The 107,585-nt window shown below is 45.0% G+C and overlaps 2 protein-coding genes across 5 annotated transcripts; one reads left to right on the top strand and one right to left on the bottom strand.

Moving 5' to 3' along the window:
- Positions 1 to 13,463: 13,463 nt before the first annotated feature.
- On the bottom strand, positions 13,464 to 63,777 carry NANS (N-acetylneuraminate synthase). Its single transcript, XM_088460096.1, has 6 exons — positions 63,473 to 63,777; positions 51,512 to 51,727; positions 42,807 to 42,906; positions 37,202 to 37,356; positions 22,892 to 23,158; positions 13,464 to 14,550 (listed from the first exon to the last, which is right to left on the bottom strand). Exons 1-6 carry the CDS (start codon positions 63,602 to 63,604, stop codon positions 14,341 to 14,343), a joined length of 1,080 nt encoding a protein of 359 aa, XP_088316222.1. The 5' UTR covers positions 63,605 to 63,777; the 3' UTR covers positions 13,464 to 14,340.
- Positions 63,778 to 80,504: 16,727 nt separating this feature from the next.
- On the top strand, positions 80,505 to 107,363 carry CLTA (clathrin light chain A). Of its 4 annotated transcripts, XM_088460118.1 has the most exons (7): positions 80,505 to 80,843; positions 93,059 to 93,087; positions 94,805 to 94,922; positions 95,575 to 95,686; positions 97,023 to 97,076; positions 104,272 to 104,307; positions 105,940 to 107,363. In XM_088460118.1, the coding sequence occupies exons 1-7, from the start codon at positions 80,669 to 80,671 to the stop codon at positions 106,109 to 106,111; spliced, it is 696 nt and encodes a 231-aa protein (XP_088316244.1). In that variant the 5' UTR covers positions 80,505 to 80,668; the 3' UTR covers positions 106,112 to 107,363. The 4 variants fall into 4 exon arrangements, with proteins under 4 accessions (XP_088316244.1, XP_088316245.1, XP_088316246.1 ...); XM_088460119.1 differs by lacking the exon at positions 104,272 to 104,307; XM_088460120.1 differs by lacking the exon at positions 97,023 to 97,076 and having other exon boundaries at positions 80,506 to 80,843.
- The last annotated feature ends 222 nt before the right edge of the window (positions 107,364 to 107,585 follow it).

Here is a 107,585-nt window from a genome sequence, read left to right as displayed (position 1 = left end):
TGCCCACTCAGTTGAAATATCAGTCAGCGTCACCGGCGGTCCCTGCAGCAAGTGTACGGGCAGCTGGCGGACCACCCGCACACACAGTCAGAAGTGCAGATGCACTGCAGATACTGCATATTGTCCGTTTGGTTGAACGGGCGATATATATCTGCCAGTGTGCACCCAGCTTTAGTCAAACTGATGAAAAGACATCACCACCATGACATTAGTTAGAGGCTATGGGGTGTGGGTTTCATCTATGTGGAGTTTGTAATATAACATAAATAAAAAACAATTCTAGTATTATACCCTTACAACATACAACTGGGATACAGCAGATTACTGTTAAAAATCAGTAACTAAACATTTTACTGCCCTAGGCGAGAGTCCACACCGGTGTCCCCACACACACAAATTTGGTAGTGGCGATAGTAGTGACCCTTGGCAGTGGTACAAGTTGCACTACTTAGTTTCAACTCTATTAGTATATAGTGCAATACTGTAGGTTACCTTTTACTTAGGGATAGATTTATTAGCAGGTGATAACATAATAAATGAAGGTTCGCCTGAATGTAACTAAAATTACATCTAGGCATAGAGGTTCCTATAGGAGCTTGTCCCTACAATGTGTTCCATTAAGGTGACAACACTTGCTACAATTGTTCTGTGGTTCTGGGATGTCTAGAATGTCTTGATTGGTAAATGGAACATGCGTAGAGGAACAGAGAGCACAAACTGTCACAGTAGGCTCATCTGTATAAGGACACAGAGATAGGAACTGCTGTCTGTAATACACTACATCCCCCAATACACATACCACTCATCGAATACATCACGCACCCACTGAAATATCTCTGACATATCTGATAGTGCAGTATATATTATATCTTATCCACTACTCACAGGCACCATCCATCACTCTATTGATACCCCTAAATCAATATACCCAAAATGTCGCTGTTTAGCACTACAAGTCGCATGAGAAATAATTGCTTTCCAGACTTATATTGTGGTTCCAAAGCACAAAACTTCTTATTGCAATGAAAAGAAAGTTACATGCTTTTATCTAACACAATTAGCGCAAAAGACAATTACATACAAAGGTACAGCCGATACATACGCTAGCGCTCTGGATCCAGATTTCCCAGCATCAAACGTGAAACCTCCGTCAATGAAAGAAAGAAAAAGATGACTGACTATAGGACCGAGAGCGCTAGTATATATATCTTTCAGAGAGTAGACAATACAATAGAAATGAGCTGGCATAATTCCATTGGTTCTTCTTCTTGGTTCTTCTGGTACGATGCAGTCATAGGTCAGTTTGTATAGTGATAGTTCAGCCCTCCAACAGCTCTGTGTGTATCTTTCTCGCCAAAGAACTGGTCTAAACTAGTATATGACACTACATATAGATTGTACATTCTAACCACTAGTTTCAAACAATTCATAACTTGCAGACGTATGATGCGATCTCCTTGCTGATAGAACTGGAGATCTGCAAATAAACAGTGATTCAGAATAGTACCAAACATGACTTGTCTACTATGTACTAAACCTTAGATATCAAATACATTCATTTCACAACATAATTGATTACGAATAAAACCTCTAATATTAAGCTTAATGCTTAGGAACCTTTTTATAAGAGATTGCACGTGTGAGAGTGAGATTATTGTGTAAAGTCGCTGGTATGCGCTGTGCGTCTATGTGTTTTATGCTTCTGTGCTTTGATGTACAGCGCAACTGTGCGTTTTGTATATTTTATATGTATTATTTAATGTGTGTATAGGTTATGGCAGGACTTTTAACAGTATGCAGGAACAAAGCAGTCGCACAACGCTAATAGTCTAATATAGCATCGTACTCAAAGGTTTTCGTGCTGACGACGCAAGATGGCGTCGTCAGGGGCAACAAAAGTTGGCGTCGACCCATATTAATTTAAGATTTGGTCTCAGGAAATCATCCGGCTTCGACAACCCTCTGAAATAGCCTTCACAAACCACTACCCCTCACACTATACCTCCCTCATTATACAAATATATTGGCCATTTTATGCGAATCTCTTACACATCAATCTGCGCAGAATATAATACCTCTTACCCACTACTACACACAAACACCATCCTGTTCACCAACTGAAATAGCCTTCAAGCACCACCACTAGGGAGGCCAATCCCGGGATCGAGATCGGCGGGATCCCGGGATTTTGGCCTAAAAATGGCCGGGATTGGTCTCCCTAGCCGCCAGTGATAAGGGAGGGAGCCCATCTCCCTCCCTAGTCACCGCTGCCCGGCAGTGGCGTAACTAGGGGGGGTCGAGCGGGGCACATGCCCTGGGCACCCTGGCAAGCCCAGCATAGGGGGCGCCGGCAGGGCATCATACCCGCACGCACACCCGCCCTTCCCCCTCCCGCCATCATTGTATCCCGACTAATAACGAGCAGGTCAGTGTGCTGTGCCTGCTAGCCTGCTGCTAATTGGGCTGCCTCTAGGGGGAGCTGCAGTGGAAGCGCGCAGCCCCTCACAGGCAGTCTTGTTGATGAGAGAGTGAGAGCTCTTCCTGTTCCCTGACCTGCCTGAAACGAGCTGTCGTTTTGGGTACCAGGAGAGGAGTGATTCTTCCTTCCCCAGCTCTCTCTGCTCACTGCAGGTGGGTAATGGGGGGGGGGGGGGTGTTGGTGTGTGTTATGTGTGTGTGGGGGGGAAGTTGGTGTGTGTTATGTGTGGGGGGGGGGGTTGAGGTTGGTGTGTGTTATGTGTGGGGAGAGGGCTGCTGGCTGCATTTGTGTGAAAGAGATATCTGTCTGTGTAGGCTGTCAGTGTGTGCATGTTTATATGTGTCAGTGTACTGTAAATGTCAGAGTGTGCATGTATATATGTGTCAGTGTACAGTATATGTCAGTGTGTGCATGTATATATGTGTCAGTGTGTGCATGTATATGTGTCAGTGTACTGTATATGTCAGTGTGTGCATGTATATGTGTCAGTGTACTGTATATGTCAGTGTACTGTATATGTCAGTGTGTGTATGTATATATGTGTCAGTGTACTGTATATGTCAGTGTGTGCATGTATATGTGTCAGTGTACTGTATATGTCAGTGTACTGTATATGTCAGTGTGTGTATGTATATATGTGTCAGTGTACTGTATATGTCAGTGTGTGCATGTATATGTGTCAGTGTACTGTATATGTCAGTGTGTGCATGTATATGTGTCAGTGTATTGTATATGTCAGTGTACTGTATATGTCAGTGTGTGCATGTTTATATGTGTCAGTGTACTGTAAATGTCAGAGTGTGCATGTATATGTGTCAGTGTACAGTATATGTCAGTGTGTGCATGTATATATGTGTCAGTGTGTGCATGTATATGTGTCAGTGTACTGTATATGTCAGTGTGTGCATGTATATGTGTCAGTGTACTGTATATGTCAGTGTACTGTATATGTCAGTGTGTGTATGTATATATGTGTCAGTGTACTGTATATGTCAGTGTGTGCATGTATATGTGTCAGTGTACTGTATATGTCAGTGTGTGCATGTATATGTGTCAGTGTATTGTATATGTCAGTGTACTGTAAATGTCAGAGTGTGCATGTATATATGTGTCAGTGTACTGTATATGTCAGTGTGTGCATGTATATATGTGTCAGTGTACAGTATATGTCAGTGTGTGCATGTATATATGTGTCAGTGTACAGTATATGTCAGTGTGTGCATGTATATATGTGTCAGTGTGTGCATGTATATGTGTCAGTGTACTGTATATGTCAGTGTGTGCATGTATATGTGTCAGTGTACTGTATATGTCAGTGTACTGTATATGTCAGTGTGTGTATGTATATATGTGTCAGTGTACTGTAAATGTCAGAGTGTGCATGTATATATGTGTCAGTGTACAGTATATGTCAGTGTGTGCATGTATATATGTGTCAGTGTACTGTATATGTCAGTGTGTGCATGTATATATGTGTCAGTGTACAGTATATGTCAGTGTGTGCATGTATATGTGTCAGTGTACTGTATATGTCAGTGTGTGCATGTATATGTGTCAGTGTACTGTATATGTCAGTGTACTGTATATGTCAGTGTGTGCATGTATATATGTGTCAGTGTACTGTATATGTCAGTGTGTGCATGTATATGTGTCAGTGTACTGTATATGTCAGTGTACTGTATATGTCAGTGTGTGCATGTATATATGTGTCAGTGTACTGTATTTGTGTCACTGTATATGTGTCAGTGTACTGTATTTGTGTCACTGTATATGTGTCAGTGTACTGTATATGTCAGTGTGTATGTGTCAGTGTACTGTATATGTGTGTATGGGCATGTATATATGTGTCAGTGTACTGTATATGTCAGTGTGTATGTGTCAGTGTGTGTATGTATACATGTGTCAGTGTACTGTACATGTCAGTGTGTGTATGAATATATGTGTCAGTGTACTGTATATGTCAGTGTGTGTATGTGTATATGTCAGAGTGTGTATGTATATGTGTCAGTGTACTGTATATGTCAGTGTGTGCATGTATATGTGTCAGTGTACTGTATATGTCAGTGTGTGCATGTATATATGTGTCAGTGTACTGTATATGTGTCAGTGTACTGTATATGTGTCAGTGTACTGTATATGTGTCAATGTGTCAGTGTACTGTATGTCAGTGTGTGTATGTATATATGTGTCAGTGTACTGTATATGTCAGTGTGTGTATGTATATGTGTCAGTGTACTGTATATGTGTCAGTGTACTGTATTTGTCAGTATGTGTATGTATATATGTGTCAGTGTACTATATATGTGTCACTGTATATGTGTCAGTGTACTGTATATGTCAGTGTGTGTATGTATATATGTGTCACTGTATATGTGTCAGTGTACTGTATATTTGTCACTGTATGTGTCAGTGTACTGTATATGTCAGTGTGTGTATGTATATATGTGTCACTGTATATGTGTCAGTGTACTGTATGTGTCAGTGTACTGTATTTGTGTCACTGTGTATGTGTCAGTGTACTGTATATGTCAGTGTGTATGTGTCAGTGTACTGTATATGTGTCAATGTGTCAGTGTACTGTATGTCATTGTGTGTATGTATATATGTGTCAGTATACTGTATATGTCAGTGTGTGTATGTATATGTGTCAGTGTACTGTATATGTCAGTGTGTGCATGTATATAGGTCAGTGTACTGTATATGTCAGTGTGTGTATGTATACATATGTCAGTGTACTGTATATGTCAGTGTGTGTATGAATATATGTGTCAGTGTACTGTATATATCAGTGTGTGTATGTGTATATGTCAGTGTGTATGTGTCAGTGTGTATATATATATATATATATATATATATATGTCAGTGCGTGTACTGTATATGTCAGTCTGTGTATGTGTATATATATATATATATATATATATATGTCAGTGTGTGTATATGTCTGTGTGTATATATATATATATATATATATATATATGTCAGTGTGTGTGTGTGTGTATCTGTGTCTGTGCTGAGAGACAATGCAGGGGAAGATGATGGTGTGACAGAGACGATGCAGGGGGGGAGCTGATAGCGTAACTGAAAGACGATGCAGGGGGGAGCTGATCGCCTGACTGAGAGACGATGCAGGGGGGAGCTGATCGCCGACTGAGAGACAATGCAGGGGGGGCGGTGATGGTGTGCTGGGAAACGACTAGATGGGGAGTTGTTGGTGTGCTAAGAATTGATGCAGGGGGGGCAGTGATGGTGTGCTGAGAGACGACGCAGGAGGAGGGGATGGTGTAGCTAAGAAGAGATGACACAGGGTGGGAGATGATGGTGTGGCTAAGAGAGAATGCAGTGAGATGATGGTGTGGCTGAGAGAAGCAGGGGAAGGAAGTTACACAGGGGGAACGAGTCTGGTTGATTACTTTTTTAACACACAAACAGGCATCTTCTGGACGATGTGACCTACATGAATAGTGAATACCGACTGAAGACGCCATCGTTCCAGGGAGGATACATTTCTTCAGAGGTTCCACATTGTGAGAAACTACCGCAAAGGTAAGGTGCATATGGAATGTGAAAAAAGGTGTGTATGGAGCGCTAGTGAAGATCAGGTGACCAAGGTGTGTAAATTGTATTTATTAAGACTCTTATAAAAAATTACAACGTGCGCACAGGATACAATAAATGATAAGTATCAAATCACAATAACAGAACAAACGTGGGTAAAGAGCATCTGAGAACACCTGGAGATGTAATACGGATAAATACAAGGTAGCAGAGACTCCGTCTTAAGAGAGGGACTTTCATAGCAGTTCTGTATTACATCTCCAGGTGTTCTCAGATGCTCTTTACCCACGTTTTTTTATTGTGATTTGATACTTATCATTTATTGTATCCTGTGTGCACGTTCTAATTTTTTATTAGAGTTTTAATAAATACAATTTACACATCGTGGTCACCTGATCTTGACTAGCGCTCCATACACACCTTTTTTCTTGTTTATCATATTAGCAGATGCAGATCCTGCTGTAGGAGCAGCCTGTCATAATCAGGATATACTATCTAGGTGATCAGCGCACTCAAATCTATCTAGCATATGGAATGTAAAGGAATGTGACAAAAAATGGGTGCCCCATTTTCAGTAGCCACGCCCCTTCTGGTAGGTAACCACGCCCATATTTTGCCGCGTGCCTTCGGCGTGCAAGATATATATAGCTGTGTAATGGGGGGGGCGCCAATCTGAAACTTGCCCTGGGCTCCGAAGACCCTAGTTACGCCACTGCTGCCCGGCTCCCAGTTCCCCACTCCCCTGGCTGTGTATCAAATGTATCAAATCAAATGTATCAAAGGCATGGAACCTCAGAACGGTATGGACAGAGGACCATGTGGCCGCCTTACAAAGCTGTTTAGCTGAGGCACCACGGTGAGCTGCCCACGAGGGACCCACAGAGCGAGTAGAATGAGCAGTAACAGTAGCCGGAACAGGAAAGCCTGCTTGCGTGTAAGCTTGTGAGATAGTCATGCGAAGCCATCTAGCCAATGTTTGTTGGCTAGCCATCCCTTTTTTGTGAAATCCATGGAGCACAAAGGAGCTAAGGCTGAAAGGAACAGGTACAGTCCACATATATGTTGAGGGCACGGACCACATCCAAGGAGGCCTCAACTGGTGAGAGGTCTGGTGATTGAAAGGCCGGGACTACAATTTCCTCATTAATGTGGAAACTAGTAACAACTTTTGGAAGGAACCCAGGGCGAGTCTGAAATACTGCCCTATCCTGGTGGAAAATTTGAAATGGGAAGCGACAGGAGAGCACCCCTAAATCTGACTGACGCTATAGCCAGAAGAAAAAGTCTTCGCTATTAACCACTTGAGTTCCACAGAATCCAGAGGTTCAAATGGCGGACCCTGAAGGGCACGAAGAACTACTGAGAAATCCCAAGGAGCCACTGGAGGGACAAAGGGAGGTTGAATGCGGAGGACACCTTGGAGGAAGGTGTGTATATCTGGTAGTGGAGCAAGCCTACGCTGAAACCTCAGGAGGGATGTCTCAAGAGCCACACTGTCAAAGACAGAAAACCCAGGTCCGGGTAAAGGCAAGGGCCTTGAGACAACAGGTCCGGTCTTTGAGGCAGCGGGAACGGAGTGTCGATGGAGACTCCAAAGATCTGAGTACCAATAATGTCTGGGCCAAGCTGGAGCCACCAGCAGGACAGTGCCTCCATCTTGTTTGAACTTCCGAAGAACTCGAGGAAAAAGGGGGACTGGAGGGAATAGGTATGCAAACTGGAAGGTCCACTTCGCTGTGCATCTACAAAGGTTGCCTCTTGTTCTGGACCCATACACTGGCAGTTTGTGATTGTGTCAGGAGGGCATGAGGTCCACCTCTGGGAGGCCCCATCTGTTCACTAGGAGTTGAAACACCTCTTGGTGAAGTGACCATTCCCCGGGATGCACATCGTGATGGCTGAGGAAGTCTGCTTCCCAATTGAGAACTCCCGTAATGAACACTGCAGAGATGGCCGGGAGGTAACCCTCGGCCCATGTCAGAATGCGTAACACTTCAGTCATTGCTGCCCGACTTCGAGTGCCTCCTTGATGGTTGATGTACAGTAAGCCACTGTTGTGGCATTGTCGGACTGAACCTGTACAGGATTTCCATGAAATGTGTTGGGCCAGTTTGAGGGCCCTGTAAACAGCTCAAAATTCCAATATGTTGATTGGCAGGGTTGATTCGACCATTGTCCAACGGCCCTGATAGGAGTGTGGACCGGTCACTGCTCCCCAGCCCCGGACTGGTGTCCGTTAGGATTACAGAGTCCGGGATCCAAAAGAGGCGACCCTTGGTTAGATGAGATGTCTGTAGCCACCAAGATAGAGACTGACGCACCTCTGGAGAGAGCACCATTGTCTAAGTTTTGATCCGATGGGTAACCCGTTCCACCTGGAGAGGATCAGCCTTTGCAAAGGCCTGGAATGGAACTGAGCCTACTCCACCATGTCAAAGGTAGACACCATGGATCCCAGAACCTGCATTGCTGAGTGGATCGACACTCGGCGACTGTGGAGACATCTTGTCTGATGTCAGAAAGATTCTCTGATCCTGAGAATCCAGCAGGGCTCCCAGATGAATCATTCTCTGAGAGATTCAGGGAGGACTTTTCCCAGTTGATTAACAATCCATGTTTATGCAGGAAAGCAATGGTTAGTTGCAGATGGTGGTGAAGCGCCTCTGGGGAACCTGCTAAGAGCAGGAGGTTGTTCAGATATGTTAGAAGTCGGACACCCTGACCACGCAGGTGGGCCACCATGATAGCCATAATTTTGGTAAACACCCGTGGAGCTGTGGATAGTCTAAAGGGCAGAGCCTGAAATTTGAAGTGTTGCTGTAGTATAGAAAACCAGAGATATCGCTGATGAGAGGGCACTATATGGTCTGATGGGCCCGACACTTAATACATAACCCATCTTGTATCAAATCCTCCTCACTTAAGCCTGCAGCACATAACTTGCATAATAGCAGAATGGGTGCAGATGTCCGTTTCGTTACCCTTGCCTTTACTAGACATAGCTGCAGAGTAATATAGAATAGCACACAATATGGCACCGGGTATAATGCAACCACTGTGTATGTAGGATACTAGTAGGAATGCAATATACTGGTCTTGTCTTATGCTTGGGTAAGCTGCAGGAGCACACAGCCCAAATATGGCACAGTGCAACGAACAACTATGTGACAAACTTCACAAATACTTAGTTCTATAGATGTGAGGCACAGGAAAAACCCTGAATACACCTGTATGTTAGGGCAAAGTCAGAAAAAAAGGGAAAGATATTATGCTGACAGTAGATGATAGATACAGACAGGCAGCGCAGGCATAAGTCATACAATGCAGAAATGACAGAACTGCAAACTGGCACTACAATCAACTACAGAGACTCAGTGTCTGGTAGTCTATAGCGCTACATACACTGACTCCAGGGAGAGGTATGTAGGGGGACCAGATCCTGCGTATCCCTTAGAGAGCTGGAGCTGTGGCTGTGCCTGGAGAAAATGGCCACTGGAGACCTCAGAGGGGCCGTGGTCGGAGGAGAGCAGGTCAGGGAAGCAAGACCTCAGAGGAATGGCGCCCTGAGCTGAGGGGCCGCTTTACTGGGGAAAGATGACCTCCCCATGCGGATTGTTTACCCACCGGGGCCACTGGATTCCCGTTCCATATGTACCCTGGTGGTTAGTGGATCACGATGGACAGGCCTGTGTCCACACTCAGTGCCTCCGGTCTGTCCAGAGACCGGAGGTATGACTGCCAATGCGTGGGTCACCGCTAGCGATGACCCACCTTACCTGTCCCCTTGCATCCGGGTTGCAGTCTCGGTCTGTCCGCAGGGCCGGCTAGCAAAGACCCCGGGAAACCCGCCAAAACTGGTGTTGCAGCACCCGGTGGGGTGACAAAGCGGCAACGCAGACATCCTGTGGACAGTCTGCTGCGTGCTTACAGGAAAATATATAATAAACAAATCATAAAAAGAAAAGCTATTTGGGCTGCCTAAGTAGCCAATTGCATAATGGTAACCCGACTCTGGCCGGACACCGACGAAACTGGGGTGCCTCTGGCTCAGGGGAGGAGTATAGGGGGATGGACTGGTGCATCCTGGGAGCTAAAGCTTTAACTGCGTGGTGCCCGGTGTCCTCATTCACCACCTACACCCCAAGGACTCGCTGTGGATCCTGAAGAAATACATATAGCGCACGTAGTGTACTGTAGCTCAAAATCTACAGCTAATAAAAACTTTCTGACGTCATTGATTTTTCTTGACCTCAAAATTAGTATAGTATGACTATTTTTTAGAAAGACTAAAATTAAAAATATTTATGTTACAGTGTAATATATTGAATACTATGACAAACCACTTTTAAATGTATATAAATAACTTGTGTTTTATAATGCAGTCTAATAATAAATGTAAATTATTTACATGTAAAGGTCAATTATTTAAAAAAGTAATATTGTTGTCATTCAAGGTTAAACTAGCCTACTAGAATTATATTTGGTGATGAACATTTACTAATGGTTCTTGTTTAAAGTGCACAAACACTTAATTCAGACCCATCTTAATGAAATGTAGCCATTACTTCACTAGAAAGTAGCATCGTCACTAATTTCCATTGGAAGATAACCAAATAGGCTGCTTAAGCAAAGAAAATTGCATGTGCAAGACTTTGTTGAATCAGCACATGATAATAGACAAGTATTTATTATGGGCGTTTATTCCCCTTCTTTCTTTAATCAAGGCTTGGAGTTTATATTTAATTGGTGTGGTCCACTATGCACATTTCCTGGAATATCTACAAAACTGAAAATGTAGGCTCAGATTGGTTCTATAACGTGAAGTGGAGGTGTACCTACTACCAGGACATGTTAGAAAAGGACGCAAGTTTAAACAAAGAAGGAAACAGTGCAGTTCATTAATGAGTCTCAATGTGTGCAGACTAGAACATGTATAGTGGCTATACTTACAGTGCATCTGGAAAGTATTCACAACGCTTCACTTTTTCCACATTTTATGTTACAGCCTTATTCCAAAATGTAAACAAATTTATTTTTGTCCTCAAAATTCTACACACAATACCCCAAAGTGTGTGAACAGCCTTTTCCCATTCCTTATGGATTTTAGGTAACATGGACTCGTTTTGAAAACTTTTTTTAATTACTTTTATGAAAAGGAGCCCTTCCTTTTTTTAGTGATTTTTGAATTATTTTTATTGGATATTGTATGTGCAATTGCTCCTAGTGATCTAACTTTACTATTGTGGATATCCCATTGTGTCCGGCATTATTTTGGAATAAAAGTCTTTTTGGATTTACTATCAACTTGGATTTATCTTTACTTAAACTCCACAATGAGGGAAGAAACTTTGGTGGTGACCTACTAGGAGCATACAAAACATACCTTGATAGACTTGAAAAGAACCATACGATCGTGAGTAGGGTACGTCCTTGATTTCTTGGATGCTATATACAAGTTTAAAGAAACCATTATATGTTGAAAGAACACCACACTTAGTGAGTGTGGTACGTCCTACCTATTGTGGGGATCACTATTATTTGCACCCATTATTTGTTGCTGATAAATCCTGGTAAAGATACCTTGATACACGGTGTATCACACTTAGACGTGTGAGTGATGGTATGCTGATTATTCCTCACAGGTGGGGAGAGGTGAGAAGGATACTTCTTAAAAAATAAACTGTATTACACATATGTATATTTGTTTCTTTTTTATGATCCCCTCACACTTGAGTTGAGAAGAGTGAAAAGAAGGACCTTTTATGAGACACGCATCATCCCTCAACCACCAGCAAAAAGGATGTATTGTTATGAAACCAGGCACCGCTCCAGGCCAATACCATGCCTACAGTGAAGCATGGTGGTGGCAGCACCATGCTGTGGGGATGTTTTTCAGCGGCAGTAACTGGGAGACTAGTCAGGATAGAGGGAAAGATGAATGCAGCAATGTACAGAGACATCCTGGATGAAAACCTGCTCCAGAGCGCTATTGACCTCAGACTGGGGCAACGGTTCATCTTTCAGCAGGACAACAACCCTAAGCACACAGCCAAGATATCAAAGGAGTGGCTTCAGGACAACTCTGTGAATGTCCTTGAGTGGCCCAGCCAGAGCCCAGACTTGAATCCAATTGAACATCTCTGGAGAGATCTGAAAATGGCTGTGCACCAACACTTCCCATCCAACCTGATGGAGCTTGAGAATTGCTGCAAAGAGGAATGGGCAAAACTGCTCAAAGATAGGTGTGCCAAGCTTGTGGCATCACATTCAAAAAAAGGACTTGAGGCTGCAATTGCTGCCAAAGGTGCGTCAATAAAGTATTGAGCAAAGGTTGTGAATACTGATGTACATGTGATTTTAGTTTTGTTTTTTTTTAATTATTAAATTTGCAAAAAAAAAAAAAAACTTTACACATTGTTATTATGGGGTATTGTGTGTAGAATTTTGAGGACAAAAATGAATTTATTCCATTTTGGAATAAGGCTGTAACATAACAAAATGTGGAGAAAAAGTGAAGCATGAATACTTTCCGGATGCACTGTATCAAAGTCAAAACTTGCACCATCTATACATTAATGTGGCATACACACTTTAGCATGGCACAATGGTCCCAAAAAAGAAGCAGCAAGGTTGCCTAAGCTTTTTATAGTTTCTACTTCTCACAAAAATATATAAACATTAATACAAATAAAGTCAGCAAGAAGAGCATATGAGAGTTAACCATTCTAAACCAATGAGATTTTGTCTAAGGGGAGGTGAAATAATGAAACCAGACCCCATGCATTGCAATTTCATTGTTCTGATGAGCCTTCCAATGTTCAAAGAAGCTAAAGCCCCACACACACACTGGACGATTTATTTAAACGATAACGACATCTTTGAATGGTTTATCGTTCAGTATTAATGCACGCTCCCTTGGGTCGTTAATGATATTCCCCAGTCATCTGTACATGCAGTCCAATTTGACGATATACTTAGCGATGCCATGTTGCATTCTCCCCCCCGCGCTCATAGTTACCGGCATCGGCAAGTGTACATGCACTTACTGATGCCGGCACCCCCACTGACAATATCGCTGGGTATGCACATCGCCCAGTGTGTATGGGGCTTTATTGTAATTCGTTTATTGTAACTCATTGCCTTACTGGTCAAACTATAAAACCAGAAGTGATTGGCTGTAACTATTAAGCACTTTGTAAATTAACACTGACTGCAGCTTGCTGTCCAAACAAAAAGGTGTCCCCTCTCCTCCCAGTTATATATTTTGATTCTTATATAGATTTTGTGGATTTCCTGCATCCCTTCATGTAGAAAAGCAGCATGAGGACTGAGAACATCGCTTTGAAAATAGGTTATTCCTTCCTCTCTTGTGCAATAAAATCTGAATTCCAAAAGATCTTTGTAAAGTATAAAAAAAAGTGTACAAGTCTTAACATAATAAAAGTACAGTTTAATATCTTGACAAATTCCTTTTCACAAAGGATGGTTTATTCAGAAAATGTATCCTCTTTACAAAGTGCAAGAAACTGGTAACAAATTGAAAATGCAAAGTTTGAACGGTTACATAGCATTCAGTTGTCTTCCTAGAGCATTCAGAAAAAATGTTGACATGTCCCTGGGATGCTAAATCGTGCATTCAAAATTTCTTGGTATTAAAAGGCAGTTTAATGTCTCAAAATGATTGTGGTTACAGATGCTGATGCATGACATGTGAACATGCTATGAAAATACCCAGCAAAAATTAAGATATCCCAGTAAACATGCTGTAAACTTATGATTGAATCAAATGTTAAATTACACCTTTAAGTTTTATTTCATGCATTAAAATGTTCAATGATTCTATGCAAGCGTTACATGAATGAGAAATCCTGTAATCTCTCACAAACAATAGGCTAAGCATAGCCTTACAACACCGGGGGTGTAAAATTATTTCTCTAGGAAGCAAAAAGATACATATTAAAGCAACCACCGAATTTTATTTTTAAATATATTTTCTTTATGCATGTATATAATCAAAACTACTAGAACAATCATCCACAAAATGTTGTGATTTTCTAATTTCCAAAGATAATCTGCTTACAAAACAGTGATTGCCATGCAGGTTCACAGCCTTACAACGGACAGCACTTTCCGCCATTTAGACTTAACAGCTCTAGTACAGCAACACGATCTGGCATGCCACCGAATAGTTTGTTACAAAAAGGATCCAACAACCTGTGCAACTGACTTCTACATATAACGTGTACTGGTAAGGTAAAAGGCAACCAGAAAACACCTTTTAGATAGTGCTCAAACTTTCAATTCTATTAACATTTAGTTCTCGTGTTGTAGTTCTCTATTGCTTCTTCTGTTACAGCCTCATCCTCGGCTATCTCTGTCTTAACGGTCTTTCCTTCAAGGTCAAAAATCTCCTCAGGGGGGAAGCCACGTGGTTCAGCCACCTTCACTGTCAACATGTTGAGTGAGATCACAGTGCCTGCAGGGATTTTAGTTTTTGCCACCACCGATTTACCAAGCTGAAAGACACAAATTACATTTATCTAAAGTGATACATTGCAATAAATAAGTAAAATATTTACAAATATCCTTCAGGAGAAAACCAGCTAAATACAAACATCCTCTCACCCAAGAACATGGTTGCCAGGGACTCCTACAGATCAAGATACTCATCCCCGCTGCTGCTCCCAAGCCTCTTCTCTAATTATAGATATAGATCTATTATTTCATAGTATACTATATGTGTGCTAGTACAGATGTGTCCTCATATACCAGGAGGAGGGCTGTTTGGCACAACTTCTGCAATAGTGTTTGAGGACACATATGTAAGTCTTCCAACTACATTTTCTATCAAAAGATCCCCAAAGGTGGTGGGGAGAGGGGCAGAGTTAAATCTTTTGGGAATTGCTGGCCCTGTAAAATATTACACACACACACACACATTACATTAAAAAAGGACAAAAAAAATTAATGGAGCCATTTATTTGTTTTCGGTGCCCAGCCCCAAGGTTGTATTTATTGCGGATTGCTGCTCGCACCCTCCTAAAATGCGTGCAGAAATCCGCCTAAAGTAGGGTTTTAGGGTTGGGTGCCAATTAAGCTGCAATTAAGGCGTGTCCGGCACTTAACACAGGAGAAGCCACTTTATGCAGCTAATCCCATGCACTTCGGTGCAAGAATGCAGCCATTACAGGACTGGTCGTGCAAAGTACTGGATAACACCCTTCACTTTAGACGGCAGCTATGGGTGCCCAAAACAATTTAATTGTCCCCTGCAATTGGTAAATATCATAAATGGATGATTTATACAGGAAAATAATCTAACTACAAAGTAAAATATCCAGAAAAAATCCTTCCATCCTCTGAATTGAACAGAATAAAAAAAAATGGATGAACTCAATAGTAAATGTAAAACTGGTCCAAGTAAAAAAATAGTCCTAAGCACAGTCCGTTCGTCTATGGTTATCAATCAGTGCTGATCGGAATTAGGTGATGACCTCTATTAGAGGCGCATTGCGTGACTGCACATCACACCGAATATGCACAGTATGGGTCCCACCTCTCACTAAGAGTGCCATACATAATAGGCATTATGTACATGCCACAGTCATTGGGTAGTACAGCAGCAGAAATGGGGGCCAATTATAATGGGACGGGAGAGAGCAGAGCAGCTGAGGTTACCCAGCAGACACTGGGCCAATATTTAATATTTTCGGCGGGATCAACCCCATTAGCAGCGAGTACCCTCACAGCGCGGTTATATGCCTGCACTTAGGCCTTGTTACAAAAATCTGTAAGCCCGGGATGAGAGCAGTCCACAAGCGGGGAGAGCTGTGGTGCAGTTGTCAATGTTTCTACTCAATTGCAGCAGCAAATCACCACCCCCCCACCCCTCCCACCTAATAGGATCAGCACCTTTGAATTTATTCTAGTACAGAAGTGTCCACATACATCGATCCTCCATGTGCTACAAGTTGCGCCACACAACACGGGAGCTCCGTATGACTCTGTAGTGCTGAGCATCTTTTTGTGCGACTTTTCAACTTAATCACATAGCGATATTTAGCACAGCAGCTTCTGCTGATTAAAATGATTTGCAGCGTGCCTATGTTCTATGTGCGAGTGCATCTGCATGCGAAATGCTGTGTTAGTGTTACAGCCGCTGAAACCGTAATGTAGCGCTTAGCATGCAGATACACCCGCAGCTGCACACAGAACATAGGCATGCTGCATATCATTTTAATCAGCAGAAGCTGCTTGTGCTAACTACTCACATCTTTATGAGAGTAAGACGCATTTGAAGTTATAAAGATGCACAAAAAGACGCTCGGCGCTACTGAGTCATGCCACGGCATGGCGCAAATGGAAGGGCTGTTTAGCACGCAAGGAGGCTAGATGTATGAGGACACATCTGTAACACAGGACTAACTTTCTTCAAGCAAAAGGCAATTTATTCTAAATAGGGTACATGCAACAAACATCTTGTTTTCCATCTCTACCTATGACAAAATGTTCTGGGAACTTAATTGTAGGAACAAGGAAATGCTTTATACGTTACATCAAGTCCCACTCATTCAATGAGTCAGGGATGTAATAGTTTCCAGTCAAGTAAACTGGCAAATCACGTAAGATCTTAAAGATGCACTACAGACTAGTAAAAAGAGTTTACGAAAATTATCTTCCTCCTAGATGGAGCCGTGGGAGCTACAACTTGCAGCTGTTTTTCCCAGGGCTCCTTAGTTCCACTTACAGCCTGACCAGAAATGAGGGTGGGGACAAGAGATTGCAGTGTGTAATTTGTCTTTGCATTCACATATCCCCATCTTAAAATGATAAAAAGTGGAGAACATGAGGCAGCACACAAAGCTTCAGCAATGGACACCTTAATAAAATTGGATTACACAGGTTAGAAAAATGGAACCATGAAAATCATTTAATTATTACATTTTAATCGTTGAAATTAGGAGATCAAATAGGCAGTTTTTTCACTAGTCCTGGATGGTCAGGCTGTGGATGTGGTGAAGTCTTTATGGAATAAGCATTTCAAATGATTCATCATGGACTAGCCATTTCCAAATAGGTGGTGTAAAAAAACAAGAGATATGGTAAGAACTTACCTTTGTTATCTCTGTTTCTACGAAGTCCATAGGGTCCACCTTGGGGTATAGGTTGGGAACTAAATCCGGGCACCACGCAGTTAAAGCTTTTAGCTCCCAGGATGCACTGGGTCCACTCTCCCTATAACCCCACCCCAAAGCCAGAGGCACCTCAGTTTGTAAGTAGCCAAAGGCCGGAGGAGGAAAGAAAAAGAGAAGACTAGAATACTCAATAACCGTACTCTCAGAGAAGGAGACGGGAAACCGGTGACCAGTAACAGCCCATATGAAGCCAGGTGCGTCAGGGCAGGCGCCCTGTGGACCCTATGGACTTCGTAGAAACCAGGATAACAAAGGTAAGTTCTTACCATATCTCTTGTTTTCTACTTCAGGGTCCACAGGGTTGACCTTGGGGATGTCCCAAAGCAGTCCTTAAAAGGGTGGGGACGCTCCGGTGCTGAGAGGAGAATTCGTCGCCCAAAGGAAGCATCCTGAGAGGCAAAAGGAAACCAATGCCTAGAACCTTAAAAAGGTTTGGACAGAAGACCACGTGGCCACCTTGCAAGGCAGAACAGCTGAGGCGCCACAGCGAGCCACCCACAGCTCGAGTAGAATAAGCATCAACAGAAACAGAAAGGCCTATCCTATGTGTAGGCCCCTGATATAGTCATACGAAGTCATCTAGCCAATGTCAGTCTATTGGCCGGTCATCCTTTCCTGTGAAATCCAAAGACCACAAATAAGGAGTCTGATTTCCCGAAGGACTAGAACGGATGACATAAATCCGGAGAGACTGGACCACAGTCAAGGAGGCCACACCAGCCAAGCGGACTGGTGACCGAAATGTCAGTGCCATAAGTTCCAGAATAATATGGAACTTAAAAACCACTTAAGGAAAAGACACAGGGCGATTGCAACTCACAACCCTGACATCGTGGACTAACCGGAAGAGGGAGCCACATGACACTCTCCTGGGTGGGTGGGGGAGAGAGGGAGGGAGAGGGGGAGAGAGAGAGGGAGAGGGAATGAATTATGGCAAGGCCTGGAATGGAACTGAGCACATTCCCCCCTTCCAAAAGGTAGACACTGGATATTTGACAGCGCATCCCAGAGAGTAATGACATATGTCGACTGCGTAGACATCCGCCCACTCCTAGTTGAAGAGTGGAGATCTTGACTTACGCCAGAAAAATTCTCAGATTCTGAGAATCCAGCAGGGCTCCCAGATGAAGAATACCCTGTGAGGGATGCAGGGAGGACTGTTTCCCCGTTGATTAATCATCTGTGCCGAGATGAAGCCACGGTTATCCTGACCTGGCGGTAAAATACCTCGGTGATCCTGCTAAAAGCAGGAGGCCGCCCAGATACTGGAGCAGTCTGATACACTGAACGGTCAGAAAATCCATAAACCTGGTAAACCCCAGTGGGGCTGAGGACAGTCCCAAAAGGCAGAGCCTGAAAATTGCAAGTGTTGCAGTGGCACAGCAAACCTGAGCCCATGCTGATGAGAGGGCTCTATATGTACCCGTAGGTACGTGTCCTGAAAATTCAGAGGTACCATAAAGTCCCCAGGTTCCAAACATCGGATGATGGAGCATGGAGGACTCCTCCTGAGTCTAGGCACCCTTGGAATCTGATTCAGGGATTTGAGACAGAGGATAGGCAAATGAGGACCAGTCGGCCACTGCCCCAGAAAGAAAGTAGAACAACCAGTCCCTCGCTGAGATAGTGAGGCTGGCCGAAATAGCTCTGCTTACAGCAAAGACTGTATAGCTTTCTGGATTTGTAAGGCCCTGATCGAGTTTGAAGAAGGGCCCGTGTAACAACACCTGTGAGGAGGCCGCCTGAGCAATGAGAGGCCGTACCCGTGAGAGATTACAACTCCTACCCAAGCATCCGTGGTGACTTGACACCAGCACTGGGTGAACTGAGAAAGTCGGTATCTCACTCTGGAATCCCCCACATGTAGACCTGTCCCGTCAGGCTGAAGGTTTATCCTTAGGCTCAGAAGCATGGTCGTCTGGAAGTCCAGGACTGCTCGATATGATGGCCCCCGTGGAGGCCGACAGCCTAGGAAAAAACAGGCCTTTAGGCTGACCCTGAGGACCAAAAGACTTAACAAATTTAGTCCGATTGTAGTGGGAGTAGCTAAAGACGGTATCCTGCCATTAGTGATACTGCCAATGATGCACCAATTTTGTCAAGGTCAGGACCAAACAAGATCTTCCCCATAGATGGTGTCTGCACCTCTGCTTTCCCAGAGCACAGCCATAGGGTATTGCAGCGGATACAGTCGCAGCCGAAACCCTGAAGGTTACAAGACTGGCATCCAATGTAGGTATTCCCACATATCACTTATGCATATTTCATGTGAGCGGCAAAAGACATTTGAACCCCAGACGTGTTGGAGGGGAAAAAACGTTACAAATGCATCAGCCCAGTATGCAATAGTATTAACCAACCATGCGATGGCCATGGTAGGATGGGCAACAGCCCCTGAAAATGAGTATATTGATTTCAGGCAAATTTACCACCTACGGATCCGTAAAATCCGTCCAGGCCGGAATGGGAGGCGTATTAATGCCTGTAATCTGACGATAAACATACAAATCCCCCCTCAGAAGGACATTTCTTTACTTGTGATGACCTCAGGGAATGGGAAACAGGAGGCCTTTGTGACTCCTCGTATCTGGCGATAGCCAGACTCCCGCCATGAGATCCACCCGCTGGGCAGAAATGGGGAATGTATGATACAGGCGCAGGATCGACATTCTATATAACCAGAATGGACCTGGCTACCAGCCCCGAAGCAGAGATAATACATGGGGGGAGCTGATTTCAAGTAAGAGGAAAAGAGCCCAATACATGATCCAGTTCACGGCAGAGCCAACTGGGATGTAACCACAGGGTGTATATCACACCATTTTGTATTTCGTAGAAAACGACATCCACCAGGGTGGATGTTGTGGTAAGCCCTGCAAGGGGAATGACAGACCGTTGTGGTATCAGAGGTAATTCACGTACTCTGAAAAAACCCCGGCAGGGAGCGATAGTCTGTGTCACAGGGGTAAAGTGCATGAAACTGCGAGATACCCCGAGATGAAAAAGGCAGTATGGTGAAGTAACCCCAGGTGAGTTACGACAACAGGGCCCACCCGGCGATCCGCAAAGGAGAGGAACCTGAGAAACAAACCGCCCAAGGGGGGTCGTGTAAGGGGCCCGCCACCAGATGGCGCCGCATACATAACCCTTTCTGAGTCAAATCCTCCGCACTAATACCTGAAGTCCATGACTTGCAGGATAGCAAAAATGGGTGCAGTATCGCGCTCTCTCCCCTGGTCAGACATATCTAACCATCTCGGTGGAAATATAAAACAGCGCCATACCGGTCCTGACTGACGCTAAGATTAGCTGCAGGGACCCATTATCAGCGTATGCAACACACAGTTCCACCTAAAATATGGCAACGTGCAGCACGCAACAGTATGTGGCAAACCTCACAAATATTAACAAGTGTATAAATGTGTGGTCTCAGAACCACCCTAGGTACACCTGTATCAGGGCAGATAGAAAGAAAAGGGATAGATATACACTGACAGGTGAGAGAATAAAGCACAGACAGTCAGCACTAGCAAAAGTCACATGTGAGAGACAGAGAGACACACACATAAGCATAACATTTAAAATACTGCAAAAATCGCTACATTCAACTTACCCAGATTCAGTGTCTGGGAAGGCTATAGCGCTGTGTACACTGACCTGATGGTGAGGGACTGGACCAAGCGCCATCACCGAAGGTCTGCTGCTGCACCATCAGAGAAAATGGCCGCCGGAGACCTCAGAAGCAGCGTGGCCCGCGGAGGAATGCAGCTCAGCAATGCCAGACTTTAGACACTAAAAGGCGCGCTGAGCTGAGGGGAGGAGCCGCTACAACAGGGAAGGCTTCCTCCCCTGGCCGGCTATTAACCCCCGGGACGCCGCCTCCCAGCGCCGATCGCCAAGTCCCTGGTGGTCTAGTGGACACACGGGGTATGGGGGGCCCGCCGCCACTGCCGGCGCCTCCGGTCTGTCACCAGAGACCGGAGGCCTTGGACTGCATTTTAAATGCACGGATCACCGCAAGCGGTGATACACGACCTTACCTGCTCCCCGTGGATCCGGCAGCAGTCCTGGGCACCCGCAGAGTCTGGCTAGTACAGACTCTGGGGTCCCGCTGAGATCCCCAGATCTGTACTGGCATCTCAGCGCCGGCGGGTGACGGAGTGGCAGCTTGGACGTCCTATGGACAGTCCAACACTGCCGCTGTGAAGAGTCCAAACGATAAAATAAACCTGTGAACTCATAAAATAAAATAAAGCTTAGGGGCTGCTAATCAGCCCCCCTGCACTAACTGTGACCCGAATCCGGCCGGACACCAAGCCTCTGGCTTGGGGGGTGGGGTTATAGGGAGAGTGGAACCCAGTGCATCCTGGGAGCTAAAAGCTTTAACTGTGTGGTGCCCGAATTTGGTTCCCAACCTATACCCCAAAGTCAACCCTGTGGACCCCCTATGGACCTTGAAGTAGAAATAAATAAATAAAAACAAAAAAAATAAATTTAGAACGAAAATGTGTGCTTCAGAAACGTGTAGGGACATTTTAGTAAACATTTGTGGTTAAATAAAAGGAGAGGGTGGTTAGGACAGATGTGTGTGTACGATCGGGTTAGAATTAAGCAAGTATTCTTTAGGCGTATGATGAGAGGATTTTAAGGAAGATGTATGGAATACTTACGGATATGTCACACCCAAATGATGGGGTATTTAATAGGTTGCCCCTAAATAAACTGTATAGTTCGATATGTTGTACCAGTTGATTAAAAAATAGTTTCTTTCCAACCACTATACACAGCATAAACTAAAGTGCACTGTTGGAGATTCTTAGGTAAGATGTTTTTATGATGTAGTTGATTTGCACATGAATTTTTATTGACACTCAATGTATTGTGGATGTGTTAAGGACAATTTAGCTTGATTCTGATAAGGGGTAGTGTGGCTTTAGCCACTTACCTGGCAACTTCGTATATGATGCGACCGGAGCCAGCTGTGCTTCAGCTGGCAAGGTTGCATCACATACGACTGCAACGCCCTGCTCTGTGCCCCGGATACGTTCTCCTCAGACTCCCCAGACCCCAGGCAGTGATGCAGCAGTCTGTGCAGAGATCAGTTTCAGTACGGGGGACACACGCTCCGCTGCACTCTTCTCTTAAGGGAGGGGGTCGGGGGGTAAAATAATAAGAATAATAAAAGATTAAAATGGTCACTGGGTGGGATAATGGATTTTTACAGGGATGGGGTGTTTTATAAAACAGGGATTTTTTTTTCTATTAAGGGAGTGTGGAGGGGTAATGTTATTAGGATTTATGCCAGCCAGGTGGCCCATTTCCAATGGTGGGGTGGGAAGTTATTTTATAATTGGGACCTATGGACATGGGGGGGGGATGGGCGTGTGCAAAACATCCCCTAGATACATATTTTTTTAAATACATTTTAATATATTAAAAATACTTTGAAAACTTGTGTTTTTCTACAAAACCACCCAGAAATTATTGAATAAAAAAAAATAAAAGTAATTCTAAACAATATCTTGTAAATCTTCACTTGCAGAACCCCAGGTTCAAGAGAGGTTTATTTCAAGGGGAACTGTTGTTTTTGGAGGCTGTATAAAATTCAGGATTCCAGTAGGATAAAGGAGTAAGAAGAGATCATAACAAATGTTGAGGTTACCTTGGTGTGACAAGCCAATTCACAAGGCAAGAGACGTTTTACTGTAGAGCCCATTGCCTTCTCTACCAGTCGGATAGACCTCACTAACTCTGCTAGTTCATTTGGTTCTAATGAAGCCTGATGGTCACTTCCTTTCCAAGTCTTATCTAGTGTTACATGCCGCTCAACCACTTTGGCACCAATTGCTACAGCTGCAACTGTAATCGCAATACCAGTTTCATGGCCGGAGTAGCCGATTGGGATGTCTGGAAAGGCAGTTTGGTATTCCTAGAATAAAGAAATGAACAAGAACACAATTTAAACCATGAAGCATGTTTCAGACATTATATTTTTGTTTTCCAATTGCTGCAAAGATACAGGATTACCAAACGAAGCATTTAAAACAAAAAAAGAAAAATTCTAGAGGTCAAAAGCACTGAAATGGTATTTATTTTTGCTAAATTTTTGGGAGACAAAACAAGAGATATGGTAAGAACTTACCTTTGTTATCTCTGTTTCTACGAAGTCCATAGGGTCCACAGGGTTGACCTTGGGGTATAGCTGGATCTGGATCCATGGGCACCACGCACTTAAAGCTTTGCTGCTCCCAGGATGCACTTGGGTCCGTCCTCCTCTATACCCCGCCCCGGCCACAGGCACCTCAGTTGGTAAGCAGCTAAGGCCGGAGGAGGAGACTAAACAGAGAGAAGGAAGACTGGAACACACAAGAAACCATACTCACAGAAATGGGAGACGGAAAACCGGTGACCAGCCACACAGCCCATTTGAAGCCAGGTGCGTCAGGGCGGGCGCCCTGTGGACCCTATGGACTTCGTAGAAACAGAGATAACAAAGGTAAGTTCTTACCATATCTCTTGTTTTCTACTTCAGGGTCCATAGGGGGTCCACAGGGTTGACCTTGGGGATGTCCCAAAGCAGTTCAACTAAGGGCGGGGACGCTCCTGTGCTGAAAGGAGTACCCGGCGCCCAAAGGATGCATCCTGAGAGACGAAGATGTCAAACGCATAGAACCTCAAAAACGTTTGAATTGAAGACCAAGTGGCCGCCTTACACAGCTGAACAGCGGAGGCGCCACGTCTAGCAGCCCAAGAGGGACCCACAGAACGAGTGGAATGAGCCTTAACAGAGGCTGGCACAGGTAAACCCTCCTGTGCATAAGCCTCACAAATAACGGAACGAAGCCAACGGGCTAACGTTTGCTTGTTGGCAGGCCAACCCCTCTTGTGAAAACCGAAGAGGACAAACAAAGAATCCGACTTCCTAACCGAAGCAGTCCGACCCACATAGATTCTAAGTGCCCGGACTACATCTAAGGAAGCCTCACCAGCTGAAAGATCAGGCGACTGAAAAGCTGGCACAACAAGTTCCTGATTAATGTGGAACTTCGAGACCACTTTGAGCAAAAACTCAGGACGAGTGCGGAGCACCGCTCTGTCCTGATGAAAAATCAGAAAAGGAGGGCGACAGGAAAGCGGCCCCAACTCTGACACCCTCCTGGCAGAAGCAATTGCTAGGAGAAAAACGGTCTTGAACGTCAGCCACTTGAGGTCCACCACCTCAAGAGGCTCAAAAGGATGACCCTGCAAGACCCGTAGCACCACCGCCAAGTCCCAAGGAGCCACAGGAGGCACGAAGGGAGGCTGTATCCTGAGAACACCCTGGAAAAAGGTGTGAACATCCGGTAGTGTAGCAATCCGTCGCTGAAACCACACGGACAAAGCAGACACATGAACCTTCAGAGAGGCCAGGTGTAAGCAGAGGTCCAAACCTGATTGAAGGAACTCCAAGATTCTGGAAACCCGGAACACCTGAGGATCATAGTTTCTGGATTCACACCACTGAAAGTAAGTGCGCCACACCCTGTGGTAAATCCGTGCGGAGGCAGGCTTGCGTGCCCTAAGCATGGTACCAATGACCGAACTGGAGAAACCCCTAGACCTCAAGACGGCTGTCTCAAGAGCCACGCCGTCAAAGACAGCCGACCCAGATCCGGGTAAAGGCAGGGCCCTTGAGACAACAGGTCCCGACGCTGAGGAAGAAGGTACGGAGCGTCGATGGAGAGACACCTCAGATCGGAGTACCAAGGACGTCTGGACCACGCTGGAGCAACCAGCACGAGCGTGCCGCCGTCCTGCTTGAATTTCCGCAGAACCCGAGGAAGTAAGGATATCGGAGGAAACAGATACGCCAGGTGAAACGTCCATTTCACCGACAGCGCGTCTACCAGACTGGCGCCTGCGTCTCTTGTCCTTGACCCGTAAACGGGCAACTTGTGATTGTGACGGGAGGCCATCAAGTCCAGCTCCGGCAGCCCCCACCTGTCCACGAGTAACTGAAACACCTCTGGGTGAAGCGACCATTCCCCGGGATGCACGTCGTGACGGCTGAGGAAGTCCGCCTCCCAATTGAGGACTCCGGGAATGAAGACTGCCGAGATCGCTGGAATGTGACACTCCGCCCAAGCAAGGATGCGAGACACCTCCGACATTGCTGCCCGACTTCGCGTTCCTCCTTGGTGGTTGATATACGCCACCGTGGTGGCGTTGTCGGACTGCACCTGAACCGCCCGTCCGTAAAGGAGCGGGACCGGACGACTGCAGGGCCCGATAAACCGCCCGCAGTTCCAGAATGTTGATGGGAAGAAGAGCTTCTTCCGCAGACCAACGACCCTGAAGTGACAACGAGCCGGTCACTGCCCCCCAACCCCGAAGACTGGCATCCGTCGTGAGCAGGACCCAGTCCGGGATCCAAAAGGGACGCCCCTCGACCAGATGAGCTGTCTGAAGCCACCAAGCCAAAGACTGCCGAACCTCCGGGGACAACACCAGCAACTGAGAGCGGATCCGGTGAGGTAACCCGTTCCATTCCGATAGAATCAGCCCCTGCAGAGGCCGGGAATGGAACTGGGCAAATTCCACCATGTCGAATGTTGACACCATGGAGCCCAAAACCCTCATAGCCGAATGGACCGACAGGCAGCAACTGCTCAGGCAACTGTGTATCCTCAGCTGCAGGGAGACCTTCTCCGGGGTCAGGAAGATCCTTTGCTGCCGAGAATCCAGCAGGGCTCCCAAATGAACCATCCGCTGAGATGGAATCAGGGAGGACTTTTTCCAATTTATCAGCCACCCGTGCGCTTGCAGGCAAGCGACCGTCAAGTGGAGATGATGAAGCAGTACCTCCGGGGAACTCGCCAGCAACAGGAGGTCGTCCAGATACGGTAGTAGCCGTACATTCTGGTTCCGAAGATGTGCAGCCATGACCGCCATAATCTTCGTGAACACCCTCGGTGCCGTGGAGAGACCAAAGGGTAGCGCCCGGAACTGGTAATGGTGTTGAAGGATAGCGAACCTCAGATACCGCTGGTGCGAAGGTGCTATCGGAACATGGAGGTAGGCGTCCTGGATATCCAGGGACACCATGTAATCCCCCGGTTCCATCGCCAGAATGATGGAACGTAACGTTTCCATCCTGAACTTGGGAACTCTGAGGAATTTGTTCAGAGACTTCAAGTTGAGGATAGGGCGATGAGAACCATTGGGTTTCCGCACCAGAAACAGAGAAGAATAGAACCCAGTCCCTCGTTGTAATTGAGGAACGGGAACAATGACCCCTGCTGTCAGCAAGGACTCTATAGCTTCCTGAATCTGTAAAGACTTGGTCGTATCCCGAGAAGGACTCGTGCAGAAAAACTGGTGGGGCGGTCTGTGCCGAAAAGACAGGGCGTACCCCTGGGAGACCACTTCTCGAACCCAGGCATCCGTGGTGGTATTGTGCCAGCACTGGGCAAATAGAAGAAGTCGGCCTCCCACTCTGGGGTCCCCCAGAGGGAGGCCCGTCCCATCAGGCAGAAGGTTTATCTTCCTGCTTGGAAGAAGGGCGCCTGGCACTCCAGGGCTGCTTCTTGGGCTTAGAAGCGGCCTTGGTCGTCGACTGCCTAGGGAAGGACTGACCTTTTGCCTTGCCCTGAACCCGAAAGGACCGAAAAGCAGAGCTCCGTACCTTGGTAGGAGCAGAAGCCGAAAGGAGGAAGGCTGATTTGGACTTAGCCAGAGTGTCCACAATTTTGTCCAAGTCTGGACCAAAAAGCAACTCCCCATTAAAAGGTAAGGCCTCCAGTCCCTTTTTAGAGTCAGCGTCAGCTCTCCAAGACCTCAGCCACAAGGACCGACGCGCCGACACAGCTGCAGCCGACACCGGAGAGGTTAGCAGGCTTGCGTCTAACGATGCTTCCCCAATGTAGGAAGCCGCATCCCTCATTTGACCTATCAACGCTCTCTGGATCTCCGGAGCATCTTCCGGAAAGGTATCCTCCAAAGCATTGGCCCAGCTCTCGATGGCCTTAGCCACCCAAGAGATGGCCATGGACGGACGGGCCACCGCCCCCGAGAGAGAGTAGATAGACTTCAAACAAGTCTCCACCTTCCTGTCCGTGGGATCCTTCAGGGAGGAGATCGACGGCAAAGGCAGCGTAGCGCTTTTAATTAAGCGGGTAACGTGGGAATCCACCGCTGGAGGAGTTTCCCACTTCCTGCAATGAGCCTCCGGAAACGGATAGTTCGAAGCCAACCGCTTCTGCGGTTGGAACCTCTTGCTGGGCAACTGCCAGGCCCCTGCCATATGATCCGTCAATTGATCGGACAGGGGAAAAACCGTCGAAGCTACCTTGGCCTTTTTAAAATTTGGGTATTTTGACCTGGGGGCGGGCACATCCTCCTCAATATGAAGGATGGCCCGCACCGCCCTAACCAATGCCGGCACATTAATGGAAGACTTAGCCTCCATCTCCTGGGCCCCGGCATCCGAGTCAGAGTCTTCATGGATCTCCCCGTCATCCGAAGACACGTCCGTGTCCGTGAACTGAGCCGCCAGTGAAGCCGGAACGGAACGCTTGGACGCCCGTGGGGGCAAATCACTGTGCAACATATGTTGAGAAGCCGATGACGAAGCCGCCAGACTCTGAACAGAGCTGGAGAGGACGTCCACCCAAGGCGGGGGTACTGCCTGAGGATACCCCTGAAAAGGTACCATCGACTGCTGCGTCACTGTGGGGGTTTGCACGTATACCGGCAAACCCGCATAAGTACCCACAGTCTGAGACCCGGGAGGAGACTGCACCAGACGAGTCACACCCGGGGAACGGGGCATGGTAGGCTGGGGCAACGCCCTAGAAGGGGCCGCAGTCGGGACCGCAAGTCGGTCCGCGATTGATGCCAGCACTTGCGTAAACATTGCCCACGGAGGATCCTGCGCCACCGAGGGTTTAGAGGGTCCAGGTACCAACTGGCACCGCCCGCACAGACCGTCCTGAGACAAATCTGCCCCGTCAACCCCTGCTGAACAGCGTCGGCAGGAAAACAACACAGGAGCCTCGGAGCGCTCATTCCCCTCATCAGACATGACACAAACTTTTTTGCAAAAAAAGTGTCTCACCGAAACGAGGTAAGGCGTATAACACCCACGCACTCCCAAGTATGCAACCCAAACAGCCCACAATATGGTACTGAGGAGCACACCGCAGTATGTGACGGACCTCACAAATACGTAGATTTATATAAGTGAGGTACACAGAAAGAACACCCCTCCCCCGCACCTGCGGGCCGTAGGAGAAGGAAAGGGATAGGTAAAAAGCTGACAGTAAGTAGAAAATAAGCACAGACAGCAGCACTAGCAAAAAGTCACATACCATGCAGAGAAGTTATACTCACTGCACCTTCCGCTACAATCAACCTCCCAGATTCAGTGTCTGGGAGGGCTATAGCGCTGCGAACACTGTCCTTTGCAGGGGGAGAGGTACGCAGGGGGACTGGTCCACTGGAAGCCTGCCTGGGCGCTCTGCGATGCTGCCTGAGGAAGATGGCCGCCGGAGAGCTCTGAGGAGGAGTGGCCGAGTGAGAACAGCCCAGCGACGCCAGCACACATGAGAGAAGGCGCGCTGGGCTGAGGGGAGGAGCGCTGAAGCAGGGAAGGCTGCCTCCCCTGCTAGTACTAAACCCCCGGGGAAGCCGGTTCCCCGCCGGTACTTACACCCCGGGGGCCAGCGGTCACGCGGGGTATTCCTGAAGAGGGGGAGCCCGCCGCCACTACTAGCGCCGCCGGTCTGTCCCCAGAGACCGGCGGCATGAAGACTGCATTTTCCCCGCGTGCAGCGCTGACAGCGCTGCACGCGGCTTACCTGGCCCCTTCAGTCCGGCAGCAGTCCTTGGGAGGTCCCGGAGCCACGCTAGTACTGACTCCGGGATCCCGCTGCGATCCCCGGATCAGTACCGGCGTCGCAGCGCCAGCGGGGCTGTTGGAGCGGCAGCGTAGACGTCCAGATGGACAGTCTGATGCTGCCGCTCTGAAGACAGTAAAAATAAAATAATAAAATCTTTAAAAAAAAAAAAAAAATAAATAAATAAAGAATAAAGCTTAGGGGCTGCTTATGCAGCCCCACTGCGCAGGGTGACCCGACTCCGGCCGGGCACCAACTAAAACGAGGTGCCTGTGGCCGGGGTATAGAGGAGGACGGACCCAAGTGCATCCTGGGAGCAGCAAAGCTTTAACTGCGTGGTGCCCATGGATCCAGATCCAGCTATACCCCAAGGTCAACCCTGTGGACCCCCTATGGACCCTGAAGTAGAAAGTATTTTTTTCTTTATTGGTTTAGCCATTATACTAATCAAATGAAAATGCGGATTGTCTGCACACTCTAAAACCAAAACTTCAAATCTAAGTGTAAGAAAACCCACATTGTTCATAGCCTATAACAGGAAAAACAACATTTAAACTTTAATTTTGAAAACACTGATCTAACAGCAGCAGGTTGTTGAGATTTAGTATGTGGGTGTGATATCGGTTACCCAAGTCATTTAAAAAAATCTGGTGGAGTTTTATTTTTTTTATAGCATATAAAAGACATGCTACACACAAACTAACTACAGTAGTGTATGTAGGATTACAGCAATGGCTAGAGAGGAGACCTATAGCAGGATTCTATTGCTTTTACTCCCCCCCAACCTGATTTCCTATCTTTATATGCACATCTGCTCTTACCGTATACATCAACATCTTTCATTTTACATTGCTATGATGTGCATAGCCCAGTTTAAACAATTGCTTATACTATCTTTCTAAATAATGTACTATCAAATTACTATTTTGAACAAAAAGGACTAACTTGTGCATCAATGATAAAGTTCTCCTTTATAATGTCTGTGGGTCATCCATGAGTTATAAAAGATACTCTCCCTGATAACTCCCAGGATTTAGCTGTGAGAATTAAATATATTTTAAGCATTTTACTTGAACGAAAAGCTTCCTCATCTGCCAGTACAACAAGTGCATAAAAGTAAACTCCTCATCAGGAATTTCCGATGTGCGATTCACTAAATAAATTTCTACTAGAGTGCTATGGAAAAATGGTAGAATTAATTTTGGCTGTGTCACGTCACCCTGAAACATTGTTACGGGCCAAGTGATAAAATCGTTCTTCTACAAAAACAACTTTTTATTGCAAAAGACTGACATGCCCGGCCTGCTGTATTGTGTCCACACAAAATATTAAAATACATAAAAGGTGGTGGTGAGGGGGTGTTGTCTAGGCGCAATAATATAGTGTCCACCTCCGTCGACCCAACCATACCGACATTTGACTGAGGTTATTGCTCAAAAACATTAAGACTTGCAGTAATTGAGCCACTGGGAGTTATGAGCTAGTTATTATCAGTGTCTAGCCATTTCTATTGTGGGAAAAACAAGAGATATGGTAAGAACTTACCTTTGTTATCTCTGTTTCTACAAAGTCCATAGGGTCCACAGGGTTGACCTTGGGGTATAGGTTGGGAACCAAATCCGGGCACCACGCAGTTAAAGCTTTCAGCTCCCAGGATGCACTGGGTCCACTCTCCCTATAACCCCACCCCCAAGCCAGAGGCACCTTAGTTTGTAAGTAGCTAAAGGCCGTAGGAGGAAAGAGAGAAGACTGGAACACTCCATACTCACAGAGCAGGAGACGGGAAACCAGTGACCAGTAACAGCCCATATGAAGATAGGTGCGTCAGGGCGGGCGCCCTGTGGACCCCATGGACTTCGTAGAAACAGAGATAACAAAAAGTTCTTACCATATCTCTTGTTTTCTACTGCAGGGTCCATAGGGGTCCACAGGGTTGACCTTGGGGATGTCCCAAAGCAGTCCTTATAAGGATGGGGACGCTCCTGTGCTGAGAGGAGAATCCGTCGCCCAAAAGAAGCATCCTGAGAGGCAAAGGAAACCAATGCATAGAACCTTAAAGTGTGGACAGAAGACCACGTGGCCACCTAACAAGGCTGAACAGCCGAGGCGCCACAGCGAGCCGCCCACGGCCAGAGATAAACAAACAAGCATCAACAGAAAGACATACGAAGCCATCCAGCCAACATCTGGGTTATAGACCGGCCATCTATTCCTATGAACACCAGAAATCCCAGACCACAAAAAAAGGAGTCTGATTTCCCTAAGGAACTTGAACGGATCACAAATCCGGAGAGGCCGGACCAGTGTCAATGAGGCCACACCAGTCAAGAAGACTGGAGACTGAATGGCAGTACCATAAGTTCCAGAATAATATGGAACCTAAAAACCACTTTAGGAAGAGACACAGGTCGAGTGCAACTCACACCCTGACATGATGAACCATCCAGAAGAGAGAGCCACATGAGAACGCTCCCAATTTCCGACACCCTCCTGGCGGATGCAAACGCCATAAGAGAAAGAGAGAGAGGGAGAGCCTAAGCAATAGACCATGTAACGGCTATCACAGCCAGTGGTTCAAATGAATGTCCCCGGAGGGAACGAAGAACCACTACTAAATCCCAAGGAGCCCCTAGGGGGGACAAAGGGAGGCATAATCCAGAAAACACCCTGAAGGATGAAACGGATACCAGAGTGTGGAGCAATTCCACATCCGAACCATACTGACAGCGTAGAGATCCGCACTGTCAGGAAGGCCAGACGGAGGGTGAGACCCAAGCCAGCTGGAAGGAATGCCAGAAATTCTGGAAATCCTGAACACCGGAGGATCGTAGCGACAGGTACGATACCATAAGAATTATGTATGCCAGTCTGTGGTAGATGCCAGCAAAAGCTGATCTATGTGCTCTAATCATCTCAATGAAGACAGAGCCAGGGAAGCCTTGGGACCACAGTAGAGACGTAGTCAAAGACAAGCGATCCAGGTCCAGGGCAAAACAAGGACCCTGAGACAACAGGTCCGGATAGTGAAGCAGCAGGAACGGAGTATCGATGGGGAGACTCCGAAAATCTAAGTACCAGTGACGTCTGGGGCAATCTGGAGCCACCAGCAGGAAAGCACCTCCGTCTTGATTGAAACTTCCGAACACCTCGAGGAAGAAGGGAGACCGGAGGAAACAGGTACCCCAAAGTGGAAGGTCCACTTCACTGACAATGCGTCACCGAAGGTTGCTTCAGTACCTTTAATGCTGGACTCTAACACCGGCAGTGTGTGGTAGAGTCAGAAGGCCATGAGAACCACCTCTGGGAGGTCCCCTCTGCCCACTAGGAGTTAAAACCTCTCCTGGAGAAGAGACCAGTCCCCGGGATGCACGTCGTGACGGCTGAGGAAGTCAGCTTCCCAATGGAGAACTCCCGGAATGAACACTGCCGAGATGGCTGGGAGGAGACCCTCGGATTATGTAAGAATGTATGACATTCCTGTCATTGCTACCCAACAACCAGTGTCTCCTAGATGTAAGCCACTGTTGTGACACTGTCGGACTGAATCTTTTCAGGTTTACATTGAAGTATGTTTTAGGCCAGAGTGAGGGCCCAAGACAGCCTAAAGTTCCAACACGTTAATTGGCAGGGCAGAATCGACAGACGTCCAACTGCCCCAAAAGGGGTGTGGACCGGTCACAGCCCATCAGAGACTGGCGTCCGTAGTAAGGATTACCCTAGATGAGATGGCCATAGCCACCCAGATAGAGACACACACCTCCGGAGAGAGTATCTCCAAACAGTGATCCCATGGAGAAAACCGTTCCATCTAGAGAGGATCAGTCTTTGCAAAGGCCTGGAAAGGAACTGAGCATATACCACCCTTCCGAAGGTAGACACCCTGGATTCCAGAACCTGCATTACAGAGTGTAACGACACTAGTCGACTGTGGAGACATCTGTCCACTCATAGTTAAAGAGTGGAGATCTTGTCTGACGTCAGAAGGATTTTCCGATTCTGAGAATCCAGCCGGTCTCCCAGATGAATAAAATCCTGTGAGGAATTCAAGGAGAACTTTTTCCCAGTTGATTAACCCTACGTGCTAGTGAAGGGAAGCAATGGATAACTGGAAATGGCCTCAAAGTACCCTGGTGATCCTGTAAAGAGCAGGAGGTCGTCCGGATACAGGAGCAGTCAGATACCCAGAACAGGTGAACGGTCATAAAAACCATAAATCTGGTAAACCCCGGTGGGGCTGCGGACAGTCCAAAGGGCAGACCCTGAAAATTGGAAGAGCTGCTGTGGCACAGAAAACCTGAGCTATCGCTGATGAGAGGGCTCTATAGGTACACGTCCTGAATAACCAGCGATACCATAAAGTCCCCAGGTTCCATAGTTTGAAAGATGGAGCGTAAGGGTACCCTCCTGAACCTAGGCACCTTTAGGAATTGGTTCAGTGATTTCAGATAGAAGAAAGGCCAATGAGGACCATTTGGCCTCTGCACCAGAAAGAAAGTAGAATAGCCAGTCCCTCGCTGAGATAGCGGGGCTGGCATAATTACCCTTGCTTACCGCAAGGACTGTTTAGCTTTCTGGACTTGTAAGGCCTTGTTCGGGTCTGAAGAAGGGATTGTGTAGCATAATATGTGGGGAGGCCGTCTGAGCAATGAGAAGGCGTACCCGTGAGAAACTTCAACTCATACCCAAGCATCGGTGGTGACTCGACACCAGCGCTGGGCGAACTGGGGGAAAAAAAAATAAATAAATCGGTATCTCACTCTGGGATCCTCCAGATTAAGGCCTGTCCTGTCAGGCTGAAGGTTCATCCTTCAGGATTCAGAAGCAGGGAGTCTGGATGTCCAGCTCTGCTCGGTACCGGGTATGGCGGCTCTCGTGGAGACCGACAGCCTAGGAAAAAACTGGCCTTTAGGCTGTCCAGAGGACAAAGATTTAGTCCGAGGTCTCGTAGTGGGAGTAGCTGAAGGCGGAAATTTGCAGAGTGAAACTGCCAACGTAGCTACAATCTTGTCAAGGTCAGGACCAAACAAGATCTCCCTAAAATAGTGTATTCATTTTAAAGCCTATCATGGAGTATACCTCTGCCTTCCATGACCGCAGCCACAGGGTATGGCGGCGGATACAGTCGCAGCCGAAACCCTAAAAAAAAAAAAAAAAAAGAGTAGGAAACTGGCATCCAATGTTGTTGCTCCAACATAGGAATCTGCATTTTAAAAGTGAGCGACAAAAGGCATCTGATCCCCAGAAGTTTTTGAGAAAAAAGCTTTACCAATGCAGCGGCCCAGCACTCAATAGCAATAGCCACCCCTGCGATAGCCATGGGTGGACGGGCAACAGCCCCTGAAAACTTGTATATTGATTTCAGGCCAAGTTACCACCTACGGTACCGTAGAATCCGTCCGGGCAAAGATGGGAGGTGTAGTAGCGCTCCTAATCAGACAAGTAACATGAGAATCCACCCCAAGAGGCGATTCCTATTACTTACAATGACACTCAGGGAATGGGAAACAAGAGGCCAAACGCTCTTGTGATACCTCTTATCTGGCAATTGCCCGAGCTCCGCCATGTGATCCACCCGCTAGTCAGAGTGGGGAAAACAGCCGAAGACACTTTAATTGTTTAAACTGAGAGTGATTTAATCTTAGGTGCAGGTTCAACATCCTCTATAACTAGGATGGACATGACCACCAGTACCAAAGCAGGGATAAAAAATACTTGATTTAGGCACCCCCACGTGTGAAGGAGCCCGACACCTCATCCAGTGCCCCCTTGGCTGACGATCTGTGTTAGACAGCAGTGCAAACTGGGCAGTAACCACAGGGCGTTTATTACGCCATGTTGTGTTCCGTAGAAACAACATCCACCCCAGCTGGTTGTTGTGGTAATCCCTGCAAGGGAAATTACACTGTTACCTGAGGGAATTTGAAAATCCCTGGTAGGGAGCGGTAGTCTGTGTCACCGTGGTAATCAAAAGAACTGCGAGATACCCTGAGAGGGAAGGGTAGCATGTTGAGGTAACCCCAAGTAGGTTACAACTTTGGGGGCTGCCAGCCGATCCACAAGGGAGGTCAGTGTCTTGAGAAAACAAACCGCCCAAGGGGGATTCTGTAAGGGGCCCAGCACCTCATACATAACCCTTTCCAAGTCAAATCCTCTGCATTCACACCTGCAGCACATGGCAGGCAGGATAGCAAAAATGGGTGCAGTATCGTGCTCTATTCCCTGGTCAGACATATCTGGCTAAGACATCATCGTGGAAAATCAAGCAGCGCTATACTGGTCCTGACTAATGCTAAGATTAGCTGCAGGGACCCATCATCAGCGGATGCAACACACAGTTCCATCTAAAATATGGCGACGTGCAGCACGCAACAGTATGTGACCAACCTCACTAATATTGACAAATATATATGTGAGGTCTCAGAACCACCCTAGGTATACCTGTATTAGGGCAGATCGTAAAGAAAAGGGACAGATATACAATGACAGGTGAGAGAAAAAGCAGACAGTCAGCACTAGCATAAGTCACATACAATGCAGAAAAATATATACACACATTAGCATGACATAATATACTGCATAATGTCACTACATTCAACTGCCCATATTCAGTGTCTGGGAAGGCTTTAGCGCTGTGTACACTCACCGAATGGCGAGGTACGCAGGGGGACTGGGCTCACTTCATCCTAGGAGTTCAGCAGCACCACAGAGAAAATGGCCACCTGGAGACCTCAGAGGAAGCGTGGCCCGCGGGCGGAAGCAGCTCAGCGACGCCAGACTGTAGTATTGAAAGGCGCGCTGAGCTGAGGGGAGGAGCCGCTAGACAGGGAAAGCTTCCTCCCCTGGCTAGCAATTAACCCCCCGGGATGCCGGCTTCCGCTGCCGCTATAATCCCTTGTGGGCTAGTGGACACGCGTGGTATGCCTCACTGGAGTGGGAGCCTTCCGCAACCGCTAGCGCCTCCGGTCTGTCCCCAGAGAGCGGAGGCATAAGGCTGCATGCACACGCGGGTCACCGCAAGCGGTGACCACGCGACTTACCTGTCCCCGTCGATCCAGCAGCAGCCCAGGGATTCCTCCAGAGTCCAGCTAGTACAGACTCTGGGGTCCCGCTGCGATCCCCAGATCTGTACTGACCTTGCAGCGCCGGCGGGGTGCAGGAGCGGCAGCTTAGACGTCCATTGGACAGTCTGATGCTGCCGCTCTGAAGAGTAGTAAAAAAAAGAATAAAAACAAAATAAAAAACTCTTAAAATAAATTTTAAGTTTAGATGCTAAGCAGCCCCCCTGCACCAAGGGTGACTCGACTCCGGCCGGGCACAAACTAAAAACTGAGGTGCCTCTGGCTTGGGGGCGGGGCTATAGGAAGAGTGGACCCAGTGCATCCTGGGAGCTGAAAGCTTTAATTGCGTGGTGCCCAGATTTGGTTCCCAACCTATTCCCAAAGGTCAACCCTGTGGAACCCCTATGGACCCTGAAGTAGAAACCATGTTATGTGAAACCTGCATAGGTCTTCTGATTGCAACTAATTGTCCCATCACTGTCATATCATTCTTCCCCATCACCATCCTTTAAATCTGGGCTAGTGCTACCATTAGTCAAACCTAAGTGGTTGCCTAGTGTGCCAGTGGTTAGGCTGTGTCTGAAATGTCTGTTATGAGATGGGAAAGTGGCACTGGGCTATGATTCCAGACTCAAGGAAGTAGGAGTCATCACCATCTACCACACTTTGGTGTCTATTTAAGAAGCCTTGGATAGAGATAAAGTGAATGGAGATAAGTACCAGCCAATCAGCTCCTAATTGCCATGTCACAGGCTGTGTTTGAAAAATGACAGTTAGGAGCCGATTGGTTGGGACTCTCTCCACCCAAGGTTCAGTAAATAGACCACTAAGAAGCAGTAGGGGTTGAGAGCACCATCTCGGAAGTGGGTGGAAAGTACAGAGAATGCTTCTGCCGGTCCTGCCCTCAATAAATTCAGTTCTCCAATTACGCTATACATTTTATTTTACAGTAGTTGTCCTTTAATTATCCCCAAAACATTACTAGTTATAACGGCTGCACAGTCAATTTTCTGAAAACAGATCAGTGTGCACACACACCTGTATTACACGCAGATTGACATCTTCTGGAGGAAGGGGATATGCACTAGTACATTGGAGAATACAGAAGTTTGGATTAATTGGTTTAACAAGCTCATAAACACGACGCATTGTATCCATGGTCTGCATACCACTTGAAATTACCATTGGGCGACCTAGGCAAAAACAAAAACAGTATTTATATTTAGAAGTGCGGTTAATATTCACGTTATTCTGCATTAGTTATTGTGAGGAAATGTATAATCTTAGGTTAATCATTGAGGGGAAGCACTGCTGGATTTGGTACCGATGAGAAGATTTAAATTACAGGTTATGGAAAAAAAAAACATCAATGAAAAGTTTTTCTTGTAAAAGAGCTACCAAACCTGTGGAATGTCACAGACACAATGTTTCATCAGCTCAGGTAAGCCCTGAAGCTCATAGACTGAAACCAGAGAGCAAATATAACATTTGTTTAGAGTATTGTACACATTTTTATGATAAACATTTCTAGGGTTAGAAGGCAACACGTTAGCAAATAAGAGCAAAAAAATAAAATAACATTTTTTACCAGAACATTCAATAAGCAAATAGAAGCAATTTTGCAAAACATGTAAAAAAGCTAAATCAGGTTATCAAAGTCTAACACAAGAACATTTCTCCCCAAAGTATCTGAGCAACAGGAACGAAAAAAATTGATTAGAAAAAGCCCTGATTATATTTAGTCACTAATTGATTAAAAGGGGAAATAGTTTAAAGGACAAAGAAAAAAAGTTGATCTTTAATACATTAAATTTTTTTTTTTTTAACTTACATTCATCAAGTATGAAAATACACCAGAAAATGAGGCAAATAGCCCCACCATACTAATGAATGTAACTTGCCAGCAGGTACCGTTACACCTAATTATGGCATAAAGACCCAAGTTCTCCAACTAACAGACCACTATTTCACCACTTATACATCCTAACTTAGAAATGCCCCTTACAGCTAGAAACAGCAACTAGAGCCAGGGATGGGCTTGATGACGCACCGCTACTTCCCAAACCTGGCACAAAGCCTCAATAGCAGTGGCGTGCAGTCAGGGTAGGCATAAAAATTATTAGAATAGTACAAAGAAGATATTTACACAAACAGCTCAGGTATTAGAGATTTCCCTGGTTGAGCACAGGTGACTTAATTAGTACCTCAGTCAATTTGATTTAACCACCTGTGCTTAACCATGGATATCTCTAAAACCTGAGCTGTTGCGGAGCCTTGAGGACCACGTTTGGGAACCTCTGGAGTAGGTGGTGAGACAGGCTCCCAGCACTCGGACCCATCTCCAGGTGTGCCTCCCTAGCCACTGACTCACCGCACGTCACTGCTCAAGAGTACCCTTGTCCGAAATAGACCCCTCTTTCAGATGATGTGGCCCTTAAGAAATTGTTATTCTCTGATCAACATGTATGAACAGAAAATAACCCAAGTTCAGAACCAATTTAAGAAGTCAAGGTATGTTTTCGTTTCTTCAAGCAAACTGCTTTTCAAAATGGTATGTTAATACATCTTTAAAGGTGCAGGTCCTAACAATTTATGGGGTATATTTACTAAAGTGCAGGTTTTCAGAAGTGGAGTTGTTGCCCATAGCATCCAATCAGATTCTAGCTATTATCTTCTAGAGGTGTTAGATAAATGGGTTGGTATGAAGTACCGGCAGTTGGGATGCCAGCTGTCAAAAGACAGACAGCGGCATCCCAATTCTCAGTATCCCGGACAGGGGCAACGCAAGTATGCCAACTCTCCCCCCAACCCTCTGTTCCTGCATCCTAACCCCACCCCCCCAGCACCCTAACCCTCCCCCCTTTCTGCCTAAGCCTAACCCCCACCTCCCCGCAGCCTATCCCTAACCACTCCCTGTGGTGCCTAAACCTAACCCTCCCCCAATCGCGGCTAACACCTAACCTAGCCCAGTTATACTTACGTTCAAGATGCCGGCTGTCAGGATTGCGGCGTCGGCATCTGAACTGGCATCGGGATTCCAGCACTGGTGTTTTGTCCCAGGTCGGGATTCTGGCGCCGGGATTTCAACAGCCGCCATCCCGGCTGTAGGTGTAATAACTACATCCCATGTTAATGACAAATAGAATCTGACAGGTTGCTATGAGCAACTACTCCAGTTCTAAAAATCATAATCCATATTTTAGTAAATATACCCTCAAGAGTCTTTTCTGTGTCTGACTTAAACTTATTAGAAATTTTTCATACAATAAAACACAGCATTCGTTGAGGAATTGGAATCGAGGGGATTATAAGAAAAGCTGGGACATGAATCGTGTTGACAGGCCAGATTGGCATAAAAATATTCTTAGGAAGCAGGCAGTGTGCCCATGAAACACGTTACTACAGTTTATGCATACCCTATTCTAAAGAGCCGAATGCGATATGACCATCCTATTCGGATGAGCTGTACGTGACACGAGGACCACTCTGTGTTAAATTCAAGTCAAAGACACAAATAAGACTTCAATTGTTATTACCTGCGCCTTAAAGATTTATTGCCAACAAACTGTTTGAGAGGTTTTTGGAATCCTCTTCCTTTTGGGCAGCAAACACTAAAGATTGAGTGGGTGCGAATCAATCCCTTCCAAGTCTTTCAAAATTATATGCCTTATTAGACTACCAAATAAATCCTTTATATTTTATACACTTCACTTAAAGTATATATATAAAAAAAAAAAAAAAGGAAGTATTCTTATTTCAAAGAGACTTTTATTATGAATACCTATATGTAGAATCCAGCTTTTTACTGAAATAATGCCACAGCAAGAATCCTAAAAGTATTTCTTGGTGGTGGTTAAGAAAAAAAACAAACACGTGAAACCCAGACAAATAAAAACATAGAATTTGATGGCAGATCAGAACCACTTGCCCCATCTAGTCTACCATTTCTTACCTATTGATAACCTCAACCCTATGTGCGCCTCAGTTTTTAATAAGGATATTATGCCTATCCCAAGCATGTTTACATTGCTCTTCTGTCTTAGAGCACATATCCACTACATGATAAATTGGACGATCTAAACGATAACATTTTTATTCATCGTCCGCAATATCGTGCAGTGGATATGCCGTCAACAACCAGCGATGCGCGTTCCCGCTGGTTGTCGACGACATCTATCGCCCGTACTTGCAAAGCAACCTGAAGATATCGTCAGGTTCTGCAAAAGAGGGGATGAGGGAGGGTGACATCACTAAATGATATATCGCTCAGTGCGGGTGCTCAATGTCGTTAATGACATTGAGCAAATTTCTGTCGGGGAAACACTATACGATATTGCTTGTGGAGCATATTATCTAGTGGATACACGCTTTTAGCCTCTACCACCTCTGATGGGAGGCTATTCCACTACACTCTAAGTTCAAATTCTTTCTATTTCATTAAATATAAATAACTTTGTTGCCCGTTTTGGGTAGACTGCCTTTGCTAATTAATGCTAATTTCTTCTAAAAATAAAACATAAAAGTGCAGCTGATGTGGCTACTGCACAGAGAAGTGTAGTGTGTACGGACTGCATGATATGTTGTCCGTCGCATCTGCCGTTGGCTGGGTACACAGGTCGTCTAATGGGTACCCAGCTAAACTCATCAATATGACAGTTTAAGTGTGTGCATGGCCCAATGGCAGCTTCTGCTGAAGCTAAAATGGAGGATCTGGGTGGATATGGATACTTTTTGCCAAGTTTGGATTGCTAGAGTAAATGCCTGGGCATACAGACCATAGATGGAGACAGGTCATAGGTGCTTGGTGTTGGAGCGAAAACTCAGTTTTTGCGATGTTTTCGCACCAATGACGTCATTTTCGGAAGTTTTGGTTTTACACCGTATTCAATTTTAAAGACTTTTCGCAGGTTCGAAAAGGCTTTGAAAAAAAACGGGGATAACTTTTCACCACTGAATAGGTGGCGAAAAAAAAGGCAGAATTGGGGTTTAGAGGTGCAGGCTTAAAAAAAAATAAAAAATTGCCTGCACCCCTGGGAATGACATTTTAAAAATAACTGTCAAAAAGTTACAAAAAAAAAAAATAGGGACACCCCAAAAAATTTAAAAATTGGGGTGAAAAACACAAAAATGGGGAAAAAAAAAGTGTTTAAAAATAGGTTCCGGGCTATTCTGCAAGTATGCGGCAGGTGTATTCTAGAATAGGATATTAGCGGCAGGTGCATAGTTGCAGAATTTTTTAAAACTTACTTTAGGGACATAAAAATATGCTAGTACCCATTTTCATGTACCCCAAATTTGATGGGACCACTTAAAAAAACGCAAAAAATAACCTAAGTGCTCTTCTGAAACACTTCTTCAATGTCGGGAAAAAACACCTGCTGCATCTATTTAAATCCCCGACTTTCATTTGCAGGCTAAAACGGGGGTACCCATAGTGATCCCCCATGTTTTTACAACTTTAGGGGGGTCCTACAATTTATTCCAGGAAAAATTTATTTTTTTTACGCAGATCCCACTTCGCAACTTCCCGTTTTCGTAGGTTGCATATTAAATACGGGGATAAAGCGGGCGCGCACCCGATACTTTATCCCAGAAAATTCTCCGATGTGGAGCGAAAAGTCCAGCACGGACTTTTCGCTCCCATATTGAATACCCCTCTTAGTAGGGGTCAAAAGGTTCTCAGAAAACCTAAAGCTGCATCCAACGACAATGCTACCCACATAATTCATAACCTTTATTTTACATAGTGGCAACATAACACTGCAACTGTGTAATCATTCACATTAACCACTTGCCAAGCTGGGCTTTCACTGACTCGATCGCATTCCAAAGCACCCCCAAAATTTATAAATTTTCGATTATTATTAAATCACATAAACAATACTCATTTAAACCAGATTCAGTATAATAGTAACAGATCTGCATATCATCCAATTAGGTAAATAGCTATTTAAACCTAATTCAATATAATTTTATTAACAAATCTGCATATTTATGAATAAAATTATACTGAATTAGGTTTAAATAGCTTTTACCTAATTTGATAAAAAAAAATAAAAAAAAAAAAAAGAATATATCTATCTATCTATATACACACTTTATTTTTTTAAATATTAGCCAGTTAATAGATTCATCAAAGGCCCAGAGGAGCTTGCAGTCTAGATTTTGTATTCCATAAACATTAGCCGCCAACAGCTTGAACACAAGTGAAAAAAAGAATTAAATATTAGTAGAAAGCATCCCCGATGGTGCCTCAGGAGATACCCGAAGAAGAAGAAATGGCAGAATTAAACATTGAGCCAAAATGTGTACTGCATTTATTATGATTTAATTTTTATTATAATTCTTTATTTTGGTTGTTTACAAACAAACAGTAAATAAAAACAATCACACAATGAAAATATAAGTATCAAAATGTCAACTATTTTACAGAAAGGTCATATTTAATGAGTTCAACTACAAAGAACATGAAAATCGAACATGTAAGACATGAATCTCTACATTTGCCAGAGGCTATGTGGATGTGTGGGGCAGAACTAGCAAAAAATGGAATGGATTTTGAGATTTAATTTTAAAGATCGGTCTTGCAGATGTAAGCATCACAGTGGGGCGTATGCATATATGTTAAAATAAATTTACCAACCTTTCTGGGCAGTCTTTTTTATATAAGGCAGATTATTAGTGTCTCCTGACCCAACTTTGAAGAAAGGAACGGCAATTCCATGCAGAAACTCTACTGCCATCTGAAAATGGAAATTACGGGAAAAAAAAAAGTGAAAAGTGAATACAACTTAAACTGGATTAGAAATATAAATATATCTCTCTCCCCTAAAAATGTGTATATATCAATGGAGTACCCAAATCATTTTTGTAGGTTGAATGGCAAAGTCCTTAGTGGATACAAATAATTTCTCACTGGCCGATCACAGTATATTCAGCAATACACTCTACAGTACTGGTATTCCTGTCATGCTGCGCTTCCACTGCACTCTATCCTTTCTAACATTCTAATTGTAGTATACAGGCTACCAATAGGTGAAATATATTCAGAAGTCATGGTCTGAAATACTACTGCTATGTAGATACTATACACCTAGCCTCAATACGCTATGCAGCGCAAGCGAGTCGCGAGATCCCATGCAACTCGTGCCTAGTAATCTTTTCGGCAACAAATAAGCAGATTAAATTGATATGCGACATTTGCATATCTGTGTGCAACGGAGTCTGTATACTAAGCACAACAGACCTTGGTGTGAAAACAGCCATGGCTGCTGCATCGTAGCCCTTTGTATAAACTCAGTTGCACATAGCTATACAAGTGTTGCATATCAAATTAATCGGTGCATTCTCGTAAAGCAGCTTGTCGCATCAGTTTGAGAAATGTATTTTATGGAAAAAAAACATGCATGGCGCAAGTAGAGTCAGACTAGACCTAACGCGCCAAGATGGGCTGCTTGGCGCAACTGCAGCAATAGTGTATTAGGTCACATCTGTATGAAGCACCCAATACCAATCCTTAATTAATATTTAGAGTAGCACCATTTACCTGTGGTTTAATCCTGCTAAATAACAAGACTGCAGCAGGGTTCCAAATTGCCACAATGTGCAGGATTTGGGGTGTTTTACTTGATAGTGGCTTGACAAATATCAGTTCGCTATATTATTTCATATTGGTGCCTTTTGATTTTCGCCTCCTACTCTTTAAAGTTTACCAATCTACTGTAATCTGTTTACTCATTATGTTGATCTAGTATTATGCGCATCATCAGTGCTGATGCGCAAAGATTGAGGTCTCGAGAAAGGTCTACTTGACGACTGAAAGGTCAACTAAGCGCCTGATTAAAAAATGGATGCATTTAGCACTGCACCTTTGTACGTAGCAGCTGTGCTAAAATATGCAAAAGCTGCAGGAGGAGTCTTGGAGTTAAGAGACGCCCACTGCCGGTTCTGCGATCCGCAGCTGTGGGATGTCTGGTTAAATCACGCACCTGGGCCTGTGAAGTGCAACCACTGGAACGCCCAGAAAAAGTAGCCAACATGTCCCCAGTAATGCTTCCAGTCGCCACCCCCCAAAAAACAGCTGTATGTCAATCAAGCTGCAGCATTTGGGGCACTGCGAGCAACATGACAGCCCCAGATCTACACATGCACAGATCAAAAACACTGCAGAAGTACATAAACCAGACGTTTACGCACATCTCTGAAGTAGGACCTTCGATTATCATGATTATGGTGCATAAAATATGAGATATGGTAAGAACTTACCCTTGTTATCTCTATTTCTACGAAGTCCATAGGGTTCCACAGGATACCTTGGGTATAGGTGTGACGTCAGTCATCGGGCACCAAAGAGTTAAGCTTTCAGCCTCCCAGGATGCACTAGGTCCCCCTCCTATACCCCGCCCCCGAGCCAAGGCATCTCAGTTAGTTACCAAGCCATAGGCCGGAGGAGGAGAAGGAAGAGAGAGAACAAAGATCTGGACACATACAAGAATCACATTCTCACCAGAGGGAGACAGAAAACCGGTGACCAGAGCAAAGCCCATCTGCAGCACAGGTGCGACAGGGCGGGAGTCCTGTGGAACCCTATGGACTTCGTAGAAATAGAGATAACAAGGGTAAGTTCTTACCATATCTCATATTTTCTACTTCAGGGTCCATAGGGTATCCACAGGATACCTTGGGGATGTCCCAAAGCAGTATCCTTTAAGGGTGGGGACGCTCCTGTGCAGAAAGCAGAATCCGCCGCCCGAAGGAAGCATCCTGAGAGGCGAAGGTGTCAAGCCTGTAATACCTCACGAAGGTATGGACAGTGGACCACGTAGCAGCCTTGCAGATCTGGACTGCAGAGGCACCACGTCAAGCTGCCCACGAAGGACCCACAGACCTAGTGGAATGAGCCTTCACAGAAGGAGGAACCGGCAGGCCTTCATGAAGATAAGCTTCAGAAATAGCTATACGGATCCAGGCTGCCAAAGTTTGCTTTGAAGCAGGCCAACCCTTTTTACGGAAGCCATAGAGGACAAACAAAGCGTCCGACTTCCTAAACGAAGAAGTGCGGTCAACATAAGTCCTTAAGGCCCGCACAACATCCAAAGAGGCCTCACCCACGGAAAGACCCGGTGAGTTAAAGGCCGGAACAACAATTTCCTCGTTAACATGAAACTGGGAAACAACTTTGGGAAGAAACTCGGGCCGAGTGCGGAGCACTGCCCTGTTCCCATGAAAAACCAAGAAAGGGGGTCTACAAGAAAGAGCCCCTAACTCAGAAACACGTCTGGCTGAAGCAATAGCCAGAAGGAAAACAGTCTTAGCTGTTAGCCATTTAAGATCCATTGAGCTCAGTGGTTTAAACGGCGGTCCTTGGAGAGCCCTCAGGACCACAGCCAAATCCCAAAGCGCCACAGGTGGAACAAAGGGCGGCTGAATGCGGAGAACACCTTGCATAAAGGTGCGCACATCCGGGATTGTAGCAATCCTACGGTGAAACCAGACAGACAGGGCCGAAACCTGTACCTTCAAAGAAGCAAGGCGAAGCCCATGATCTAGTCCCGCTTGTAGGAAGGCAAGAATCCGAGACAGACGAAACTCCCGCGGTGCATAACCTCTCGGTCGACACCACTGGAAGAACGTATGCCACACGCGATGGTATATCCTCGCGGAAGACGGTTTCCGAGCTCGCAACATGGTACGCACCACAGAGCTGGAAAACCCCCGGGACCTCAGCATGGCCCTCAACAGCCACGCCGTCAAAGACAGCCGAGTCAGGTCCGGGTGAAGACAAGGACCCTGAGACAGAAGGTCCGGTCGTAGCGGCAACCGCAGAGGACTGACCACGGACAGACCCTGAAGGTCTGGAGAACCAGTGCCGTCTGGGCCATGCGGGAGCTATCAACAGGAGCGTCCCTCCTTCCTGTTTGAATTTCCGGATTACCCGTGGAAGAAGGGAGACCGGAGGGAACAAGTATGCGAACCGGAACGTCCACCGGACGGACAGAGCATCCACCAGAGACGCCCCTTCGTCTCTTGTGCGAGACCCGTACACCGGCAACTTGTTGTTGTGCCGGGACGCCATGAGGTCGATCTCTGGAAGACCCCACCTGTCCACCAGCAGTTGAAAAACGTCCGGGTGCAGGGACCATTCCCCCGGATGAACGTCCTGGCGACTTAGAAAGTCCGCCTCCCAATTTAGCACTCCCGGGATGAAGACCGCTGATATGGCCGGAAGATTGCGCTCCGCCCAAACCAGGATCCGAGAGACCTCTACGAGAGCCGCCCGACTGCGGGTTCCTCCTTGCCTGTTTATGTAGGCCACGGTGGTAGCGTTGTCCGACTGGACCTGTACCGGGTGACCCTGGAGAAACCGATGTGCCTGCTGGAGAGCATTGAAGACCGCACGGATTTCCAAGATATTTATGGGAAGCTCCGCTTCTGTCGGCGTCCACCTGCCCTGGAACAAGTGTGGACCCAAAACCGCTCCCCAGCCCCGAAGACTAGCGTCCGTTGTCAACAGGACCCAATTTGGAACCCAGAACGGACGTCCCTTGTTGAGGTGGGTCGTCTGTAACCACCAAGCAAGGGACAGGCGAACCTCCGGGGTGAGCACAATCGTCTGGCACTTCAGAGACTGAGGCAGCCCGTTCCACTTGGACTGGATCAGGTGCTGCAGAGGTCTGGAGTGAAACTGGGCGTATTCCACCATGTCGAACACCGACACCATGGAGCCTAGTAACCTCATCGCCGAGTGTAGGGACACCCGGCGGCTGTGCAGACAACTGCGCACCCTTGACTGTAAAGCAGAGATCTTGTCCTCCATCACGAAGATCCTTTGCTGTCCCGAGTCCAATAAGGCTCCAAGATGCAGAATCCTCCGAGACAGGATTAGAGTGGACTTCTGCCAGTTGATTAGCCAGCCGTGCCGTTGCAGCAGTGCAATGGTCAGGTCCAAGTGGCGTAACAGGAGCTCTGGAGATCCTGCCACCAATAACAGGTCGTCCAAATACGGCAACATGCGGACTTCCTGCAGCCGCAGAGAAGACGCCATGACCGCCATCACCTTGGTGAAAACCCGTGGTGCTGTCGCCAGGCCAAAAGGTAACGCCCGAAACTTGAAGTGGTCGCTGCGGATTGCAAACCTGAGGAACTGTTGATGGCGCAAAAGAATAGGGACATGCAGGTAAGCGTCCTGTATGTCCAATGACACCATGTAGTCCCCAGGTTCCAGCGCTAGAATGATGGACCGTAGGGTCTCCATCCGAAACTTTGGTACCCGCAAAGACCTGTTGAGTGCTTTGAGGTTGAGAATCGGACGATACGACCCATTGGGTTTCTGTACCAAAAAAAGATTTGAATAGAAACCCTGGCCCCTCTGGGAGAATGGAACAGGCACTATAACTCCAGCCTGGAGCATAGTGTGCAATACCTTCCGCAGCTCCGCAGCCTTGTTCCGGTCTGATGGTAGACCCGTGGTGAAGAATCGAGCCGGGGGTCTGTGCCGGAAGGAGAGGGCGTACCCGTGGGAGACCACCTCCAGAACCCAAGTGTCTATCGTAGTGGTCGACCAACACTGGGCGAACTGCAGCAGGCGGCCTCCCACCCTGGGATCCCCCAAAGGGAGGCGCGGACCGTCAGGCCGCAGGCTTGTCATCTGGCTTGGGGGCCGGACGTCTGGTACTCCATGTCTGCTTCCGGGGCTTGACCGATTTCTTAGGGCCAGCCTGTCGAGGAAACGACTGTGGTTTGGGCCTGCCCTGGGCCCTAGATGACCGAAAGGACGATGGTCCAGAACCAGAAGGAGCAGCGGCCGATAAGCCGATTTGGCTGCCGCCAGCGTGGCCACAATCTTATCCAGATCCGGACTGAAGAGAACTTCTCCGGTAAACGGCAACGCCTCCAGACCCTTTTTGGAATCTGCGTCCGCCTTCCAGGATCGCAGCCACAAGGTGCGACGAGCAGCTACCGCTGCTGAAGAAATCCTAGACACCAGAGTACTAATGTCTAGGGCCGCCTCGTTGATGTAAGTGGCCGAATCACGGAGATTGCCAATCAACTCCGCCTATTCGGCCGGACAGTCGGAATCAAAAGAAGCCTCTAATGAATCCGCCCAGCGCTCCATCGCTCTGGCAACCCAGCAAATGGCCATAGCCGGCCGTGCTGCCCCCCCCGCAAGGGAATAAGCGGACTTCAGGCAGATCTCCACCTTGCGGTCCGTAGCATCCTTAAAGGAGGACATGGATGGCATCGGCAATGTGGCACTACGGACAAGACGGGTCACATGAGAATCCACCTGTGGAGGGGATTCCCACTTTGCAAAATAATTATCCGCGAACGGATAAGCCACCGCCAAGCGTCTCTGCGGCTGGTATCTTTTGCCAGGCTGTTTCCACGCCTCCTCTAAATGGTCCACCAACTGACCCGAAAGAGGAAAGACTGTGGCATCGCCCTTCACATCTTTGAAAAAGGCATACTTAGATTTAGCCGCTGGGGGAACTTCGTCCTCAATCACCAAGGCTGTGCAGACCGCCCGAATAAGTCCCGGAATATATACTTTGGACTTAGCATCAGCGTCCTTAGCATGGAGAGGTTCCTGATCGTAAGGATCCAGAATCTCCCCATCATCAGACGTCCCCTTGTCATCCTCATAAGGAGCCGACAGACGCCACCGGCCGTTTATGTGGCCGCATCACAGACTCCCCTTGCAACACATCCGACAAGTGCTGTACACAACTCGTCAGGGAGTTAACCCACGCTGGCTCCTGAGAAACCGGGAGCGGGGAAATAGGGAGACTGTGGGGTACCACCAATTGTCGTGGGAAACCCTGCATGGGTGACGACACCACTGACTGCTGGGACAAACCCATCGGTGTAAACGCGGGCTGCGGAGCTAACTGGCCCACTAAGGCTGTAAGCGCTTGAGCGAAACAAGCCCAGGGCGGCTCCTGTACCGGTGCAGTAACTGTAAGAGGCCGCGCCATAGACAAACACTGCCGGCAGAGGCCCTCCGCGCTACCCTCCCCCTCCGCTAACGGTACTTTACATGTAGTACACTGTAGCCGGTGGGGAAAATCACTTTCAGACATGATGGCACCACGTATGTGACCCCTCTCACCAATTATATATTTAAGAGGTGAGAGACCACCCTGCAGCACCGCACCGCAAGGGCTTAGCAGAAAAAAAAGGTACAGTATAAAGCTGACAGTTTAGAAAAAAAGTTACAGGCAGCAGCGCTAGCACAGTCACATACAATGCAGAGAAATAACAATTCCTGCACTAACAGCGCTGATCACTCAACTACAGACACAGGGCCTGGTAGGACACAGCGCTGCATACACAGACCTGACCACAGCGGAGGAGAGGTATGCGGGGGGACCCAGACCACGATGCTTCCAATGCAGGCTTCCAGCAGCGTTCACCATGCTTCAGAAAAGATGGCCACCGAGGAGCAGAGAGAAGGCTGGCCTGGGGGAGGAGTGCTGACACAGGGCCAGTCAGCACAGTGCAGAGAGGGCTGTGTGCAGCGGGGGAGGCGCCGGCTGTGAGACAGGGAAGGCGCACTCCCCTGGCATGCATTTAACCCCTGGGACGCCGCAGCGCTACCGCTCTGCTGCGGTCCGCTGTCCCAGGGGGTAGTGGAAGCGCAGGTTGGTCGCCTGGCTCCACGCTGCAGCCAGTCCCCAGGGAGCCCCCTGCCTGGGGACTTAGGACCATGTGATCAGCGGGGACCCCCCGCGGGACCCCGCTGCTTACCTCTGTCCCCCTTGAATCCGGCCATGGTCCGGAACATCTGGGGTCACCGCTAGCTGTGACCCCAGATGTCCACCAGCATCCCCGGATCAGTACCGGCGTTCTGGTACCGGCGGGGTGTAGGGAAGACAGCATGGACGTCAGGACTGTCTGTCCATGCTGTTCATCCAGATGTGCAGCCACAGCTGCATGAAGAAAAAGCTTCAGGGGCTCTTCTAAGCCTCCCTCTAGCAGGTGCCTCCGACTACGGCCGGGCACCAAATGAAACTGAGATGCCTTGGCTCGGGGGCGGGGTATAGGAGGGGGACCAAAGCTTAACTCTTTGGTGCCCGATGACTGACGTCACACCTATACCCAAGGTATCCTGTGGATACCCTATGGACCCTGAAGTAGAAAAATTTGTTTCTACTTTTAAATCAAGAGGGCCTTCGGTTTCTCTTTACATGGAGTAGTGCAATGATTACTCTAAAGAGCCATTTTGATTTAGCACCCCAGCAAGTCACTAATTGTGTGCATGCACTGCATTTGGAAGATTTATTATGTTTTATAATGGTCATACAACATTACTAAAGATTATTTATTTAGTCCCAAGTGCCAAAGCCTTTGAATTCATACAAGCACAGTAGGAGTGCAAAAAGAAGAAATAAGATTAAAAAAAAAAAGCTTCCAAATTGCTTCTTAATTAACAAAATGTGAAGCATTATAGTAACAATTAAAAAAAAAAAATCTTTTTATCTCTTTCTAAACATATTATCAATCTATAGGGTATATACACATCACAGGGGTGAATAAAGTCAACCCCACGTATAAAGCAATTGGGGCAAATGTAATAGGGTGAGAGTTTAGAAAATGTGAGAGGTTAGCAGTAATCTCTCACACTTTTTAAACTTGGCCAATGTAATAGAGTCAGAGAACACATGCAAACTCACATGTTTTTATTAGACTCACATAACTCTCACGATTTAAACTCTCATCCAGATGTTTCCCATTTTGAAGATAAAGCTCGACTAATGTGAGAGCTTACTGCTAAACTCTCACATTTTAGAAACTCTCACCCTATTACATGTGGTCCATTGTGTTCTTCAGCTAAACCCTGAAGTAAGATAACCTGAAATATATTCCCCTTTACGTAGCACATGAACATCTATGTGTAGTTGGTGATGTTTTATACATTAGCACAACAGTTACCACATAAGCACATGTGTTTTTTATTGCCATGTTCCTTTTATATAAATAAGTGCCTCTGGAAAATAAGTGGGTAGCAGCAACATAATCCTGATAATAGAGTTTGCACCATGGTACTTTTGAAAAGCTGAAGCAGCCACTACAAAACATAAGGAATCTCTGTACAAAATAAAAAAGTCTCCAAACCACCCTAATTTCAGTGGGACAGTCCTGAATTGCAGACCTCAAAAGGAGGCTGCCTTACAGAGAAATGGTTGGCGTTTCACATAGAAGTCGGCATACTAAGAGGATAAGAGTACGGTTTTGGGCATATCAGGGGCTATTATTTTTTCCCCGATTCTGCATGTCTCAATTATTAGCAATGTATTATTACCTGTACTGCCACTTCCAGTTCACATGAGTTATTTAGTGTAATCTTACCTCATCCATTCCAGAGGCTGTAAAGAAAATTCCTATTTCCTTTGCATACTTCTGCAACTCCCGATACTGATCATGACTGAACTCCAGGTGGCGCTTGTGCTCTCCGTATGTCTTACCCCAAGAATGAGGAGAGGTGTATGGTCTTTCTAAGGCTTTTTTGTTGAATTTGTGCTCTAGCTCACTTTTCTGGAACTTTGCACAATCTGCCCCACACTCCTGCAAGTATAAAACACATAGGGGTGAGCAATACATCAATGAAATTACTAATAAAATTATAATTTGTTTGCTTTGTAACAGATACATTGCGAAGTGTTAAGCCAGCCATAGATTGCACCATTAGTATTCATGATTTGGCGGATGGATGAGAGGAAGATCGAGTGCCCAATAATAAAGCTCCTCCATACACTGCAAGATGTATGGAAGTGATGTACAGTCAAAGCATGGAGTTGGCTAAATGTCACAGCAGTCTCAACATGTTATAAATACTGTTTAGCCGTCACAGATGTTTTAGAAAGTAAAGGCGAAGCTTCACTAGCAGATATTAATGAGCGATTGCACGATTACGACATCGTAATCGTGCAATCGCTCATTAATCGCGCACTATGTCGGAAACGACCAGCGATGCGCGCCCCCGGTGGCAGTTTCCAACATCAATCATCGGCTGAACATGCCGGTCAATCTGCCGATAACGACAGATTGACCATGTTCAGGGATGATGGAGAGTGCATACACTGAACTACATATCGTTCAGTGTAGGCACTACAGGGGAAGAGGAACGACTGTACGATTAAGATGTTGTAATCATTCCGTCTTTCCCTAGTTGCCTAGTGGATGTGCGGCTTTGCACTTCCAAAAAAAACAAACAAATAAATAATATTGCTGAAAGTTAAATAAATGGATAACCACGTTCTCTTGTCACATCGGCAACTACACTGTCATTTAGTTACAGCATTTATGGTAAAGCTGGTCAGTTGTTCAGGCCATGCACAAAGTGACGTGATAAGGGTTGGGTTACGCGCACTCCTTGGTGGTGTGTGGGGGGATATATGGGGGTGATGAAGGGAGGGAAGTGGGGGTCGTCAGTATGTGTGGTAACAGCTGTGTGCTGGTGAGGTGTAAAGAACACACGTTAGGCTGGATGAGTGAGTGAATTGGTAGATATTTATTTAGACCATCACCAGCATACCGACAAAACAGATGTAAGACCCCCCACCCTACTCCATCCCCACTGGCACACACCTTCACCAAACAGTTCACTGCACCGACACTAGCTAGACGACCCACACACATTCACCACACACTACACACCCCTGTAGCCACACACACCTTCCACCCCTGGTAACACCACAAAGCACAACCCACCATTACCAGAGACAATCAATTTATCCCAGACATTTAAGACTCACAATCCCTAAACCACCTCCCCACCAATCCACACAGACCAGCAACCCCGACCAACCCACCACAACAAAAGGAAAAACATCAACCCCACATCATCTATCACCCTAACAACACACATGCACCACTGCGCCTCACCAGTAATGAGTGGACCAAAAACAACAACCTATACACACACGCCCACCACGCAAATTCAACAGCACCCATGAACATAATCAGGACAGACATAGGGACCCACACACTGCACACAGCCTATGCTCCACACATAGGTACCACACAACCATATAGCAACAACAGATTCACCCATTCAAAACACAAACACACATCTACTCCACACCCACCTAGCCCACACAACTCATACCCATAATCACCCCCATGACCACCCAATCAACAACCACGTGATCCGCAAGATGCACCATAATCTCCCCACTTCTAGACGCCAGTCATTTTACTGACGCCGGGAGACAGGCATCCCGATCGAAGTGATGCCGGGCGCCGCTGCGGACAGCCGCAGGGGGGTTGGGGGGGGGGTTAGGGCTCCCGGGGGGACTTATGGTTAGGCACCCCCCGGGGGGACTTAGGTTTAGGCGGCGGGGGAAGGGGGGGGGTTAGGTGATGCTTACCTAGGGACGATCAGGATTCTCAGCAGTGTCGGGATTTGAACTCGTATGTATTCCCCATAACCGCCCCCGACCACTCCTCCCTAACACCACCCACTACCAGGACACCATTTAAATCACGTACCAACCATATAAAAACGACACCCATAGCCCTGTAAACAACCCCCCCCCCAGATCAACACAGCTTCATGACACATAAAGACGCCACAACAGCACGCTAACACAACACCATACACAGATACACGAGCTGGTTACCATGACTCCCCAGCAGCTACACACACCCCCTCACCTCCCTATTGGACACCCGCCATCCCCACCCACACCAGTCACTGCACCCGCTCCACACCACTCCCACACAAATCCTGATTGGCCCAGCAATTACACCTGACCAATCAACAACCAACCATTCCTGCTGATAAATACCCAGCCTCCACTCCAGCTCAGTAACTCCTTAAGAAAGGCCAACGGGCCGCAACACGTCAGAGACCTCCACACAGCTACCTTACCCACTTGAACTTGCACTCTGGGAAACTAACCGGAACAGACCTTAAGTCTTCTAACACTGCAGCACCTACCCGCCCGCAAGCACCAGGTGTTTCTGTTACAGGATAGTTCATTGGACAATTTCAAATGGACACAAACAGCCTCCAACCGCCCTGTATGTCCTCTTTCCCGCTGCATGCTAATCTAAGCTGCTAACATTACAGAGTACATTTTAATGTTTTAACTCTCTATAGTCCATAGTTTGCAGACGCATGTTCCGATCTTCTCACCGATGATACCGGAAATCTGTGGAGACACAGTGGATCAGTACAACACCAAACACGGTCTGCTTACCATGTACTAAACCTTAGATATCAAATAACCTTTATTACACAACATTAATAATTACTGATTAAACCTTGAATATTACATAAAAGGTTCCCAAGTATTAAAGTGTAAGTGTGCAGCGTGTAAGTATTGGGGAATTGGGAAAAGACGCTAGTTAGCGTTGTGAGACTATATGTTTTGTAGAGTACATTATGGTGCGTGTTTTGCAGGGATAATTATTTTATAAGTTTTAGTGACTGTCTGTATTTACATGGTGAGGACTTTTAACTTCTTTCCATTGCGTGGGAATCGCACGACGCTAAATAATAGCATCGCCGTATGTACTTGTAATGGCGAGTTTCACTAAAATGGCGCTGGGCGACCAGTCGCAAAATGGCGTCTCATTGCCATTCGCAAAATGGCGTAGCGTAGATCTAATTTTAAACAGATCCTGTCTCAGCCAATTATCCGGCTTCGACAACATCTATGAGCATACACTTCTGCGCTCCCTCATGTAAACGCATTCAGTGTTCTCCCCAGAAAATTTTGGCTGCAGGGTGGCTGCCTTCGTGCAAAAAGGGGGGTAGCTTTACATGAAGGGGGCATGGCCACACAATAACACCAATTCACATTAAACCCACACAATATGGCCCCTTTATTGCCCAATATGTACACGGTATGCCCCCTTATTGTACGTTATGCCCACACAGTATGGCCCCTTATTGCACACTATGCCTGGCCTGGGTGTTGGGAGGGGGCAAGGGTAGATAGCTAGTGCAGTATTGGGGGCAAGGAGGAGACTAGGGACAGGCAGTGCTAGGGGTAAGGAGGGGGGTGCACACAGCAGTCAGGGTAAATGGAAATTAATATCAGGCGAAGGGGCCACACAGCCGGGGAGTGACAAGGGCCACAAAGCCAGCCAGTAACACCAAGGACAGGGGTCCTCACCTTTCAGGGAGCTCCTCTACCAGCAGTTTACACCTGAGCAGCTGCAGCACCAGCTTCTGGAAGTGTTTCTGCAGCATCAACGGGTCTGCACACCTCCCCAGCCCGGGTCAGACATCCCCACTGAGGCACAGTGAATGGAGTGGCTGTGGCGGGAGCAGCATGTGATGGAGAGGGACCGGAGTGTGGCTGAGGGAACATGGGGCACAGGAAGAGTAACTGTCTGAGCTCCGAGTGGGTGTCAGCTGCAGAAGGTGGACACAGAGGGAGGAGGAGCTGCAAGCACCAGGGTGATTCTGGAAGCTGTAGTGAAGAGCATCTGCCGGCAGCGATTGGTTGAGAAGACACCGCCGGCTGTGATTGGTTTCTGCGGCGCTGCACACAGGACAAACAGCGCGTCCTGCAGGTCCCGGGTGGCAAGATAATTTTGCCAGGTGAACCACCCTTTAAATAAGGCCTGGGGAGAACAGACATTTGTGCCATTTACGCTTTGAGAATACCATCCATGCAGACATTTTTATGTACCTACACCTGCTGAAGGGACAGTCGACATGGACAACTCAGGCAAATTTAAATGCCTTTAAAGTTGCCTACACAGTTGTGAGGTCAGCCCAGACACATAGACTAGCCAATTGGTAAGGGTGTATAGCTTATGAATCGGTCGCTCTGACTCTAAACCATTCTGCCGACAGATCAGTCGTCAAAGTGTGTACCCATCATTAGAACTCATTCTGCTGGAAACCAGTATTATGTTGATACTTTCATTTGGCCTAAAACCTGGGCCTACTTCCAGGTCTATTTATTGCTCAGATTAGCAGTTTAACCTTTTCTGTCTTACCAGGAATAAATCTTTATTTTAACTTCAACCATAGGAATTCTATTATTTAGTGTACCATTAAAATATGTTTCTCCCAGATGTTATTCCATTGAAGCAGTCTGATGCAGTTCTTTTAATATTAGGATGTTGAACAGATCTGATCACAATGTGATTTTCCATATTCTTATTCTTGGTATCTTTGGAGATATTGCAAAACTGTAGCAGAAGAATGAGCTGGAAATCCTCACTTAATTGTGCCCTGTGTTGAAGCAAGAATCTAATGCCGGGTACACACTAGACGATATGTCATCCGATCCAGTCGGATCGGACAACATATTGGGCACATCGTCTAGTGTGTTCACTCAATGTCACTGACGATGAGCACTCCCGCGCTTAGTCAGCGACATTGCCTGTCAGATGGACGACATTGTCAGCAAGGGCTATGCTGCCAAATTGCTCCTGCTCTTGCGCTGTCACTCCCGGCATCGGCAAGCATGCAGATGCTGGCAGCTCGCTGGGATACATCGCTAGCGATATGTACCGGCCTAGAGATTGAACAACCTGAAGATACACAATGTTGAGGCCATAAGTCAATGACTTTCTGAGCAACCGTATTACATAACATATGTGTTTATACTTATAGAGGACCTGATGAGAAGGCATAGCATGACACAAATCCTCGTACCTGTGATGTACTGCTGCAAAGGCAACAGTCCAGATTTTCATCTATTACATTTTATACAATTATTTGTTTTAAAAGTTTGCTGATCCTGGCAGCAGTCATTATGAGGGTCACTGGTTTTACCTTTAATTTGTGTTCTTGATGGCTCAAAAGGGTTTTCTAGAAGAAAAGAACCCATCTTGTCTGTTGTATGGTCCCCTTGATTCTTACCTGTTTGCATCATTGCATGCCTTGTGAGAGGAAAAGGGTTGAAAGAACTCATCCATTCTTCAGAATGTTTCTGCATCATTCATCTATTCTCCAAAAATGAAAGCCACTTTATCAGGAAGATAAATCCATTTGTATTTAGACTGAGCACCTACCATCCAGGGACTTATCCAGAGGGTCTTCTAGTCACTAAAGAGGATGGTGTAGGCATGTACGGAAGTGTTTTCATACAGCCAGCCTCAATATGCCTTGTGTATTTTGTTGTTATTTGTGCCATTTTTTCATACAGAAAATAATCTCAATAACCTGCTCTGGAGGCTGAACTTGCTCTGTCAGCTTAGGCTGGGAGCACACATTCACCCTTTTCTTTAAACCACAAATGGCGCATCTATAAGAAGGTGTCCTCTTCCCTACAACCAGACTGAGAAAATGTAGCTTATTACCATCTTCCTACGCAAAATAAATTAAAGATGATCTTCTATAACCTTCAGGGGCGTACCAGTCGCGGGGAGTATCTTTTGCCAGTTTCGGCTCCCATGTGAACTATAATCTAGAAGCAAAACTCTGCGGTAGTTCTGACTTCTCTATTAGGGGATAATGCCTTGTGCACAGTGATTGTGGGAGATTCACATAATTTTTGTTGCCAGAAACTGCTCTAACACAGAAGCTGGTAACCATCGGCTCAGCAGCATAACTGGTATGTCCCCAAAACCTAAAAGCAAAGGTAAGCCCCTGTAACACTACCTGTCTGCAAGAAAGGATAATAGGGGAAGAGAAGGAGATATATATATATATCTCTATCTATATCTACCAGTCTCTTTCGATCTGGTATGAAAATGGCTGCCATCAACATTGAAGAACAAACAGACTTTTTCCAAAAATATTTTTTTCAATCCAGTCTATTCTGCGGCTGTGGTTTGTATTTACTATAGAAAGAGTACTGGGAGCCTACAAAATATAGACACAATTAAACAGGCAAAATATAATTTCAGTTCTCAGAGGGTCTTCTTCTGTCAACCTACATGATTCAGTTCTGCTCCATTCCATTACTTGATATCTTTGTATGCTGACTATACTACACCCACTCAGTGAGTAGGTTTCTAAGCGTCTGCATAAAATTAATTACAGATGGTTTCATAACACAACAGGACAACCTTAGTTTGTAACATTGCAAGCAGAGGGGAATAAAAGATTTGTGAAATAAAAATATATATATTTTATATGACAGCCTGTATATCAGGAAATAACAGATTCACTTTTGTATATCCCAGCAAAACTATTTAGGTTTAAGGCTTTAAAAAAAAAAAAAAAAAAGTACTGGTGAGAAATCAAGAAAGTATGTCCAGTACATGTGCTCAGTACATGGCAGATTACTGTAACATGAAAGGCATGGTGGTTAAAATAACTCTGCAGACAGTGTGTTAAAGACTTCGTATTATGGAACACATACAGTAGCACATAGAGATGTTCTTGGTTTTGTGTGGCACCACAAAGTACTTACACTATGCAAAATAAAAAAACTTAGATAAAATAACTTCTAATAATGAATAGAAACATGAGACAAGTAATAAAAAAAACTTTTGTCCATTATAATGCCTAATTTGAGAAAGGACATAAGCACATCTGATAAATTTAGATCCATTCCTGGCTTGTTTACTTTTCATTTATGTCCAAAACCCCACCCTTTTCCAAAAAATCCTGGACCCCAAATTGGAATACATATGTGATCCAGACACTAATAATGCAGGCGTCAGATTCCCGGCAGCGTAATCCAGACTGTGGAAATCCCGACAAATGCAGGTAAGTGTTCTAACTCTTTACCTAGCCCCACCCCTCCCCTCCTGCAGCCTAACCCCATTACTCACCGTCGGGATTGCAACCGGGATTCTGACCGCCTGGGATACCAACCACATCCCTACAAATCCAAGGTGGAAACAGAATTAATATACTTAGCTCTCCTGCAAGCCCTCGCTGTCTCTCGGCTGGCTGTACAGATCATGTGACAGTATCATGCACACAGATTGGTGGAAAGTTCCAGTCATTTACCAAGCTCTTAAGGCAGGGCTGTCTTACTGTGGGCCCTGGGCAAAGCAATGCACTGGGGCCCCTACCCACCCATTCACAGGAAAAAAAAAAAATGTACAGTAAATGGTCAATAAAATTAAACCTTTAGATTTAGTATTACTTTCAACAAAAATCAGTTTAAATATATATATATTTTTTTTAAATAATTGGCAAACCAATAATTATTTAATATAAATCAACAAAAATATTCTTAAAGAAGTACCATAAGACACAGGACATTGCTGGGCTACAGCACTGCTCATATACACAGCTAGAAAACTGCAGACTACAATGCTATTCTGTTATAGTAATATTCCTGGACAGTGAACCATTTTTTCAGTTGTGCTTGTTTTACATATAATCACGGTGAGGAATTGGTCTATTATTTCCAAATCCCAACCTTAATGAAGGACGCAATAATGCCCATTGCCCAGTCAGACCCTGTCATGGAAAACAGGACCAGGGGGCTCTTACCTAAGACAGCCCTGGCCGGGTCACCCGGTCAGGACGCAGTGGTGGCTTACCTAGCAGAGGAGAACAGTCTCCTGTCCTGACTCCTGAGGAGCTGAGAGAGACCAGAACGGACGAGGACGGACCCTCGCGTGACCAGTCCGGCAGCTGCTCCAGCCACTGGTGGAGGGCGGAAGCGGCACACTAGGAGCCAGCTGGCCTTTGCAGCCAGTCAGCACTCGTCTCGCAGGTGGACAACGGCGTCAGTTGGTGAGTACTTGTACCAGTTTCACAGTTGTGCTTTAAAAAAAAAAAAAATAAAAAAAAAAACCTGGCCGCGGCTGCAGTGGGGCTGGCGGGCCCCTTGATGCTTCGGACCCTTGGGCAACTGCTCAAATGGTAGAGATGGCCCTGTCTTAAGGTGCCCTTACACGATGCGATAAAGCAGCCGATCCGACGGATTGGTACGATATCGCTGCTATATCGTACAGTGTATGGGCATAGTGCTCCCCCTAGCTCCGGCGGCAGGCAGGGCGCCGGAGCTAGAGAGGGCACTTCCGTGCGCGCCGGCGAAGGGGGAGTGTCTATAAGATGCGTCCCCTTTTCGTCGCTCTTGGGGGCATGCCCGGCACTTAGGGACACGCCAGGTAGCCCCCAAGCGCTGCCGACAGGGAGAATAGATGCCGGGCACATGCACCCGGCGTCTATTCTCCGGCGGTGAATGGGTCCTGCGGGTGAAGACGGCACCCACAGGCTGTGAGGGTAGGGTGCTTTTTGCCCTCCAGAAGGACGGCAGGGCGCCGCGCCCAGCTAAAACAGCCTAGCGGGAACGCTATGGGCATGATATCGGACAGAGTGCGCTCCCGTGGGGTCGTACATCGCACCCCCTGATCTTACTGCATTTTCATTTGATCTCAGTATGCAATGTGCGATCCCATGCAGCGCTCTGCAGTGGGGGCGGCATAGCGGACGGTCGGCCACCCGATCGCACCGTGTGTGTGGGAATCGCCCAATATGTCGGCCGTCGGATCCCCCATCGCGTCACAAGGTGTATAAACGCAACAGAAGCCAGAGAAAAGGCACTATTGCACCAAATGACGGACCAGGTGGTGTGACAACCAGTACGTAGTAATTGCAGACCCCTTTAAATGTTATATTACATTGCCATCTTCATTACTATGATTAATATAGCTGTCATACCAAAGCGAATGGCATTAGTATAGATTGGGTGGTAGCCTGCCACTTGATTGGCTCATGTCAAGTACCAAATCTAATCTTGCGCTACTTATTTTAACTGCCATTAGCCTAAACTATATATTCAACCTGTATGTTTGTAAATAATGTTTAAGCATATGCAGCTAGTTTACAGCAGCAGCATATATTTTTACCTGCCTTGTAAAAAGTGCAGAACCCTCTTAGCAGATCTGCATAAGCCACACGTGTCGTCCACCTCTTACTGTATTCTGCCTGTGCCTACGTTTGCATGCTTCTTTCCTCTATTGGTCGGCCTCTCATAAGGAGATACAAGAGTCTAATATGCATGTATGCATTGTGGGCATGGGCAGTTTGAATTTGCATTGCACGAACTGGCATAAGTTCAACTAAGTATCAGACCCCACAGTGCCTAAACACCATAAAACAGGATTAGTTTGACCATCTGCAATTCAACACAGTTTTGCCTATTTTGTATCCCCAGTTGGGGAGGTTATATCACAGACAGCTAACTATGGTTCACTAACTGTTCATAATAAATAATGTTTCAAAGCACCAACATCCAGCCAATATTGTATTACTAGTGAATAGATAACTAAAAATCTCTTTATACCTGCATACTATGGGGGAGATTCAATTCAGCGCAATGTTGAATAGCCCTGGGAAGGAGTTCCCGAAGCGATTCAATTGACCGCGCTGTTAAGTCAGACTACAGAATTTTAGCTCGCACCTCAGGAGGCGTGAGCAGAAATCCTACTTAAGTGCCAGCCACGATGCTGTTTTCCGTTTAGCGCGGTGGTTAATGCGACTAAACACCCAGCTTAAGGTACGGTAACAAGCATTCTCAGAGTTAATTGGTTATAGTCAGACTAAACAACACGGTCAATTGAATAGCTCTGCTAACTCCTTCTCAGGGCTATTCAACATCTCGCTGAAATGAATCACCACTATTGTTGCAATGGCATTTAACGCTTTAAAACACAAATCGGAGGGCAATGACAAGGCGCAAAATACAACATAAAATTAAATACACCGAACCAGCCTACACTCGTACATGCATGTTTACCCAGTTTTTAACCAATCCAAAACTGATCCAATGAGATTTAAAGAGGCAGGATGAAAAGCCAGGCCCACCAATGACTTTGCATGACAGATTTAGGCTCACAGACCAGCCCAGAAATGATAGGGAAGAAAGTACAACCAGCTTTCTATTGTGACCCATTCATTCAGGTCCACATCTGAATGGCAACATTTGTGCCGTAAAACTGTAAACATGTGGGGCCTGATTGTTGAACAATTACATCTGTGAGATACATAAAAAACGAAACTGTAATGTGGGCAAAATTAGAACTGAAAATACAGGTTGGCCAAGCCTGCTCTAGAGCATGGAGGTGCACAATCAGTTTGGTCAGGACCCCAAGTGTGGTGCCAGAATTTCTTTCAAGGGGAGTGCTTGATAATCAGATATGCAGTATATTCTAGGGAAAGTTATCTGTTGTGGTCCCAGAAGCATAGGATATTAAACGGATGCATGCAGAGGGTTCTCTTTTCAAAGTTTTTGGAACTAATAAACATACAGAAGAATTTGTGAGTGTTTTTGTATGGCTCTTCCACCAATACAGTGGCTCCCAAATTCAGATAGTGAGTGTGTAGTTTAGATTGGACTTTGAATAATGTTATCCTCAATGGATCAGTGATGTTGGGGTAGAGTTTATGGTACAATTTATGGTATCAAGGGCCAGTGGTCAAAACAGGTCTGGGAACAACTGTTTTAAGGCAAGTAGAGCTATAGGATTACAAATTAAAATAATCAAGATTTGAACCACACAGTTCTTGATAGCTTAATTTAATTTGACTGTCTTGTTTGACACTATATATGTCAATGGCAACATCATATCTTAATTATAACCTAATGGTGCATACACACTGTACGATTAAAATGGACAATATGAACGATATCGATCATACTGTTATCGTTCATATCGTGCATTTTCGGTCCCCAACGGCCTGTGATGCGCCTGCATGTATGGACGATAGCGATATCATCCATCGCCCGTGCATGCAGGCCAACCTGGTCGATATCGACCAGGTTACTATAGGGACACCTTCGCTCTAGACATTGGTGGTGTGCTGGATGATCGATATCGATCATACAGAACACCCGGGAGATCAAACAACGATATCATCGATTGTCCCGTGTGTACGCACCTTTACAGTTGTCAGTGAAAAAGTTTTTATATTGTATACACACACACACACACACACACACACACATAGTGTGTCTTTATATTAGAAACACAAACATACATATATCCAGAGTGGACACACTTCCACTTGCTCATGTTCAGTCAATTAGAAGCAGACTGATGCATCACCCGGCATTGCAGCAAGCTTTTAAAACCCACGCCCACCTCCCCTTACACCCACACTGTAGAAAAATATATTTTAATTTGCCACCTTGTAGATGAGAGAAAAGGCGTGATCTTTTTTTTTCCAACACAAAATGGCTTAAATGAAAGGTGGCACTGTACTGGCACATAGCTCCCCAGGGCTAGAGTTTAGGGAGATGCTAAGTCCGATCACTAACATTCAGATAATGATATGGGGGCTATTACACAGAGCCACCCAGTGCTTACCCCCAGCCTGTGCAGGGTAATATGCAGTGGTGCATAGACTGCAGCCCGAGCACTGTACACATATGTCACTGGCCGCTCACACACATGGGCACATAACATGGCAGCCTCCCGTCCTGTTACCTTGGCCATGCGAATCATCTTCTTGGCGATCTCCAGATCTCCCTGGTGATTCTGCCCGATCTCTGCTATGATAAAGCACGGGTGGTCGCCACCCATCATCCGCCCGGGACACAGCTCAAACTGTAAGGGCATGGTGACCGCGGGTTATGCCGGGGAGACAGACGCGGCGACACTGCAGAGAGACAGACACCCTGTACTGCTGCTGCCTACTCTCCTCTTGCTGCAGCGGCGGCTGCCTGCACACTGTCTGTCAGCGACGTGTCCCCACGGCTGCCGCACCCACAGCCAATCAGCGCCAGGCGAAGCAGGAAGCGCGCTCACCTGATCCGACTCAGCAGGACCCGCCCCCACATCGCCCTGGCCACGCCCCTGGCATTATGCGTGCCCGTGTCATTATGTCAGTCTTCTGCTGCTGCATAGCGGTTACCCCGGGCTTCGCCCACAGACAGTGGGGTGTGTGTCTGTTTATCTAACTAGACATACATAAATATAGATAAATGTACCAGTACATCAAGGGCCTGATCCAAATTTGAGATCCGCACGCAAATGCCTTGGCAGCTGCGATCTCTGGGCCTAATTCAGCTTGGATCGCAGTTCTCGCTAGGCTAAACACATGGTTATATTCCCCTTTATGCCCACTTGGATGGTAGGGAATGACGCTGGACACTGGCTGATGACGTCAGGGTCCTCTCCGTGAAGGGGATTTAGACACCACCAGTTGCTAATACGCACGCAATCGGGTGATCATTGTGTTCTGCGCTGCGCATGCATATGTATCGCAGTGCATGAATTAGCTATTGTGATCGCAGAGGCTGGCACCGTTTGTGGGTGGTGGCGGGGGGGGGGACGCAGGAGTGCCAGTGCCATACGCAGAGTGAGGTCTCATAGTGTGCGTGGTTGTTAGGAATTTCTGAGTAAGGTCAGGGCTTGTGCAAGTGCGTGAGACTGCGATGGTACTCGATTGTACCGATGGTTTTGCTATTCTGCTAAGCATTATGGATGTGTGTAAGGTAAAGTGGGAGCCCTTATGGTATGCTGAGTTTGTATTGCGATCGCAATGGAATCTGCATTTGGCAGCATGGCCCTCGCTAACGATATCTCCCGTCAGACCTGCATGCAGGTCCGATGGAGGATGTCACTGAAGACGTACTGGTGCCCGCATTGTCAACAACTTAGTGGGTACTAGACGATGTGCCCGATATGTTGCTGTGATCCGCCAGATCGGATGACATATTGTCTAGTCACTGTGTACCCAGCATAAGTCTAAGCTGTCCAGGGTCTTCAGACACGGAGAGAACGCTCCTGCTGCAGGCAGTGTTTAAACGCTACCAACACGCCTGCGTTTCTCTAGCCACCCCCCAAACACTGACTAACTCACTCGGTTACATTCTAGCTATAAACCATATTGTCAACTTTCTAGCTGCGGGGGGTGTGGTTTGGCATAGGTGGGTGGTGCAAGGTTGTGACAGCCCGATCGTGTCACCATGGCCCCTCCCCCTTTATACAATACTGAGATTACTGGCATTGTAAAGCGGACGGCAGGGCCACGATGATGCAATTCAACGCAAATTATCTAATCGGCTGCCTGAACCAACCTCTTCAGTCAGGAAGTGGGCGGCTCCGGGAGACAAGAACACTCTTCTGGGTGGTTTGAAACGCCACCTGAGATTCGGGAGCCTCCTGGCTGTTTTGGGAGAGTAGGCAAGTCTGCTATAAACACTAGGCTCCAAATTGGCCCCTAACCATTGATGCCCTAGGATCAGGGATGGCCATCAAAGGATTCATCTTTGATCGTCTCCATTAATGGTGTCATTAGTGCTTTACATGTGGCTCTCAATAATTTTCCACCTAGGTACCCCTTCACAGCCCGTTTTGCGTTATTTATACTCCAAATACATTTGTACTGAATATAATTACAATTTAGGTCAAATGTTTAGGTGCTTATATATATGTATATATAAGCAATAACTGTACATATACATATTAAGTGTTCACTCTAGCACTCTGTACCTCAGGGTTGCCGACATTCTGGCTGCCCCTCCCGGGAGGGAGCAGCCACGTCGGCATAGCAGGAGGGCATGGCCAGCTTAGGGGGGCGCGACTGGCCAGCTTACCTGACATTTGTTGCCAGAGCGGGGGTGTGGCCAAACTATCAAGAAATTTTGGCCCTGCCCCCGCTACACAATGCCGACATTACTAGCATTGTGAAGCAAGAGGCGGGGCCCAAAATGATGCGATTCAGCGTGAATTGCATCACCGCCTGCCCCCCCTGCTGCAGGGGGTTCTCTTACCGCGGGGGCAAAGGGGTCGGTGGGAGCCGTGAGGCATGGCTGCCCTTCCGAGGGGCCGGAAGCAGCACTCCATTTTCGGGTGGCTCTTGGTTGAATTGGGAGGGTAGGCAAGTATGCTGTACCTGTCACAACCCGTGCAGTTCCTCTTTCCTGTTTTGGGTGTCGCTCTCTGCTCTGGTGCTTCTAAAATACTCTGGTCTCCATCAGCATCAGCTGAGTGTGCTAGAAGCACCAGAGCAGAGAGCGACACCCCGGGACAGTTACAGCGTGCTAGAATGAACACTACATACTTCTCACATATTACAATTTATGAAAAAAAATGTAATTGAAAAGAAAAGCTACATTTCACATATGCTTTATTATACAGGGATAGACGTTTTCATTATGTTATCAGTATCCTACAGTGATGCATGGAACTAGGGTGTTCTAGGACACTGCTCTCTCTATGGGATAAATGTACTAAATATTATTTATTTATTACCAGTTATTTATATAGCGCACACATATTCCGCAGTGCTTTACAGAGAATAGTTGGCCATTCACATCAGTCCCTGCCCCAGTGGAGCTTACAATCTAAGTTCCCTACCACATGCTCACATACACACTCACACTAGGGTTAATTTGTGTTGGGAGCCAATTAACCTACCAGTATATTTTTTGGAGTTGGGGAGTAAACCGGAGTACCTGGAGGAAACCCACGCAAGCACAGGGAGAATATACAAACTCTGCACAGGGCCGTGGTGGGAATCGAACCCACAACCTCAGTGCTGTGAGGCAGTAATGCTAACCATTACACCGTCTGTGCTGCCTTAAATATGCAAGGGTTGTTCAAACAGTAATGCCTAAATGCTCATAACTCTGAAATAATATGCAACATTTCAAACTTTGTCAGTTTGTAGTTTAATATGTCTGCTAACTATGGCCCTCATTCAGAGCCGTACGCTCTGAGCAGAGCGCACGCTCTGAATGAGGGCCGTCCTCCATAATTATGGAGCGTCCTCCTGGACGCTCGTATAGCTGTGGGTCACCACCCACAGCCTGTACGAGCGTGCAGGTTGATGGCCGCGATGGTCTTGACCATCGCGACCATCGCCACTGTGTGCCGGAGCCTGCGGTTGAGTTTTTCAACCGCAAGGCCCGGAGTGATTTTGGCTCTATCAGAGCCAAAATCACTCCCACTGACATCACTAGTGATGTCAGTGGGCCGGCTTCTGACGGTAGGCGTTCCCTTGGGAACGCCCCCGTCTGGGAGGCACGCCCACCAAAGGAGGCGTGCTGTCAATCAACATCGACAGCACGCCCCCTTTGATCAGACACAACGAGCGAAGGAAAGTCCTTCGCTCGTCGCGTCTGGTGCATGCGCACGATGGAGCTCCCTCCGTCGTGCGCATGCTCAGTGCAGACCATCGACCCACTTGCGAGCGGACAGCCACTCGCGAGTGGGTCTGAATCAGGCCCTATATATGTAGTTTTCTTGGATTCCAAGAAATACCATGGAATCCAAGATGAAACAAAGAGCCGTCATTGAATTTCTGGAAAAAGAAGGCTGCAGTGCTAGAGAAATCCACAGAAGATTGAAAAAGTGTATGGTGAGCGTACAATTGACTATAGCAATGTCAGAAGGTGGATGAAGCGTTTTCAATTGGGAGAATAGTCCATGTGCGACAAACCTAGTGATGGCAGACCATCAACTTCAGTGACAGCAGAGAACCGACACAAAGTCGATGCCATGATTCAGAAAGACCATTGTGTGGCCATTAAAGATATCAGTGATGAACTTGAATGTAGCCATGGCACTGTAGAAACACTAATCAATGATTTGGTGTATCGTAAAGTGTGTGCTAAATGGGTTCCAAAGCAATTAATCAGGGATCATAAGGCCCAGAGGGTGGAAGTGTGCAATGACCTTTTGACCAACTTTGAAGCCAACCCTGAAACGTTTTTGGAAAATGTCATTACAGGAGATGAGACCTGGGTATTCCTTTATGACCCAGAAACAAAGGCCCAATCAAAGCACCTAAGTTCACCTTGGCGAAAAAAAAGTTTAAATCACAGCGATCCGTAAACAAAGTCATGGCCACATTCTTCTGGGATTGCCGAGGTGTTATTTTCATCGATTACTTGGAACAAAACCAATCAATCAACAGTGATCGATACATTATTACACTTAAGAAGCTGAAAGAAGCCATCCGCAAAAAAAGGTCAAATTGCCAAAATGGGGTGGGCAATAATGCCACATCCACCATACAGTCCTGATTTGCCCCCTTCTGACTTTCATCTGTTTGGCCCTCAAAAACTTACCGTGGTCAACATTTTGAAGGTTGTTAAAAACGCCATACGTTCCTGGGTCAAACACCAATCACTGGAATTCTGTTACTAAGACTTCAAAGTATTTTACTGCAAATTTTCAAATCTGCATCTATAATAAAATTTGAGTTGTGAGCATTGAGGCATTACTTTTTGAACAACCCTCGTATTTGCAAAGCTGCTGATGATCAGCAGCTTAGACCAATGTTTTTAACATGGCAACGGTAATTAATGCTAAACCATGCTTATTTAGCAATAATTATTATTGCCTTTTAAAATCCCTTGGTCGAAGCTGCCAACTATAGGCGGCTTAGTAAACACAACGAATAGTAAATCTACCTCTATTTGCCTGATTATCACCTGGATGTCCCACTCCACCATTACAGAAAAAATTTAAAGTCAACACACAGTAACGCCCATCACTTTACCACCCTATTGCTGATACCGTCTGTCCCTATGGCAACAGCATCTTTGTGTGTACAGTCAGTGTAATGATGCATGAATCATAGGTTTTTTTTTTTAGAAAAGCATAGTTGCAAATAATCGGTCATCTACATGCGCATCAGCATTCCGTGCGGATTATGTGCACCTCTGAATCAGGCCCACAAACTGCACAATAAATCACTGTTGGCTTTTTCTCCCTCAACTGGCCCTGATCTGTACATTTAGCACATTCTGGGGAGCAAAAGAATCCTGCAGATATGGCAGGAAAACATAAATAGCCGCACTTAAGTGACACGTTGACAGTCAGGAGTGTGGAGCAGCAAAGCTAAATGCGGAAAACATGGCCTCAGTCAGATTTAGGAATAAAGCTGCATACACACGTAAAGATTTTCTGTCCAACCATCCATCTAGTTGATTGGTTGGAATGAAAATTTGGTAACGTATGGGAGTAACAGATGATCAGCAATTTGCTCCTAAAGGCCAGAAAACAGATGAAAATGGTCGTCAGACAAGTTTGTTAAATGTTTGATCTAAACAATTTGTTCAAACAACAGTTTTTGTCCATTTTCCGGCGTTTGGGAGCAAATTGATGATTGTCATTTGCTTTCATACGTTACCAGATTTTCATTCCAACCAATAAACTAGTTGGATGGTTGGACAGAAAATCTTTACGTGTGTATGCAGCTTAAGAGCAAAAACATGTTGCATTGCAAGGCGTGCAAATTAGTTTATTATTTTGCATGCAGGGAAAATAGGTATTGCTTTTGCAGGTAGTGAATAAAAACTGGGCAACTTTGTTTTTATACCAAAATATAGGCGGAAATTCAATTAGGCGCAGGATTTGCAGTGCGGGAGAAAGCTCTGGGTTTTATACCTGAAGCTATTCAATTAACCAACATTTTCCCTGCGCGGTAAAAGTTGTTAAAATGTAGAGTCTGCATTTTAACACAGATATTTCCTTGCAGTTTCTGTGGCTGTGAGAAAAGAAATCCTTCCTCTGGGGCAGCGTGAGGGGTTCCCGCAGCTAATTGAATCAGGCTGCGTTCCTAATTCAATTTCCCGTTTAGAATTAAAGGCGTGATTCAGATATGTATGGTATTGCAAGGCCGCATTCTGCTGTACCGGAATTTGCTGTGCAATACCGTCTGAGGGAAAAAGACGCCTCCAGCTGTCAGTGAAGATCTGAGTGCTGCATTTGAAGGCGCAGTATCGGAACAGCATTGTAACCATCGGCCATCAGCCATCTGAGTAAGCCGAAGCTTACTCAGATTGGCCTCCTCCTGTTGCTTGCAAGGCCAGGAAATCTGCTTCCTCTGACACAGACCCAAGATTCTGCACTCCCAGAAAACGTCTTGCTCCCATTTCTGAGAACGCTCCAAATGGGGACACTGCGTGGGGTCACTCAGGACTCGTTCTGCACAAATCACTGACAGCGGCATCCTGATGCTTAGAATCCCGACAGGGGCTCCGTAAGTATACTAACCCTCTCCCCTTCACACCCTAAACCTTACGGCATCCTAAATCTCCCCATTAGTGCATAAACCTAACCCTCCTCCTTAGTGCCTAAACCTAACCTCCCCCCCCGTGTGGTGCCTAAACCTAGCCCTCCCCCCTGCAGCCTAACCCCAGTGCTTAAAGTAGTCCTAGAAAATTGGGGGAACTCACCCTCCCCCTTCTAAAAAAAATGACTGTGCGCGCCGTTGGCGCACTAAAATAAAGGGGTGTGGTCTCAAAAGAAATGGGTGTGGTCACAAAATAAATGAGCGTGGTCATACAATAGTATTCCCAATTCAAATTACACCACACAGTAGCACAATCTTGATTCACCCGATTCACATTACACCACATAGTAGTGTCCCTTATTCATGTATGACACACAGCAGTGCCCTTTTTACACAATACCCACATTTGTGCCCCTTATACACAATTCCCACAGTAGTAGTGTCCCTTATACAATGCCCACAGCAGTAGTGCCCCTTATGCAAATGCAATGCCCATTGTAGTGGTGCCCCTTTTGCAGTGGCCCCAGTAGTGGTAGTGCCCACAGTGATAGTGCCCCTTATTCAGTGCCGCTAGTAGTGGTGCCTCCTATGCAGTGCCCCTTATTCAGTGCCTCCATTAGTGGTGCCCTTTATGCAGAGCCTACAGTAGTGGTAGTGCCCCTTATTCAGTGCCCCCAGGAGTGGTGCTCCTTGTAGTAATGCCCCCCTGTGTAATGCCCCCAGTACTAGTATTGCCCACAGTAGTAATGTCCCCAGTAGGAGTGCCCCCTGTGTATTGCCCCCAGTAGTAATGCCCCCTGTGTAATGCCCCCAGTAGGAGTGCCCCCTGTGTAATTCCCCCAGTAGTAGTGCCCTGTGTAATGCCCCCAGTAGTAATGCACCCTAATGCCCCCAGTAGTAGTGCCCCCTGTGTAATGCCCCAGTACTAATGCCCCCAGTAGTAATGCCCCCAGTAGTAGTGCCCCCTCCACTTACACAAAAATAAAAAATACTTACCTTAAGCCCCACTTCTGCATGGCTCTGGTCTGCCTGGCTGCTCCGAGTCCTCTGAAGTTACTATGGGAGAGACGTCATGACGTCTCTCCCATAGTGCCCGTGGGGGGAGCGGAGCCAGAAGCTGGAGCTCAAGAGTGAGCTCCAGCCTCTGGCTGCCGCTAACGCTGCGGGGAGGGAGCCGGGCACCCTCTGGTAACAAAATCTCAGCGGGCACCCAGCAAATGGAGCCACCCTGCGGCGCTAGTCTACGGTGGGTCGGAGTAGGCGGAACTGGTTCCGTCTCCAAATAGAAGTGACGGAATGCAGTTCCGCCCTGTTCCAGCCCACTTTAACCCCTGCCTAACCCCCCTAAAACTAACTCTCCCCTTCCCCCATGGTGCACAGCTAACCTGGCCCGCTATACTCATGTTCGGGATGCCAGCTATCTGGATTCCAGCGTTGGCATCTCAACTGATGTTGGGATTCCGGCGCTTGTAATCTGGCAGCAGGCCATGATTCCTGGCGCCGGGATTTCGGTATCCGATCTGTAGATTTACAATAAAAAGGTAGACAATGTTTAGGTAGACACCACAAGTAATGCTGCATACACATGGTACGATCAGTTAGCGATAACGATATCGCTGACTGATCTCCCTGCACCTTCCCGGTGTGCTGGATGATCGATATCGTTCATCCAGCACACCACCAACGACGGTCCCTATGTAACCTGGACGATATCGTCCAGGTTGGCCTGCATGCACGATATCGTTATCGTCCATAGGTGCCCGCACATCGCTGGTCGTTTAAGGGTTGGAAGGCACAAAAAAATTAACGATCTGAACGATAACGATGTGAACGATATCGTTTTTGTTAATTTTTATCGTACTGTCTGTACGCACCATCAGACAGGCAATAGGTCGACAGGGACACAAGGTCGACAGGGTCAATAGGTCGACACACTAAATGTTGACATGTAAGAAGATTGACGGGTACAAATGGTCGACATGGTCAAAAGGTCGACACACAAATGGTTGACACACTTTTTTTTTTGTTAGGGTTAGGCACTTACCCCGACGGTTAGGCAGTTAGGGTTAGGCACTTACTCCAATGGTTAGGCACTTACCCCGACGGTTAGGGTTAGGCAGTTAGGGTTAGGCACTTACTCCAATGGTTAGGGTTAGGCACCAAGGGGAGGGTTAGGGTGAAGATTAGGGCTAGAAAAAAAAAAACCTTTGACTATGTTTGTTTCGATCATTTGTGTGTCGACCTTTTGACCCTGTCGACCTTGTGTCCCTGTCGATCTATTGGCTGTCTAACTTGTGGTGTCTACTTAAACATTGTCTACCTTTTTACTGTAGACCTATTGGTCCACACCCCAGGATCTTGACCGCCGGCATCCTGTGTGATGGCCAATTAACTACATCCCATGCAGAATGGGTCACGCACAGGCGCTCCACCATCGGAAATGTAAGTAAACCATCTGGTTTACGTACGTTTCTGAATCAGGCCCTAATATAGGATACACCATTACCAAATTTAAGTCTCTCTCACATTTAAAATATGCTCCACCTGCCTACCCCATCTGAAATGCAACATGATTATGCCAAGGTGCACTTTGCTCCTTTTTTTGCTCTTACTCCTAACTTTGAATAAAGGGGTGATTCAGCATCGGACAGAATTGCAAAGCTGCACTCAGCCTTGCTAATATGCGAATGCAGCAGGAGGTGTATGACACCCCCTGCTGCATTTGCGATCCCAGCACTGCAACCGAGGTCGCAGACTGGGATCACCATCGCGACCATCGGTGGTCAATGGTCACGATGGTGGACGGCGCCGGGTCGCTGGCCAGCTGAGTAAACCTCAGCTTACTCAGGCTGGCCAGCTCACGAGGCCAGGAAGCTGCGTCGGGCTGACACTGCCCTGTTTCCAGAAACTCCGGCCGACCCCACACCGTCCGTTAATACCACTGCCTATCAAGGGGGGCTACGTGCAATTATGCAGGACCCATTCTGCATACTCGCAGAATGGGTCCTGCGGACACGCAGATCCCCTATAATCTGGAATCTGCGTTCACCATTGCACTTGCATGCAATGCTCAATTAGCCCCAAAGCCCTCACTGTCTGCCTCCATAGGACATTTTTCTTTTTGCCCTTTGTTTGACCCCTTTGCTGCGGAGGTTGAATGTGGCTCATCCTCCCGATATCAGTTAGACTGCCAAAGACAAGTCTCACTCATCCTCTGCAGTGGCAGGTATAGCATTTCTCCCAAATAACTTGCCTTGCCCCCACTGGTCCAAGAGACCATTGGAGACTCCTTTCAACAGCTAGTAGTAAATTTGGAAGCACTGCTTTAAAAAAAAACTGAACATGGTGGAGGGAGGGACAAGTTTGTTAAATCAAACGAATTTAAGCAATTTGTCAATTACCTTATTCATCTGTTTTTCAGAATTTTGGGGGTCATTCAGACCCGCTCGCGAGCGCAGGATGCTCGCAAGCGGGTCGATGTTACCCCAATGCGCATGCCCACGACGGAGGGAGCTCCGTCGTGCGCATGCGCGAGACCCGGACAGCGACAGCCAAGCTGTCGCTCCGGGTCTCGCACCAAAGGGGGCGTGCTGTCGATGGTGACTGACAGCACGCCCCCTTTGGTGGGCGTGCCGGGGGCGTGGCTGCCAGACGGAGGCGTTCCCATGGGAACGCCTACCGTCTGGGTCCGGCCCCACTGACATCACTAGTGATGTGAGTGGGAGTGATTTTGGCTCTGATAGAGCCAAAATCACTCCAGGGCTTGCGGTCACCGAGACCCTACCGCAGGGTCTCATCGCAAGCCCAATGGTCGCGATGGTCTTGACCATCGCGACCATCTTTTTGGCCGCTCGCATATGCTGTGGGTGGTCACCCACAGCTATGCGAGCGGCCAGGAGGACGCTGAATTTTTAGGTAGGAGGGCACTGATTCAGAGCGAGCGCTCTGGTCAGAGCGTCCGGCTCTGAATCAGGCCCTTTGTTCCAACAAGCCAATAGATGTGTGACCAACATTAGAGTGACAACATTGGCATCTCTATGGTTCTAATATAATAGCCCGACTATTCTCACAGTTTTTTTTTATTTAACTTGGCAAAATACACAAAACGTTGGTTACAAAGAATAGTCTGCACTACAAAGTGCTGTATTCAATAAAATGTCTTCTAACTTCAGTGAGAAATTTGAGTTATAGTGACTTGTATTCTACTCACAACTTCACAGCAGCACAGTTTCTCACCTACAAGTGTTAGCTGTTAGAAGCAGTGACAGAGTGAGTTTATAATTACAGAAATAACTTATAACTGACAAAAGTGAGAGCATCTCTTAATTAACACCTGGGCTATAGTTACTAGGCAGTGACTTTTCAAAGACGAGTACTTTAGGCAGATTTGCTCACAGAATTGTAATAAAAAAATGTGCCCTATACCATACTTGCCAACTTTATGTTTCTCCTCTCCAGGAAAAGCCGTCAGGGCAAAATGTTCCGGATCCGTGGGAATGGGGCAGGGCTGAAATAATGCGATTTGTGTAATTTTTTACCTGCCCCCTCCTTATGGACTTGCAATTCCTTGTATTTTTTCCCCATCATGGCCATTTCTCTAGGGGGAATCAATATGATTTACCGCCGGCCGCATGGCCGTCGGTTCAAATCCCGACAGCGGCAGCCCGACAAGAATGAAAATCCTGATCGTCATTGGTAAGTATTCACTAACCTAATTCCCCCCCTAACCCTCCCTTAGGGGTGCCTAACCCTAATCCCCCTTCTAAGTGCCTAAACCTAATCCCCCCTTCCCCGCAGCCTAAACCTAAGTCCCTCGGGGGGTGTCTAACCTCCCCACGGGGGTGCCTAACCCTACCCCTCCCTTCCCCTAGCCTAACCCTAACCTCCCGGGGGGGTGCCTATCCCTAAGTCCCCCTGGGAACCCAAAACCTAACCCCCCCCCCGCGCGGCTGTCCGCGTCCGGCTTACCTTCGATCGGTAAGCCAGGTGTCGGGCTCCCGGCGTAGGTCTAATGATAGGCGTCATTAGACCCCTGCTGGGATTAGACGGGAAGCAGGCGGTCAGGATTACGTCTGTCGGCTTCCCAACTTCTACCCCTCCAATACCTGCTGTGATCCTTCCATTCCCGACCGCAGCCACATCCCCCATAGGTTTCTATGGGGGATGAGATGCTGCCAGAATTACCAACTTCCAGAATCCGAAGCAATCCAGAGATTGGCCCCAGCAGCTAATGTCATCTGAAGATGGTGTTAGCTCATACATGCCTACATTCCCGGAAGTCGCGGGAGGCTCACGATTTTTATGGTAGCCCCCCGCACCCCTGGAAGTGTGGGCATATGTACTGCATCCTGCCCACTTCCTAGTGAAGCAGGCATGGTGGGGAGTCTTAATGGGGAATTTGCGGGTCCGCGAGGAGGGGTTGGAGCTAAATGGCGTGATTTGCGTAATTTAGCCCTGCCCCCTCCTTGCGGACCCATGAATAGCAGACTTTTCGGGCATAGGGGCGGGGCCTAATTACGGCAACAGTCCGTCCCTGTCTCCTTTGTATAAGTGCTCCCGGAAAACACTTATACAAAGGCCCGTATTCAATTAGCAGAGAAAAGTCGGAATCCGCGAAAAAGTATTACGGATGACACCATTTTGCCAGGCGGAAAGTTTCCTCCGTATTCAATTGGAAACACTTTTCGCTATTTTAGGGTGCAAAGGTGGGGAAACCACTCAGCACCCTTGGGATAGCCCCCCAAAGGATAACTGCATCAAAAACCCCTTTAAAAAGTAAGGAACATCCCAAAAAATTACTTAGAGAATGGTGGTGAAAAAGTGCAAAGTCGGGGTGCAAACTTTTAAACTAGCGAAATAGACTTTTGGTGGGTTTGAAAGTATGGTGGAGGTGTTTTTTGGTTTGCAGGTGCATGCTTCAGGTCGGTTTTTCACATTTAGCGACTTTAAACCATGCTTGCACCCATTTTCAAGTACCCAAATTTGACAGGACTACTTATTTTCTCCAAAAAAATAAGCAACACGCTATTCTTCACCACTTCTGCAAAGACGCTAATACAAGCAATTGACACTAATTAATTACCCCAAATAGCTTCATTAGGGCTATTCGGGGACATCTATATTGATCCCCAATATTAGTGCATCTTTTGGGGGGTGTCAGGCTGATTTCCCCATTTTTGACAGCACTTTTCACCTGTTTAAGTTTCACCAGGTCCTGTTTTCGTGTCCTTTGGAATTGAGTACGGCGAATAGCGGGGGTGCGCACGATAAGTTTCTGCGGCTAAAACACGTGAAGTCTGCAAAAAGTATGGTATGCGAAAAAGTATCGCGGGTGTGAAACTAATTGAATTCGGGCCAAAGTTGGTAAGTATGTGTTAGCCTGTTGTAGGTTATGGCAGTGGTTCCCAAACTTTTTCAGTTGAAGGAACCCTTAGGGTCTCCTTCATTTTTTCAAGGCACCCGTAAGCCAAATTACCTGTAGTACTGCCCTTTATGTAGTGCCCCTTATGCAATGCTCCCTGTAGTAGTGCCCGTTATGCAATGCCCACTATAGTAGTGCCTCTTATGCAATGCCCCAAGTAATAGAGCCCCTTATGCAATGCCCCCTGTAGTAGTGCTCCTTATGTAAAGTCCCCTGTAGTACTCCCATTATGTAATGCCCCCTGTAGTTGAGCCCATTATGCAGTACCCCTTGTAGTAGTGCCTCTAAGGCAGTGCCCCCACACCTCTGTGTAGAATTTACCTGCATGAAGTTCACGCTGGGGACTGCTCCTGCTGTCTCTCCCGCTACGCTGACTGAATCAAGCTGGATCCAGCAGGCACGCAGGATGCTCACAAGTTCCCAGTGATGCATTGAGCGGGGCCACGGGTGACGTTATGATGTCACCCCTGCGCACTGCATCACTGGGAATGCTGAAGTGATCAGAGGCTTTAACCTCTGATAGCTTCAGAGGCCAGTGATCCACTTTCTGAAGGAAAGTTGATCACGATCTACTGGTGGGAGATCTGCGAGGTACCAGTAGATCATGATCAACGTTTTGGCCAGGCCTGCTGAGATGACAGCAGCTTCTCTCTGGCCGCGGTACCCTGGTGACAGCGCTGCGGCGCCCCAGGATGCCGTGGCGCACAGTTTGGGAACCACTGGCCTAGGGGCTACACTTTGCATAATTAGCTAGCAGAGGGTTCGCCCGGAACCATCCTCAGCAATGGCGACCACGCATGGGCAGTCAGTGGGTGTGCAGTAGCCCTGGCAGCACTCGAGGCACATCGCAGTGATGAGCTCCTTTTTGAAGTCCCTGCAGATGCCGAATAATACATTCCAGCGCTATGATCGCATCTTCCAATCTATGATCGCATCTTGCAATGCGATCATGGGCAGTAATATCATGCCCAGATCGCATAATTAGTAAATGGGCCCCTGTATGAGAGCAGTAATTGACACACACGATGGTATGCAGACTGTAGTGGATACTGAAGCATAGTAAGCAGTCTATGGCTGGCTTAGTAGATGCAAATGGTAGCTGAGAGCACACAATAAATGCCGATGGTAACAGACAGCACACAATGGTAATTGCAGATGGTAGCTGACAGCACTCTGGTATAAATGGAAAAGGGCTGAGTACAGGACTGATAGCAGTGAGATACTGGAGATGGAGTACACTGCTTGTAAATGGAGTAGCGCTGAGATTAGGACTGATAGCAGTGAGTGGCTGGAGATGGAGCATACTTAAATGGAGTAGAGCTGAACATAGGATCAATAGTGCATAATAGGGGGCAGTGTAACCAGGGGGGCGAGAAGGGGGAAGTGGGTACTAAATACCAGGAGATGACGTGCGCAAGTGGGCGTCTTAAGACAGGCTGGTGGGCGTCTACATACACAGAGCAATTGCACACAAAGACATAGTGGGCGTGCTTTTGCCTTGCCGTGTGATCGCCTGCCGTGCCGTCACTTAGCCGAATTTGCATACGCTGGGTGCGAACGAACGCATCTAGCGAGCGGGTCTCCTCAGTCTCCTCTGCCTGTGCGGGGGTTGGGGGAAAAACATTCACACCTCCCTGGATTTGCCCCTTGCTGAGGGGCTCGCAGTGCCCCTGTTCAGTGCTCAGCTCTGCAAATTATTTTTTTCTAAGGCAGGTGTCACCACGGCTCCTGGGCTTAGACCACGCTTCCTGAAAAGTACCGGGGGCCGGACCACCTCTCTAATGACCTAAGTGTAAAAGGTCCTGCTGGCTAGTAACGATATGCACTTGGAAGGCTGTGCTGGGACTAGGAATTTTTTAAGACAGAGGGCCTGATTCAGACCCGCTCGCTAGGAAGCGATCGCTCAAAGCTGGCGTTTTTTGCAAAATGTGCATGTGTATGCATCACAATGCGCTTGCGCGAACCACTGCGAAAGATCGGGAAGTGCTTGCCGCGCATAGACAGCCCAGTTGAATGAGTGACAGGTGAGGCCGTTTGTGGGTGGTAACGGGCAGGCCAGTTGAAATGGGGGAGTGAAGGTATGAACGCAGGCATGTCTGAGTGTTTCAACGCCGTTTCAGAGACATGCATAATTAACAGGCAGCATCATAGTACACGTCACCTGGATGTATTTCACACTGAAGTGATCGCGGTGCTTGTGGCAGGGTATAGTCAACCTCAAGCACTGCGAGCACATCCGATGGTGCCCGATGTACCAATGTTTTCAGTAACTTCCAGGAGATGACGTGCGCAATTGGGCGTCTTCAGACTGGCTGGTGGGCATCTGCATACACAAAGTGATCGCTCACCAAGACATAGTGGGTGTGCTAATGCCTTGGCGTACGATTGCCTGCTTGCTGGGCGTGCGCTGGATTTGATTATGCTGGGAGCGAGCAAATGCATCTAGCAAGCGGGTCTGAATGAGCTCCAGAGATCGATCGAGCATACCTTTTACTTGTTGAAGATAAAAGTAAAGGCAGAAAGACTCACGAACAAACAACTAAAGGCACCTGCAGTAAAGGCCTGCCAAAGCATAACAAATTAAGGAACACAGCATTTGGTGATGTCCATGGGTTCCAGACTTCAGACAGACATTGCCTGCAAAGGATTCTGGATATAGTGTTAAAAATTACATTTTATTTATGAATATGTTACAAAAATAGGGGACTGTGGATAAAATAATCCATTCTGGATCAAAATGCCTTGGTCGAGAGAGTGTCTGCTTTAGGAGTGGAGACAAAACCAGGTTGGTTTTGCCTTTTAATGATTGCCGATTTAAAATACCGAGCAGATTCGTCGGGAGATGCCTGAAAGTCGTTTGTTATTACATTTATTTAAAACATACATGCTGAGCTGGAGCTTCAAGTTTTAAATATTTTGAAGCAATAACAGATGATTTAATGGGGCAAGTAAAAAAACAAATACCTCCAATATTGACATTTCCACAACATGAATATGCGAGGCCCCTTAAATCACTGGTAAAACTAAAATGAGTACTGGACTATGTGACCACTATAGAGATCTCCACTGCATCTTGATTTGCAATGGCATGTAGCTGTTTCATGGAAACTAGGGCCAGATGTACTAAGCTCTGAAAAGTGATAAACTAGAGTGATAAAATACCAGCCAATCAGCTCCCAACTGTCATTTTTCAAACACAGCCTGTAACATGACAGTCGGGAGCTGAGTGGCTGGTCGTTTATCACTTTTAAGAGCTTAGTACATCTCCCCCCTAGTCTGTAGTTTATTATCAATAGTTTAAACAATATGAATGTTCAGTAGAAGCTGGGATTTTGTGCATGCGCAATTGAGCTGTGCTGCAGACACAGCTGCTGGGTATGTGGAGCTAAATGGACATAATGAAACATTGGTAACCAACATGTGAGGGTTGTAATCATCGCAACCCCAATATCAAATGGCAAAACCATTTCCTTTGAACCAGGGAACATGTCCATTCTCAAGGGCAGCCACCATTGGGCCTTGAGGCGACCGTAACCTGACAATGCTGGGCCCTCATCTGAGGTTCTCCTTTGCCTTGGCACCTGTAGAACTCTCCGAAGGCTGGCAGAAATCCCTCTTCAGAGCAGGGGGTGCGGCGAGCATAGGAGGATCAGCTGCATTGTCACACTAGGTGGAAGGGGCCATATTAAAGGATTGGGGTAGAACTGACATGTAACACGTATGCAATTGCGCCTCTGTGACATGGCGCTAGTATGGGCACTGCCATGCAGACACAGCCCCTGTACACACACAGCTGCATGGTTCCACTAATGCAGACCAGCAGCAACAAATAATAACACAGGGATCTGTACTAAGCCTTGGAGATAAAGTACCAACCAATCAGCTCCTGTCATTTTTCAAACACAGTTGAAACTGACAGTTAAAAGGTGATGGGTGATTGGTTGGTACTTTATCTCCGTCCACTTTTTTTTTTTCTCTCCCTCCATCCAAGGAGGATTGATACTTTGATAGTGCCTAAAAACTAGGAACAGGTCAGCTGACGAAACCCATTTGACGTCACTTCCCGCCACATGTGACGTTGCGCTCTCCACCGCCTCTTTCTAACCAGCGTCACTTCCGGTACCTTTCCTCGGGTGACTGATCGCCGCCGGCAGGAGGACAGTGACCGGGAGCGCTCTGCCAGCACTGACGATCGGTCCCCAGCGCCGCCTGGCTCTCGGTAATTAGCAGCATGTCGGAATTTGATGTCTTCGGCTCTGTCGGTAACGGGGTGTCCGCCGAGGAGGACCCGGCCGCCGCCTTCCTGGCCCAGCAGGAGAGTGAGATCGCCGGCATCGAGAACGATGAAGGCTTCAGCATCCTGGATAGCGGCGACCTGCCCGACAGTCTGCACGACGGGGGATCCGGTGAGTCACTGAGTGGCCCCGCAGCGAGCGACGGCCTAGTACCGGGCACAGGGCATCACGGAGGGCACCTCAGTCCCAATAAGTCACCCAGGGTTCACCTCTCGCTGGACACTGACTTCCTCCTAAGTGCTGCCTTAGTCTCACATACACATGTACATGACGGGACTGTTGCTGTGGGTGACACTGACAATTAGTTGTCCAGGTTCAGATACTCCCCACTCACTGCATGGCTGACATCACCCATGATAGTCACCTAATTAGATATAATAGAGAGAGTCTTAATACCAGATTATAAATAGAAGGCAATTCCTGCCAGGTACTGGAACTGCACCAGATTTGCGTATAATTGACCGATCTTATATTTTAATTTAACTTTGGAGCCATTTATTTATAGATGAACTTAAGATCTTCCCACAGGCTTCTGTAAAAATGATTTTTTTTTTTTTTTTTTTCTTTCTACAGTTTTAGTGTTTTCAAAAAAATAAAATATAGATATATTTTAGGAAATGGGTTTGGCTGGGGACAGTGTTTATTTGCTGGCAGCACGATATGTACATTAAATATAGTCGATCTTATTTTTTATTTCTCTCTCTGCGGTTACCAGTCTGAGAAAAACGTGTAAAAAAAAAAAAAAAGCATTGTATGGCAGGCAACAAGAGGCCACTAATACATTGGACAGTAAGATCAGTGACTAGCATTGAGATAAAACTGGATTACATTGTAGCCGCTTTCCCATGTTTCCTGTTTTTTGCTTTATACAGCTCTAGCCTTAGGAAGGAAATATGCCCCGAAATTGCTGATACAGGAGAGGATAGATGTGTGGAAGAAACTGTCCAAATGTGCAGGAAACAACTAAAACTCTGCAGTTTTCATTCCAAGCATATGTAGATTTGAAAAATGAATGGCATGTCTCCTAATGTTTAGTGCAACATACTCCACGTATCTTTTTAGGGAAAGTTTATATATATATATATCTCTCTATCTCTATCTGTCTCTCTCTATTAGTCTGGATGGGATGTCACTATCCCGTCTGTCAGAATCCCGGCGGTAAGTAGTTTGGTTGGGCACTAGTTGGGAGGGTTAGGCACGAGAGGGGGATGGTTAGACAGCGGGTAGAGTTGAGATATTGACCAACAGGTGTCGGTATTCTAATCCTGTTGGGATTCTGACCGCCGGGATCCCAAGTGCTAGCAACCCATACCCAATACGTCCGGATCACTTTGCAGTGCTGTATGCTTCTCTTATACAAATGAACAAATACAGCAGCCTTTTATGTAATAAAATTGTTGTCTTCCACCAGTGTGGAATCGTTAAATAAACAATTCAGTTGAAACATAGCTTGAACCATGGACAATAAAGAGGTAGTGATGCCTTTATTCCTCCAGGAAAGATGGTTGTTCCAAAATTTCAGTCTACTGGGATAAATGTGTTACTGTAGAGCACAAAATTGTGTCCGTAACCACTTTTTACACAGGTTAGGAAATTGTAAAATGACCATATTTATATCTTTTGCTGACAAGCACTTAATGTCTGTCATATATACTCTCCAAAGTAGACAGAATGGTGTATCGCTTATTAGCATAGCTTTCATTTTTACCAAATCACTAGATCTTTGGGCGGTCCCTCCGCTGCAAACTGCGCCATGTGTAGTACTGAGAGTCCTAGCGCTTGCACAAAGTCAGGACCGCTGCTGGTCCTCCCTGGAGCAAGAATTGCTGTGTAGGAAAGCCAAATGATGATCGCATGTTTTCTAGGGTACAGAATGTAGGGGAAAGGGAAAATGGGAAAAGGCTTCTGCACAGGAATATGTGTAAAATGTGTGGAAGAAAACCAACAGTAATGTATTCACATAGATAAAATCTCTCTCTAATCCAGACACTGGTTGGTGGTGCACCCCGGAGTCAGAGAGGTCCAAGTATACGAAAAAAATTCTTGCATGAGCAAGTAGAGTTGACGCCTTTGTGGGGGCACTCTTAATCAGAAAAGTTTAATACAGTAAGATATGATAATTATATTAAAATATCAAGTTTTATTAGTATACTCAGTAAATTACTTAGGAAATAATTGTGAAATGATGAGTTATTTCCTGGATATGATTAAGTATTAAATATCAGTGAGTTCACAATTGACCCTAATCACTGATAAATGAGGCATATAGTCTTAGTCCTTAGTCAGAAAATAAATTTCCCCAGTGGTATCTGTAAGGAGTGAGGATGTCTGTCACAGACACATAGGGCAATTCAATTTGGAGCGAAAAGTAATTTTTTGACGTCATTGTCACTGGTTTTGGTTTTACACCATATTCAATTTCAAAGACTTTTCCCACTGAATAGGTGGTGAAAAAAAAGTGCAGAATTGGGGTTTAGGGGTGCAGGCTTAAAAAAAATAGCCTGTATCCCTGGGAATGTCATTTTAAAATAAACTGTCAAAAAAAGTAAAAAAAAAAAATAGGAACACCCCAAAAAAAATTATTTAAAATTTGGGGTGAAAAAAAAAATGGGAAAAAAAGTGTTTAGAAATAGGTTCAGGGCTATTCTGCAAGTATGCGGCAGGTGTTTTCTAGAATAGGCTATTAGCGGCAGGTGCATAGTTGCTGAATTGTTTAAAACTTACTTTAGGGACATAAAAATATGCTAGTACCCATTTTCTTGTACCCCAAATTTGATGGGACCACTTAAAAAAACAAAAAAAAACCCACCTAAGTGCTCTTCTGCAACACTACTTCAATGTCGGGGAAAAAAACACCTGTCGCGGCTATTTAAAACCCCGACTTTCATTTGGAGGCTAAAACGGGGGTACCCATAGTGATCCCCCATGTTTATACAGCTTTAGGAGGGTCCTACAATTTTTTTTCGCCGATCCTACTTCGCCGAGTCCCGTTTTCATAGCTTTTAAATTGAATACGGGGATAAAGCGGGCGCGCGCCCGATACTTTATCCCAGGAAAATCTCCGATGTGGAGCGAAAAGTCCAACACGGACTTTTCGCTCCCATATTGAATACCCCTCTAAATATTTTAATTCTGGGATTAGACACTTCCATTGAAATAGAACGGTATAAAAATTAGATGAAACACAAAATATAATCCTTGTTTGAACGTATGCAATCTTATCCTCACAGTGACAAATATGACATGTTAAGCAGAGCAAATGTTTAACTCCTAAGAAACAAACAAATTTCATGTGAAATTCCACATTGTATTTTTGAAGGCATGTGTGTGTAATCATCTTTAGGAATGACCAGAAAATGTAGCTAATGTTGCCATTCTCAATCATATAACCATTGGATGAATAAATCGCAAGATAGTGTCATAATGAGATCAAATCATGGAAATAGTAGCAGATGGACAATACTGAAGCAAGAGTACAGTATATAAATATATTACAATTACCAATTCACATATAACAGGAAACTTCTGGTGGTTTAAGACGGTTATCCCCTTGGTAACAAAAAAATGGAAACATATAATCAATTATGCTGTAATCATAACCAAATCCATATTTATGGTACATTTGTTTTTCTGTTATTCATATGTAAATGAGTTGCAGGCAATAGTGTCCCCCCCCCCCAACAGAGCTTAAAACATAGTTTCCCTGTTATAAACACACCATATGATGCTGGTATACATTACGTTTTTCTGAAGTGGAGTGGATAGAATAAAGTGAGTCACTTAGGTGTCTCTCCACTTCTGGTGTCACTGGTAAAAATGAGTGATGAGAGAGAATAGTGTCTCATGAAACACCAGTAAAGTGTCAAGACTGTTATAGATTTCAGGGGTGTTAGATTAACTCTGTTGCCAAACTCATTGCAAAGATAAAATGGGCCCAAATCAGTCAGACTTGGTACCAGAAATAAAAGAAAGGAAATGTACCTGTTAGTGCAGGGGTCAGGGAACTTTTTTACCTTTTACCCCAAAATATATTTAGATATGCCGAGGTTATCCCCTTGATTTGAAAGGAAGGATATCATATAGTAGTGCCCCAATATAAAGCCCCTGTAGTAGTGCCCCCTTATAATTCCCCTGTAGTGCCGCTTGTACAAAAAAAAAATACTTCCCTTAATCCCCGCTCCTGCATCCGCCGCCGTCCTGTCTGCCCGGCTGCTCCTCGGAACCATGGGAGAGACGTCATGAGTGCACATGGAGAGAGTTGGAAGCTGGAGTTCAGAAGAGAACTCCAGCCTCCGGCTAACGTGGCGCTGCAGGGAAGGAGCCGGGCGCCCGCTGGTAATATCTCAGCGGGCGTCCAGCTTAGAGCCTCCCTGCGGCACAGCCGGACATGCATATGAATAGGAGTACATACGAATTACCGCCGGACACGAATCCCGACAGCGGCAGGCCGACACGGCTGAAAATTCCGATCATACGCAGGGAAGTATGAACTAACCCAACCCTCCTTAGGGGTGCCTAACCCTAACCTTCCCCCAGTGCCTAACCCTAATCCTCCCCCTTCCCCGCCGCCCAAACCTAAGTCCCCTGGGGGGGTGCCTAACCCCTACCTCCCGGGGGGATGCCTAACCATAAGTTCCCCCCCCCCCCCCGCCCCGAGGCTGTCCGCAGCGGCGCCCGGCATCACTTCGATCGAGATGCCGGGCACTGGTCTCCCAGCGTCGGTAAAATGACAGGCATCTAGAATTAGATGCCTGTCATTTAACCCTCGCCGGGATAAAGCAGTCAGGAAGCTGGCTGTCGGGCTTACGTCAGCCGGCTTCCCGATTGCATACCTGTGAATCATTCTATATTATAGAATGATTCATGTGCATGCCCGGCTGTCCATCCATTACCCCCAGGAATTTCATTTTTACTCCATGTGGGGTTATTTACCCCCTGTTCCCTGACCACTGTGTTAGTGTGTTACTTCCATGAAGTTCGTCCCAGTGGCCGGAAAGGTAGATATTTTGCTCTGCTGAGAGTGGGGATTGAATTCAAAGCATTTCTCTCAACATCCCACCACAGTACAAATTTTATCAGTGGAGCACTCTTAACCTAGAGGTTAAGCAGTGTATTACATGCCATGGCTTATGTTTTGTTGTAGAATACCACAGTACGCCACAGTGCAGACATGGGGATTCCTAGTTAAATGAAAGTGACATGGGGATTCCTAGTTAAATTAAAGTGTCACCCATAAAGTCAGCTTCCTACGGACACTGCATGCCATCAGAGAAAGTGTATCAGGAGCTGGGGAGGCACTTAGCCCTTGTGGCTGGGTAAAGTAACGGTGCTATATGATAGTAATTAGTCAGCGTAATGCTCAGAGCGAGCGCCGCAATCAGCTGGTCTGCCCGGAAGTGAACGGGCCGGCTAGCGCTGCGGGGAAATCCCCTTTGTCACACCTCGTAATTACATATTTATCACTGTGAGGATGAGATTGCATATTGTTCAAACAAGGATTATATTGGTGTTTCATCTAATTTTTATATCGTTATATTTCAATGGAAGTATCTAATCCCAGAATTAGATATTTAGTGTCTGTGACTGAGATACTCACTTCTTACAGATACCACTGGGGAAATAGGTTTCATTTCTGACTAAGGAGTATTTCTTAAGAATATATGCCTCATTTATCAGTGATTAGGGATCAATTGTGGACTCACCCTTATATTTAATACTTAATCATATCCAGGAAATAACTCATCATTTCACAATTATTTCCTATGTATTTTAATGAGTATACTAATAAAACTTGATATTTTAATATAATTATCATATATTACTGCATTAAACTTTTCTGATTAAGAGTGCCCCCACAAAGGAATCATCTCTACTTGCTCTGGCAAGGATTTTTTTGTTCTAGGATACAGCTAAGGACACCAAAAGTTGGGTGCATCAGACGAGGGCCCCATGAATGTAGTATTAAAAGGAAAGGAGAGAGTATTTGGTAAAGGGAAAAAGCTGATGTGGGAAATGGAAAACCCTTTTAACAGAACACAATTTCAATTGTAAGTTGTATTTCTCTGTAAAATAAAAAATGTAAGAAATGTCTCTGGTTAAAGGAGTTGAAATAGTCATTATATAAATCAGGCACAGAAAGTGCATGCGACATGGAATAGTATAATTTGCAACAATAAAGTATAATAATCATGTATTTAGTTTACAATACTACTTTGTAAAAGATAAATCAGTAATTCCGTATATTTTTTGACAACTCCTCTCTTCACCCCGTCAACACACACACACACACACACACACACACACACACACACACACACACACACACACACACACACTTTTGTTGTTTTTATATTAAAGGAATAATAACTCTCAATTTAAGCAATTGTATTTTTTGTAAAGTTTTTTTGTTCAGTTTAAGCTGCCATTGCTATGGAGTTGAGAGTAAAACACTGGTATTGACCTGTTCTATTGATATACTTGCCTGTATGTAGTTGCATTCACAAGTTTTAATATATAAAAAATATATCCCAAAACAATAACCAACATCTGGGTTAAGGAAGCTGCAAGTTGGCCACTTCTAAACAAAGCAGTTAATATGATGCTTGGCATACACTGACAGACCAAATGTATGTTAGGCCGACATACATTTTATCTGACAGCCTGACACCCAGCAGGTACCCATGCGATACACTGTGAGGTATGTTGCAATGTATAATAGCTTCAAAATATCGGATCAGACGGACATGCTGGATGATTCGGCATGGCCTATTGATATTTCAGATCGGTTGCGCACATACATAGTACAGTTATCTGGGCGATCTGCCAAAATTGTATGCACAGATAATTGTTTAAGGTGCCTACACACTAGGAGATATTTTGCACGATTTGCCCTATTTCAATGCATCGGAACGACAAATCGTGTACACTATGTGCAAATCGTGTGTGTGTACACTTACAATGGCGATGCGCGTACCTGCTGGTCATCCGACGTATATCTCCAGATCTTGCCTACAGTAGGAAAGATCTGCCGAACTCGACACACTGGAAATCGTTAAGGACGCACTACAGATCGTTGGTCAGATTCGACACCTTAAGCACCATATCTGCAGGGGAGAGTTCAAAGGAAATCGTTCACGATATTGCATTGTGAGCACATCTACCCACCTGTAGTGTGTATGCCCAGCATAAGGAATACACTAGGGCATGCCTGGCCAACCCTTGGCTATCCAGCTGTGAAACTACAAGTCCCAGCATGCCCTGACACAGTTTTGCTATTATGGAATGCTAAAACTGCATGGCATGCTGGGACTTGCAGTTTCACAACAGCTGTTGAGCCACAGAATGGCCTGGCCTGCACTAGGGACTTCCCTAGTAACCAAGGACAAATAGATTTTTCATTGATCTGGCATGGTTTTATTAGGAATATTCTCCCCTTTCATAACTAGAGAACAAAACTAATTTAACCATTTTAAAGTAATTTTATAGTACAGATGGACATCTCCACTAGTATATTTAACAAGCTTTGAGTACATATGAGATATCTGCAGGGTAAATGCATGCAATTCTATACATAACGAAAACCACTGGTAAATGCATATCGTACCCATACAGTATCAACTATAGCCAAACTGATAAACCTGCAGATAATTGGTAAATGTCTACCCAAACTCATAAGTTATTGTAATAAGTGTACAAATGAGTAACACAGAATGTAATCACTTAAACAGTGGTGTGGCAGAACTCCAAACTAAGCACAAGACACACATTTTTCCGTATAATATCTGTGTATATTAAATGTCTTGTTACCAAAGGCAAGTAACACATTATCAGAGGACAATGTCCATTGGCATAGTGAATAATTATCATTACAAGTCTCTGAGGTTACCTGGATATGGTGGGTAGGCCCATAACCTTGGCCAAGATTATGCTAAAAACCTCTATTGATTGCAAAATTGTATTGCATTTATATATTATTAATAATTTGGAGTTGTGCACCTGAGATTTGTCTGTTTTTGTGCCTGCAATTTGTGTCATCAGGTAGCACCTCCCATTATATATATATTCAGGGTGTGCAGTCCAGAAATCTTTCCCAAGTCTCTGAAGTATCCAATCATGAGTTACAAAAATGAACCCCTTTTTTTAAACTGAAGGCTTCATTACCTCACATAATGAACACCTAATATGGGAAAACACCTTCATTGTGCATGCGACTAAAAATTAATATCTAAAAAAAATAGTAATATCAAAATGAGGGTGTGTGATAATTTTACCTGTTCTATGGGAGGAATTCAATTCAATGCGCTATTGAATAGCGATGGGAGGGACTCCCGAAGCTATTCAATAAACCGCACTGTTTGGGCGCACTAAGGAATTCATCTCGCACCCCTGGGGATGCGAAGAGAAATCCGACCAAAGTGCCGGGTGCGCGGCTGTTTTTCTGCATAGCGCCGGCGCTAACAGCCGCGCGCCCGGCACTTTGTTCAGAGAATGCTGGTTACCACGCATTAACACCCTTGTTAAGGTGCGATAACCGTCATTCTCCGACCAAACGGCTCGCTCCCGGCGCTATTCAATTCGGGTTGAATTGAATTGCCCCCTATGTGAGTTACATTCAGACCTAATGTAGTGTACAACCATATAAAATAGTCCTAAATAGCTTTTGCAATATGCAGTCAATCTGCTAAATGGGGATCCTAAACACACAGAACAAATATACAAAACCAAAATAGATTAGATAAAGTTTATCAGCAACATTTGTTAAATACATGTAATTGTTGCGTAGTGTGTGATTTCACAATTGGCACTGTCCTCAGGATGTAAGACAGGATCCAAAATTGCAAAGTAGAGAAATATCACATGATCCTTTAAAAATATCCACTTAAATGATTATTCCGCACCAAAAAAAGATATTCAGCTTTTGATGCAATAGTTTAGAGTAAACCCCACTCTCCAATTCTTGCGTTGCGTCCAGCGTTACTTCTGCATGGCAGCTGAAGGAGGACTGGCTCAGCAGAAGCCAGGAGAGGGAAGGAATGTGCATAGTGTAGCAAAAATCCATTCAATCATGGACTCCTCTTTTCACACAGGCAGTGTGTTGTGCACCGACAACACCCTACCTGCTGGAATCAGGGAGCCACAGCGGGTACAGGTGTTAAATTGATGAACCCGCTAAATACCCACAGTACCAGACTCCATGTAGGGAAGCTTTGGAGACCTGGGTTGTCTAAAGGAAGTGGAATTATCCTTTAAAGTTGGCAACAGATTGCCTTCAGCCATCAAAATCTGATCAGTAGATGCTTACTGATGTAGCCTATCGATCTATCACATCTGATTGTGAATGTGGTCATTGTCCAACTGTGCAAACTGCACCCTGTATGATCCAGCAGATGGCTACATTTAATAAACATCATGATAGACCCAAGCACTAGGACATTTACATTTCAAAAGCTTTTTTTTTCTTATTTTTTTTTAAGGAGTTTGGCACTTTTTCTGTAACAGCCATAGAGGTGCAAGGAAAAACTTGTGATGTTGGCACTACCGTATATGTGCGTAGTTGGGCATAGCGTTGTTGCCCGGTGGCACTTCGCGCTGAACTGAGACAGCCTCACAATGATCATTTCAATTCCTGCCATATATTAAAAAGTAAAGAAACACTTTCTTTTTTTAATGTAATAAAGATTACATAGTAAATCAGCTAAAATCCCAGCTCTCCTTCCTGTTAAGAAATGTGTAGCACAGAGGTTCCCAAAGTCCGCCATTTCTGTCCAGGTTTTAAGGATATCCATGCTTGAGTCCAGATGGTTAAATCAAATTGACTTACTAATTAAGTCACATGTGCCCAAGCATGGATATCCTTAAAATGTGGACTGTAATGGCGGACTTGGAGAACCTCTGGTGTAGCATATGGAGAAAACGTGGTAACCTGAACAGGACTAACTTAGATATTTAGTAATAATTCATGAGCCTACTATAGGTAAAAAATAACTGCCATATAATATGGTAGAATTTTGTGTTTGTTGGTGGTGCTCCCCTGGTTTCTGTTAGTACATATAGGAGGTCATTCAGACCCACTCGCGAGCGGCTGTCCGCTCGCAAGTGGGTCGATGGTCCCCACTGCGCATGCGCACGACGGAGGGAGCTCCGTTGTCCGCATGAGCGAGACCCGAAGAGCGAAGGACTTTCCTTCGCTCGGAGTGTCTCATCAAAGGGGGCGTGCTGTCGATGGTGACTGACAGCACGCCCCCTTTGGTGGGCGTGCCTGCCAGACGGAGGCATTCCCAAGGGAACGCCTACCGTCTGAAGCCGGCCCCACTGACATCACTAGTGATGTCAGGCGGAGTGATTTTGGCTCTGATAGAGCCAAAATCACTCCTGGCCTTGCAGTTGAAAAACCCAACCGCAGGCTTTTACTCGCAGTTCCGATGGTCGCGACCATCATTTTGCACGCTCGTATATGCTGTGAGTGGTGACCCACAGCTATACGAGCGTCCAGGAGGACGCTCCATATTAATGGAGGTGGGCCCTGATTCAGAGCGAGCGCTCTGGTCAGAGCGTCCGGCTCTGAATCAGGGCCATAGTTACTAATAGTTCTTTTTGTATAGTTTCTTTTTTTTATCCTTTGTCCTTTTGCAACTATTCAAAAAGAACTATCTTGGTAAAGAAATTTGTAGCTCAGTATTATAGGAATGAATCCCATTAATCCCGCACAAGACACCATACTGGTGTCTGAAACTGAATTCCCATGCTCTTTTGTTAAATAATGTTCCATTGAAAGTTGTCTTCATTAGATAAGCATTTATTTTCATGTAATAAATGTGTTCTCTTACATAATCAGCTTCTTGTTTCCAACATTTTTACTTGGTAATGCTATAGGATCATTAATTGTTTGTCAATATGGCCACTATGCTTCACTGTTGTACCATCTTAGGTGGACACTGACTTTATTTTATAGCCGTTATGCATACACTAAGGCGTCAATCAAATTAAAAGCAATGCACTTGCAGGTGCGAGTTATCGCAACAATGGCCGCACTAGACGGCAGGCTGAATTTGCTTAAAACTGTGCACTGCCCCACAGGGCTGCGTACAAATTTTAAGCGAGTTAAGCCTGAAAGAGGGCCACGAGGGGTGAGACATGCGGTGCCGTTGCCGGCGTTTGAACGGCGTGGCAACGGTCAAACTCCCCAGATTCGCACCTGCTGCTAATTGGATTGTCCCCTATATGTGTGTACTGTATGGTGACACAGCTGATTTGAGCATGCCTGTGGCTAACTGTTTTTTATTCTCTCCATGGGCGAGGTTACATTACGGTGTATCATTGGGTGGTAGCTTCTGATAAAATAGTAACATAGGCAGAGAAGAGATTAACCCCTTTTGAGCTGCACTACTCCCACCATTATTAGTTCCAGTTCCTGCTGTCAGAACATAAATGGCTCCTATAGGCCTGCAGTCAAGCTTCTAACTCAAAGTAATCAAATGCAAGATTCCTGGCGCTGTGTACCAAATGGTAAGAACCTGACCACTTGAGAGGTTAAATATTTGGTTGCAGCATAGACTATATGCAAATGCTGTGTTAATTTGCATTAAAAATTAATAAATATATATACAAATATAGTCTGTGCATCCACTCATTGTTATCCCTCTCGATGGATACTGGTGGATCAAAAGATCAACTTATAAAATAATGACTGTATCAAATCAAAATATATGATGATGCTGTCTTATATACTTATATAATCATGTGACCTATTATACACTATTAAAAAAAAATATTATATTAGTCTATAATAGTCACATGATTACTATGGGGGAGGGGGGGGGCATGCTGCGGAATCATTTACGATATCCCCAGATTGAGCTGCATGTACCTCAGACTGGGAATATCGTTAACGACCCGCGGGAGCTCGCATCGTTAGTCGTTCAGACCATACACACTAGACGATACAATCGATTTATCGTTCATATAGTTCACTTTCATCGTCTAGTGTGCACGCAGCATTAGAATCAGGCCCCTAGTATTACTACATACTCGAATATAGGCTGCGATATCACGGCATATAAGATCAAAGGTACACAAACATGATCATGAGAATTTCCTTCGGTAGCTATTTTGGGGAACACTTAACAATTCAGTGAGTGGAATTCTATGGGCAGCGTGAGAAGAGGCTAGCGTTACGGACATGGAAACCCAAATTATTCAAACATTTTGTACACTTAAGAGCCAAGCATTCCAGTTAATATATCCTGTACATGTAATTCAGTAACATTCACATTTTTGGTGACATTTCTTCCAATGATTACATATGTAAATATTTTCTCTTGTTACAGATGCTGTTATGAATGGTGACTTCTACCAGGTAAAAGCAAATATTTTTTTCTTGCAATATAAAACGCATGCATTATAACATGATTTTTATTTAACTTTTTCTTTGATGCAATTAGGTTTAGCCTACAAGCATCTACACTGTGCTTGATAGTGTGTGTGTGATGCTTGCACGCTGTGCACAGGCTTGATGAATTAATTTGGTAGATGTTCTGACAAGCATCTTGGGGTATATTTACTAAGCGGCAGCTTTTCAAAGCCACCTCTTGTTGGCAGTCTGGCTGTGGGATTTTAAGTGGTAATATTATTAAATGCGCAAAGCCAATAGTGTTGACATATAAATTTGCCCGCCCAGTTGAGATGTCAGTCACCACCAGGTTCCTGACGAGGGGTATATCTGCAAGTTGCATGGCAGATGCAATATGTCTGTAAACTACATCATTCACAGACATCCTCTATATACATCTACTGATGCACTACAGATATCTCTCATTCAATGGAACAGGCGATATATCTGTGTGTACACAGCGTTCAATTAAATCAGCCTGGAGTTACTTGAGGGTTAATAATTTGCTTATTACTGTACTGAGACATAGGTTGTTAAATAAGGTGAAAATGCTAATCAGATATATGGTGAAATAAGGAATAGTGTCATTCATCCCTCTTAAACCCCCATCTCAAGAAATGCTAGTGCAGGAAATTTACATAGAATGTCAGATCTTGGAGCTTGAGCATTGGTAATGCGGTGAATCATAGGTGACCCTAAGCAGATTAACAGACATGTAGTGGAGAATGTTCCTGACGTCCTCTGAGTTGTGCTCTGAACATTTTTTCTCTTCAGGTACATTAAGGAAAAACACTGACCTATGCAAATAGTAGTAAAATGGTCTTCATTCGACAGCATATGCAGCATACCTGTGATCAACAGATGTAGGGACAGATTATATAGCCCGTTGAAATGTGCTGTGACCTAAATACTAAATAATATGTATGTAAGAATTGGACTGTATGCACTTAGGGGCTGATTCTGAGTCGCATGTAAATTGTAATGTGCGTTAAATAGGCGGTGATCGCACAGAGCTCTTCTGTTTCATGGCGCTGTCGGACGACTTCCTTGCTCAACTGTAGCGTGCAGACAGAGATGGGATATCTATTTCAGCTGGATCTTTTGCACCCAGCATGGGGCTGGTGAAACTTAATAAATCAATGATGACTGCTGTGAACATTAGAACAGTTGGTGGAATAGACTTCCACATGCAGTCACACGTTTTTATTACTATATAAAGGCGTAAAAATGCGTCTGACTCTGTGCTCTCACTCCTCTGCAACAGGCTTCCATGGTAAGAAACATGCGTAGCATTACCTAAACAAGCCCACAGTGACTCATTTACAGAGATGCACAGTGCGGATTGGTTGATTCATATACAGAGCAAGACCAGGGGGTAGTGTTGACACAGCAACTTGGTCTTGGCTTGTTAATGAGTATCTGATCCCATCAGGACACTGTCTAATAAATGCTGGAGAAGTTGCTATATTTTGTAACAGTGCTGATTGGAATGCATGGGTGACACTGAACAATATATCTTGCCTTTTATATTTTTTTCTCAAAAAATGTCAAATTTGTTGTATGTGGTCCTTTAAACATGCATACTACATGTTACAAAGGTCTTCATCCTTACTTCAGTGCAAGGATTATACATTTTACAGATATCCATTTATATTGTTTTAATAATCTGTTTATTTTTGTACAGGAGTTAAATGGGCCAACAGACAGTTACGCTGCTATTTCCCAAGTTGACCGTCTGCAAGCAGAACCAGAGAGCATCCGTAAATGGAGAGAGGAACAAAGGAGCCGATTAGAAATGCTAGGTAAGAGAAGATCATATATGGTTACTAATCTAAAGTGCAAATTGTGTAATACAAAATAGTTTTTGTGAGATCAATACAAAAGAATAACGTGCAGCAGAGAAAACCTGTGATGATGATAAACACTTACCAGGGGCAAATGCAAAAGTCAAAGCTTTTTAAGGGGGTGACCTGCTTTTCATTTATGTTCTAGGTGTTGTCTCTATACTGGAAATGGTGGGTATCCAAATGATAGGCTAGCCATCAAAATAATATATTAAGTAATTTAATAAAATAATCAAAACATTTACTATAAATAATGAAAATCCTTTATAGGTCATTTTATGGCTTATTTCACATCCTCCAGAGGTGCAAGCAGAAATTTGTAACTGCTGCCTGAGGGATGCTTGTGGGTTGATTGGAGGTCTCAAATTGAATCGCCCCAGGCACATTACCTGGGAGAAGAGACAAGGTGACACAACCCGCTTGTAATTGAAACTGCCTCATTGCTCAGGAGCCTAATATGATTGGTGTGATCATTTTACTGCCTGCACACTTCACCCTTTACTGGAGACTGTTCTTATAAAAAAAAAAAAAAAAAAAAATATCAGTTAACATTTCGGCTAACAAAATAACTTTTTGTCTGGATTGATTGATTGTATTTCCCCCCAAACAGATGCTAACTCTCGAAAACAAGAATCTGAGTGGAAAGACAAAGCTTCAAAGGAACTAGATGAGTGGTATGCCAGACAGGATGAACTGTTACAGAAGACAAAAGCAAATAATCGGTAAAATGAATCCATTTTTGGTTGTGAATTTTTATTTTTTTTTTCAATGCGCTCAAGTGAATCTGGAGCCAAACCAGTATTATCATGGATAAGTTTATTTAATTACTGATCTGACAGCCATTTCATACAACAGCTGATCATTTAAACTTGGGTCTGGGAGCGTTTGCAGAAAAAAAACGCTCAGACTAAATCAACCTTTTGATTATATCAACCAAAAAATAAAGCAAAACTTTTTTTTTTTTTTCCCCCTCTTTTGTTTGCCAGCTTACTTCTGATGGTCTGCTACATAGCACATTAGTGTAAAACAGCTGACCATTTGTGCTTTCATTTCTTTGCCTGCACTATATAGCACATTATTTAGAGGGCTCTAATACTTCAGCAGTGATTTCCTGAGTTGAAGTCTCCAAAATTTATATTTTTGTGCTTTTGAATATGTTCTGGAAAAGTGTGACTAGAGCAAATGAAATCTTGTTACTTGACCATATGAACATTACTTGGTTTAGGTAGGGTTTCTACTTTTCAAAATCCAGTGTAATTTTAGCTTTTGTTTCCCCATATTAAACCGGTCTTTTAGGGTCAGGGTAAAAGTAGTATTCAGTTTGCTTTCCTTCCAATCGTACTTCACCACCTCTACCTAAATGTGGCTCCTAGTCTAGCTACATGGACAGCTTGCAGAGGGAAAGCACGGTCTCTGACCCTCCATTCACCCAACCCTTAATATATTTTCTGCAAGCTGCAGCAGATTGGGAAGGAGCTGCAGAAAGCAGTACAGGTGCCTTATACAGTGCTATACTAGTAATCCTTGTTGCTGAAAGAGCTAGGTTGGGTTCAGTTCACTACATGTTGCAGTGCTCTCCATTCTATCAGACATACTGAACTAACAGTCAAATTCCGGTAATTGTAGGGATTCAGAAAGGGCTGGGGTAGTAAATCTAATGCGATGTATGAAAAGTTTTTAAGTTTTTGGGCATCGTCAAATATAATGTTATTTTGGTACTGGCCTGTTTTTAATAACCTTTGTGCTATAATTTCAGACCACTGATCCATTAAGGGAACAGATTAAAATATTAAACATATAATGTATTTAAATGTCTTAATTTATCATTAGTCATGATTTGTCCCTTCTGAAATGTAACGCTCCATTAATTTTCTGTACATCTGTGTTATCAGTTGTGGGTGTGGTGTTCTTATATCATGCATGTTCTTACTAAAACACCTTTTAATTTTCTTTAACACCCTTCAAGCTTATTTATACCTATCTCTGATGTTCTCTTTTTCAATGCTCTCTCCTTTTTTTCTTGCCTGCTTGCCTTCTTTTTGGACTTGCTGTCTGTAGGGTGGCAGATGAAGCTTTCTACAAACAACCCTCCGCTGACGTGATTGGTTATGTGTATGTTGCAAAATTACTAATTCTACATACATTCCTTTTTGTTCTAATATAAGTCAGGTGATGTGGTAGATGAGCTACACATAGGTAAAGTTGCTGTATGTATACATTTTATGTAGCTATAAACTGATTAAGTTATAAACCTATTATTTATAACAACGTTAAATTGTATTTGATACACAATTTATTTTTTTCATTATGGGAGCATTTTAATGTTTATCAAATATTTTAGACTTTGCAAGCTTTACACCAACAAGTCATTACAGTGCATGATTTGCTACTAACTTTCAAACTGCAACTATGTGATGTAATAATGGTGTTCAAAACAAAAAGGAAACTAAAAAGACTGCGTCCACCTTGGTTGGAATACCTGTGTACTTTAGTGATAGGTAGTGCAAATGGCTTGGAGAGAGGGGGTTAGGATAAAGATTTAGCTGTCTGTGTGTGCGCGCCGAGCTTTGGGCCAGCCTGTGATTTAGGGGCCAATGTACTAATCGTGGTTCTGCCGCCATATGTATCCATATCGCAGGGTATATTTTAATTTTTATTGAAAATATCCCTGCTATGTACAAAGAGGAACTTGCAGGGACGGCTGTTGCGGTAACCTCTGTCCCTGCATATTATATCCCCGGCAAATTGTATGCGCACAGTGTCAGCTTCTGGAGCCAGCCGGAGGCTGCAAGAGAGAGATGAAAAGATCTCTCTCCTGCTCCAGGAGCCTCCATAGGCTTAAAAAGCAGTTTACACCATCTGAACGTGCTGTAAACAACCGCGGCCAAACTCCGAAAAGCTTATCTTTTTGGAGTTTCTGACATGGGGTCAGATCGTAGTCCCCAGTGATGATGATGGGAACTGCAATATGCAGCACTAACACTTTGCCAGAGATTTCTGTGAATTATCCTGCATTGTGCCATTAGTACATAGGTAAAATATATAAAATTAAGAAGAAACTTCAGTATCTACATAATTTTATGGTATCAAAACCAGCTAGATACATAGGCCCCTTAGTCAGTGATTGTCTATCAATAAAGTAAAAGACAAGGGAAGCGCTAATGGTTTAGTATTATCCAGTTCAACTTTGTAGAATTATTCAAACTACTATATAGCAGCAGAGCCGTTGAGAGCGTGAATAAAAAACTGAGGAGGCATGGCCACACCCACTCCTCCAAAATGAAAATGAACGCTGCAGGGGGACGCCGTGAGAACTGCAGGAGGCAGTGTGTGGCAAGCGCAGTGCTTTGGTACCTGTGGTAGTGGACCCCCCCACCCCCCGGCGTGTCCTACTTCTCTGATCCCCGTTGGACCTGCCAGAGCGCACGCTCCCTCAGTCACATGATTCCCAGTGGACAGGTTCCTGGCCAATCAAGTCCCTGGGGGAGGGGCCGAGCTACTCTGCAAGGGGATAATGTGAATATCCCCCTCAGTGGGACAAATGTTTATCAGCGTACCAAATGAAAGATCCACATAGGTCTGTTTCGTTATCTTATATCCTTTCTCCCTTAGAAATTTCAGAGTGCTCATGAGGATTACTTCAACTTAGCACTATCAATGGAGAATTATTCAAAACAATTCTTCTTATACTGTGGGTATATTTCAGAAAAACATCCTAAATATTCAGAATAAACAAATTCATGCGTATATATAAAAAACTTGACTCGTAGCTTATCTGAGCTGGATTAAGTCCTGTACAAGTGTGGTGAACAGTACACTGCTGCACCCTTATGGCTGTGAGCTCCAGCCGCAGTTCTGTGTCCCAGGATTTGCCAACCAAAAAAAGGACCATCCATTTTGTAGTTTACAATTTTCACAGGGATGTGGTCCTCCTTCCTCCAAATGGCGTTTATATAGGCCATCTCATTAACATAAACTAATCTTGGATAAATGTTTCAATGGGGAATTTGTCCCCTTATGTTAGTTCCCTAATATCTAATTACAGTCGTAGGTGCAATAAAAATGATATTTATTAAAACATTTTGGTCATATGACCATTATTTCCGTGTTTTAAATTTTTACCTTTTACCCCCAATCGCTCACCTCCAAATCTCCTTCTGAAGTTGTTAGACCCAGAGTGGGGTTAAGACATTGGCTTAATAAATTTAACTCCGACCCAGAATTATGTACCTTGATTGCTTTAATCTATTTGCTACCTGTGGCCAATGAAGTTATTACAAAGGACTTGTCTATAGAGCTCCTGCCTATGGACAAGGAAACCATGGTTCCTGCAAGACTTATATTAAGAAAAAGTAAAAAAGGTTGTGTTTTGCTATATTGTAACTATAGAGAATATTTGACTTATTTTATGCCGGACACTGGGCCTGATTCAGCAGCGTACACAATTGCAACTATATACGCAGATCGGCGATTGTTCAGTACTACGCATGCATTGCGCGTATCCTGCAATCGCACTGCGATTACGCACGCAGACAGGAATCCATCACAGAGTGAGTTACAGGCCGTGAGTGTTTGGGGGTGCTGACAGGGGTGTGGTCAGAGAAACGCAGGCGTGCCTGTCCTTTTGAACGCTGTTGCATGGGCGTGCATAAATTAGCCACTGCTATTGCATACGCAGCTTGTGTACTCACTGCATGCGACGAGACTTAGTTTCTGCGATACACCTGCTGTAATTGTGTGTGACGGGCCGATGTGCTTCGATGGTACCAATGTATACGCAGGACTGTGAGATATTAGATGTGAGAAAGCAGCAGTGGGCATCTATATGCTGGCTGAGCTGTGGCAGGCATTAGCATATATTCGCATTGTGTTCGATTACGCAGCTGCGATCGCAATTTTGATCCATACCACACACGCACACACGCTTGATGAAACTGATGCAAAATAAGATTGCAGTGCGTGATGATATGACAATCTGTCAGACACCAAAGTCATTTTAGGTGAGGCTGTTGGCAATCTAGTGAGTGACTAGATTGTGGTGTATTTGACCACATTTGGATTAAAGGCTTGCTGTCACAATTGCATGATCTTAGATCATTAGAGTGGTGATTAGGAGGCTTTCAGTAAATCCTGTTACAATATAATAACAAATTGTAAGTTTGCCCTGGGCAGCCTTATGAAAAAGTGTCTGCACTTGTGGTATAATTATATTTAGTGTGCATCCTTACAGTCACGCTTAGGCATGTTGCCACATTACATGGAAGCCAATTTTTGAGACCGGTTTTCTTTTTTTTTTTTTTTTTTACAGTTTACAGACATAATTACAATAATAAGGAACACTAATATTTTTGAACATACTGACATTGGAGTCTAGTCTAGTTGAGGTAATTAAATAATACAGACGTATTCTATAATCAAAGTGATACAGCAGTAGATTACTGGCAGTAAATACAACTGTATGGTGAATCAAATATCCAAACAACTAAACACTGTTGTACCACTTTTCCGCCAAAATCCCAGGTTCAGCCCAGGACACTGAACTTCAATCCGTGTCGAAGTGGCTTTAACCCCGTTTCCACCACAGGCTGGACCCAGGATATTGCCGGGGCTTACCTCTGCCCATGCTTGGCGTTTACATAATCTCCAAGCGCCACAAAATGCGGCTCTCCCTATGCTATGAACAGGACCCAATTCAAATGCCCCGGGATACCCATGACCGCTGAGCCGTGACCCGGGTTGCCACGACAATAACCCAGGTTTTTGCGGCGGTGGAAAAGGGATAATATAGAAGAGAGGAAAAAGAAAGGGGGATTGTCAAATGAGGAAATATAGGTTGGGATAAGGAGGGTGATATCTAGGCCATGTGTGGTGAGAGAACTAAAATATACATAAATATGTAATCAGCTGATTGGTTGAACATTAAGGAAGTCTGATTGCATACCATAGTGTTGATTTGAAACATTTGTCATTGTTTTGTTTCAGAGGGAAGGGTGTCCATAAAACTTTCCCAAATATAAGAAAAGGATTAAGTTTTCTGTACTTTGCACAAAGAGCCTTCTACCCAGCACATTTTAAAAATGTAAAATAACTTCTCAAAACAAGAGTAGGTGGAGCGGCATGAATGGAAGCCAGTTTTGTATTTATGCAGTCTAGAAAGCTTTACAAGCAAAGTACTTCTATTACCTATAGATGGTTGAGCTGACAGCAATTTATGTATGGCTTATTACTACTTAGTACATGCTTCTAACTATCTTTATTTTCTGCAGGCTAATATAATATAATACGCTTCCTTCTTTTCAAGATCATCTTAGCACTTTATTAGTTGAATTGTTATATTTGTCACAGACTATTTTGCAGGTAATAAAGGCCATAAGGTTATATAGTCGCCCTATGCAAATGACACAAATGTGCTGTAACCACTAGCAACCAGTTGGACATAATTGTCTCAGATCAGTCTGTTAAGTAAAGCAAATGTTTAGTTACTGTGGGTTACTGCACTAGTGTACTATCTGCAATGTATTAAGACATTAATGAAAATCAACCATTTGTATTGTATTTACCTATTCCAATAATATGATCATGACTACTTCTTTTTTCTATTGAATGCAATGGAAGCTATTCTTATTGCCTATTTCATGGCTAGTATCTAGTAGGACTGAGTTGCGGGTGCCAGATTTTGTCATATTTAGCCATATGTGTATGTGTATATATAATGTGTATGTGTGTACACAAATATAATAGATCTGGGGCATCATTGCTCGGGTGATTGTATACATGGTGAGATAGTCTTCTGACAATCGCATGTATAGTCTGTCTAGGATTTGTGGTATTTTTTGCGGCCCATATAAAATGTGACTTGAAATCAATTCGATCTAGAATGTACTTATTAGCAATTAACATTGCAGACTATACGAGCACTAGACACCTTGATTATAGCCGGCCACTCTGCACTTACAACCAAAGTATACTTTATTTTGGAGGTAAATTACAGTACACAGCCATCTTTCAAGGTTTGTATTCACCTGCTCTGGAATATATGGGAGGAGTGGTGATGGTGTGTTGATTTACATAACTTTAATTTGTCTTTACACTTCAGTACAGTACACACGTTTATTTGCTATCCTAGCTGGATTTCTGAAACATTTTGAAGGTGTAATTCTCAGATTGCAGTGACTGCTAGCAGAAATGTGTCTTTATTGTGCAGTTGTTGTATTCTCAGTAAAATTGTCAGAATAATAAATGATTATTCATTAATGGTTTAAAGAAGTGCTCATTTTTTTCTGGGGGGGGGGGGGGGGTTGTTTGGATTTTGTCCTCTTTACTGATTTCCCCTGACTCTGAAAGTGTATATTTGTAGAGTGTGTACTTGTTTGTGCTGGTAAAATATTTGATTGACTTGTAAACAACAACACATAATTGCCTCCGAGGTAAAACATTGTAGCCTTGAAACTAGAACATCACTCACTGTATGAATCTAGTTTTTAAATGGCTAAATTATGTAACTAAAATGTAAAAATAATTATTTGTTTTGTATTTTTACTAAATCACCATACAAGCGGTATATTATTGAGAGTTAATGCTTATGTAAAATCGTTTAATGTGAAAATCTAATCCATGCAAGAAAAACATTGGAAAACCGCACTAGCTCTATAATTTTATATTATATAATAAGACTCCCTTGAGGTACCTAAATGGAGATGGTTGGGATATTTGGGGGAATGCTGTTTGTAATTACAGAATCATGCACAAAGAAATATAATGTTTAGTTTTATGTGAAATATAAAATGGAGCTTTTATTTACTTAACCAAATTATCAATTAGTTTTTATATGTAAAAACCGCTAAATAAAAGTGAGAAAAGATATGAGAGTGCGAGCTCTCATGTCTGTTATATTTGGTGGTGGTGAATTCATCCCCTGTTCAGATTTGTTCAGGGATATTTACTAACTATCTCATTAACTATATTCTTTCCTAGTTACTTATATAACACATTAGCGATGGATTAGCATAGCTATGTAACATACTGTATTTCTAGAGTATCTACTTTAACTACATCTGTGCATCTGTTGTGAGATATATCACACTTTATTAATAAGCTCCAGTCTTAAGAGCTGAACCGCAGGATAACAACATCCACAGTGCTAATATTCTGCTTGATTAATTAGAGGAAATACCAAGAACAACTCTTGTTAACACTTTTAGTCTGCTAAAATTGCTTTTGAGAATGCTGTTATAGTCACCCTTCATTTCTGTTACAGAAATGGAAATGTGCACAATTTTGCAAACATGGGGTATATTGGTGTAATGTCAGCATTCATTAAGTTTGTGTACCACCCACCTTTTATAGAACAGTTATGTAATCAAATATACCTTAAATAGAATATTTGAAAATTGTTTTTCTTCTTGATATATAGTGCACTACTTAGCATAACTACATTGCGCTTTTCCTGAGATTGTATCACCAGAAAGGCAACCCTTTTTTTTTGTTAGTTACAACTAGCTCAGTGTTTCTGAATGTGGAAATACTAAATGGAGAACCTTACACCATTTATTATTTCCTATCCCTTGTCAACTGAGACCAAACCCATGATCATTAGTTAGCTTGTTTAGTCACTAAATACACTTAGTGACAGCAGCAATATGGATTTATAGAACATAAATATGAACGGTCTATACGAGCTTTATTCCTATGATGGAATAAGACCTGTTGCCTGATGGCTTGCTGTGATTTAGTAGTAATGGTATAACATACTAAGCATGTCTTGGTTAGGGAGCTCCTCAGCCGTTCTTGAGAGACTCTATATATAGCTAGTATCCTGAGACTGTACTGCTGATTTTAGTAAATGTAAGAGACTTTTAAACAAAGTATACAATAGTTGGGATTTGGCAGTGGAGCCTTGATCTAGGTTCAGTACAATAAAGCAGAAACTTCTGTATAGAAGTAGCTTCCTTGCATTATTCAGTTTGTGTGTGGGTGTTTTAACGCCATCAGCCTTTCATTGTTGTGATGAGCTGGAGAATCATGCACTCATTGAATAGAGGTGAAGTGGATGTATTTGTTTAGATTCCCCCTCAAAAGAATTCCTCTTCCATATATGGCTTATACTTTCCTCTTAACTCCTAATAGAAAAGCATTGTAAGTCTTCTCTGAGCAATTTGTCATTTAAAACCAAAAGTTTTGACAGCATGCCGGCTAAATATCATAACGCATGTCCTGCTTGTCATCAACATTAAATTCATTTTTCATTTTCTATATCTGACTTAAACTTTTTTCTTCTTGTTTTTTATTTCTTCTCTTCACCTATAAGCACAAACATAAACCATCCTTGCTACAGCCTAGAACAGTTAAGTAAAATCTTCTCACTGCCCCCTTAACCTGTCTGTCCCATGGTTAGTGGTAGTGTTGTAGTGATCTGTCTGCAGTCATGTTATGTACTCAAATATACCCACCCTATGTCCAAATGTACTCACCTTGCCATGAAAGCCCATCCTTATTGTAGTTTTATTTTTATTTCTTTGCTTTTCCAGTTTAACTACGTTGCTTTTTGTTTTATCCTTTTTTTGCTAGTCTTGAACACATTATAATGGTTTGGCGGCTATTGTAATACAGGGGGATTTTTGTGGAGATACTGATAATAACCAGGTTCTCTACATTAGCTGGGACATGTCTGTAATTCTGTAGTGAGGCTTTCAAAATGTATTTACTATATTAAACCGTGCTGGATTGGGATGCAGTCAGGATGCCGATGGTCGAAATGCCGACCGCCGGCTTCCTGACTGCTTAATCCCAGCAGAGGCGAAATCCTGACTCCTGTCATTTTACCTATGCCGGGAGCATACCGAACGAAGGTAAGCTGAGCGGCGGGCAGGACAGCCATGAAGGGAGGGGGGGGTTAGGGGCTCCCTGGGGGGACTTGGGGTAAGGCACCTCCCGGGGGGAATTGGGGTTAGGCTAGGGAAAGGGGGAGTTAGGCACCCCCCTCTGGAGACTTGGTTTTAGGCTGCGGGAACGGTGGGGGGGGGGGGGGTGAGGCACTAGGGGGGGAAGTTAGGGTTAGGCACCCCTAAAGAAGAGTTGGGGGGGGGGGGGGGGGGTGAGATTAGGGTTAGATAGTCTACTTACCGATCGGGATTTGGATACCTGCCGGTCTTCTGCTGTCGGGTTTTGAAGCACCGGGTATACGTCCAGCGGTCATTCATATCAATCCCGCTGGATTAGTTACCTGCAAACCTGTTTAGTCTAATCTCTGCAATGAAAGGTCATCTGCTAATAGTAGTTCTGCTTATCTGCTCTGTGTATGCATTAAGCTTATTTTTATACTAGCTATGTTTCTCTACAAAGGCTCATATTGTATACTACTTAGTTCTAGAATATGACACAGATGCTTTGCAGGCTTTGTATTCAAAAGCTGTTTTAAAAATGTTGTAATGAAAGGATTGTGCTTGTGATATTATACATCAAAATGATACTCAGTAAAGCTGGATTTAATCAACACATGGGGAGAATATGAAGAGTAGGACAAAAGTAACACACACAGGGCACTCATTTATTTAGCATAGTCACATTGAAAATAAATACATTATGAAATGGGAGTAATAGAAGTACTTTTATCTATTTGTCAGTAAGTACTGTAATGTTGATACAATTGTTTATCTTCAAATAATTTTGCTCTGCTTATTTCTGCCCTCTTCTTTAACTTCCAAAATATGCAAAAAGTAACATTCAAGTTGACCAAACCAATTTGTAAAAACTAATATATGACTGTTGGTCATAACCCCTAAATACAATTGTTTTTCACAGCGTGGTTAGAACATGGTCTAAATGCCATATTGAATGTGGGTATATTAATATTATTATTTTAAAGAGCTATGTAGATAGTTATAGTTCTCAGTACCAGGGTGATAAAGTGTGGGTTTTTTGGGGGGGATCTAGTCTTAAATGAACATTTCTAACAAATCCACTTGCTGCTTTTCAGGGCCGCTGAAGAAGCGTTTGTAAGTGATGTTGAAGAAACCCCCCCAGGAACAGAATGGGAGCGAGTGGCTCGTCTTTGTGACTTTAACCCCAAGTCTAGCAAGCAGTCGAAAGATGTTTCCCGTATGCGCTCTGTCCTGATATCACTCAAGCAGGCTCCACTGGTTCACTGAGAACAAAGCACAACAAAACAACATGACACTTCCAATATTTTAATCTCAGAGAAGCTATGTTTGCAAAATATGGTTATTTTACTACTTTCTCCTTTTTGGGACCAAACTTCCTCTTGTATTTGATATTGATCATTGTATGTAATTGCCAGTCGTCTCCTTGTTTCTCCTACCTTGTACTTAGGAATGAGATATGGGAGTGTACCCACATCGATCATAGTCTGTGTGCTTCTGTCATATGAACTGTCATTGAATTTTGATTTGTGCTTAATTGTAATAGTGATATTAAAGGTCTATATATGGTCAAGTCTTCACAATTGTTTACCTGGTCTTTGAGTTGAGCTTGACCATTCGAAACTGCTCCATGACAGGTGACAGTATTTTTACTTCTCAAAGCTGCTGTAGGTTCTAATGTACAGTGCATCCGGAAAGTATTCACAGCGCTTCACTATTTTTCCACATTTTGTTATGTTACAGCCTTATTTCAAAATGGAATAAATTAATTTTTGTCCTCAAAATTCTACACACAATACCCCATAATGAGAACGTGTAAAGTGTTTTTTGTTTTTTTTTTTGGTTGTTTTTTAGATTTTTGCAAATTTAATTAAAATAAAAAAAAACTAAGAAATCACATGTACATAAGTATTCACAGCCTTTGCCATGAAGCTCAAAATTGAGCTCAGGCGCATCCTGTTTCTACTGATCATCCTTGAGATGTTCCTACAGCTTAATTGGAGTCCACCACATGTACACACACGGCCGCCAGGTCCCGCGGGCACAAGCAGATGAAGGACGTTCAGTGTGTATGAACGTCCATCTGCAGATATATCTTCAGATCGAGTAATCTGCAGATATATCTGTCAGGTGTGTACCCACCTCTACACTTTGTTACTTTAGCTTAAAACCCCTTCCATTTCATCTAGAAATATGAGCACACACCTTTGTCACTATTTAATCTCTTAATAATTATTTGTGACTACATCCATTGGAGTACCATTGGCCTGGAATCTTCCTTGTTAATGCGCATTTCAGCTGTTAATCCACTTACTCTAGTGAATTGTTAATAAACAGAGAACATTATCTTCATACGTAAACCATAGCAAATTCACTTTTTGGCACAGAAAATTGTCTGGCTTTCTTCTAGAGTGCCTGTCAATTTTTGTACAGACACTTGATGTGATTTGGGTTTATAAAATTCCAAGTTCATAAGCATGTGTTTTTCTATTCTACTTTAAGTAAAGAAGTACAAAAACTATCATGATTGACTATCATTTTTAATCCACTTTAATCCACAAGTGCTTCCACATACGTCTGCCTGCGTCTCTGCTGTAGAGCACATATATAGGTCTTTACCTAGTTTGTTACCACAAAGTGAAATTATGTTAAAGACCTATATATGTGCTACAATGCTACCTGAACTGAATTCCATGATAATGAAATCCTCTAGATAGAAACCTAACCAATCGCCAGAGTAAAG

This window comes from Taudactylus pleione, unplaced genomic scaffold (assembly GCF_031769625.1).
Source record: "Taudactylus pleione unplaced genomic scaffold, aTauple2 ptg000967l, whole genome shotgun sequence".
Classification (NCBI taxonomy): Eukaryota; Metazoa; Chordata; class Amphibia; order Anura; family Myobatrachidae; genus Taudactylus; species Taudactylus pleione.
This window is presented reverse-complemented; position numbering and strand designations above follow the sequence as displayed.

Coding starts and splice junctions, on each gene's coding strand:
- NANS (XM_088460096.1), bottom strand. CDS start 63,604: ATGCCCTTACAGTTTGAGCTGTGTCCCGGGCGGATGATGGGTGGCGAC. Junction 51,728..63,472: donor AGATGATTCGCATGGCCAAG/GTAACAGGACGG, acceptor TTATACTTGCAG/GAGTGTGGGGCAGATTGTGC. Junction 42,907..51,511: donor CAGCCTCTGGAATGGATGAG/GTAAGATTACAC, acceptor TTCCATTTTCAG/ATGGCAGTAGAGTTTCTGCA.
- CLTA (XM_088460118.1), top strand. CDS start 80,669: ATGTCGGAATTTGATGTCTTCGGCTCTGTCGGTAACGGGGTGTCCGCC. Junction 95,687..97,022: donor AAGACAAAAGCAAATAATCG/GTAAAATGAATC, acceptor TGCTGTCTGTAG/GGTGGCAGATGAAGCTTTCT. Junction 104,308..105,939: donor CCTTGCTACAGCCTAGAACA/GTTAAGTAAAAT, acceptor GCTGCTTTTCAG/GGCCGCTGAAGAAGCGTTTG.